Source organism: Chiloscyllium plagiosum, unplaced genomic scaffold, assembly GCF_037043375.1.
Source record: "Chiloscyllium plagiosum isolate Xiang-an unplaced genomic scaffold, Cpla_swu_hap1 HiC_scaffold_32, whole genome shotgun sequence".
NCBI classification, from domain to species: Eukaryota; Metazoa; Chordata; class Chondrichthyes; order Orectolobiformes; family Hemiscylliidae; genus Chiloscyllium; species Chiloscyllium plagiosum.
The window spans coordinates 45401449-45545627 of record NW_028270170.1 but is presented as its reverse complement, the minus strand read 5'-3'; the positions used below and the strand labels follow the sequence as shown (position 1 = coordinate 45545627).

General features: G+C 46.9%; 2 protein-coding genes across 14 annotated transcripts; both read left to right on the top strand.

Moving 5' to 3' along the window:
* The first annotated feature begins 9650 nt into the window (after positions 1–9650).
* Positions 9651–15363, top strand: LOC148141817 (uncharacterized). The gene is made up of 2 exons (XM_087977607.1): positions 9651–10464; positions 15335–15363. Exons 1-2 carry the CDS (start codon positions 9816–9818, stop codon positions 15361–15363), a joined length of 678 nt encoding a protein of 225 aa, XP_087833733.1. The 5' UTR covers positions 9651–9815.
* Positions 15364–38859: 23496 nt separating this feature from the next.
* On the top strand, positions 38860–136582 carry LOC122539643 (microtubule-associated protein tau). Of its 13 annotated transcripts, XM_087977960.1 has the most exons (16): positions 38865–39157; positions 53085–53329; positions 58515–58583; positions 75711–75749; positions 89061–89810; positions 98443–98504; positions 98673–98852; positions 100627–100768; positions 103464–103493; positions 108391–108665; positions 114489–114581; positions 117729–117810; positions 118833–118945; positions 126161–127857; positions 127891–128261; positions 128331–136582. In XM_087977960.1, the coding sequence occupies exons 2-14, from the start codon at positions 53122–53124 to the stop codon at positions 126374–126376; spliced, it is 2259 nt and encodes a 752-aa protein (XP_087834086.1). In that variant the 5' UTR covers positions 38865–39157; positions 53085–53121; the 3' UTR covers positions 126377–127857; positions 127891–128261; positions 128331–136582. The 13 variants fall into 13 exon arrangements, with proteins under 13 accessions (XP_087834092.1, XP_087834089.1, XP_087834088.1 ...); XM_087977966.1 differs by lacking the exons at positions 127891–128261; positions 128331–136582 and adding an exon at positions 125476–125620 and having other exon boundaries at positions 38860–39157; positions 126161–126301; XM_087977963.1 differs by having other exon boundaries at positions 38864–39157; positions 75714–75749; positions 89064–89810; positions 126161–128261.
* The last annotated feature ends 7597 nt before the right edge of the window (positions 136583–144179 follow it).

The window sequence follows — 144179 nt, the reverse complement described above, 5'->3', positions numbered from 1 at the left end:
TTGAACAAGGGAACCACATTTGCTATCCTCCAGTCTTCTGGGACTACTCCTGTAGACAAAGAGGACATAAAAATCAAGGCCAATGGCTCTGCAATCTCCTCCCTTGCTTCCCAGAGAATCCTAGGATAAATGCCATCAGGCCCAGGGGACTTATCTATTTTCACCTTTTCCAGGATTTCCAACACCTCTTCTCTACATACCTCAAAGCCATCCATTCTACTTATTTGTGACTCAGTATTCTCATCGACAACAATGCCCTGTTCCTGAGTAAATACTGAAGAAAAGTATTCATTCAGTGTCTCCCCAATCTCTTCCACCTCCACACGCAACTTCCCCCTACTATCCTTGACTGGACCTATTCCAACCCTAGTCATTCTTTTATTCCTAACATACCTATAGAAAGCCTTAGGGTTTTCCCTAATCCTATCGACTAAGGACCTTTCATGTCCCCTCCTTGCTGCTTTTAGCTCTCTCTTCAGGTCCTTCCTGGCTACCCTATAACTCTCAATCGCCCCAATTGAACCTTCACGTCTCATCTTGAGATAGGCCGCCCTCTTCCATTTAACAAGGGATTCCAATTCCTTATTAAACCACGGCTCCCTCGCACGACCCTTTCCTTCCTGCCTGACAGGTACATAATTATCAAGGACACTCAATAGTTGCCCCTTGAACAAGTTCCACATATCATTTACACTCTTGCCTTGGAGTCTACTTTTCCAAGCCACACATCCTAAGTCATGCCTCACCGCATCATAATTTCCCTTACCCCAGCTATAATTCTTGCCCTGTAGTACACACTTATCCCTCTCCATCACGAGTGTAAAAATCACCGAATTATGGTCACTATCCCCAAAGTGCTCACCTACCTCTAATTCTAACACCTGGCCTGGTTCGTTACCCAGAACCAAATCCAGTATGGCCTCACCTCTTGTTGGCCTGTCTACATATTGTGTCAGGAAACTCTCCTGCACACATTGAACAAACACTGACCCATCTAACGAACTTGAGCTATAGCTTTCCCAATCAATATCAGGAAAGTTAAAGTCCCCCATAACAACCACCCTATTACTGTCACTCATCTCCTGAATCACCTTCCCAATCCTTTCTTCAATGATTCTAGGACTATTAGGAGGCCTGTAAAAGACTCCTAACAGGGTGACCTCACCTTTCCTATTCCTAACCTCAGCCCAAACTACCTCAGATGGCAAGTCCTCATCCATTGTCCTTTCCACCGCTGTAATACTATCTTTGACAAGCAATGCCACACCTCCCCCTCTTTTACCCCCACCTCTGACCCTACTAAAACATTTAAATCCCGGAACCTGCAACAGCCAATCCTGTCCCTGTTCTAGCCATGTCTCCGTAATAGCCACAACATCGAAGTCCCAGGTACCAACCAACGCTGCAAGTTCACCTACCTTATTTCGTATACTTCTTGCATTGAAGTATACACACTTCAAGCCACTTCCCTGTTTACAGGCACCCTCCTTGGAAATTGATGCCATGTTCCTCACCTCCCTACACTCCAGGCCCTGCACCCTGAAGCTACAATCTGGGTTCCCATGCCCCTGCCGAGTTAGTTTCAACAAGATTCTCAACCTCATGGAGACAAAACCTTTCACCCACTGTCCATGATTATTGGAAACAAATCAACTTCCTTGCATTGATGCACTGGCACTGGAGGGGGTGCAGAGGAGGCTCACTAGATTGATTCTACAATTTAGGGGGTTGGCTTATGAGGAGAGACTGAGTAGACTGGGATTATATTCATTGGAATTCAGAAGATTGAGGGACAATTTTATAGAAACATAAAATTATGGAGGGAATCGATAAGATAGATGAGAAAGGATGGTTCCACTGGCAGGTGAAGCTAGGCCAAGAGGGCAGAACCTCAAAACTAGGGGGATCAGATTTAAGACAGAATTGAGAAGGAACTTCTTCACCCAGAGGCTTGTGAATCTGTGGAATTCCCTGTCCTGTGAGTAGTTGACACCACTTCAATAAATATTTTTAAAGTGCAGATAGATTTTCTTTTTGAACAATGTAGGAATTAACGGTTATATTGAGGGCAGGGGTAAGTGGAACTGAGACCATGAAAAGATCAGCCATGATCTTATTGAGTGGCCGAACAAGCGAGAAGGGCCCAACAGCCCACTCCTGCTCGGGGTTCTTATGCTGTTCTGTTATGATCGGGACTGGTGGGATGAGGTCACAGAAACAATTAACAATATCCACTGGAGCCCTGAGGCTGTGAATGACTTCCCAGGGTTCCCCATCGTGGATAGTGCAAAAGCTAACATTTGCAAAACATATTACAGGCAAGAGATTCGAAGAGCTGGCTGTGGATAAGAGTGAGGAGTTACTTTAATTTTGTCAAGCAGAGCTCTCTACACAAGAATTGGTGGCACTGAGGAAATTACATCGATATAAAGAGGAGGAGGGAGAGCCTGAGAAAGGCCAAATTCCTCCAATGGTAATAGCAGTCCTCCAGAGGTCAGCTGAAGGATGACAGCCCACGGTACAAACATGAAGTAGAATGGGTACCTGACAGCACCAGCTCATCACTGGCTGTGAAGGGCTGCACATTACTGAGTAACAAGCAGCAGCTCAGGTTATAATGCACTGGCACCAGCCAAATGGCCCCCATCGCCCAGGCACTTTGGTATCTGACATTTGCGAACCCCTCATAGTCATCATGGCACCACTCTGGTGTATGTGCAGACTGCTCAGGAATTGTAGGATGCATCAGCAACTAGCATTGAAAGGCTGTAAGGACACTCAGTGCATGGATAGGACCCAGCCCATGGACTGGACCAAGCTGCATCTAAGGGCTTATCCTAATAGCTCTTACTCACTCAGCACCTCCCAGCATGGGCTCAGTATCCCTGCCTTGCCTTGCTGCACCATACTGCACCTGTTGGCATGTTGTCATATCAGAGAGATCCAAAGACTGTCCCTACTGCTGGACTGACATCCTCTTCTGTGCAGATAGACTGCTTCTCAGTAAGGTTTTGTCTAGGGGCGAGAGGCAGGGCGACATCATGAGGTATGACACATCTACAGAGGAGGAAAGCATTTTTGGAGGTGGGGAAAGGCAGGGAGGAGGCATTAGAGATGCATGGGATATGCTGAACAGCGTTTCAGGGCATTGTAGGCTACGGGGGAAATCCTCATGTCAGTGATCACCACTATAGCCTCCATGGCAGGAGCATGGAGAGCAGCTTGGGTTTCTTTGAGGTGTCATCGCAGGCCTCGAGGCATGGAGGACAGTTAGAGGCAGAGTTCAATGTGTTTTGTCTTACCATAGGCAGTGGGTGGAAAAGGACTGCTGCAAGTTAAAAGCTGACAATAAGGATGGTGATAGGGGGTTTGTGGGGTACCTGGTAATCTGGTAGATCCTGGGACAGCCAGTGTTCACTACAAGCTGCATACCCATCCCACCTTCACTGCTATTCTCTAGATGCGAAATACAACAGGAGAATGCTGGGATAGTGCCCAGGGTGGGTGGGGTCAGCATCAGTTTGTTGGGTGGTAGTGCGGGATCCACATTTGCTGGACAAATACAGGAAGCATGGGTTTGCAAACTCCAGCTATGTTTCACGTGTAAACCTTTCTTTGCTCATGTACATCACATTCAGAGTTAATGTACTGATTTGTTAAACACTGGTCACATCACAGGCAGCAGCTAAACTAACATTGTCATGTCAGTGATGCTGAGGTGAGGAGCAGTGACCTATAGGAGGTGCGTGCTCGGCAGAGTGTTCCATCACTTGTAAAACTTCCAAGCGAACTGTGGGACGAGAGCAGCATCATTGCAATGTAGTCGTAGGAGATGATGGACTCGAATATAATGGAAAGAGGCATGGTTGAGGTGAGCCGAGAATGGGAAAAGGTTGGAGCACAGCAGGCATTGCCTTTCCATGTAGGTGAGAGTCACCAAGTTGCCACCCATGCTTTGACTCACATTGTGGTGAACCAGATGATGGTGCAGCTAAAGATCCAGTTTCGATCCCTAGTGGACTTTAGTAAGGCGTTTGATAAGGTTCCCCATGGTAGACTAATGGAGAAAGTGAAGTCACATGGTATGCAGGGTGTTCTTGCTAGGTGGATAAAGAACTGGTTGAGCAACAGGAGACAGAGTAGTAGTAGTTGAAGGGAGTTTCTCGAAATGGAGAAATGTGACCAGCGATGTTCCACAGGGGTCAGTGCTGGGGCCACTGTTGTTTGTGATATACATAAATGATCTAGAAGAGGGCACTGTTGGTATGATCAGCAAGTTTGCAGATGACACGAAGATTGGTGGATTAGCAGAAAGCATAAGGGACTGTCAGAGAATACAGGAGAGTATAGATTGACTGGAGAGTTGGGCGGAAAAGTGGCAGATGGCTTTCAATCCACACAAATGTGAGGTAATGCATTTAGGCAAGTCTAATTCGAGAGTGAATTATACAATGAACGGAAGAGCCTTGGGAAAAGTTGATGGGCAGAGAGATCTGGGAGTGCAGCTCCATTGTACCCTGAAGATTGCTGCACAGGTGGATAGGGTGATCAAGAAGGCATATAGTATGCTTGCCTTCATTGGACGGGGTATTGAGTATAAGAGCTGGCAGGTCATGTTAAAATTGTACAAGATATTGGTTTGGCCGCATTTAGAATACTGTGAACAGTTCTGGTCGCCACATTACCAAAAGGATGTGGGCGCTTTGGAGAGGGTGCAGAGAAGGTTTCAAGGATGTTGCCTGGTATGGAAGGTGCTAGCTATGAAGAGAGGTTGAGTAGGTTAGGTTTATTTTCACTAGAAAAAAGGAGATTGAGGGGGGATCTGATTGAGGTTTACAAAATCATGAAGGGTATAGTCAGGGTGGATAGAGACAAGCTTTTTCCCAAGGTGAAGGATTCAATAACGAGAGGTCATGCTTTCAAGGTGAGAGGTGGAAAGTTTAAGGGGGATACACGCGGCAAGTACTTCACACAGAGGGTGGTGGGTGTTTGGAACACGTTGCCAGCAGAGGTGGTAGAGGCAGGCACGGTAGATTCATTGAAGATGCGACTGGACAGATGCATGAGTAGGTGGGGAGCAGAGGGATACAAATGCTTAGGAATTGACCAGCTCAGGCTTGAAGGACCCAAGGGCCTGTTCCTAGGCTGTAAATTTTCTTTGTGTAGTCTGGACAGTGTGCTGCATCATCCTGTGCACAATTGGATAATGCAACAAGACAAGCTTGTGATGGGTGCTGAGGAGACAGGGAAATATGAGCTGTTGTCTGAGGAAAAGGATGAAGACACTGAACTGGAGGAAGGTCTCCTTGTGGATGTCAGAGCTCAGCAACATGACCTGACTGGCACTCGGTTCCAGCAGGTGAAAGCTGGCTGCAGACAATGGTCGTGAACTGTCAAAGTCAAGATGCCAGTACTTGTCTTGAACTTTGGGGTTGAACTGCAACCTGTATTTGTTCCCTTTTTTCAATTCTCTCATGGGAAACTGGCATCGCTGGCTGGGCTAGCATTCATTGCCCATCCCTAGTTGCCCCTTGAGAAGGTGGTGGTGAGCTGCCTTCTTGAATCACTATAGTCTCTATGCTGTAGGTTGACCCATTATACCCTTAGCGAGGGAATTCCAGGATTTCGAGCCAACAACACTGAAGGAATGTGAGGGAGGTGAACTTGCATGGGTTGGTGTTCCTGTATATCTGTAGCCCTTGTCCTTCTAGATAGAAGTGAGTTTGGAAGGTGCTGTCTAAGGTGAATTTCTGCAGTGCTTCTCATAGACAGTACACTCTGTTGGTGGTGAAGGGAGTGAATGCTTATGGATGTGTTGCCAATCAAGTGGGCTGCTATAGTGGATAGAGTCAAGCTTCTTGAATGTTGTTGGAGCTGCATGCATTCAGGCAAGAGGGAAATATTCCATTGTACTCTCGACTTGTGCATTGTGTTATGACATGGAGTAAACTCTCCTGCTCAATTTAACCCAGCAACACAGAAAAGACTTATCCCATGCAATAATCTGAAAATTCGATAGGCCAAGAACTGGTTAAAGTAAAAATTAACAACATTATTTCTTAAAGTAGAACAGAGAATAATTAACTAACAACTATTTAGAACTCCTTTCTCTAACCTACCATTTACATTCCCTTCTATAATACTAGTCTGATAAAACTCCCATTTAAGATTTACAAAACAAATCTTCTTACCTCAAAGCCAGGCAGCTTTCGGTTCTTCTCTGTATTCCTGTCTTCTTTTCTTCTTCTTGAGGATTCTGTTTCACAGTTTACTGATCAATAAAGGTAACTTTAAGAGAGCTATTCTCTGGGCAGTTTGCAGATGTCGTTGGCTTGGCAGTTCTCCTCCCAACTGTTCAACTTTCTCCGGTCTTATACCCCCAAAGGATCAGATTGTGTCATTGGCTCTTAAGATTGTCAATATACTAAACTCAAACTTGATTGGAGTTTGGTATTTTTTGGGGTATAATTTAAACTGATTTGGCCAAATTCAAATCTGTTTTTTTGTCTCCAGGCAAACAGCTACCCTAGCTACCCCAGTAGCTGGATCACATGTTACATTGTATCTTATTCAGAACACTTGGAGCTGTCACTGTTAGCTTTTAACTCTCTTAGAGGTGCAATACACCCATATCTTCATAACACCTCCACTCTTAAGAAAAAAATGAACCATCATAATGAAAAAAAGGCTTCTTTTTCCTATTTTTTAAACACATTACCCTAACATACAGATAACTTTAATATAAGTTCACCTTAACTTCTTCCCATATACCTGAGTATATATAAAATATTAAATAAATTCAAATCGCATCTAAACTCTATCAGTTAAATCCACAATAAAGTATCTGCAATTACATTCTTATGACCCACATGTATGATTTTTAAATTAAAAGTCTGTAATGTAAGATTCCAATAAAATAGTCTTGTATTCATGTCTTTAAAGCGTTCTAAGAATGTAAGAGGATTGTGATCCGTGTACACAACCTCTCCAACACATTGTTTGTGACATACACATTAAACTGTTGTAAGGCCAGTTCCAAACTCAATCTTTCCTTTTCGATTGTGGAGTATTTCCTCTGGTGGATTCAATCCCATTGTCATCTTCCTGACGGAGTACAGCTCCAACTCCTAAGTCACTAGCATCGATAGCGACTTTAAAAGGTTTTGAAAAGTTTGGTGTAGCTAAAACTGGTTTGGTGGTTAATATTGATTTCAAATGGTCGAATGCCTCCTGGCATTGTTCTGTCCACCGAAACTTTGTGTTCTTCTTCATCAAATCGGTTAATGGTGCCACTACACTGCTGAAGTTTGAACAAACGTCCGATAGAATCTGCTGAGTCCTAAGAATCGAAGCACCTCTTTCTTTGAGGTTCGTCATTGAAATTCCTCGATGGCCTTCGTCTTTGCACTTCATGGGGTTAACCTTCCATGACCAAGAACGTCACCTCTGCTTTTGCGAATTCTGTTTTATTTAAGTTTATCACCAGTTTTGCTTCTCATGGTCGTTCAAAGAGCTCTGCCAACTGTACCATGTGATCTTTCCAGGATTTACTAAAGATCACAACATCGTCCAAATAAACTGCAGTTTGTTCACCCAGCCACAACTCTGTTCATGAATCTTTGGAATGTGGCAGGCACGTTCTTCATTCCAAAGGGCATCACTTTAAACTTAAAAAGCCCATTTGGGTTTACAAATGCAGAAGTTTCTTTCAATGTCTCTGCCAGTAACCACACATTAAGTCCAACCTGGTGATGTAACTGGCTTGTCTGACTTTCTCGATACAGTCGTCCAATCTAGGAATTGGATATAAGTCCAATTTTGTACCTATGTTGACAAAGAACAAAGAAGGTTTACAGCCCAGGAACAGGCCTTTCAGCCCTCCAAGCCTGAACCGATCCAAATCCACTGTCTAAACCTATCACCCAATTCCTAAGGATCTGTATCCGTCTGCTCCCCACCTACTCATGCATTTGTCCAGATGTACCTTAAATGAATCTACTACCCTACTACCTCTGCTGGCAATGCATTCCAGGCACCTACCACCCTCTGTGTAAAGTACTTTCCACACGTGTATCCCCCTGAAACGTTTCTTCTCTCACCTTGAAAGCGTGACCTCTTATTATTGAATCCTTCACACTGGATAAAGCTTATCTCTATCTACCCAGTCCATACACTTCATGATTTTGTAGACCCCAATCAGGTTCCCCCACCACCTCTCCTTTTTTCTATGAAAACAATCCTAACCTACTCAACCTCTCTTCATAGCTAGCACCTTCCATACTAGGCAACATCCTCGTAAACCTTCTCTGCACCCTCTCCAAAGCGCCCACATCCTTTTGGTAATGTGGCAACCAGACTGTACACAATATTCTAAATGCAGCCAAACCAAACTCTTGTACACTTTTAACATGACCTGCCAGCTCTTATACTCAATATCCCATCCAGTGAAGGCAAGCATACAATATGCCTTCTTGACCACTCTATCCACCTGTGCAGAAACCTTCAGGGTACAATGGACCTACAGTCCCAGATCTCTCTGCCCATCAACCTTTCCCAAGGCTCTTCTGTTTACAGTATAATTCACTCTAGAATTAGACTCCTCAAAATGGATCACCTCACATTTGCTTGGATTGAACTCCATCTGTTATTTCTCCACCGTCCAGTCTATCTATATCCTCCTGTATTCTTTGACAGTCCCCTATGCTTTCTGCTATTCCACCAATCTTCATGTCATCTGCAAACGTACTGATCAGACCACCAATGCCCTCTCCAGATCATTTATGTATATCACAAACAACTGACCCCTGTGAAACACCACTTTTCTCCATTTCGAGAAACTCCCTTTAACTACAGGCCAAAGGGCCTGTACTGCACTGTAATGTTCTAACTACTACTCTCTGTCTCTTGTTGTTCAACCAGTTCTTTATCCACCTAGCTAGAACACCCTGCACACCATGTGAGTTCACTTTCTCCATCAGTTTACCATGAGGCACCTTATCAAACGCTTTACTGAAGTCCATGTATATGAAATCTACAGCCCTTTTTTCTTCTATCAACTTGGTCATTTCCTCAAAGAACTCGATTAAGTTGGTAAGGCATGATCTCCCCTGCACAAAACCATGTTGCTTATCACTGATAAGCCCATTATTTTCCAAATATAAATAGATTTTCTGTCTCAGAACCTTCTCCAGCAACCTTCTGGGTTCTGTCTGCGTGGGTTTCCTCCGGGTGCTCCGGTTTCCTCCCACAGTCCAAAAGATGTGCAGGGTCAGGTGAATTGGCCATGCTAAATTGCCCGTAGTGTTAGGTAAGGGGTAAATGTAGGGGTATGGGTGGGTTTCGCTTCGGCGGGTCGGTGTGGACTTGTTGGGCCGAAGGGCCTGTTTCCACACTGTAATGTAATGTAATCTAATCTAATCTAATCTAATCTTCCCACCACTGACGTAGGCTCACTGGTCTGTAGTCACCTGGAATATCCCTACTACCCTTCTTGTACAGGGGGACAATATGAGCAACCCTCCAGTCCTCCGATACCTCACCTGTGTTTAAGGATGTGACAAAGATCACATCCTTAAACCTTTAAATTGCTGCCTAACTTCTTATATTCTCTCCTCAGAGTGTTGTCCTTTTCCCTTCCTATGTAGCAAAAATTTACAGTGTGATGTAACTGAAATTATACATTGAAAAATTGATTGTCTGTTAAGCCGTTCATCTGTTAGAATAGAGCGGTAGTTTCACTTCTTTCATGTGTAAATCACAAACCTTTTTTTAAAAACGTTGCATTCTCGGGTTAGCTACAAAACTACACCACGTACATGCACGCCAAGAACAAAAAACTGGAGAAACTTGGCATTCTCACCAGTAATTGCAAAGGCCACCCTGGAACCACAGTAGACAACATTATCACTGCGGGGAAGTCTGTTATCAACTTATCGGACCACACCTTTCGACCGGAAGAGATTGAAGTCCTGAGTAGGGGTCTCAACTTCTGCCCCACCACCAAAATGGACCCGTTGGTTCTGGCAGCAGACACGGAGGAGTTCATCAGACGAATGAGACTCCGGGAATTCTTTCAAGGTGCCAGCAGTGACCCCAATGAGCCCACTGATGAACTGGAACAGTCATCACAGGGATCTGTAGAGGAGCAATCAAAGAATGTGTCAACTTGGACCCCACCGGAGGGCCGCTGCCCTGGGCTTGACATGTATGCTCAAACCGTCAGGAAATATATAAATGCCAGATTCATCAGGCATACCCACAAGGTAGAGCAAAACATCACCCGTTCACAGTGCAATGCCATCCAGGCTCTCAAAACCAATCACAACATTGTCATCAAACCAGCAGATAAAGGAGGAACCATTGTCATTCAGAATAAAACAGAATACTGCAAGGAAGTGTACCGACAACTGAACAACCAGGAACACTACAGGCAACCACCAGCTGATCCAACCAAAGAACACACCCGTGAATTAAAGACACTGATCAGAACTTTGGATCCAGCCCTTCAGAGTTCCCTACGTGCCCTCATCCCACGTACTTCTCATGTAGGCGACTTCTACTGCCTTCCAAAGGTACACAAAGCCAACACACTGGGATGTCCCATCGTGTCGGGCAATGGGACCCTATATGAGAATCTCTCCGGCTATGTGGAAGACATCTTGAAACCTATTGTACTGGGGATCTCCACCTTCTGTCGTGAGACTATGGATTTCTTACAGAAACTCAGCACCCACGGACCAGTCGAACCGGGAACATTCCTCGTCACAATGGACGCTTCCACACTCTACACCAGCATCCCCCACAATGATGGCATCGCGGCAACAGCCTCAGTACTCAACACCAACAACTGCCAGTCTCCAAACACCACCCTACAACTCATCCGCTTTATCTTTGATCATAACGTCTTCACCTTTGACAACCAGTTCTTCATCCAGACACATGGAACAGCCATGGGGACCAAATTTGCAACCTAATATGCCAACATTTTTATGCACAGGTTTGAACAAGACTTCTTCTCTATGCAGGATCTCCAACCAACATTGTACACCAGGTACATTAATGACATTTTCTTCCTCTGGACCCATGGCGAAGAGTTACTGATAAAACTACACAGTGACATCAACAAGTTTCATCCCACCATCAAACTCACCATGGACTACTCTTGACTATGTGTCTCATTCTTGGACACATGTGTCTCCATCAAGGATGGACACCTCAGCACCACACTCTACCACAAACCTACAGACAACCTCACAATGGTACACTTCTCCAGCTTCCACCCAAAGCATATTAAAACAGCTATTCCCTATGGGCAAGCCCTCTGCATACACTGGATCTGCTCAGATGAGGAGGAACGTGACGGACACCTGGAAGTACTCAAGGATGCCCTCACAAGAATGGGGTACGATGCCCAACTCATTGACTGCCAGTTCCGACATGCCACAGCAAGAAACCGTAATGACCTCCTCAGGAGACAGACACTTGCTGCAACTGACAGGGTACCCTTCGTTGTTCAGTATTTCCCAGGAGCCGAAAAACTACGCCATGTTCTTCACAGCCTGCAACACATTATCATGAGGGTGAGCATCTCGCCAAGACCTTCTCCACACCTCCACTACTTGCCTTTAAACAAACGCCAAACCTCAAACAGATCGTTGTTCGTAGCAAGCTGCCCGGCTCTCAGGACAACTCCATACAACCCTGTCATGGTGGACGCTGTAAAACGTGTCAGATTGTGGACAAAGATACCAGCATTATGCATGGGGACACCTCCCACCTTGTACATGGCAGGTACTCATGTGACTCAGCCAACGTTGTATATCTTATACGTTGCAGGCAGGGATGCCCAGAGGCATGGTACATTGGGGAAACCGAGCAAAGGCTACGACAACGGATGAATGGGCACCGCACAACAATCAACAGACACGAGGGTTCCCTCCCAGTTGGGGAACACTTCAGTGTTCCAGGACATTCAGCCTCGGACCTTCGGGTGACCATCCTCCAAGGTGGACTTCGGGACAGGCAGCAGAGAAAAGTGGCTGAGCAGAGGCTGATAACTAAGTTCGGTATCCATAGGGTGGGCCTCAACCGGGACCTTGGGTTCATGTCGCATTACAGATGACCACCATTGCACTATATACACACACAGATACTCCTACACACACACACAGGCACTCCTATACACACATACACATGGACACACAGACGCGCACACAGACACCCACACACACCCTTACAGACACCCACACTCACACATGCACCCCCTCACAGGCTTAAGACACTCTGCACTCACTACACACACACACACACACACACATACACTTTCTCACACTCACAACCCCCAACTCAGACAGACACACACAGACAAAGACCCACATGCACACGTATATTTTGTGGGGTGAATTTGTACTTGCACGGTTACATTGTACTTTGCTCAAAAACTGCATGAATTTATGTAAAACTCCGATATCTCACTTTTTCGATTAGAATCAATCTAAACATCAGGTCATAGACAGAGAACACGGGAGGCCAACACCTTCAACATATTGTCTAGCTATCACCATTGTTAAGAGCTAACCTGAGAATGCAACTTTTTAAAAAAAAGGTTTTGTGATTTACACATGAAAGAAATGAAACTATCACTGTATTCTAACAGATGAAAGGCTTAACAGACAATCAATTTTTCAATGTATAATTTCAGTTACATCACATTGTAAATTTTTGCTATAAATTCTGTGTTAGGATCGAGCCCTCCACTACCACCTGATGAAGGAGCGTTGCTCTGAAAGCTAGTGTGCTTCCAATTAAACCTGTTGGACTATAACCTGGTGTTGTGTGATTTTTATCTCTTTATAAGGCAAGCCCTCCAGTCCAGGCAGCATCCTGGTAAACTTTCTTTGTGCCCTCTCCAAAGCCTCTGTATCTTTCCTTTAGTAGGGCGACCAGAACTGGACACAATATTCCAAGTATGATCTCACCAGGGACTTGTAGAGCTGTAGCAAAACCTTGCAGCTCTTAAACTCGATACCCCTGTTTATGAAAGCCAAAACACCATATGCTTTCTTAACAACCCTATCCACTTGGGTGGCAACTTTGAGGGATCTACATACTTGAACACCAAGATCCCTCTGTTCCTCCACACTGCAGATCTTACAGTCTCTAGTTTCCACCTCATTGTCTTCTCTTCTGGTTCCCAGCCCCCTGCCACATTAGTTTAAAGCCTCCCCAACAGCAGTAGCAAAAACTCCCCCAAGGACATTAGTTCCAGTCTGGTTCAGGTATAGACTATCCAATTTGTAATAGTCCCACCTTCCCAATGTCCCACAAATCTAAACCCCCTCCCTCCTACACCATCCCTCAAGCCACATGTTCACTCTGCTTATTCTTTCATTTCTACCCTGGCTAGCACATGGCACAGGTAGCAATACTGAGATAACATCGTTGATGTCCTCCTCTTTAACTTCTCTCCTAGCTCCTTGAATTCTGCTTTCAGGACTTCATCTTATTTTTTACTTATATCATTGATGCCAATGTGCACCATGACAACTGACTGTTCATCCTCCCCTTTTAGAATGCTCTGCAGCCGATCGGTGACATCCCTGACCCGAGCATCTAGAGACAACATGCAATCCGGAGTCTCGTTTTTGGCCACAGAATCACCTATCTGCTCCCTTTACAACAGAATCGCCGATGACTAGGGCCCTACGAGTCTTTTTCCCACCCTTCCCAACAGCAGTGCCCACCACGGTGCCATGATCCTGGCAACTGCTGCCCTCCCCTGGTGAGCCATCTCCCCCAAAATAATATACCTGTTTTGGAGGGAGATGACCGCAGGGGACGCCTGCACTGCCTTCCTACTCTTTCTCTGCCTTTAGGTCACCCATTCACTGTCTCCCTCAGCAATTCTATCAGACCTTCAGATAATCCATGCACAATCATTGAGTCGCGACTGGTTTGGGAACTAAGACGATCAGTGAACTCCACTCGCTCTGGCTTGGTTTGATGATGTCCTCTAGGAGATAGTGAGGACTGCAGATGCTGGAGATCAGAGCTGAAAATGTGTTGCTGGAAAAGTGCAGCAGGTCAGGCAGCATCCAAGGAGCAGAAGAATCGACGTTTCGGGCATGAGCCCTTCTTCAGGAATGAGGAGAGTGTGCTAAGCAGGCTAAGATAAAAGGTAGGGAGGAGGGACTTGTGGGAGGGGCTTTGGAAATGCAATAGGTGGAAGGAGGTTAAGGTGAGGGTGATAAGGTGAGGGTGATAGGCCGGAGTGGGGGTGGGGGCGGAGAGGTCAGGAAGAAGATTGCAGGTTAGGAAGGCAGTGCTGAGTTTGCGGGTTGGGACTGAGACAAAGTGGGGGGAGGGGAAATGAGGAAACTGGAGAAATCTGAGTTCATCCCTTGTGGTTGGAGGGTTCCCAGGCAGAAGATGAGGCGCTCTTCCTTCAGCCATCGTGTTGCTATGGTCTGGTGATGGAGGAGTGCAAGGACCTGCATGTCCTTGGTGGAGTGGGAGGGGGAGTTGAAGTGTTGAGCCACGGGGTGGTTGGGTTGGTTGGTCCGGGTGTCCCAGAGGTGTTCTCTGAAACGTTCCGCAAGTAGACGGCCTGTCTCCCCAATATAGAGGAGGCCACATCGGGTGCAGCGGATGCAGTAAATGATGTGTGTGGAGGTGCAGGTGAATTTGTGGCAGATATGGAAGGATCCCTTGGGGCCTTGGAGGGAAGTAAGGGGGGAGGTGTGGGCGCAAGTTTTGCATTTCTTGCGGTTGCAGGGGAAGGTGCTGGGAGTGGAGGTGGGGTTGGTGGGGGGGTGTGGACCTGACGAGGGAGTCACGGAGGGAGTGATCTTTTCGGAACGCTGATAGGGGAGGGGAGGGAAATATATCCCTGGTGGTGGGGTCCGTTTGAAGGTGGCGGAAATGACGACGGATGATATGATATATATTGAGGTTGGTGGGGGGGTAGGTGAGGACCAGTGAGGACCAGTGATGTCTTCGTCAAGCATGGCCTCCATTTCCTTCTGGGCCTGTCTGGTTTTGAACGGATTAAGCCGACAGGGCTATTGTTTTATTGGAGCAGTATTCCCTACGTCTACTTCATGTACAATAGCATTTGTCCTCCCCATCTGATTCTTATATATGTCCTTATACTGCAGTAACAAATCTTTAAACTGTGTTCTATGCTCCTGAGACAGATAGCTTACTAACCTATCGCACTCAAGGACTTCATTTTTTAATCTATTTTGAAGCAACTCAGAATACATATCATCTGGATTTGATTCCTCACTCTGCGGAGCAGTAACTAATACCTGTTTCTCCAATTCTTTCTGTCTAGTATCATACGGTTTCAGCATGTTCACATGACATACTTGCTACCTTTTTTAAAATCTGACATTTTTACTAGATCGTTCACCTGACTCAACTTTTTCTCAATTTGATAGATGCCACTAAACCTGGCTTTGAAGGGATCTCCTATCACTGGTAACTGGTACTCGAAGGGAGTGAACTGAGTAGATTTATTTGGGCCATCTCTAATGGCAAACCATACAAATGGGATACCATTATCCCAGTCATTCCAATAATCCTGACAGTATGCTCTCAACAAGGTCTTCAAGGTCTGATGCCACCTTTCTAAAGCTCCCTGGGATTCAGGATGATATGCACTGGATTTAAAGTGCTGTATAACAGAGCTATCCATAACCTCCTTAAACAGCCTAGCAGTAAAATTTGACCCTTGGTCCAACTGAATACCATATGAAGAAAGCTACTAACTCCTCTATTACCCTTTTTGCTTTGATGCTCCATAATGGAATTGCTTCTGGAAATCTGGGAGACACCATCTATCATAGTTAACAAGTACTGGTTCCCAGTTTTAGTTCTCGGGAGGGGACCTACACAATCAATTATAACCCACGTGAAAGGTTCTTCAAATGCGGGAATCAGCAACAAAGGTGCTGGTTTTATTACCGCGTGTGGCTGACCTACCATTTGGCATGTAAGACTTATTTGGCAAAAGTTGACCACATCCTTGTATATTCCAGGCCAATAAAAAAGTTTTTGTACCTTAACCTGAGTCTTTCGTACCCCTAGGTGACCTCCTACAGGTAGTTTATATGTTACCCCTAATACCTCCTGTCTGTATGCTAGCGACAACACAATCTGGTGCATGTCGGCCCATTTCTCCTCTACACTAACCTGCCGTGATCTCCATTTCCATCTTAGGATTTTATCTTTCAGATAATAACCCTCCGGAATATTCTCTGCCTTCTTTTTAGAGTACACATCCACATATATGCATATCTTTTATTGTTTTGTCTTGCTGTTGCAAGTCTCTTAGACTTTCAGGACTAAACAGAAGTCTGACCCTCTGCTTGCTCAGGGTTCTCCTGCACCATTACATCAAACACGGTATCTGCTAACTGAACCTCCATTCCTTCATCTTTCTCTTTATTTTTCACTTTGTGCAGTGACTTATGATAGTGGGATCTGGTTACCAGAGTCTGGGAAAATACCAGGATATTTCTGTTTTTCCTCCTCAGTTTCTTGGTCTTCCTTGGGCTTTTGTTTTAGATTAGATTAGATTACTTACAGTGTGGAAACAGGCCCTTCGGCCCAACAAGTCCACACCGCCCCGCCAAAGCGCAACCCACCCATACCCCTACATTTACCCCTTACCTAACACTAGGGGCAATTTAGCATGGTCAATTCACCTAACCTGCACATCTTTGGACTGTGGGAGGAAACCGGAGCACCCGGAGGAAACCCACGCAGACACGGGGAGAACGTGCAAACTCCACACAGTCAGTCGCCTGAGGCGGGAATTGAACCCAGGTCTCTGGCGCTGTGAAGCAGCAGTGCTAACCACTGTGCCACCGTGCCGCCCAACTTGAGGCTTCTCCTCAACATCCTGCCAAATCATTCCCAAGAACAAATTGAATTTCAGGAACTGACGGTCTGTCAATCACTCCCACTGTAACTTCCCGAGTCTTAAGTTGGCACTCCAACCTGATCTTACATAGGGGAAGGCTAAATTTCTGTCCGTCTATCCCACAAATTACCACACTCTCGTGTAACAGTTCAGAAAGAATGTATATTCGCTCATCTCTTACTATCAACGACTGGTTAGTTCCTGTATCTTTCAAAATTATAACTCTCTGTCCTTCTCCCCTGTTCTTTCTGAATAAACTTTAACCCACAGAGACGAAATCTTTGTAGAGATCAGGTACTAACTCCATACCCAGCCCCTGCCTGGGCTGTGCACACTCCTGCAGCTCCTTGACTCTTCTTGGGATCTCCTTTACTCTCTTCACTAATGCCACTGGCTTAGCTTCTTTTGCCACATCTTTTCCCACAGTGCCTTTCTTTAACAACCAGCACTGTGACTTTATGTGTCCCACCTTCTGGCAGTGAAAACACCTTTTCCAGAGCCCTTCTGAAACCACTGGCACTGTAATTTTCTGTGGCCATTACAGTGAAAACACCTGAGGCCTTTCACCTCCTTTCCACCCTTTTGGGCTTCTTTTTTTATCCTGTGGTAAACTCTGACCAGTGCTCTCTACTCTTAGTTTCATCATGTCCCTTTCTCCCAACTTCTATCCCTCACAGGACGAAATTCTGGCTGGAAGCTTGTCTTATGCACCAACATGTACTCATCTGCTAATTCTGCTGCCCTTCTCACTTCCTGAACTTACTGTTCCTACACATGAATTCTTACTATCTCTGTAATTGATTTTTAAAACTCCTCCAGCAGAATAATCTCTCTTAGAGCCTTACAAGTCCTATCTATTTGCAAAGCACGCATTCATCGATCAAAATGACTATATTTAATTCTTTTCGAACTCAACATAAGTCTGACCTGGTTCTTTCTTTATGTTTCTGGATTGCTGTCTATATGCTCCTGGTACCAATTCATAAGCACTTAAAATAGCCTGTTTAACCTCTTCATAATCTCTTGACACCTCATCTGACAGTACGGCAAATACCTCATTAGCTCTGCCTACCCATTTAGTCTGAACTAGCATTACCCATAAATCCTTGGACCACTCCATCTGCCTAGCCAATTTTTCAAATGAAGTAAAGAAGGCTTTAACATCTTTTTTATCAAAATGTGGCATAGTTTTGACATATTTCTATATATCACTACTTTCTCTTTTAATCTCCATCCTGTTAACTTGACTTTGCTGACAAAGTCTCAAGTTCAAATTCTCTCTCTCTTTTTGTTCAGCTAAGAACTTTCTCTCTCTTTCTTTTTCCACTCTCTTTCTCTTTCTCTCTCTTTCATTCTCCCTCCCTTTCTTCTCTCTCTCTTTGCTCAGCCAAGAACCTTCTCTCTTTCTTTTTCCTCTCTCTCCTCTCTTTTTCTTTCTCATTCTCTCACCCTTTCTCTTTCCTCTCCCTCTCTTCTTTATCTTCTAACTCCATTTTCCTCAATTGTAATTTAAGTTTTTTCTACGTTTACTGCACTTGTCTGTTTCTTTACCACACCTAAGTGTTTGAGTAACTCCCTTACAATTTCAGCTTTACTTTTACCCCTGGTTAAACACAAATTTAATTGCTTTGCTAATTATAAAAGTAGGGCCTTTTTCTTTCCTTCTAAACTTTCTTGGCAAATTTGAGAATCATCTTCAAATCCCAGAACCTCTTTAGCAATTTTAAGAGCCATTTCTCTCACTTTTAATTTAATCAACCACAAGTTACCGAAATTAAACAAATTGTCTCACCTATGTTTTATTTAAAGATCTAGGACAATAACCTGCAAATGTTTAAATCTGCTGGGATTTTTTGTACCCCAAAATCTATTCAAATCTGTCTAAACTTGTTCAAATCCTGACAATGAGCCCCCAAACTGTTGCAACATGGGGTAAACAGAAAATAATTAACTAACAACTATTTACAACTCCTTCCTCTAACCTATCTTTCACCTACCCCTTCCACAATACTAGTCCAATAAAACTCCTGATTAAGATTTACAAAACAAAACTTCTCATCTCTAAACCACGCATCTTCGGGTTTGCTCTGTATTCCTGTCTTCTTTTTCTTCTTCTTGGGGATTCTGCTTCACAGGTTACTGATTGATAAAGGTATCTTTAAGAGAGCTATTCTCTGCCAAGCCATCTGGGCAGTTTGCAGATGTCGTTGGCTTGGCAGTTCTCCTCCCAACTGTTCAATTTTCCCCAGTCTTATACCCCCAAAACATTGGATCATGTCATTGGCTTTTACAGTTGTCAATATACTAAACTCAAACTGGATTGGAGTTTGGTTTTTTGGGGGGCATAATTTAAACTGATTGGCCTAATTCAAATCTGCTTTTTGTCTCCAGGCAATCAGCTACCCTAGCTACCCTAGTAGCTAGAGTGCATGTTATGTTGTATCTCATTGAGAACACTTGGTGCTGTCACTGGTAGCTTTTAACTCTTTTAAAGGTATAGTATACCCATATCTTCATAACACTTGTAGATGGTGTTGTACAGGCTATGGGGAGTCAGGAGGTGAGTTACTTGTCATGGTATTCCTAGCCTGAGTCCTGCTATTGTAGCCACAGTATTTATAAAAGCAAGTCCAATCAAGTTGTTGGTCAAGTGAGCATCCAGGATATTGATATTCAGGGATACAGTGATGGAGACATTATTGAATGTCAAATGGAGATTGTTAGATTGGAGATGGTCATTGCCTGGCACTTGTGTGGTGTGAGTGTTATTTGCCACTTGTCAGACCAAACCTGGATAATGTCCAGATCTAGTTGCTTTTGGACATGGACTGCTTCAGTATCTGAGGAATCACAAATGGTACTTAACATTGTGTAATTATTTTTGGCGCACCGACCTTTACACAGCTGAAGCTAAACGCCAGCTCGCGGACACCTCCTCCTGCCCCCTTGACCATGACCCCACCTCCCACCACCAAAAACCAACCAACCCAACCTGTAGCCCAACACTTTAACTCCCCCTCCCACTCCACCAAGGACATGCAGGTCCTTGGACTCCTCCATCGCCAGACCATAGCAACACGAGGGTTGGAGGAAGAGCGCCTCATCTTCTGCCTAGGAACCCTCCAACCACAAGGGATGAACTCAGATTTCTCCAGTTTCCTCATTTCCCCTCCCCCCACCTTGTCTCAGTCAAATCCCTCGAACTCAGCACCGCCTTCCTAACCTGCAATCTTCTTCCTGACCTCTCTGCCCCCACCCCACTCCGGCCTATCACCCTCACCTTGACCTCCCTCCACCTATCGCAATTCCAACGCCCCTCCCCCAAGTCCCTCCTCCCTACCTTTTATCTTAGCCTGCGGGACACACTTTCCTCATTCCTGAAGAAGGGCTCATGCCCGAAACGTCGATTCTCCTGTTACTTGGATGCTGCCTGACCTGCTGCGCTTTTCCAGCAACACATTTTCAGCTCTGATCTCCAGCATCTGCAGTCCTCACTTTCTCCCATTGTGTAATTATTGGCAAACATCCCCACTTCTAACCTTATGATGGAGAGAAGATTGTTGATGAAGCAGCTGAAGATGGTTGGGCTGAGGACACTACCCTAAGGAACTCCTTCAGAGATGTCATGGAGCTGAGATGACTGACTATCTTCCTATAAGGTATGGCTCTAACCAGCAGTGGGTCCCCTCCACCCCCCGTACTCATAAATTCTGTTTTGCTTGAGTTCCTTGATGCCACACCCAGTTGATTGCAACCTTGATGTCAAGGGCTGTCACTCTCTCCTCTCCTCTGGAACTCAGCTCTTTTGTCCATTTTTGAACCAAGGCTGGAATGAGGTCAGGAGCTGAGTGGCCCTGGTGGAACCCAAACTGGGAGTCACTGAGCAGGTTGTTGCTGAGCAAGTGCTGCTTGATGGCACTGTTGATGACCCCTTCCATCACTTTACTGATGTTGGAGAGTAGATTGATGGGGCGGTAATTTGCCGGGTTGGATTTGTCCTGCTTCTTGTGTATTGGACATTCCTGGGCAATTTTACAAATTGTTGGGTAGATGCCAGTGTTGTAACTGTACTGGAGCAGCTTGGCTAGGGGAGCAGCAAGTTCTGGAGCACAAGTCTTCAGTACTATTGAGGGAATGTTGTCAGGGCCCATAGCCTTTGCAGTACTCATTGCCTCCAACCGTTTCTTGACATTAGACAGAGGGAATCAAATTGGCTGTAGACTGATATCTATGAAGCTGGAGATCAGTGAAGGAGATGAGATGTATCATACATTTGGCACTTCTGGCTGAAGATTGCTGCGAATTCTTCAGCCTTAAACTTGCACTTTTATCTGTGTATCCCTTTTGTTAGTTCTCAAAAAAAGTGCCCGTTTGGACTTGTCAGATTGCTTGCCTGTGTGTGATGTTCCCTGATGGGCTATGATGCAGTTGTTTACTGGGTATTGGGGCAACAGTTGCGTGGAGTCCAAGAGGGCGTTAATTAGGATGTAGCTAAGGACAGGTGAACAGTTCGATGAAAGTGATGGAATGGGGACGTACATGTGGAGAGAGTGTCAACAATATTGGCTTTTTGTCGTGGGCTGCAGGGCTTTGTGGACACTGTTATATTGTTGATGATTGGCAATGCCATTTCACCTCCCAAAGGTGAAGCAAGTGCAAGGACTGTCAGTCTTTTGGTGAACATCCAGTGGGAGGCGAGTTGTTCTGGAAATAGCAAGAGATAAGAAAACTGGATATGGGGATGCCAAAGGGATGGGGATGTGGTTAATGAGGTGCATTTGGCAAAAAATGACATAATAACTCACTTGGACTTGCAGCAAGAATCCCTCCAAAAATCTCAACACAACTCACACTTGGCCAAAAAATATTAGATTCAGCTCACAATCTTAATTGAGCCACATTGAGAGCATCATCTACATTAGCCGTGCCCCCAACTCTACCTTAGAGTAAACCTTCACTGACTTCACCTCATAATAAAGATCAGTCTGAAATATTTTCTATTTTTCTGATTTATTGAACTACTTCTGTACTTGGGAAAGTAAAATGTTGCTGGCTAGAACCTTGAGCCACTCCCTGAGAACATCTTTCCTGTACTGACCTTCTAACCTAATGACCTCTGCAAACCCGAACATACAACTGCCTCTCCCTTCATTCAAGTCTTCAATCTATATCATGAACAGAGCTCAGGAATAGCCACTTATCACATCCAGGCAGAATAGTTTATCCCCACTCTCAGTCTACAAATGCCCAGCCAATTTCCTAACCAAGTGGAAGTACACTCCTTCATTCTGTGAGTTCTCTGTTTTGTAACCTGCCCTGCAAACCAGGAACTTAACTGGAGTTTCATTATCAATACATGAGCTACAAGAGCAGGTAAGAGACTAGGAATACCACAGCAAGTAACTCACCTCCTAACTGCCCAAAGTCTGTCCACCATCTACAAGATACAAGTCAGGAATGTGATGGAATACTCCTCACTCGTCTGGATGGGTACAGCCCCAATAACATTCAAGAAGTTTGACACCATCCAGGATAAAGCAGCCTATTTGATTGGCACCATAACCACAAGCATTCACTCCCTCCTCCACCAATGCGCAGCAGTAGCAGTGTGTACTATCTACAAGATACACGACAGAAATTCACCAAAGACAGCACCTTCCAAATTCATGACCACCTCCATCTAAAACAACAAAGGCAACAGATATATGGAACACTACCACCTGAAATTTCTCTTCCAAACCACCCACCATTCAAGACTTGGAAATATATCACCATTCCTTCACAGTTGCTGGGCCAAAGTCCTGGAATTCCCCTCCCTAATAGCATTATGAATCTACCTACACCAAGTAGACTGCAGCAGTCCAAGAAGGCAGCTCACCACCACCTTCTCAAGGGTAAAACGGAGACGGGCGATAACTGCTGGCCAGTCAGCGAGGTCCACATCACATAAGAATTGTTTTAAAAACTCCTTCTGAAACAGCCATTGCCTTGATGATGAAATTGACAGACACACAGAATCTGTCACTGTGTCAGATAACAATGTGGCAAAGTGGTGCACGCTGGTGGTCAGTGATAGTTGGCATTTGCCAGAAGTACAGGAGGTGATAATTGGAACTGTTTCCTGTTTATTTCGATTTGTGAGTGAGGAGGCTCGTTGGCCTCTTTTTAAAATTTTTATCTGTTGCACATGAAGGCGGAGCTAACTGAATCTATTTGTGAAGAGGTTATAGTTTGAAGATTATTGGTTGCCGTGACAAAGTTGGAACAACCTTGTTAAATAAATGAGTTCCATTATATTCTAATACAATGAAATGGATGGATTTAGCTTTATAATTTGTTTGATCAGATACATTGTGTTCAAAGATGTTTGTCATATTTGAATCCTCTATTTAGAAAGAATATGTGAAGAGCTGTTGTAAGCGTTCAATTCTATCGCAGTGATCCAGAGAATTGAAACTTAACTTAATTAATCTGGGATAAAAGGAATGTTAATCGCACCAAAGTTGCAAAATTGTTAAGTACAGAGGTAACTAGATTATCCAAAGAACACAGCGGGGAGTATTTCGTTTGGTTAACCGAATGCTGGATAATCGATGCCGGATAACCATAGTTAGCCAAGCATCGGGACCTTGCGATCTTGTTCAGATGATCCGAAGTTTGGTTAATTGAATGCCAGATAATCGAGGTTCACAAATGGTCTCAGCCAGTCTGGCCTGATGGCCTGTTAGTGGATGAGTTGGAGCCAGTTTTCACATACTTATATTTGGAGAGATAGACATTTATTAACATGCACCTCTTAACCCAGTGACACTCCCACTTAGAACATTCCAATTCAATTAGCCGAATGGTCAATTAACCTTTAATCGTTCATAAAATAATTCATCCTTTCTAGTTACAGTGGTTATATTTAATACAGCATAAGTGAAATTTGACACAAACTGAGGGTTCACCAGTTAATATTAAAGCACCACATTATTACCATTCTGCTCAGGACAGAGGCCTGGTCTCCATATAATTATTTCCTGGTTGTTTCAGTCAATGCAGCAGCAACAAGTGTATGTCCCCAGCCAGCCTCGACCTTCTGTGAGACAGCTCTGTCTGCAGGATGGTCCTATATTGTGAAGCTGTGCTGTGATTTTATGAAACCACAAGAATTAGAGTGGGTAAATTTATCCACTTAAATTTGATTTTAAAGAACAAATCTGCAAAGGGCTTTCTTGAGGCTTTGATACAGAGCAGAGACATCCATGTTCAATGTCAGCACATTCCTGGCAGAATTAGGGGAAGTTACTTTTGAGGATATAAATGTTCTGTCCCTTGAACAGTTAAAAGATTTAGTGAGAGTTTTGGAATTAGAATTTTGCCAATAGCCAGAGAGCCCAAAAGTTTAAAAGTGCTTACCCAATGGTTTTCAACTGGAAACTGAGGAAAGTGAAGCCTGAGCCACTGATACTGAGGTGTGTAGTGGAAGAGAGATTAAAATTTGAGTGGTGGAAATTAGCACTTTACGCAAAAAAGGAATGGCAAACAGAGAGAAAGGGAGAAAAAAGCAAGGAGGGAAATAGAGAATTTCAGGAAAATAGCAGGAAAGGAGTTTGAACTCAGATAGTTCAAGCTGAGGAGCAAGAACTCTACTATGTCCCATGAACACATTATTCGCTCAGACTTAAGGGCAGAGGAAATTTGGTTAACTCATTTAATTCCTAAATTTGAGGATGCAGAGGTAAAAGCTTTCTTTAGCTCCATCAAGCATGTGGCACAGCTGTTAAAGTGGCACAGCTGTTAAAGTGGCAGTCCAGTATTGGCCCTTTCTACTGCAGGGTAAGCGCTTGGGGAAAGCTCCCTCTTGCCTGAGCCACTGATACTGAGGCAGTAAAAATGTCTATTTAAAGAGCACACCAGTCAGTGCCTGAGACTTATCATCAAAAATTCATAACCTCATGAAATGGCCTGGTGAGAAATAGCTGGAATTTGAACAGCTCAAGCGTATGGCCAGTGGGCACGGGGACTTAAGGCAGAGGCAACTGACAAAAGTCTTCTTGGACTAATTGTCCTCCCATCCCCTTCCGAATAAGAATGCTCCTTGGGGTGTCTGGGTCCAAGCAGGCAGCGTCATTGGCTGCTGAGCTGAACCACAAAACCCTTGTTCCTGAAGAAATCCTCCACACAACCAACTGGAAAGGATTGAGGTGGGAGAGTGAGCACCAATGGTAGAGAGGGAAGTCCTGAGTGCTCTCCTCAGGACCAAAAGGCTGGTGCTGAATTGAAAACTGTGGCCAAGTCCTTCTGTTTTATCTTCTGGAAGTCCAGATATCGGCTGAAGGCTATGGGGAAAAACAGTGGGATTTATTAGATTTATTATTTCTCTTTCAGAGCATATGCACCTCATGCAATGAATGGAAGACTGTCAGAGACTGTAACAATCCATGCTATGGCTCTCAGTGTGGCTTAGATTCCTCGTAAAGATACTCCAAAGAACGTCAATGAGGTTAAACAAATCCCTGAGAGTAAACGGGATTTTGTATTGAATAGAAATATGGCTACATTTCCCCGAGGTGAGGCAAACAAGGCCATAGTGATACTGAGTGATATCAGAACCAGCCAAACTCTATTGCCTGATCTTCTCATCAGAGAGTCCAGTGAGTTCTAAGGTGCTACTGAAAGGGATTGATGGAGGGAACATACCCATTTCCCTCACTGGCTGCACCCTGAGACCGACTTTAGGTTGGATCAGTGATGATAGGAGTTGTCCCCAATCTGCCTGAGGATGGGATCGACCTACTCTTCAACAGTGATTGGGTGGGATCAAAACACCCCCAGTGATCGACCAGGCAATGGTCCAATGAGGTACCAGATGGAAATATTGCAGATGGCTTATCAGATTCCGAAGGCTGGGAATGTTGGTAAAGGCAAAACCCACACCCACATCAACTGGCATTATTCCTGGCCACAGCCTCACAAGGAGGTAGTAAGGGAACCTGCCTCACCTGTAGCATGTGGAAGAATCCCAAACTGCAATAAGACCGGCATTAACATTCTCAGGTTGGCTTTACGGAAACCATTCAGCAAGGTGTTAGTGAACTGTGTCAAACTCAAATCAAAGTGTGGGGGACGTGGGTGTGAACAGAACCTCCTTGTCATCGATGGGCTTGCCAGTTTCCCAGACACTGTTCCCTGAGAACCATATCTGCTAGATTGGTGTGAGAGAATTGACCCAATTGGTCAGCCAGAATGGTCTGCCCACTGACACCCAATCAAACCAGGGCTCCAATTTCATGTCCAAGATATTCCTGGAAGTTGTAGATAACCTGAATGTGACCCAGTGAGGTCTTCAGTGTATCTCCCACTAATGGGCACTAGAATAAAACATTGGCACTCAAACAAAATGACAAGAGCACACTGCCACAATGATCCCCATGATTTGGAGGGTCTTCTTCCACTCACCTCGTGGGATTCACCCAATTGGGTCCACCAGGTTTACTTCATTCGAATTAGTTTATGGCACCAAATGTGAGGGCCTCTGAAAGACAGGATTTTAGAAAACAAGTTGTAAGTGTCCATGTTAGACCTACACAGCAGAAAGTGTGGGCCTGTAGCCTGAAAACACCTGAAAATCTCCCAGACAGTGATGAAACAAAAGGTAGATAAACATTTAGCCAGGAGACCCATGTTTTCATGCTCCTGACCCTATTTACACCAATATTGTGTGACCCCAAAAGGTCGCCAGTACAGAATAGCAAAAAAGTTTGGGAAAGTGAAATATCTGATTGAAACTGTAGATTGGAGTTAAAAAGCAACAGTTCTGTCATGTTAAAATGATAAATCATTACCCACCGCCAAGGGAACAAGCAGGTAACAGTCTGTCTCATTGCAATACCTAGAGGACGAGGCTAGTAATGGAGAGGAATTTGAAGGAGACATTGATACGGCCCACATTGAATCCTCTACTGCCTGAATAACCATCACAGATAAGCTAGAACATAGACACATTACTTATAGCCTAGGTCATTACAGCAAACAAACTAACAGGACTGCTCACTGCACTCAGGGCGCTTATGCAGAAACAAGCTCGGCTACACCATCCCAACTCAAAATATGATGGAGCTGTAAGAGAGGTCCCTCCCATCAGGCAACATCCTTATCAGCTTGGCCCAGAAACGCTGGCTCAGGGCCACACAGAGAATAACTTTCTCCCAGAGAATAACTACAGGCTAGGGAACTAATGAGTAGATTGGGTGGCACGGTTCCTCAGTAGTTAGCACTGCTGCCTCACGTTGCCACGGACCCTGGTTTGATTCCCACCTCAGGCGACTGTCTGTATGGAGTTTGCACATTCTTCCAGTGTCTGCATGGGTTTCCTTCAAGTGCTCCGGTTTCCTCCCACAATCCAAAGATGCGCTGGTTAGGTGAATTGGCCGTGCTAAATTGCCCATAGTGTTCAGGGATGTGTAGATTAGGTACATTAATCAGTGGTAAATATAGGATAATAGGCTAGGGGAACGGGTCTGGGTGGGTTACTCTTCAGAGGGTCAGTGTGGACTCATTGGGCCGAAGGGCCTGTTTCCACGCTGTTAGGATTCTATAGAGTGTAGCAGCAATAGTGAGAGCTCCCGTTGTCCTGGTGTCCAAGCAGGACAGCTTCATAAGGGTCTGCATTGCCGACTGAAAAGTTAATGCAGTGACTGGAGCCAACTCCTTCCCAATACCCAGTTGGAAGATTGTGTAAATAGGGTCAGTAAAGCAGCATGTGTTGTATCAAGATAGATCTATTCCAGGAATTCAGGCAGACTCCCCTGATTTCCTAAGTGATGGAAATCTCTACCTTTGTAATGCTGCATGGGGTGTACTCGTGTCAGGTAATGTCAATCAGACTCTGAAGTCTCCCGGGCACCTGCCAAAGGCTGATTAACCAGATTTACCCGAAAGCATAATTTACTGAGACCTCCCCGCATACTGTGACACTTGGGAAACATACCGAGAGTCCTCTTTGAGAGAATATAGTCAGCTGACCTCAGGGTCAGTCAGGTCAGGCAGCATCCAGGGAACAGGAGAATCGACGTTTCGGGCATAAGCCCTTCTTCAGGAATCCAGCAACACATTTCCAGCTCTGATCTCCAGCATCTGCAGACCTCACTTTCTCCTCAGGGTCAGTCAGTTTGCTAAGGTCCAAGGGACTTGTCTAAGAGACACAGTGGGTCAAAGGTCCAGAACTATAGCCCCTAGAGTTTGGAAAAATAAGGGGGTATCTGATACAAACTTATAAAATGTTAACAGGACTAGATAGGATAAATGTAGGAGGGATGCTCCCAATCATCAGGGGGTACAGAACAAGGAGTCACAGTCTAAGGTTTGGCCATTTAGGACTGTGATGAGGAAACATTTCTTCACCCAATGTGGTGAGCCTGCAGAATTCCCTGCCATAGAAAGTGGTTGAGGCCAAAATATTGAATGGTTTCAAGAAGGTGTTGGATATAGTTCTTAGAATTACAGGAATAAAAGCTTGTGGGAGGAAATGGGAGCAGGGTGCGGAATTGGATGATCAGTCATGATCATATTGAATGCTGGAGGCCTGCTCTCACTTTCTATGTTTGTATGTACTACCCAGCACTGCAATCAATAGCATAGTTCCCCATTCCCACAGCAAAACCAGAAACCATACATGAATGGGTTCTACAAAAAGATCATTCCAAACTTCAGCACACCACTGACAGTGATACTACAGAAAACAAAGGCTGACTGAGAAATGCCAAACAGCTTTTGGAAAGGCGAAAACCATTTTAATAAGTGAGGCTGTGCCTACAGCTCCAAACTTTAACCAAACATTGGAAGTAACTATCAATGTGATTGACCTTGGGATTGGGGCTATCTTCCTTTGGGTAAGTGAATCCTGAATAGAGAGACCAATTGGGTATTTCTCCAAAGGTCTAAACAAGCATCAGACATGGTCCTCCACAGAAGAGAAGGAAACCATTGATTTATTACTGGTTTTCAAACACTTGGAGACACACCAGGAGAAAGTGAGACCTGCAGATGCTGGAGATCAGAGTTAAGAGTGTGTTGCTGGAAAAGAACAGCAGGTCAGGCAGCATCCGAGGAACAGGAGATTCAAAGTTTCATCTTGCCTAAAACGTTGATGCTTCTGATCCTTTCTACAGACAAAAGAATGGAGAAACAATTGCAGTGACTGTCAGACAAAGTCCTGTGTGGGACTCATGGAATGTTACACCCATGGGAACATTAAGTAAATTTCAAAAAAAGAGAGAGATTTAACAGGAAGAAGTAACAAAGGGGCTGACTATCTCTCCACACTCAGCAGAAAACCAACTCTTACAGCCATTCTATTGTGTTATGCCCTTTTAGGATTATACAAAAAAAACAGTTAAAACAATGTTTAAAAACTGACTGAGGTCCTGATCTGTGGGTGTGCATGAGAGAAGGTGTGTGAGTAAACTGGAGAATTCCTTCCAGGGGTAATGATGTCTCTGATCGTGTTTTTGGATCCTTGTGGGGGAGGGGGAGCAGCTCCGAGTCATGGTCCACATAGGCACCAGCAACATAGGTAGGAACAGCGATGGGGATTTAAGGCAGAAATTCAGGGAGCTAGGGTGGAAGTTCCTCCTGCAGAATATGGGAGGTAAGGGTCACTACTAGTATCCCTTCTGACTGCATCTGCGGGAAGTGCACCCAACTCCAGCTACTCAAAAACCCCGTTAGGGAAGTGGAGCTGGAGCTGGATGAACTTTGGATGATTCAGGAGGCGGAAGGGGTTATTGAAAGGAGTTACAGGAGTAGTCACACCTCAGGTACAAGAAAGTTGATGGGTTACCATCAGGGGATGGAAAGGGTACCATCAGGGGACGGAAAGGGAACCAACAGACAGTGTAGGGATCCCCTATGGCCGTTCCCCTCAACAAATATACCATTTTGGATACAGTGTGGGGGGGGGAGGTGAACGACTTACCAGGGGTAAGCAGTGAGACACAGGTCTCTGGCACAGAGTCTGTCCCAGTTGCTCAGAAGGGGAGGGGGGGGGGGGGAGAGAAGCAAAGCATTAGTCATTGGGGACTCCATAATTAGGGGGACAGATAGGAGGTTCTGTGGGAACGAGAGAGACTCCCGGTTGGTGTGTTGCCTTCCAGGTACCAGGGTACGTGACGTCTCAGATTGTGTTTTCAGGATCCTTGAGGGGGGAGGGCAAGCAGCCCCAAGTTGTGGTCCACATAGGCACTAATGACATAGGTAGGAAGAGAGATGGGATTTAATGCAGAAATTCAGGGAGCTAGGGTGGAAACTTAGAGCTAGGACAAACAGAGTTGTTATCTCTGGTTTGTTGCCCGTCCCACATGCTAGCGAGGCAAGGAATAGGGAGAGAGAGGAGTTGAACACGTGGCTACAGGGGATCGTGCAGGACGGAGCGTTAGGATACCTGGATAATTGGGGCTCTTTCTGGGGTAGGTGGGACCTCTACAAACAGGATAATCTACACCTGAATCAGAGAGGTACCAAGATCCTGGGGGGGATATTTGCTAATACTCTTCGGGAGGATGGGAACTGAGATTGTAGTTTGAGTATACAGTAGGTTAAGAGTAGGGAGGTCTGAAATAAGGGTTCAGGGTCACAAGAGGGCAGCGGCAAGCAGGAAGGTAGTTTGAAGTGTGTCTATTTCATCGCCAGGAGCCTCTGGAATAAGGTGGGTGAACTTGCAGCATGGGTCGGTACCTGGGACTTCGATGTTGTGGCCATTTCAGAGACATGGATAGAGCAGGGACAGGAATGGATGTTGTAGGTTCTGGGATTTAGATGTTTCAGTAAGAACAAAAAAGATGGTAAAAGAGGGGGAGGTGTGACATTGTTTATCAAGGACAGTATTACTGTTGCAGAAAGGACGTTTGAGGACTCCTCAACTGAGGTAGTATGGGCTGAGGTTAGAAACAGGAAAGGAGAGGTCACCCTGTTGGGAGTTTTCTATCAGCCTCTGAATAGTTCCAGAGATGTAGAGGAAATGAAAGCAAAGATAATTCTGGATAGGAGCGAGAGTTACAGGAGTTCAACTTCCCAAATATTGACTGGGAATATTATAGCTCAAGTACTTCAGATGGGTCAGTTTTTGTCCAATGTATGCAGGAGGGTTTCCTGACACAGTATGTAGGTAGGCCAATAAGGGGTGAGGCCTCATTGGATTTGGTACTGAGTAATGAACCTGGCCAGGTGTTAGATTTGGAGTAGGTGAGCATTTTGGTGATAGTGACCACAATTCGGTTATGTTTACTTTACTGATGGAAAGGGATAGGTATACACTGGAGGGCAAGAGCTACAGCTGGGGGAAAGGCAACTATGACGCAATTAGACAAGATTTAGGATGCACAGGATGGGGAATGAAACTGCAGGGCATGGGCACAATTGAAATATGGAGCTTATTCAAGGAACAGCTACTGAGTGTCCTTGATAATTATGTACCGAGAGTAAGATTAGATCCAATCAAGGACAACAGTGGGAAGTTATGCGTGGAGTCAGAGGAGAGAGGAGTAGTGATAAATGAATATTTTTGGTCAGAATTCACACTGGAAAAAGACAATGTTGTTGAGGAGAATACTGAGATATGACTAGACATGATTGAGGTTCACAACGAGGAGGTGTTAGCAATTCTGGAAAGTGTAAAAATAAATAAATTCCCTGGGCTGGATGGGATTTAGGCAAAAGTGAGGACTGCTAATGCTTAAAATCAGACTCTAGCAGCATCCGAGGAGCAGAAAAATCAGGACTGACGAAGGGCTTTTGCCTGAAATATTGATTTTCCTGCTCCTCGGATGCTGCCTGACCTGCTGTACTTTTCCAGCACACTCTAATCTAGATGGGATTTATCCTAGGATTCTCTGGGAAGGCAGGGAGGAGATTGCCAAGCCTTTGGCTTTGATCTTAATGTCACCATTGTCTAGAGGAACAGTACCAGAAAACTAGCAAATGTTGTTCCCTTGTTCAAAAAGGGGAGGAGAAACAACCCTGGTAATTATAGACAAGTGAGCCTTACTTTGGTTGTGGGTCACATGTTGGAAAAGGTTATAAGAGATAGGATTTATAATCGTTGAGAGTGGAATACGCTGATTAGGGAGAGTCAACATGGGTTTGTGAAGGGGAGGTAGTGCCTCACAAACCTTACTGAGTTCTTTGAAAAGGTGACCAACAGGTGGATGAGGGTAAAGTTGTTGATGTGGCATTTATGGATTTCAGTAAGACGTTTGATAAGGTTCCCCATGGTAGGCTGCTGCACAAAATACGGAGACATGGGATTGAGAGTGATTTAGCAGTTTGGATCAGAAATCAGCTGGCTGAAAGAAGATAGAGGGTGATGGTTGATGGGAAATGTTCATCCTGGAGTTCAGTTACTAGTGGTGTATTGCAAGGATCTGTTGTGAGGCCACTGCTGTTTATCATTTTTATAAATGACCTGGATGAGGGCGTAGAAGGATGAGTTAGTAAATTTGCGGAAGACACTATGGTAAGTACAGTTGTGGATAATGGTGAAGGATGTTGTAGGTTACAGAGGTACATAGATAAGCTGCAAGTTGGGCTGAGAGGTGGCAAATGGAGTTTAATGCGGAAAAGCGTGAGGTGATGCACTTTGGAAGGAGTAACAGGAATAATGATTTCTGGGCAAATGGCAAGATTCTTGGTAGTGTAGATAAGCAGAGAGATCCCGGTGTCCATGTACATAGATTCCTGAAAGTTGCCACCCAGGTTGACAGGACTGTTGAAAAGGTATACAGTGTGTTAGCTTTTATTGGTGGAGGGATACAAGGTCATGCTGCAGCTGTACAAAACTCTGGAGCGGCTTCACTTGGAGTATTGTGTGCAGTTCTGGTCACCGCATTATCGGAAGGATGTGGAAGCTTTGGAAAGGGTTCAGAGGAGATTTACTGGGATATTGCCTGGTATGGAACGAAGGTCTTATGAGGAAAGGCTAAGGGACTTGAGACCGTTTTCATTAGAGAGAAGATTGAGGGGTGACTTAATTGAGACATAGAAGATAATCAGAGGGTTAGATAGGGTGGACGATAAGAGCCTTCTTCCTCGGATGGTGATGGCTAGCACAAGGAGACATAGCTTTAAATTGAGGGGTGACAGATATAGGACAGATGTCGGAGGTAGTTTCTTTACTCAGAGAGTAGTAGGGAGGTGGAATGCACTACCTGCAACAGTAGTAGACTTGTCAACTTTACGAGCATTTAAGTGGTCATTGGATAGGCATATGGATGAAAATGGAATAATGTAGGTTAGATGGGCTTCAGATTGGTTTTACAGAGCGGCGCAACATCGAGGGCCGAAGGGCCTGTATTGCACTGTCATGTTCTATGTTCTATGAACTCAGACTCCTGTTCCAGCCTGGGTTTAAATGCTATTCAACTGAGAAAGCCAAAGAAACACCCATTAGTCTCCTCTAAGAGCTGGAGTCCAACCAGCCAGCAAGCCAATGTGAGGAAGCAGGACCAGCAAGACAGCCCCAGCCAATCACCACCAAAGGAAACAGGACCAAGGGACTTCAACCTCACTGCAAAACCAAGAACCCTGAAGTTAAACTAACAATGTTCCCCAATTCATTGTTCATTGTAAAACCTTGACAACCTGATTTATTTCTGAGATTTTAGAGAAGATTTGTAGCTTAGGTTGTAAGTTTGCTCACTGAGATTTGTTCTCAGATGTTTTGTCACCATGCTAGGGAACATCGTCAGTGAGCCTCCATTGAAGCACTGGTGGTCTATCCCGCTTTCTATATGTGTGTTTTGGTCTGTTGTGGTTGGTGATATCACTTCTATTTTTGTTTCTGAAAGGTTGGTAATGGGGTCCAAATCTATATGGTTGTTAATGGAGTTCCAGTTTGAATGCCAGGCCTCTCAGAATTCCCATGCATGTCTTTGTTTAGCCTGTCCCAGGATGGATGCACTGTTCCAATCGAATTGGTGCCCCACTTTGTCTGTGTGTATGGAGACCAGTGATAGTTGGTCATGTCTTTTGGTGGCCAGTTGGTGCTCGTGTATCTTGATGGCTTGTCTCCAGCCCGTCTGTCCAATGTGACATTGGTTGCACTCCTTGCAGAGTATTTTACGTATGATTGTTCATTCTGCTGGTTGTTGGTACGGCTCCTTTTAAATTCATCAGGAGCTGTTTCAGTGTGGTGGTAGACTTGTGGGCTACCATGATACCCAGGGGCTGGAATCATAGGGTGGCTAGAGTCTGTGGGCGTGTTGTGTCTTCTTGTTTAGATCTGTGGTGTAAGAATCTGTGGACTGTGCTTATCAGGTACCTGTTCCTGAATACGTTGTGTAGGTGTTTTTCCTCAGCTTCCCGTACTTCCCGGGTGCTGAATGTGTTTAAATAATGTCCTAATGCAGCTCCCCTTGAGGATGTTGGGATGGCTGCTCCTGTAGTTGAGTATCTGGTCAGTGTATTGTCGCTTTCCTGTAGACGTGGTCTGCAGCTCTCCATTGACTTATCATTCTACTATGACATCTAGGAAGGGGACTCTGTTGTTGTTCTCTTCCTCTTTGGTGAACTTTACACTGGTAAGGATGTTGTTTGTGGGTTTATTCTAATTTGTTGCATTTTGAGATGACAAAGGTATCATCCACATAGCAGACCCAAAGCTTGGGCTGGATCATGGGAATGGCTGTTCACCCTTACCTCTGCATTACTGCTTCTGCTAAGAGCCTGAACATTAGTGATCCCATAGGTGCCCCCATTTGGATACATGAGCACCAACTAGCTGCCAAAAGATATGATCAACTATCACTGGCATGCATATACACAGATGAAGGGGGACTCCAGTTCAGTTAGGACAATGCATCCATCCTGGGACAGGCTACACAAAGATATGCACAGGAACTCCTAGAGGCCTGGTATTCAAACTAGAACTCCATTAACAAACATATTGATTTGGACCCCATTCTCCAACCACTCAAACAGAACCGGAAGTGATTTCATACACCACAACAAACTGAGACAGATAAATAGCAAGTGGGACAGAACACCAGAGTTTCATCGGAGGCTCACTGATGATGTTACCTAGTATGGTGACGAAACATCTGAGGACAAATCTACCAGCTCAGCAAGTAAACTTCCAACTGATTCATTTCTCTTTTAACTTTAATCTTTCTTTGGGCTCACTTCTTATTCCTAACCTGTGTTGGGTATAATGCCACCATGATTCTTTCTTTTCATGTTTAATAATTAACAAACTCACTCTCTAGTTAACTGAAAACAGCCTGGTTAAATCTGCCCCTTTTAAAGCATCAATTCATTTGGTCCAGGTGAAAGGCATCCACAAGGGAGAGATCCTTTATAAATTAATCTTGAAGTGACCAACCAAGGAGGTAGATGAACAAGAAGGGGAGCCAGTTCATCCCTCCTCACCCAGGAACTTAATGAGTTTGGCTATTTGAATTAGGTAAATGTGAGGAGCTGCATTTTGGAAAGGCAAATCACAGCAGGATTTATACAATTAATGGTAAGGTCCTGGGGAGTGTTGCTGAACAAAGAGAACTGGGAGTGTAGGTCCATAGGTCCTTGAAAGTGGAGTGGCAGGTAGACTGGATAGTGAAGGAGGCGTTTGATATGCTTTCCTTTATTGGTCAGAGCATTGAGTATAGGAGTATATGTTGTGGCTGCACAGTTCATTGGTTAGGCCACTTTTGGAATATTGTGCGCAATTCTGGTTTCCCTCCTCTAGGAAGGATGTTGTGAAACTTAAAAGAGTTCAGAAAAGATTTAAAAGGATGTTGCCAGGGTTGGAGGGTTTGAGCTATAGGTAGAGGCTGATTGGCCGGGGATGTTTTCCCTGAGAGGTGACCTTTATAGAGGTTTATAAAATCATGAGGGGCATGGATAGGACAAATAGACAAGGTCTTTTTCCTGGGGTGGGGGAGTCCAGAACTAGAGGGCACAGGTTTACGGTGAGAGGGGCAAGATTTAAAAGTGATCAATTGGGCAACTTTTTCATGCAAAGGATGGTGCATGTGTGGAATGAGCTGCCAGAGGAAGTGATGGAGGCTGGTACAATTACAGCATTTAAGAGGCATTTGGATGGATTTATGAATAGGAAAGATTCAGAGGGATATGGACCAATTGCAGGCAGATGGGACTAGATTAGGTTGGGATATCTGGTCAGCATAGACGAGTTGGACAGAAGGGTCTGTTTCTGTGCTGTACATCTCTATTTTAGATTAGATTAGATTAGATTACATTAGATTACATTACATTACAGTGTAGAAACAGGCCCTTCAGCCCAACAAGTCCACACCGACCCACCGAAGCACAACCCACCCATACCCCTACATTTACCCCTTACCTAACACTACGGGCAATTTAGCATGGCCAATTCACCTGACCTGCACATCTTTGGACTGTGGGAGGAAACCGGAGCACCCGGAGGAAACCCACGCAGACACAGGGAGAACGTGCAAACTCCACACAGTCAGTCGCCTGAGGCGGGAATTGAACCTGGGTCTCTGGCGCTGTGAGGCAGCAGTGCTAACCACTGTGCCACCGTGCCGCCCACCAACAGATATGTTGTATCTGTCTGGAACCTTGCCTAGGGTTTGATCATAACATTACACAATTGAGACGAGAAAACTATAACACTATGAATAAAATTGGAGACTTCAAAGCTGAGTATGATAAATTCTATAAGGAATTTGTCAGTAGAGTGATCAAGAAGGCATACAGCATGCTTTCCTTCATTGGAAGGGGTATTAAGTACAAGAGTTGGCCAGTCAGTTTACAGTTGTATAAGAATTTGGTTCGGCCACATTAGGAATACTGCATACAGTTCTGGTTGCCACATTAACAAAAGGATGTGGATGGTTTGGAGAGGATGCAGAGGAGGCTCACCAGGATGTTGCCTGGTATGGAGGGCGGTAGCTACGGAGACAGGTTGGGTAGATTAGGGCTATTTTCATTAGAAAGACGGAGGTTGAGGGAGGACCTGAATGAGGTTTACAAAATCATGAGGTATAGACAGGGTGGATTCCAAGAAACTTTTTCCCAGAGTGGGGGACTCAATTACTAGGGGTCATGAGTTCAATGTGAGAGGGGAAAGGTTTAAGGGAGATACGCGTGGAAAATTCTTTACACAGAGAGTGGTGGGTTGCTAGCGGAGGTGATAGAGGCAGGCACGATAGCATCATTCAAGATGTATCTAGAGAGATATATGAATGGGCACGGAGCAAAGGGATACAGATCCTTGGAAAATAGACGGCAGGTTTTGATAGAGGATCTGGATTAGCGCAGGCTTGCAGGGGCAAAGGACCTTTTCCTGTGCTGTAATGTTCTTTGTTCTTTGAATCAGGATATGGAGCACAGGCAGGGAAATTGAATTAAGGCAGAGATTGGTCAATGGTCTTGTTCATATTTTCATCCTTAAGGAATTGGGTTTCTATTGATCTTTTGAAAGGCTATGAGAATGTGGGTGGTTTAGCTGCCAATATGGATGTTGGGGAGGACAGGTGAGGGGTGACAGGCAGACTGCCACAATCTGACACCTGCAGACCACACAACAGCTTTGTTTCCACAAAATTTTCAGATCCAGCACCTATACCCAGGAGCACTGGGTCATCCATGGATTGAGTACCATAATCTGCTCCAATGATACAGGGACCTGTCCGTTCCAAAGGATTCCCACATTGATCCAGGCAACATTTAGGTGGGGCACAGCTCCAGTTTCAACGCCCAGGTCATAGAGTCACAGAGATGTAAAGTACAGAAACAGATCCTTCAGTCCAACTCGTCCATGCCAACCAGATAACCTAACCCAATCTAGTCCCATTTGCCAGCACCCAGCCCATATCCTCCAAACTTTTCCTGTTCATATACTCACCCAATGCCTTTTAAATGTTGCAATTGTACCAGCCTCCACCACTTCCTCTGGCAGCTCATTCCATACACGCACCACCCTCTGCGTGAAAAAGTTTCCCTTTAGGTCCCTTTTATATCTTTCCCCTCTCACCCTAAACCTATGCCCTCTAGTTCTGGACTCTGCTACCCCAGGGAAAAGACTTTGTCTATTTACTGTATCCATGCCCCTCATAATTTTGTAAACCTCTATAAGGTCACCCCTCAGCCTCCAATACTCCAGGGAAAATAGCCCCAGCCTATTCAGCCTCTCCCCGTAGCTCAAATCCTCCAACCCTGGCAACATCCTTGTAAATCTTTTCTGAACCCTTTCAGGTTTCACAACATCCTTCGGATAGGAAGGAAACCAGAATTGCATGTAATATTCCAAAAGTGGCCAAACCACTCTCCTGTACAGCCACAACATGACCTCCTAACTCCTATATGTAGACAGTGAGGTCTGCAGATGCTGGAGGTCAGAGTTGAGCATGTGGTGTTGGTATAGCACAGCAGGTCAGGCAGCATCCAAGGTGCAGGAAAATCCAATGTTTCCGGCCAGAGACCTTCGTCAGGAAGAGAGAGTTCCTAATTTCGATACTCAATGCCCTGACCAATAAAGGAAAGCATACCATACACCTTTTTCACTATCCTCTCAACTGAGATTCCACTTTCAAGGGGCTATGAACCTGCACTCCCAGGTCTCTTCATTCAGCAACACTAGGACCTTACCATTAAGCATGTCCTACCCTGATTTGCCTTTCCAAAATGCAGCACCTCACATTTATCTAAGCTAAACTTCACCTGCCATTCCTCGGCCCATTGTGCAGTCTTGGGTTGCTGGGCCCACGGCTTGTTTTAGTGGGGTCCTGATGAGTGAGGTGGAGCTCTATGTGAGGCAGGGGCCAGCCGGTAAGACTGATCCTCTGCTCAGCATTCCTGCCACAGGCACCATCCTGCGGTTGGAGGTGGTCCAGGCTCTTCCAGCTTCTGCCCGTTGACTGCACGGAGGTGCCTGTGGGTTTTGGTTTGTTAGGAGAGCCCTGTTAGTTTCCCCCTTCCCCTGGTTTGCTGCATTGATTGGGACGGCGTGTCAGAGCCCCGTTAGATCCGAGCTTGCGGTCTACCCCAGGGCAGTTCCTGCCTTTTTATCTGTAAGCGAGCCCAGCCCATAATAGACACTTATCTAATGCTTGGCAGAGCTCAGCAGTGAACACACCCACTCGCTGCTGTCTCTCTCTCTTTCTCCCCCCTCTGTGTCTGATGGTCAAGGCCTGTGTGTGTGTACTGCCTGGATGATCAGCTCCCACAGAGAGCCCCCGTTGTGGGTCAGATTGAACCGGAGCTTGCACAGTGAGTACACCTATCGCCCCAGTTTGCTACCTCACGCTGTGCGGGGTCGCTGCCCAGGTTACTGCAACACACGCCGCTCTCGCTCAATCCTCTCAGTGTGTGTGCCAGCCCCAGATAGCAGAGAAAAACAGCTCCATTCTGCAGCCAGACATTGATCCCTTGGGGGGTGGGGCTTTTTTTTCTGGAAGTGTCACAGTGTCCTGAGAAACACAGTCTGTAGAAACACACAGAGACATGTCCAACAGGAGAGACTTGGAGCAGCCCCTGTCCCTGTGCTCACTCCGTTGGCCCAGACTCGGGCCCCGACGCTGCTTCCCCACCGCAAGCCCGCTCAGGGAGCACAGGAAACAGAGGGTTCACGGAGCCACACTTCAGTGAGAGTCAGTGTGTGTGTGGGACTGTACCCCAGTGAGAGTCAGTGTGTGTGTGTGGGACTGTACCCCAGTGAGAGTGTGTGGGACTGTACCCCAGTGAGAGTCAGTGTGGGTGTGTGGGACTGTACCCCAGTGAGAGTCAGTGTGTGTGTGTGGGACTGTATCCCAGTGAGAGTCAGTGTGGGTGTGTGGGACTGTATCCCAGTGAGAGTCAGTGTGTGTGTGGGACTGTATCCCAGTGAGAGTCAGTGTGTGTGTGGGACTGTATCCCAGTGAGAGTCAGTGTGGGACTGTATCCCAGTGAGAGTCAGTGTGTGTGTGGGACTGTATCCCAGTGAGAGTCAGTGTGGGACTGTATCCCAGTGAGAGTCAGTGTGTGTATGTGGGACTGTATCCCAGTGAGAGTCAGTGTGGGACTGTATCCCAGTGAGAGTCAGCGTGTGTGTGTGTGGGACTGTATCCCAGTGAGAGTCAGTGTGGGACTGTATCCCAGTGAGAGTCAGTGTGGGTGTGTGTGGGACTGTACCCCAGTGAGAGACGATGTGTGTGGGACTGTATCCCAGTGAGAGTCAGATGAATTTGCAATGTAGTTGCCGGCGACCCCTTGGGAATGACCAATCATAATATGGTAGAATTCTTTATCAAGATGGAGAATTGAGGTAGTTTGATTCTAAGATGAGAGTCCTGAATCTTAAGAAGGGAAACTGCGATGGTATGAGGCATGAGTTGGGTATGATGTAGGGTATTGAAAGGGATAACACTGGATAGGCAATGGCAAACATTCAAAGAGTGAATGGGTGAACTGCAAAAATTGTTTATTCCTGTGTGGCGTAAGCATGCAAAGAGAGCAGTGGCCATACCACATCTTATAAGGGAAGTTAAATATTAAATACAAAAAAGATACACAAAATTGGCAAAAAAAAAATAGGTCTGAGGATTGGGAACAGTTTCGAAGTCGGCAAAGAAGAACCAAGAGATTGATTAAGTTTGGTTAGTTGCAGGAAGGATGTTCCTGACGTTGCAGAAGTCCAGGACCAAGGCTCATAGTTTAAGGCTATGAGATAAATCTTAGGGAACTGAAGTGAAGAAAAATTTCTTCATCAGAGAGTAGTAATTCCGTCAAATTCAGTACCATAGAAAGTGGTTGAGACCAAAACATTGTGTTTTCTAGAAGGAGTTAGGCATAGCTATTGTGACTAAACAGATAAAGGGATTTTGAGGGGATGGACATGAATTGAATTGATTGTCATGTGTACTGAGGCACAGTGAAAAGCTTTGTCTTGTGAGCAATACAGGCAGATCACAGAGTTAAGTAGCACAGATAAGTGGCAAAAACCAAAACACAGGTACAGATGAATGTTAATAGTTTGTGAGTCCATTCAGTATTCTAACAACAGGAGGGTCGGAACTGTTTTGAAACCGGCTGGTGCATGTGTTCAGGCTTCTGTACCTTCTCCCAGATGGTTGAGGTTGTAGAAAAACATTGACAGGGTGGGATGGATCTTTGAGAATGCTGGTGGCCTTTCCTTGACAGCGGGCCTGGTAGATGGATTCTGTAGATGGGAGGTTGGCCTTTGTGATTGTCCGAGCCGAGTTTACTACTCTCTTTAACCGTCTCCGATCTTGAATGGTACAGTTGGCATACCCATTTAGTGATACATCCGACAGAATGCTCTTGATGGTGTACCTATAAAAGTTGGCACGGGTATATACCGTCATGTCAAATTTCCTCAGCTGCCTGAGGAAGAAGAGATGTTGTTGGGCCTTTGTAACCAGTGCGTCCACATGAAGAGTCCAAGAAATCTTGTTGTGGATGACCACTCCCAAGACACTCTCTACTAGTTCCACCTCTGTGCTGTTAATGTGTAGGGGGGCAGGTGAAGGCAGGACTAAGGTATTGAGCATGGTGATCAGCCACAATCATAATGAGTGGCAGAGCAGGCTGGAGTGGTTGAATAGCCTTATTCCTCCTACTGGCTTCTATGTTGTTGTGTTTCTATATGTATGGGACACCTAACCCAGTGAGAGTCAGTGTGTGTGTGTGGGACACCTAACCCAGTGAGAGTCAGTGTGTGTGTGTGGGACACCTAACCCAGTGAGAGTCAGTGTGTGTGTGTGTGGAACACCTAACCCAGTGAGAGTCAGTGTGTGTGTGTGGGACTGCTCCTGTGTGTGTGTGTGTGGGACACCTAACCCAGTGAGAGTCAGTGTGTGTGTATGTGTGTGGGACACCTAACCCAGTGAGAGTCAGTGTGTGTGTGTGTGTGGAACACCTAACCCAGTGAGAGTCAGTGTGTGTGTGTGGGACACCTAACCCAGTGAGAGTCAGTGTGTGTGTGTGGGACACCTAACCCAGTGAGAGTCAGTGTGTGTGTGTGTGTGGAACACCTAACCCAGTGAGAGTCAGTGTGTGTGTGTGGGACACCTAACCCAGTGAGAGTCAGTGTGTGTGTGTGGGACTGCTCCTGTGTGTGTGTGTGTGTGGTGGGGGGTGGGAGAGAGGGGGGACTGTTCCCCAGTGAGAGTCTGTGTGTGGGGGACTGTTCCCCAGTGACAGTCTGTGTGTGTGGGACTGTTCCCCAGTGAGAGTCTGGATGTGGGGGACTGTTCCCCAGTGAGAGTCTGTGTGTGTGGGACTGTTTCCCAGTGAGAGTCTGGGTGTGGGGGACTGTTCCCCAGTGAGGGTCGGTGTGTATATGGGACACCTAACCCAATGAGAGTCAGTGTGTGTGGAAGCCTGTTCCCCAATGAGAGTCAGTGTGTGTGGCACTGTACTCCAGTGAGAATCAGTGTGAATCAGGAGAACCCATACCCCAATGAGAGTTGGTTTGTACGGAAACCGAGCACAGGAAGGGTTAGTTTGTGCAGGACCTTTGCCTCAGTGAGAGACAGTGTGTGTGACCTGAACCCAAAGATGTGCAAGCCAGGTGAATTGGCCATGCTAAGTTGCCCGTCGTGTTAGGTGCATCAGTCAGTGGGAAATGGGTCTGGGTGGATTACTCTTTGGAGGGTCGGTGTGGACTGGTTGGGCCAAAGGGCCTGTTTCCACACTGTAGGGAATCTAATCTAATCAAAAACCCCAGAGAGAGCCAGTATATGTTGAAGTTAGAGTTAGTTTGTGTGGGATCTGTATCCCAGTGAGAGTCAAATGTGTGTGAGATCATTGCCCCAGTTAGAGTCATAGAGCAGTACAGCACGGGAACAGGCCCTTCAGGCCCAACATCTCAACGCTGACCATGATGCCATTTTAAACTAATCCCATCTGCCTGCATGTGGTCTGTATCCCAGTATTCTCTGCCTGTTCACGTGTCAGTCTAAATGTCTCTGAAACATTACTATTGTATTTGCTTCTACCAGCTCTCCTGCCAGTGCGTTCCAGGCACCTACTACCCACCCACACATACCTACTACCCTGTGTAAAAAAACGTGCCTCACCCATCTCGTTTAACTTACCCCCCTCTCACCTTAAGTCTATGCTTGCAAATATTTGAAGTTTCTACTCTGGGAAAAAGACTGACTGTCCACTCTATCCATGCCTCTCATAATGTTAACACTCTATTAGATTGCTCCTCAGCCTCTGACATTCTTGTGATAACAATCTAAGTTTGTCCAAACTTTCCTTATAGCTAACACTCTCCAATCCAGGCAATGTCCTGGTAAACTTCTTTCGCACCCTCTCCACAGCTTTCCTATAGTGTGGTTACCAGAATTACATACAATACTTGAAACTTGGCCTCACTAAAGTCTTATACGACTGCAGCATGACTTGCTATCTTTTATGCTCAATGTCCCAACTGATGCCCCCTTGTGTTGCTATTTTCAGGGAACTATGGACTTGCACCCCCAAGATCCCTCTTTACATCAGCCTCCTACGGGTCCTGCCAGTTACTGTATGTTCTCTTCTTGCATTTGACCTCCCAAAATGCTCATCCTGGTTAAACTCCACCTGCCATTTCTCTGTCCAACTTTCCAACTAATCTAAATCTTGCTCTATGCTTTGACAACCTTTATCACTATCTACACTTCCACTTATTTTCATGTAATCTTTTCCAACTTCCTAATTAGACCACCTACATTTTCATCCATATCATTTATATGTATTACAAACAGAGGTCCCAGCACTGATACTTGTGGAATACCATGGGGGTGGTATGGTGGCTCAGTGGTTAGCACTGCAGCCTCCCAGCATCAGGGACCCAGGTTCAATTCCTGCCTCGGGCGATTGTCTGTGTGGAGTTTGCACATTCTCCCCGTGTCTGCATGGGTTTCCTTCGGGTGCTCCGGTTTCCTCCCACAGTCCAAAGATGTGCAGGTCAGGTGAATTGGCCATACTAAATTGCCCATAGTGTTAGGTGCATTAGTCAGAGGGAAATGTGTCTAGGTGGGTTACTCTTCGGAGGGTCAGCGTGGACTGGTTGGGCCGAAGGGCCTGTTTCCACACTGTAGGGAATCTAATCTAATCTAACAAAACCATGGTCATAGACCTCTAGTCAGAGAAACATCCCTCCACCACTACCCTCTGTCTTCTGTGACCAAGGCAATTTTGTATCCAACTTGCCAACTCACCACGGATCCCAAGCGACTTAGTCTTCTGGATCAGCCTATCATGAGGGACCTTGTCAAATTCTGTATTAAAAGTCCCATGTAGACAACATCAACTGCCCTATCCTCATCAATCATCTATGTCACATCCTCAAAAAAACTCAATCAAATTGGTGAGACATGGCCTCCGCACTCAAAGTCATGCTGGCTACTCCTTGTAAGTCCATTCTTTTCTGATAGAGGAATATAGGAACTAGGAATGGGAGTAGGCAATTCAGCCCTTCAAACCCGCTGTTTAACATGATCATGGCTAACATTATCCTGGCCTCAACTCCACCTTCCTGCCTAATCCTCATACCCTTTATCCTGCTTTTCATCAGAAACATCTCTATTTCTTTTTCTAAATCTGTTGATTGGAAAGGAGTTCCACAGATTCACAACTCTCTGAAAGAAGTAGTTTCTTCTGATCACAGTTTTGAACCGACCTCCTCTCACTCTATAGCTATATCCTCTTGTTTGAGACTGTCCCACAAGGAGAAGCATCTCTTCAACGTCCACCTTATCAATCCTCTTTAGCATCTTGTATACCTTAATCATATCCCCCCTCATTTTTCTGAACTCGAGCGAATATTCAGCTGCTCCTCATATGGCAGCCTTTTCATCCCTGGAATTAATCTGGTGAACTGCCTCCATTGCCATTACATCCTTCCTCAATTAAGGAGACCAGAACTGGTCACAGTACTCCAGGTGTGGTCTCATCAATGCCTTATAAAATTGTAACAACACTTTTTTTAGTCTTGTAATCCAGTCTTTTTGCAATAAATGCAGGATTCCATTTGCCTTATTATATACTGCATCTGCATACCCACTTCCTGTGATTCATGCACAAAGATTCCCAGATCCCTCTGCACTGATGCCTCCCATTTTGAATCTGCTTCCCATTTAAATAATAATTTGCCCTTTTATTTTTCCAGCCAAAATGGACAACCTCACACCCACATTAAACACCACCTGCCAGGTTCTGCATCATTCTCCTAGTCCATCAATATCCATCTGTAAATTCTTTATCTCCTCATCACTGCCTGCTTTCCTATTTTTGTATCATCTGCCAACTTTATTATATTACACTCTGTCCCTGTTTACAGATCACTTATCTAATGCATGTAAATCCTGTCACTGAGAATATTCTTCAGTAATTATTCTACTACTGATGTAAAGATCACCAGCCTATAATTTCCTGGATTATCCCTTCTTAAATAAAGGAATGACATTGGCTATTCTCCAGTCTTCTGGGACCTCACCTATGGCTAAAGTGGATAGGAAGATCTCTGCCAAGGCCTGAGCAATCTCAAACCTTCCTTCCCTCAGTATTCTGGGATAGATCCCATCAGGCCCTAGGGGCTTACCTTCCTTAATGTTTTTCAAGGTACCCAATAACACCTCCTCCTTAATATCGACATGCCCTAGAATGTCAGCATACCACTCCCTAATCTTACCGTGCCATCCATGTTCTTCTTTTTGGTGAATACTGATGTGAAGTATTTGCTGGCTCTACATATAAATTTCCTCCTTTGTGGGCCTACCTTTTCTCCAACTACCTTCTTGCTCCTAGTACATGTGTAAAATGCCTTGGGATTCTCCTTAATCCCAAGTGCCCAGGACGGGTGGCTCAGTGGTTAGTACTACAGCACCAGGGACCTGGGTTCAATTCCATCCTCGGGTGACAGACTGTGTGGAATTTGTATGTTCTCCCTGTGTCTGTGTGGGTTTCCTCCAGGTGCACTGAAGATAGTGTTTTGGCCATGCTAAACTGCCTCGTGTCCAAGGATGTGCAGGCTAAGTGGATTAGCCATGGGGAATGTAAGGTTACAGGGATAGGGAGTAGGATGCTGTTTGGAGGGTCAGCATGGACTCGATGGGATATGGTCTGCTTCCATGCTGTAAGGATTCTACAGTTTCATGACCTGCTTCCTTTATACTCATCAAGGGCCTTGTCTGATCTCAGTTTGCTGAAACTTACATACGCTTCCTTTTTTATTAGCTAAACATCCAAAATCTTATGCCATCCAGAGTTCCAAAGTATTTCCATTCTTATCTTTCATCCAGATTGGAACGTGCTAATCCTGAACTCTGATCAACTGACCATTAAAAAACTCCTCCATGTCAGAAATGGATTTATCCTCAAACATGTGCTCCATACCTGATTTCTCCAGTTCCTCCTTAATACTGTTATAATTATCCTTCCCACAATTTAGCACATGCACTTGATGGATTTATTCTTATCTATAAACCACCTAAAACTTAAGGAATTATGATCACTATTTCCAAAATGCTCCCCTACTGAATCTTCAATCACCTGGCCAGGCTCCTTCCCTAGTTGGACTATCTACATATTGTTTCACAAAGCACTTGACAAAGTCTGACCCATCCAAGCCCCTGGCACTAATCCAGTCCCAGTCAATATTGGGGAAGTTAAAATCACCCACTACAACATGTCTTTCCATGATCTGTTTACATATCTGTGGTTCTATTTCTGCCTGGCTATTCGGAGGACTATAGTATAAACCCATCATAGTGATTGCACCTTTCATATTCCTGAGTTCTGCCAATATGGCCTCACTGGATGAGCCCTTCAGCATGTCCACTCTTAGGGCAGCTGTGACATTTTCCTTAATCAGTAATGCAACTCCCTCACCCCTTCTACATGCCTCTCTATCACACCCTAAATATTTAAACGCTGGAACATTGAGCTGCTAAACCTGTCCTTTTCTCAACCAGGTTTCTGTAATAGTAACATTGTAGTAACATTGAACTAATCCAGGTCCTAAGCTCATCTGCTTTACCCAATATACTCCTTGCTTTGAAATAAATACACTTTGTTAACCTGGCCTTGCCTTTTCTTCCTATCAAACTGACTTAACCTCTTCCTCCTCCTTCATCGATCCACAGTGTGTGTGGGACTGTACCCTAGTGAGAGTCAGCATGTGTGCGTGGGACTGTACCCTAGTCAGAGCCAGTGTGTGTGTGTGTGTGACTGTACCCTAGCGAGAGTCAGTGTGTGTGTGTGGGACTGTACCCCAGTGAGAGTCAGCGTGTGTGTGTGGGACTGTACCCTAGCGCGAGTCAGTGTGTGTGTGTGGGACTGTACCCCAGTGCGAGTCAGTGTGTGTGTGTGGCACTGTATCCCAGTGCGAGTCAGTGTGTGTGTGTGGCATTGTACCCCAGTGCGAGTCAGTGTGTGTGGGGGACTGTACCCCAGTGAGAGTCAGTGGCTGTGTGTGACATTGTACCCCAGTGAGAGTCATTGTGTGTGGGGGGGACTGTACCCCAGTGAGAGTCACTGTGTGTGTGTGGGACTGTACCCCAGTGCGAGTCAGTGTGTGTGGGGGACTGTACCCCAGTGAGAGTCATTGTGTGTGGGGGGGACTGTACCCCAGTGAGAGTCACTGTGTGTGTGTGGGACTGTACCCCAGTGCGAGTCAGTGTGTGTGTGTGACATTGTACCCCAGTGAGAGTCATTGTGTGTGGGGGGGACTGTACCCCAGTGAGAGTCATTGTGTGTGGGGGGGACTGTACCCCAGTGAGAGTCACTGTGTGTGTGTGGGACTGTACCCCAGTGCGAGTCAGTGTGTGTGTGTGACATTGTACCCCAGTGAGAGTCATTGTGTGTGGGGGGGACTGTACCCCAGTGAGAGTCACTGTGTGTGTGTGGGACTGTACCCCAGTGCGAGTCAGTGTGTGTGGGGGACTGTACCCCAGTGAGAGTCAGTGGCTATGTGTGGGACTGAAAGGAGGTACTCGAGAGTAGTAATATCTGGATTACTCCTGGTGCTGCGAGCTAGTGAGGGTAGGAATAAGAGGATCGAGCAGATGAATGCGTGGCTGAGGAGCTGGTGTGTGAGAGAAGGGTTCAAATTTTTGGATCATTGGGATGTCTTCTGAGGTAGAAGTGACCTGTGCAAGAAGGACGGATTGCACCTGAATTGGAAGGGGACTAATATATTGGCGGGGGGATTTGCAAGAGGTGCTCAGGAGGATTTAACCTAGTAATGTGGTGGGGGAAAAAGAGGTGGTGGGACCCAGGGAGTAATAGTGAGGAAAGAGATCAATCCGAGACTGGTACAGTTGAGAAAAGAAGTGAGTCAAACAGTCAGGGACAAAGCGGAGAACAAGGTAGGACTGATAAATTAAACTGCATTTATTTCAATGAAAGAGGCCTAAAAGGGAAGGCAGATTAACTCGGGGATGGTTAGGAAAAAGGGACTGGAATATCGTAGCAATTACAGAAACGTGGCTCAGGGATGGACAGGACTGGCAGCTTAATATTCCAGGATACAAATGCGACAGGAAGGATGGGGCGGGGGGGGGGGGGCAAGAGAGCAATGAGGAGTGGCATTTTTGATAAAGGATAGTATTACAGTTGTACTTAGGGGGGATATTCCTGCAGTGAGTGTCAGTGTGTGTGTGTGGGACTGTATCCCAGTGAGAGTCACTGTGTGTATGAGACTGTATCCCAGTGATAGTCAGTATGTGTGTGTGGGACTGTACCCCAGTGAGAGCCAGGGTGTGTGTTTGTGAAACTGTACCCCAGTGAGAGTCAGGGTGTGTGGGGGGGACTGTACCCCAGTGAGAGTCACTGTGTGTGTGTGGGACTGTACCCCAGTGCGAGTCAGTGTGTGTGTGTGACATTGTACCCCAGTGAGAGTCATTGTGTGTGGGGGGGACTGTACCCCAGTGAGAGTCATTGTGTGTGGGGGGGACTGTACCCCAGTGAGAGTCACTGTGTGTGTGTGTGGGACTGTACCCCAGTGCGAGTCAGTGTGTGTGTGTGACATTGTACCCCAGTGAGAGTCATTGTGTGTGGGGGGGACTGTACCCCAGTGAGAGTCACTGTGTGTGTGTGGGACTGTACCCCAGTGCGAGTCAGTGTGTGTGGGGGACTGTACCCCAGTGAGAGTCATTGTGTGTGGGGGGGACTGTACCCCAGTGAGAGTCACTGTGTGTGTGTGGGACTGTACCCCAGTGCGAGTCAGTGTGTGTGTGTGACATTGTACCCCAGTGAGAGTCATTGTGTGTGGGGGGGACTGTACCCCAGTGAGAGTCATTGTGTGTGGGGGGGACTGTACCCCAGTGAGAGTCACTGTGTGTGTGTGGGACTGTACCCCAGTGCGAGTCAGTGTGTGTGTGTGACATTGTACCCCAGTGAGAGTCATTGTGTGTGGGGGGGACTGTACCCCAGTGAGAGTCACTGTGTGTGTGTGGGACTGTACCCCAGTGCGAGTCAGTGTGTGTGGGGGACTGTACCCCAGTGAGAGTCAGTGGCTATGTGTGGGACTGAAAGGAGGTACTCGAGAGTAGTAATATCTGGATTACTCCTGGTGCTGCGAGCTAGTGAGGGTAGGAATAAGAGGATCGAGCAGATGAATGCGTGGCTGAGGAGCTGGTGTGTGAGAGAAGGGTTCAAATTTTTGGATCATTGGGATGTCTTCTGAGGTAGAAGTGACCTGTGCAAGAAGGACGGATTGCACCTGAATTGGAAGGGGACTAATATATTGGCGGGGGGATTTGCAAGAGGTGCTCAGGAGGATTTAACCTAGTAATGTGGTGGGGGAAAAAGAGGTGGTGGGACCCAGGGAGTAATAGTGAGGAAAGAGATCAATCCGAGACTGGTACAGTTGAGAAAAGAAGTGAGTCAAACAGTCAGGGACAAAGCGGAGAACAAGGTAGGACTGATAAATTAAACTGCATTTATTTCAATGAAAGAGGCCTAAAAGGGAAGGCAGATTAACTCGGGGATGGTTAGGAAAAAGGGACTGGAATATCGTAGCAATTACAGAAACGTGGCTCAGGGATGGACAGGACTGGCAGCTTAATATTCCAGGATACAAATGCGACAGGAAGGATGGGGCGGGGGGGGGGGGGCAAGAGAGCAATGAGGAGTGGCATTTTTGATAAAGGATAGTATTACAGTTGTACTTAGGGGGGATATTCCTGCAGTGAGTGTCAGTGTGTGTGTGTGGGACTGTATCCCAGTGAGAGTCACTGTGTGTATGAGACTGTATCCCAGTGATAGTCAGTATGTGTGTGTGGGACTGTACCCCAGTGAGAGCCAGGGTGTGTGTTTGTGAAACTGTACCCCAGTGAGAGTCAGGGTGTGTGTGTGTGGGACAGTACCCCAGAGAGAGTCAGTGTGTGTGTGGGACTGTACCCTAGTGAGAGTCAGGGTGTGTGTGTGTGGGACAGTACCCCAGAGAGAGTCAGTGTGTGTGTGGGACTGTACCCTAGTGAGAGTCAGGGTGTGTGTGTGTGGGACAGTACCCCAGAGAGAGTCAGTGTGTTTGTGGAACTGTACCCCAGTGAGAGTCAGGGTGTGTGTGTGTGGGACAGTACCCCAGAGAGAGTCAGTGTGGGTGTGGGACTGTACCCTAGTGAGAGTCAGCGTGTGTGTGTGGGACTGTACCCCAGTCAGAGCCAGTGTGTGTGTGTGGGACTGTACCCTAGTGAGAGCCAGTGTGTGTGTGTGGGACTGTACCCCAGTGAGAGAGTCAGCATGTGTGTGTGGGACTGTACCCTAGTGAGAGTCAGCGTGTGTGTATGGGACTGTACTCCAGTGAGAGAGTCAGCATGTGTGTGTGGGACTGTACCCCAGTCGGAGCCAGTGTGTGTGACTGTACCCTAGTGAGAGTCAGTGTGTGTGTATGGGACTGTACCCCAGTGAGAGTCAGCGTGTGTGTGTGGGACTGTACGCCAGTGAGAGTCAGCGTGTGTGTGTGGGACTGTACGCCAGTGAGAGTCAGCGTGTGTGTGTGGGACTGTACTCTAGTGAGAGTCAGCGTGTGTGTGTGGGACTGTACCCCAGTGAGAGTCAGCGTGTGTGTGTGGGACTGTACCCTAGTGAGAGTCAGCATGTGTGCGTGGGACTGTACCCTAGTCAGAGCCTGTGTGTGTGGGACTGTACCCCAGTGAGAGTCAGTGTGTGTGTGTGGGACTGTACCCCAGTGAGAGTCAGCGTGTGTGTGTGGGACTGTACCCCAGTGAGAGTCAGCGTGTGTGTGTGGGACTGTACCCCAGTGAGAGTCAGCGTGTGTGTGTGGGACTGTACCCTAGTGAGAGTCAGCATGTGTGCGTGGGACTGTACCCTAGTCAGAGCCTGTGTGTGTGTGACTGTACCCTAGTGAGAGTCAGTGTGTGTGTGTGGGACTGTACCCCAGTGAGAGTCAGCGTGTGTGTGTGGGACTGTACCCCAGTGAGAGTCAGCGTGTGTGTGTGGGACTGTACCCCAGTGAGAGTCAGCGTGTGTGTGTGGGACTGTACCCCAGTGAGAGTCAGCGTGTGTGTGTGGGACTGTACCCCAGTGAGAGTCAGCGTGTGTGTGTGGGACTGTACCCCAGTGAGAAAGTCAGCGTGTGTGTGTGGGACTGTACCCTAGTGAGAGTCAGCGTGTGTGTGGGACTGTACCCCAGTCAGCGCCAGTGTGTGTGTGGGACTGTACCCTAGTGAGAGTCAGCGTGTGTGTGTGGGACTGTACCCCAGTGAGAGTCAGCGTGTGTGTGTGGGACTGTATCCCAGGAGCTTCTGTAAAGTGTGCCATTTGTAATTTGACTGTTCTGACGATGTTTTTGCTTTGATACCTCTGGCCAACTTTGCCCAACATGCAGGAGCGTGAGGTCTTTCTGGACATCCTAACTTCACCTCAATGTCAATCTCTCCATCTGTGCCCCTTTGATTCCCTAATTTTTTTTTTGATTCCCCACAGTGTGGAAACAGGCCCTACGGTCCAACAAGTCCACACCGACTCTCCGAAGAGTAACCCACCCAGACCCATTTCCCTCTGACTAATGCACCTAACACTACGGGCAATTTAGCATGACCAATTCACCCTGACCTGCACGTTTTTGGACTGTGGGAGGAAACCAGAGCATCTGGAGGAAACCCACGCAGACACGGGGAGAATGTGCAAACTCCACACAGACAGCCGCCCCAGGCTGGAATCGAACCCAGGTCCCTGGTATTGTGAGGCAGCAGTGCTAACCACTGAGCCACCGTGCTGCCCCACGGTGCTTTGAATATGGTCAGAGCACAGAGCCTGGCTGACATTTCCGCTGCTAGCTCACCGGATCATGGTGAACCAGAGCTCCATCTCAGCGGCTGTTGTGTTGAGATTATCCAAGAGAGAGATGGGAGCATTGGGCACACTCTGATTCTCGTCCAGCCCGTGAGGCCGAATATCTGACTGGGTGCTTCTCTCCTGGTTTCTGGGTCTCGGCATTAGTCTGGCAGCTCTTTCCTGCCCCCTTGGGGCTTATTATTGGACTCAGCAATTCAGTACTGATCTGTATGGTTCAGTACTAGACTTGGTGGTCCTATAGAGCTCAATATCAACATGGACGGTTCACTCTCAGTCTTAGGGGCAGGCTGATCTGCTCAGCAGTAGAAATAATGAAACTGAATAGTGGTGTGTTTACACAGCTAAGTCTGGAAGCAAGGCTGAAACCCGACTCAGGGACTTGAACTGCCTGCTCTGTCACTGCTGAATCAGGTCAATTGCTGGCTTTGTGGCTAATCCTGAAAAGGGAGTGTTGTGGGCAAGTGGGGTGTGTGTCCCTGTAAAGGGCACAGAATGAATGAGCCCTGGAAACGGTCTGTGGGTCTACATCACTGGACCTTGCCATCGGTGTGAAATATTCCTTTAAGACTGAACCAGAAACGATACAGATTTCTGGCCCTTCGCAGGAGTCAGTATTTCGATGTTTCTGGAAAGGGCACAAAGCTTTGTCTCTTTCTGCAGCTTTGTGGATATTGCAGGGCTGAATTTTTCTGGCAAGCTGACAATGTGGCAGATGGAGACAGGGTTAGAGACTTGTGTATAATGGGGAATGTCGTGTAATGGAATGCTGTTCTGCAGTGAATTTAAAGGAGATCCATCGTTAGCAAAGAAATCCTGTGCCGTTCTGCACTAATCATGAATATGGAGGTGTAGCTGATCCCTCTCCCCTCCCCCTCTCTTTCAGGCTGAATCTGTGTGGGAATAGCTGAGCATCAGTACCAATGCAGTGTAACAAGCCCCTGCACAACTCATCAGGAGAACCCGATCAAGCTGCAGCAGAGATGGAGACAGTGGTTAGTGGAGAGCACAGTCTGTGTGTCGACCAAGATAGGGACAATAAACCAGCACCGGGCCTCCCCGAGGTGAACGAGAATGGAGTTGGGGTAACCGCAGCAACGCAGTTTGGGGCAGCAAACCAAGCGACTAAAGGTCAGTGAAGAAAAAGGGGCTTTGTTATGAATTGGTTTTCTTTCTCAGATGGGTGGAAGCAGCAGAGTTAAGCACAGATGGCTCAGGGCGTTGCTGCAGCCAGTGCTGGAATATTCTAGCAAATACTGACATATATGCCAGGGCTGCAGTTGCTACAATTTTTTCAGAATGAGCTTTTGTGTGCAATTGGTCGCAGCTTTGAAATGCTTTTCCTGCAGATTAATGCTGCTAAAGCATCCTCAAACAGACGGAACCAATTTAGACAGAGCTAATTCTGTAACCCTTGGTGACCTGCTCTCTGGTTTGAAAAGCTTCAATTACATCGAGAGAATCCACTCCAGAAAGGACCTTTCGGTTTTCTTGTTCCAGTGCAAGACATCCCCACAACCGACAAAACCGAAGGTGATTTTCTTGCTGTGGCTTTGTGCAGCCATTGTGCCCCACCCCAGCTCGTACATAGTGGAGAGGGAAACGCAGAAAAGGTTCACCATTGCTGTATGTTACAGACAGTGGCAGGCACCTGTCCACCAGGTCAGAACTCAGCTTTTTATCACAAATCAATTGTCTGTATTAAAAAGGGGTTCCTCTGTCAGCTCACAGGCACCCCAGGCATGGGTTGTCTTTTCTGCCTCACGCAGTCATATTTTCACATCCAGAACACCATCAGATTTCAGGTCTGAGAGCAGTGGAGTGGGGTTGGGTTTATGTGTGATCATGTCATATATGTGACAGCAAGTCGAAAGCTTGTTTTACACCTGTCCCATTGCAACTTATGATGAGCCCGAAAGAAAGTTGGGATCTGACTTACGTCTCCTTGTACCCTGACCTAAGATCATTACTACAACCACCAACTAACAAGATCATGCAAGAGCACAGGCAGTAGCTTCAAACAGATGGGCCGAATGGCTTGGTTCCATACTGTAGTTTTAGATTTTGTTTATTTATCATCATGTGTATCTTATTGCAAAATACAATGAAAAGTGTTCCATAATGTTACCACTCTTTGACACCATCTTAAAAACACAGAAAAATAACCAAAAGATGGAACATAAATGCAGAAAAATGAAGAAATCAAGAGAATGTCCACTTTGACAGTCGTTCTTGTTGTGTGCTCTCTTATGGGGCTGGTGACCAGGCACAAATCTCCTTCATCATGCCACCCCTGAAACGCAAGCTGCCCACTCTTCAGTGCCATCTCCCCTCCACTGACCCCCTCGTCACTGAGTCCTCGATGGATCAATGCTGCTGGCTACTGCACCGTCCCAAACTCACCTCCGCCACCATCACCGTGAGTCCACTCAGGGCCCACCTCGCCAACACAGCCGCTGCTGATGCTGCCGAGTTTTGTACCGGGCCCCAACCAGTCACGGCCTCCGCCATCTCCGTGAATCTGCACTGGACGTAGATGGTGTTGGGAACCCCAGGCCGGCCTCCCACCTCACTGTCATGGGTCCGCGCTGCTGGGCACACTTGCCGCTGCCAACACTGTCACCGCAATGGAGTTCTTCACCAAGAGGTAAGTGAAACAAAAAGAGAAAGAAGAATAAACAGGAAAAGAAGAAAACAGAAGGATAACTGGCAGAAGGGTGAGGCCCCGGCTCGGGAGCCCTACTTCATCACTACCTGACCGGATATTACCGGTATCATAATCACCCATTAGGGTCCGACTGAACCATCACCACTGTCTGGAAATGTGTTGCTGGAAAAGCGCAGCAGGTCAGGCAGCATCCAGGGAACAGGAGAATCGACGTTTCGGGCATAAGCCCTGCTGCGCTTTTCCAGCAACACATTTCCAGCTCTGATCTCCAGCATCTGCAGTCCTCACTTTTTCCATCACCACTGTCTGTTTGCTTAATGGAAGCATACATCAACTGCCATGGAGTTTGCCCTCACCAGTCAGCATGTGCTCACCTATCTGGACAATTTATTCACCCAGGGGAACTGCCTGTATATCAGGCTCACAGAAGCCCAAGAACATGCCGTTCAACTCAACAGCTCCATGCTTCACCTGAACATCCTCCCATCCTTCTTCATCACATTCCTCTCATTGCTCAGTATCTAACTCAATCAACGGATCTTTTTATTGATTCTTTCCTTAAGTCTTTATGCAGCTTTGCCTTAAAACTATGTTTGCCTTTTGTCTCTCTTTTCTTCCTAAGGCAGCAGGTTCCACATTCTCACTACTTGCTGAGTAAAAATGTTTTTAATTAGTTTCTTATTATATTATTAGCATCTTATACTTATAATCCCTGGTACTGGTTTCTTCCACAAGAGGAAACATCAGTTCTATATCTACCTTATTGAACTCTTCAAAACTTTAAAAGCCTCTGTATGGTTCCCCCTAGGTTTTCTCTATAACAGAGTTGCAGCCTCTTCAGTTTTCCCTGATCAGTAAAGCCTCACTTTTGTGTCATTTTTCAAAATCATTTTTACAACATCTCCAATACTCTGCATCCTCTTAATGATGTGGAAATAAGAACTGTTCCTGGTACTACAACTATAATCCAATCATATTCTGATATGAATTTAATGTACTTTCTTTGCTTTTCAATGCCTTATAGAACTAAACGTTTTTTCCTTTTAAATAGCTTTATTAACCTGAATCACAATCAGTAGTTAACAATCCTAGTGACATTCAGAAGTATGTAGACTTCCTTATTCTCCTGTCTGTTATACAGACGGTCATCTGCCAATTGCATGCCCATTCTGAAAGTTTATCAATCTTGTCTTTGAATCTTTTGCAGTTCTCCTTTGCATAAATTATTGCGTTAAATTTAGTGCTGATTGCAAATTTTGAAATTGTGATTCCACTTCTCAAGTCCAGTGGAACAGATCTGAATTATTGTCGCAGAACTTCTTCAACTGATCTGTTGCTTCTTAATTCACTCACACAGGATGTGGGTGTCAGACCTGCAATTATTGTCCATCCCTAATTACCCTGGAGAAAGACCTACCTCCACGAATCGCTGCAGATTCGGAAGGGACAGTGGCATAGTTCCAAGCCAGGATGGTATGTGACTTGTAGGTGGTGGGTTTGTTTTTTAAAAATCCCTTCAGTGTGGAAACAGGCCCTTTGGCCCAACAAAATCCCACCCAGACCCATTCCCCCTCCCCCTAATGCACCTAACCTACAATCCCTGAGCACTATGGGCAATTTAGCATGGCCAATTCACCTGACCTTTGATTGTGGGAGGAAACATCTTTGATTGTGGGAGGAAACCAGAGCACCCGGAGGAAAGCCTCGCAGATACGGGGAAAATGTGCAAACTCCACACAGACAGTTGCCTGAAGCAGGAATTGAACCCAGGTCCCTGGTGCTGTGAGGCAGCAGTGCTAAATATGAGCCACTGTGCCATCCCAAATGTTTTCCCATGTGTCAACTGCCCTTGTCCTTCACTGAGTCATTGGCTCAGAAGCTGCTACCTAAGCAGCCTTGGTGAGCTACTACAATGCGCCTTGTAATTTATCCACACCTGCTACTACTGTACATTGGTAGTGGAGAAAGTGAATGTTTAGGTGATGTATGGTAAACTTATCAAGTGAGCTGATTCTCCTGGATGGTGTCAAGCTTCTTGAATGGAGAGGGTTCATCACCCTTCTGACTTATGTCTTATAGATGGTAGATAGGCTTTGGGAAGTCAGGAGGTGAATTACAGTGATGGACCAGGCCAGACTCTCTCAAAGCATTTGAAGAAGGCAGCCGAGACCCTAACTTTTCTCGTTGCTTTAAGCAGGTGTAACGCAGATATTCCAGGAGTGATGCAGCTGGCCTGACCACTCAGTTTTAAACAAAACCGTGTTTATTTAATCATGAACAAAAGAGAACAAAATATAGAATAACATCACTTACCTTAAAACCCAATCGACTCTATTGCAACTAATGATGCTGTTACAAATACTTGCAACATGCCCAAAATCACCCCCTTGGCAAAAAAAAGGTAAATTCAAATAGAGGTCATTACAGAAGAGAGATTGTAGAGAGAGGAAGAGGATCAGCATAGAGCTGCTTCTTTGGGTCCAGCAGTTTGTCTGGGTTCCCAGCTAAGACTTGACCCATACCTGCAAAACATCCAGACTACAAAAAACAAAACAAACCAGAGAAAAGCTAAGCTGGGAGAACTGGCCACTCCCCTTTCATTGTACAAGTATTTTATTAAAAACTTAAAAGCTTCTTCAAGAAGATAAACCCAGACATATTGGAACCTCTGCCTTTACGACCCCTAAGAAAAAACCCAACGACAACATAACCATGTTAATGGAGCAGCATTGTCACATTACTCACTGCAAGCTTCCTAGCCTCTGACCTGCTCTTTTACCCACAGTGCTTTTTATGGTCAGTCCAGTTCAGTGTTTGCTCAATCATAACCCCAGTATGTTGACAGTGGAGTATTCAGCAAAGGTGATGTCATTGGATATCAAGAGCAGGTCGTTAAATTCTCTCTTGTGGGATAGGGTCTTTGACTAGCACTTGTATGGCAGAAATGTTACTTTCCACATGTCAGCCTAAACCTGAACATTATCTCAAATTTTGCTGTACAAAGGCAGGGTCTTTACGTTATTTGAAAAAGTTGCAAAAGGTGCTGAACATTGAAATTTGCACGATGAACATCCCCAATCCTCACTTTATGATAGAGGGACGGCCATGATTAAACAACTGAAGGTGGTTGGGCTGAGGACACTAATCTGAGGACCTCCTGAAGAGATATCCTGGAGTAGAGATAACTGACCTGTAATAACCACAGCCATGTTCCTGTGATAGGTGTGGCTCCAACCAGTGGAGAGTTTTGCTGCATTTGGTCAAAAGCTCCTTAATGCCAAGGGCAGTTGCTGTCACCTCTCCTCTCTTCACCAGTGTTTGTGTAGTAGAAATTATTATACTGATCCGATTACTAGTTGAGTTAATGTTAACAGTTCAGATGAATGCTGCAGTAATTGTTCTATTGATTTAGGTTAGTTCTATAATCTTGTAGTACTTATACTGATCTGGATTAGTGTGCTAGATTCCATTGTATATCTGGATTAGTGTTTTAGAGTACTGCTCTGGATTAACTCCCTCGAATTAATTATATTCATTTGAATTAATAATCAAGATAATTTAACCTGAAAGACCTATTATGGATTTAAAACTGAGCCAGATAAGTGACAAATTTCTCTGGTATTTTGAATGATATATATCCACTTTCAGATTCTTCTCCTTTGTCAGATGAGCCTGTTTCAGATGCTTCTGATGTAAAAAGTACACCATCTTCAGAAGGTAAGTGCCTTCCTTTCTCCGTATAATAGAAACAATTGCCTCCTAAAGAGTGGTTTAAACCTACTGCAAAGTCCAGAAAGTCCTGGGATGAAAACAGAATGCTGGAGAAACTTAGCAGATCAGGCAGAATTAACATGTCAGGTTGACGAATTTTATTGGGATCTTCTGATTTCTTTTCCCAAAATCAGAACAACTATACATCTAGTGCACCCCACGTTTACATTCATACAATTCAACATTGACATCAGTGCATTAGTCATCATGTTCAGTATTGATTTGATCTGACACTAAAATTACATCAGATTCTCTGAACTATCAACTCTAATACGTTTCAATATTAACAAGATCAGTTTCAATATCTAAACAAATCACTTATCACAATTATGTGGCAATCTAATTGCCTTAAACTCAGCAAAAAAAAAATCCAGAAAATTACATTCATTAATAAATAAATTAGCATGGGAACTCTTGTAAGGCAAGGGCAGTCTCCCTGCTTCCAGACGTGAAGCTCTAGGTTAGAGCCTGATACCAAGAAGTGTTGATCATGGTAGGGTGGTTCATATGGCCAAGCAGTTTGGTTGCCAGCCTGTTAATCTTTTCAATACAGGCAGTGACAGGGGAAGAGTCTCCTAGTCAGCTATCCCACTGAAGATCACTGCAGCACTTTGCCCATAAATGTGGACCATCCAATGGGAGTTGATGGCCCAACCCTCAAAGTGCGGATGGAAGAAAAGGCAGACAGAGCCTAAATAGACATTCACTGTGCTCCACACTAACAAGGGAAATGTCCATTATACTTTGATCTCTTTACATCCCTATGTTCCTTCTCTAGTATGTTAATTCTATATTCCATTGTGCCATAAAGCTGCATTGGATTGTACTGTAGAATCCGGTATTACCATAGGAGCAGACTAGACAGATTGAGAGGAGAGAGGCAGGCTTACAATGCAGTTATGTAAAGGTACGTTGTGCTTAATAAGGTTGGTAAACTACTAGCAAAAATGTGCATAGGGTTTTGATGTGGTGACAATAACAGAAAAATATCTTAAAAATAGTGAGGACTGAATCTTTTATATTCAGGGGTAGAACATGGTCAGAAAAGAGAGTTCAGGAGAAAGGCAGTGAGGCAATAGGACTGATTAGGGTAGACATTAGCATTAGAAAGACAAAATGCCCTTGAGGGAGAGCAAAGGCAGAAAAAACAAATTGCTGGAGAAACTCAGCAGGTCTGGCAGAGTTAATGTTTTGGGTCCGGGGATCCTTGTTCAGAACTAGGCAGAATCTGTTTGGAGAGAGCTGAGAAACAAAAATGATCAGGTTTATCTGGGGAGATAGACATCCAAAGGTGGAGAAATAAATCATCAGTGAAATGACCGAGATACGCAAGACAAAGAGGGTTACCTCCGATTACAACAGGATCTTGACCAGATGGGCCAATGGGCTGAGAAGTGGCAGATGCAGTTTAATTCAGATAAATGCGAGGTGCTGCATTTTGGGAAAGGAAATCTTAGCAGGACTTATACACTTAATGGTAAGGTCCTAGGGAGTGTTGCTGAACAAAAAGACCTTGGAGTACAGGTTCATAGCTCCTTGAAAGTGGAGTTGCAGGTAGATAGGATAGTGAATAAGGCATTTGGTATGCTTTCCTTTATTGGTCAGAGTATTGAGTACAGGAGTTGGGAGGTCATGTTGCGGCTGTACAGGACATTAGTTAGGCCACTGTTGGAATATTGTGTGCAATTCTGATCTCCTTCCTATCGGAAAGATGTTGTGAAACTTGAAAGGGTTCAGAAAAGATTTACAAGGATGTTGCCAGGATTGGAAGATTTGAGCTATAGGAAGAGGCTGAACAGGCTGGGGCTGTTTTCCCTGGAGCGTTGGAGGCTGAAGGGTGACCTTATAGAGGTTTACAAAATTATCAGGGCATGGATAGGATAAATAGACAAAGTCTTTTCCCTGGGGTGAGGGAGTCCAGAACTAGAGGGCATAGGTTTAGGGTGAGAGGGGAAAGATATAAAAGAGACCTAAGGGGCAACGTTTTCACACAGAGAGTGGTACGTGTATGGAATGAGCTGCCAGAGGATGTGATGGAAGCTGGTACAATTGCAACATTTAAGAGGCATTTGGATGGGTATATGAATAGGAAGGGTTTGGAGGGATATGGGCCGGGTGCTGGCAGGTGGGACTAGGTTGTGTTGGAATATCTGGTCGGCATGGACGGGTCGGACCGAAGGGTCTGGTTCCACGCTGTACATCTCTATGACTCTAAGTATAGAGGGATTGACTTATTATTATTATTTAATTACCCAAATTATTGTTAGAATAAAGCATAGTTGGGCGGGTTGAGAATTAGGTTCAGTATTTCCTTGATGAGTATTTGCTGAACCCAGTGAGGAAGGAGTGTCTGGTGTGGGGGATTGAAGTGTCTGAAGGGGGACAAGTTGCTATGGGAGAACATTTGGAGAAGAGTATTCATTATATCACTTAGTTTTGATTCGTAATGGAGAAGTGCAAGAAACTTACAAGGTAGAACTTCTAAATTGAAAGATTAATTTTAATAGGATATTGAGGAGCCCTAGCCAGGGAAAATTACTTCAAAAGTCTGTGAAGAAAACTAATAGATCAACGGTTGCTCTTTGAGGAGGTGGTGTTTCAGGCACAGACTGTGTAAATGCCAAAGCTGAAAGGTCAGGGGATCAAACACAGAACTCATTGTTGGATAAGCGAGATTGAGAATATAATGAACCCAAATAAAAGGGTGTATGAGGCATATCAGGTGAATTCTCCAATCAATAATAACCAGGTCAGAGAGTGTGAGAATAGAATGGCAGTCTGCATTGAAGGGAGCCCAACATCTTCCTCCAGTGGGCAGGAAGTCAGCAAGTGGGAAGAGGCAAACACAGGGTCTCAGGGATGTAGATCATGCTAAGTCAAGGCTGGAATGCGAAGGCACTCTACTGGAGTATGTTCCCTTTGTATCTTCTGGCTGTTCAGTGCATCCTCCATAACCTTTGGTCCTTGAGTGTGGGCCTTATTTATCCCACTACTCCACAGTGAGTCCTTTCCATAAACTGCTGAACTAACTGTGTCTCTAAATATTACTGTTTGTTCAGATTCCTGGTGTGGCTTTCTGTATATTCCACTGCTCCTTATTGTGTCCCTTACATGCACTACACTCCCTAATGTGCCTTGCCTATACTCCACTGTTTCCCAGCTCACCCCTCTATATACCCTAATGTTCTCCAGTATGTTCCTCCCTGTGTTTTGAACTTACCAACTGGTTGCCTGTGACATTACACTGTTACCCAGTATAGCTCCTTAAACTTGCATTTTCAAAATTTCAAAATCTAACCTTTGATCCTCCATTTGCCGTAACACTTTGCAGCTCCTGATTTACTCAGTTATGCTCTCACCTCCATCTCTGATGCTCTAAGAACACAGTCAAACGATGAACCTCTCCAAATCTAGCTGTTCCCCTTAGTTTGGGCCTTAGCTCTGTCCTTTAAAAACAAAGGATACAAACTTGAACAAACGTGACAGAGCAATTGTTGACCATCCACTTCCGCATTTAACTGGATCCCATCGGGTTCTCCTCCCATTTTCTAAAACTGTTCGCTGCAGTCAGAGCAACTGAAGATAATTCACAGGTTTTTTTCCTCTGCTGTAAACCAACTTTCACTTTGTTTAATTTTATGGAACATGGGAATAATCGGCTGGCCAGCATTTATTGCCCATTCCGAATTGCCCTTGAGAAGATGATGGTGAGCTGCCTTCTTGATTGGTGCAGTCCCTATGTTGTAGGTGGACTCACAATGCTGGTGGGAGGGAATTCCAAGATTTGGATCCACTAAAGGAAGGGTGATATATTTCCAAGTCAGGATGGTGAGTAGCTTGGAGGGAAACTTGATGGTGATATTTTCATGTATTTGCTGCCATTGTCTCACTAGGTCTGTTGTGGTTGTGAGTTTGGAAATTGATGTCTAAGGAACTTTGGTGAGTTTCTGCATTGCATCTTGTAGATAGTGGCAGTAATGCATACTGAGTGTCAGTGGAGGAGGGTGTGGATGTTTGTGGATATGCCAATCAGGCTGCTGCTTTGTCCTGGCTATGGGGAGTATTCCATCACACTCCTGACTTGCACCTTTCAGATGGTGGGCTGGCTTTGGGGAGTCAGGAAGTGAGTTACTCACTATAGTATTCCTCACCTGTGACTTGCTCTTGTCGCCAGTGTGTTTGTGTGGGTAATCCAGTTCAGTTTCAGGTCAGTGGTAAATCTCGATGTCGATAATAGGGGATTCAGTTGAACATAAAAGAGCAATAGCTCAAATCTTTCTTATTGCAGATGGTCATTTCCTGGCATCTGTGTGGCGCAAATGTTACTTGCCACTTGTCCAGACCTTGTAACTATGCCACATCAGGCCTTATGATGGAGGGAAGGTTGTTGATGAAGGAGCTGAAGATGGTTGGGTCTAGGGCACTACCGTGAGGAACTCCTGCAGAGACATGCTGAAGCTGAGACTGCCTAGAACAATAGCTATCTATGTCTCAGGTATGACCCAAACAGCAGAGAGTTTTCCTCTGATTATATTTGATTCTAGTTTTATTAGAGCTCCTTGTTGCTGCACTTAGTGAATATGGCCTTGATGTGAAGGACAGATATACTCACTTCTCTTCTGGAATTCAGCTCTTTTGTCCATGCTTGAACCAAGGCTGTAGTGAGGCCAGGAACCCAAATGGACTGTCAGTGTGCAGTTGTTGAGCAGGTGCTTTTTTGATAGTATTGATGATCTAGAGTAGACCCAATTGGCCGGGTTGGGTTTGTCCAGCTTTTTATGTACAGGACATACATGGGCAATTTTCCACATTGTTGGGTAGCTGCCAGTGTTGTAACTGTACTGAAACAGCTTGGCTAGGGGAGCAGCAAGTTCTGGAGCACAAGTCTTCAGTAATATTGCTGGAATGTTGTCAGGGCCCATAGCCTTTGCAGTATTCAGTGCCCCCAACTATTTCTTGATAGCACGTGGTGTGAATCAAATTGGCTGAAGACTTGTATCTTTGATGCTGGGGGCCATTGGAGGACACCAAGATGGATCATCCCCTCAGCATTTCTGGCTGGAGATTGTTGCAAATGCTTCAGCCTTACCTTTGTACTGATGTGCTGGGCTCTTCCAGCAGAATATCTGTGGAGCCTCCTCCTTCAGTGAGTTTATTTGTCCACCATCACTCATGACTGGATGTGACAGGACTGCAGAACTTAGATCTGATCTGTTGGATGTGTGATCACTTAGATCTACATGGTATACATGTAGTCCTGTTTGGTGGCTTCACCAGGTTGGCACCTCATCTTCAGGTATGCCTGGTGCTGCACCTGGCATGCCCTCTTGCACTCTCCATTGAACCAGGGTCGATCCCTTGGCTTGATGGTAATAATAGAGTAAGGTTCAGGGGCAATGAGGTTGCAGATTGTATTGAATAAAATTCTGCTGCAGCTAATGGCCCACAGTGCCTCATGGATGCTCAGTCATGAATTGTTAGATATCTATCCTATTTAGCATCATGGTCCGTCCACATTGGAGGCAGGATTATGTCTCCACAGGACTGTGCAGTCCTGGATGCTGGATAAGCTGCATGAGAATTTGGGATCAGTGTAGGATGTAATAGAACTGGTGTCAACATTCAGATAATGGGCATCACGTAGGTGAGAAATAGAAGGAAACCAAGGACAGTCTTACCAATGCTGCCATGGATCTGCAGCCAGCAGAGACTGGCAAGGATGGTGTCAAGTAAGCTCTCCCCTTTTCTTGGTTCCCTCACTACCCACTGCTGACCCAAACTAGTAGCAAAAACAGAAATTGCTGGAAAAGCTCAGCAGATCTGGCAGAATCTGTTAAACATGTCAGGTCGAGTGACCTTTCCTCAGAACTAGGAGTAGCCTTTACTCAGGGACTCCAGTAGCTATGTCCTTGAGGATCCAACCGACTGAGTTAGTATTGATGCTGCTTACCCACTCCTGGTGATGTCCCCCAATTCTGCTCAACCTATCCTGTCGATGGGACGGGACATACCTCAGGATGGTGAGAGTGTTGCCTGAGACATAGTCATTCTCAAGAAAAATTACCGTGCAGCTGTTTTTTTAATTGACAGTGGGAAAGCTCTCCCAGTTTTAGTACAAGCTTTCATTTGTTAGTAAGAATGACATTGCAGGACTAATAGGGTCGATTTGCTGTTATGGTTTCCAATGCTTTGGCCGATGTCTGATGTTTTGTCTGGATTAATTTTGTTTATCAGACTTTGTAAATGGTTTCATGCAACTGAATGTGTTGCTGAGCCATTTCAGAAAGCAGTTCAGAGTCAATGATATTGCTGTGGATCTGGAGACATGTGTAGGCTAGACCAGGTAAGGTCAGCAGATTTCCTTCTCTAAAGGGCATTTGTGAACCTGATAGGTTTAATGACGATTGACAATGATTTTGTGGTTATCACCAGACTAGCCTTTTATTCCAGATTGATTAATTGAATTTCACCATCTGCTGTAATGAGATTGGAACCTATAACCCGAGCTTCTCCTACTACATCACTGTCTTCCATTGATCACTTACACTGGATGCCCTCTCCACTTTTGGACCAGTGACTTTCAACTGTCTGTCCTTGGTTTCCTTTTATTTTTCATCTACATGATGCTCATTATCTGAGTGTTGCCAGCACCCAGCTCTATTACATCCTCCACTGATACCAAGTTCTCAGCTTATCCAGCATCCAGGACTGGATGAATTGAAATTTCCTGCAATTTAAAGACGAAAAGCAAGTTTTCCATTCTTGCTCCAAAATCTGTTGATTGTATAAGGTATAAGATCTGAAGGGGTTAATGTTCATGTTACATTGGTTCCACTCATTCTGCTGAAGTTAGAACATAGAAGAATACAGCGCAGTACAGGCCCTTCGGCCCTCGATGTTGCGCCGATCCAAGCCCAACTAACCTACACTAGCCCACTATCCTCCATATGCCTATCCAATGCCCGCTAAAATGCCCATAATGAGGGAGAGTCCACCACTGCTACTGGCAGGGCATTCCATGAACTCACGACTCGCTGAGTAAAGAACCTACCCCTAACATCTATCCTATACCTACCCCCGCTTAATTTAAAGCTATGCCCCCTTGTAATAGCTGACTCCATACGTGGAAAAAGATTCTCACTGTCGACCCTATCTAAACCCCTAATCATCTTATACACCTCTATTAAGTCACCCCTAAACCTTCTTTTCTCCAATGAAAACAACCCCAAGTGCCTCAGCCTTTCCTCACACGATCTTTCTACCATACCAGGCAACATCCTGGTAAACCTCCTCTGCACCCGTTCCAGTGCCTCCACATCCTTCCTATAGTATGGCGACCAAAACTGCACAGAATACTCCAGATGTGGCCGCACCAGAGTCTTATACAACTGCAACATGACCTCAGTACTCCGGAACTCAATTCCTCTACCAATAAAAGCCAGTACGCCATATGCCTTCTTCACCGCACTATTTACCTGGGTGGCAACTTTCAAAGATTTGTGTACATGGACACCAAGATCCCTCTGCTCATCCACACTACCAAGTATCCGACCGTTAGCCCAGTACCCCATCTTTTTATTACTCTTACCAAAGTGAATCACCTCACACTTACCTACATTGAACTCCATTTGCCACCTTTCTGCCCAGTTCTGCAGCTTATCTATATCCCGCTGTAACCTGCCACATCCTTCCTCACTGTCTACAACTCCTCCGACTTTCGTATCATCCGCAAACTTACTCACCCAACCTTCTAACCCCTCCTCCAGGTCATTTATAAAAATGACAAACAACAATGGTCCCAAAACAGATCCTTGCGGAACACCGCTAGTGACGGCACTCCAAGATGAACCTTTGCCATCAACTACTACCCTCTGTCTTCTTCCAGCCAGCCAACTCCTAATCCAAAACTCCAACTCACCCTCAATGCCATACCTCCGTATTTTTTGCAGTAGTCTACCATGGGGAACCTTATCAAACGCCTTACTAAAATCCATATATACCACATCTACTGCTTTCCCCTCGTCCACCTCCTTAGTCACCTTCTCAAAGAATTCAATAAGGTTTGTGAGGCACGACCTGCCCTTCACAAAACGATGCTGACTATCCTTGATCACATTATTCCTATCCAGATGTTCATAAATCCTATCCCTTACAATTCTCTCTAAGATTTTGCCCACAACAGAAGTGAGACTCACCGGCCTATAGTTACTAGGGTTATCCCTACTCCCCTTCTTGAACAAGGGAACCACATTTGCTAGCCTCCAATCTTCTGGCACTACTCCTGTAGACAACGAGGACATAAAAATCAAGGCCAATGGCTCTGCAATCTCCTCCCTTGCTTCCCAGAGAATCCTAGGATAAATGCCATCAGGCCCAGGAGACTTATCTATTTTCACCCTTTCCAGAATTTCCAACACCTCTTCTCTACATACCTCAAAGCCATCCATTCTGCTTAATTGTGACTCAGTACTCACATTGACAACAATGTGAGTACTGAGTCACATCTGGATAAGGTTCCCCATGGTAGGATTTATGCACATCTGGATAGGAATAATGTGATCAAGGATAGTCAGCATGGTTTTGTGAAGGGCAGGTCGTGCCTCACAAACCTTATTGAATTCTTTGAAAAGGTGACGAAGGAGGTTGATGAGGGGAAAGCGGTAGATGTGGTATATATGGATTTTAGTAAGGCGTTTGATAAGGTTCCCCATGGTAGGCTACTGCAGAAAATACGGAGATATGGCATTGAGGGTGAGTTGGAGGTTTGGATTAGGAATTGGCTGGATGGAAGAAGACAGAGGGTAGTAGTTGATGGCAAAGTTTCTTCATGGAGTGCCGTCACTAGCGGTGTTCCGCAAGGATCTGTTTTGGGACCATTGCTGTTTGTCATTTTTATAAATGACCTGGAAGAGGGGTTAGAAGGTTGGGTGAGCAAGTTTGCGGATGATACGAAAGTCGGAGGAGTTGTTGACAGTGAGGAAGGATGTGGCAGGTTACAGCAGGATATAGAGAAGCTGCAGAGCTGGGCAGAAAGGTGGCAAATGGAATTCAATGTAGCTAAATGTGAGGTGATTCACTTTGGGAAGAATAACAAAAAGATGGGGTACTGGGCTAATGGTCGGATACTTGGTAGTGTGGATGAGCAGAGGGATCTTGGTGTCCATGTACACAGATCTCTGAAAGTTGCCACCCAGGTAAATAGTGCGGTGAGGAAGGCATATGGCGTACTGGCTTTTATTGGTAGAGGAATTGAGTTCCGGAGTCCTGAGGTCATGATGCAGTTGTATAAAACTCTGGTGCGGCCGCATCTGGAATATTGTGTGCAGTTTTGGTCGCCATACTATAGGAAGGATGTGGAGGCACTGGAACGGGTGCAGAGGAGGTTTACCAGGATGTTGCCTGGTATGGAAGGAAGATCGTATGAGGATAGACTGAGACACTTGGGACTCTTTTCATTAGAGAAAAGAAGGTTTAGGGGTGACTTGATTGAGGTGTACAAGATGATTAGGGGGTTAGATAGGGTTGACAGTGTGAACCTTTTCCCGCGTATGGAGTCGGGTATTACAAGGGGGCATAGCTTTAAATTAAGGGGGGGTAGATATAGGACTGAAGTTAGGGGTAGGTTCTTCACTCAGCGAGTCGTAAGTTCATGGAATGCCCTGCCAGCAGCAGTGGTGGACTCTCCCTCTTTATGGGCATTTAAGCGGGCATTGGATAGGTATATGGAGGATAGTGGGTTAGTATAGGTTAGGTGGGCTTGGATCGGCGCAACATCGAGGGCCAAAGGGCCTGTACTGCGCTGTATTCTTCTATGTTCTATGTTCTAATGTCCTGTTCCTGATTGAATACTGACGAAAAGTATTCATTCAGTGTCTCCCCAATCTCTTCAGCCTCCACACGCAACTTCCCACTACTATCCTTGACTGGACCTATTCCTACCCTAGTCATTCTTTTATTCCTGACATACCTACAGAAAGCCTTAGGGTTTTCCCTAATCCTACCAACTAAGGACCTTTCATGACCCCTCCTTGCTGCTCTTAGCTCTCTCTTCAGGTCCTTCCTGGCTACCTTATAACTCTCAATCGCCCCAATTGAACCTTCACGCCACATCTTTACATAGGCCGCCCTCTTCCATTTAACAAGGGATTCCAATTCCTTATTAAACCACGGCTCCCTCACACGACCCTTTCCTCCCTGCTTGACGGGCACCTACTTATCAAGGACACTCAATAGTTGCTCCTTGAACAAGCTCCACATATCAATTACACCCTTGCCTTGAAGCTTACTTTTCCAGGCCACACATCCTAAGTCATGCCTCACCGCATCATAATTTCCCTGCCCCCATCTATAACTCTTGCCCTGTAGTGCACACTTATCCCTCTCCATCACTAGAGTAAAGGTCACCGAATTGTGGTCACTGTCCCCAAAGTGCTCACCTACCTCTAATTCTAACACCTGGCCTGGTTCATTACCCAGAACCAAATCCAGTATGGCCTCACCTCTTGTTGGCCTATCTACATATTGTGTCAGGAAACCCTCCTGCACACATTGGACAAACACTGACCCATCTAACGAACTTGAGCTATAGCTTTCCCAATTAATATCAGGAAAGTTAAAGTCCCCCATAACAACCACCCTATTACTTTCACTCTTCTCTTGAATCATCCTCGCAATCCTTTCTTCTACGTTTCTAGGACTATTAGGAGGCCTGTAAAAAACTCCTAACAGGGTGAGCTCACCTTTCCTATTCCTAACCTCAGCCCAAACTACCTCAGATGGCGAGTCTTCATCCATCGTCCTTTCCACAGCTGTAATACTATCTTTGACAAGCAATGCCACACCTCCCCCTCTTTTACCCCCACCTCTGACCCTACTAAAACATTTAAACCCTGGAACCTGCAACAGCCAATCCTGTCCCTGTTCTACCCATGTCTCCGTAATAGCCACAACATCGAAGTCCCAGGTACCAACCCACGCTGCAAGTTCACCTACCTTATTTCGTATACTTCTTGCATTGAAGTATACACACTTCAAACCACTTTCCTGTTTACAGGCACCCTCCTTTGAAATTGATGCCATGTTCCTAACCTCCCTACATTCCAGGTCCTGCACCCTAAAGCTACAGTCTGGGTTCCCATGCCCCTGCAGAGTTAGTTTAAACCCCCCCCAAGAGCACTAGCAAACCTCCCACCAAGGATACTGGTGCTTCTCAGGTTCAGGTGTAGACCATCCTGTTTATAGAGGTCCCACCTTCCCCAGAAAGAACCCCAGTTATCCAAATACCGGAATCCCTCCCTCCTGCACCATCCCTGTAGCCACGCATTTAACTGTTCACTCTCCCTATTCCTCGACTCTCTATCACGTGGCACGGGTAACAAACCAGAGACAACAACTCTGTTCGTTCTACCTCTGAGCTTCCAACCTAGCTCCCTGAAAGCCTGCCTAACATCCTCAGCGCTCCTCCTACCTATGTCATTGGTGCCAATGTGGACCACGACTTCGGGCTGCTCCCCCTCCCCCTTAAGGACCCGGAAAACACGATCAGAGACATCACGTCCCCTTGCACTTGGGAGGCAACATACCAAACGTGAGTCTCTCTCGTTCCCACAAAACCTCCTATCTGTGCCCCGAACTAGCGAGTCCCGAATTACTATTGCTCTGCTCTTCTCCACCCTTCCCTTCTGAGTAACGGGGACAGGCTCCGTGCCAGAGGCCTGAGCCCCGTTACTTGCCCCTGGTAAGTCGTCCCCCCCACAAGTATCCAAAACGGTATACTTGTTCTTGAGGGGAACGGCCGCAGGGGGTCCCTGCACTGGCTGCTTCCTCCCAGTCCCCCTCACTGTCACCCATCTATCTGCCATCTTTGGAGTTACTACTTCCCTAAAGCTCCGATCTATGACCCCCTCTGCCTCCCGAATGATCCTAAGTTCATCCAACTCCAGCTCCAGTTCCCTAACACGGTCTTGGAGGAGCTGGAGATGGGTGCACTTCCTGCAAGTGTTATCAGCCGGGACGTCCATGGCATCCCTCACCTCAAACATGTTGCAAGAGGAACATTGCACTGCCTTCACTGCCATCCCTCTGAAAGTAACCTTTTATAAAAAAAAACTGGGTCTGAAGAATACAACAAGCAAAATGCAGCACTTACCTACTTACCACAACGGGTCTTATTATTTAGGTTAGAGGAGGAGGGTGGGTGGGAGACACTACCTCTGTAGTGCCTCGGGTTCTTCTCCTGCGCGCTTTTAAAGGGAAAAAAAACCTACCCGGCTGCCCCTCCGGTCTTCGTCACTTCCCCCTGCTGCTCCCGCTCTTTCTGTAAAGAGAGAAAAAAAACACCGCTGCCCGCTACCGGTAAGTAATTTTAAAACAAACTGTCTTACCTTAGCTGCTGCTCGCACTCAAAGTGACTGTTGGCGTCGAAGGGTGAGTATTTATACTCACTGCTTTCCTTCCCGGCTGCCCCCAGCATGTTACATACATGCTGGCGTGGAGACAGTGAGTTCTACTGCAGCTTTTAGAGGAAGTGGAGAGACCAGCTAACTAACATCCTAGTAATTCTGCCAGACTTACTGGTCTTATGCAATAAACCTTAGCATTATCTAAGAGTAGCGCCTGTTCTGCAGATATTCTATGCTGGTATCTCTGTACCACTAAGCACTAGATGGAGGAAAAAGGAGGATTATTGGCAACAGGGCACCTCAAACAAACCCTTACCCAGTACCAAGGACTGATAGAGATGGCAACTATTACAAGGTATGAGCTTTGAGCTCTGAGAGAGTGTTGCACCATTCCCGAGCCACTGACTTCACTCCTGTCTCTGGAAAGACTCTAAGACTAACCCAGTCTAGTCATAACCTTGGGGTCAGATTTGATGAGACTTTGCTAAGGCCACCAATTTCCACTCTGTAATATCAGCTTTGCTCCTGTTCTGGCTTGTGTAGCTGAAATCCTCATGGACTATCCCAATTCACTCCTGAGCTTCCTGCCCCATTCAACCCCCGCTAAGTTTCAGTTTATCTAAATCGTGCTGTCCATTCCTGATGTTGCACTGAGTCCTGTTGCCCTGTCACCCCTTGGCTCACTGGCCTGGATTGCCTACTGATGAAGCAGTATCTTGATTTAAAACTTCAGGTGCCTGTTTTCAAATTGCTGCATGGTCTTATCCATCCCCATTTCTATAACCTCCACCAGGCCACAACCCTTCAAGATATCATCAAATTCTACACTCGTGAATATCTGTCTCTGTCTTTCTAGCTCAATTCATTTTGCTTGAGATCCTCCTTAAAACATACCTGTTTGACTAAAGATGTGGTCATTTTCTCATGTTTCCCAATGGGTTTTGGTGTTATACTCTGTCTAGTAATGTTCCTATGAAGTCCCAGCTGACTAGAGGGCTTCTCCAAATCATTGTGTTCCCCAGGATATTTCTGTATGCAGTGCTGTTCAGCAATGCTCCTACTGTACCTGACTGTTCTCTAGTGTGTCTCTAAATCACAATGTTCCCAAATGTATTCCTGAATATCCCATTGTTCACAATTCTGTCCTATCCATATGTGCTCCCATTGTGTCCCAGTTTGTCCCCCAGTGTGCCTGTTCCTTCTGTGACACCTCGATACCCAGTTTGTCCTCTCTATTTCTCACTCTTCTCCAGATTATCTCTTCCTTGTTTTTCACACTTCCTAGTGTGACACTTCTCTCCTGTCCCCAACACTGTCTTCTCTATATCCCACTGTTCTGACTCCATCCCTTATGTATGTAACACTATCCCCACTATATCCCATTTCTCCACAGTTTGTCTTTGCCATATTCCCCATTGATCCATGCTGTATCCTCTTCATACTTATAGTGAGCAGTCCTGTAGTTATCTAGAACTGTGGCGGGGACTTTATCTTTACCTTCCTCCTTGCATTCCATCTAGAATATTCCGATCCCCACTGTGGCTCCAATGTTTCTTACTGTTTGATTAGATTAGATTACTTAGATTAGATTACTTACAGTGTGGAAACAGGCCCTTCAGCCCAACAAGTCCACACCGACCCGCCGAAGCGCAACCCACCCATACCCCTACATGTACCCCTTTTTACCTAACATTACGGGCAATTTAGCATGGCCAATTCACCTGACCTGCACATCTTTGGACTGTGGGAGGAAACCGGAGCACCCGGAGGAAACCCACACAGACACGGGGAGAATGTGCAAACTCCACACAGTCGGGAATTGAACCCGGATCTCTGGCGCTGTGAGGCAGCAGTGCTAACCACTGTGCCACCGTGCCGCCCACGGTTTGTCCTGTATACATCTAATTGTCTTCTCTATGTCGTGTCTATATATCCCTCCTACCTGGCATGTTTTCCTATAATGTTCTAACAACACTCACCATTCCCCAACATGACCTTTCTACATTCCACTAGTGCTCATTGTAGCCCTCTCAATGCATCCCACATTCCCAGTGTTTCTCCTCTTTTCCCACTGTTTCCATGTGTCCACTCCATATCCTGCAGTTTTACAAAGTATTCCGATTCTCCTGCAGGTTAGCTGGAATATGTTCCTGCTGTATACCCTGTTGTTTTCCCAGGGTGTTTCCTCAAAATCTCACTCCTCCACAATGCTTTCCTATTTACACTCCAGTTTTTCAGTGTACTACTGCATCACACCATTTCCCAGAGTATTTCCCCAGAACCAACCCCAGTAGGTTGCCATCCCTACAATCCCATTATTCACCAATGCATCTATGCTACATTCCACCATTTCTTACTGTAACCATGTACGTCATGCTGTCTCCAACTGTGTTTCCTCCACAGATCTCACCATTCCTAGTGTGTCACATCTAGATCTCACCATTCCCTAGAGTATCCCATCTTTATCTTACTGCATCCCATGATTTTTACCCTGCTGTTCCTTCATATCCCAGTATGCCCTGTCTTAACCCAGTGTTCTCTAGTGCAAATCCTCCATGTACCACTTTTTCATTGTGACTCCTCGGCATCCTATTGTTCGCCAGTATGTTCACTGTAAATCCATAGCTGTCTCCCCTTCCGGTTTGCATCCACCTTCACTTGGATAGTCCTTCTTAATCGCACTGTTCCCCATTTTATTAGCTTTTCCTCATTGCTCCCTCTATATCCTTATGTCGCTCAGTGTATTCTCGCTATATTCCAATGTCCTTGAATGTGATTTGGAGGTGCTGGTGTGGACTGGACAACACCAGGTCATAGTCCAACAGGTTTATTTGGAAGCACTAGCTTTCGGAGCGACGCTCCTTCATTGGGTGGATGATGAAGGAGCAACCACTTGACGAAGAAGCAGAGCTCTGAAAGCTAGTTGGACTATAACCTGGTTTTGTGTAATTTTTATTCTTGAAGGTGACCCTTAATGAGCTGCTGTCCCTCACTGTGACCCCCCTAGTTTCTGTGCCCATGTATCGGCTGTATATACCACTCACAGAACAATGCTTAAAATGTACAGTGGCCACCCTCAAAATACCAAAATCATCCAGGAGATGTCACTCAGAGCAGCCAGTCACCCATGTGATTAGAATCGCCTTTTCCTGCTCCTAATTCCTATGTTTCAATGAAATATTAGAAAGCTGTAGTTCCAATCAAAGGCCAGGTCTCCTCTGTACTTGTTGTTGACAGGAGAGAAGCAAGCTGTGATTGGAGGACAGCTAGATAATTCAGTGGGGCCAGTGAGGAAGTCACCAGAGGATCAAGCAGTGGGCTCTGGGATCAGGGGCATCTGTGAGAAGGTATGGGAATCAGGTGGGTGGGGAGGTGGGGAGGTGGGGAGGTGGGAGGCAAAGAGCAGAAAGCCTGCAGTGTAGAAGCATAGGCCCAAGATCCAGGGCCTTTCTACCCAGAGCAGGAGGGGAGTGAGGTGAGTGAGAGAAACAGGGAGAAAGACAGGCTAGCAGGAGACAATGATTTAGAGGTGGACAGGGAGCTTGGGGAGATAGGGATGCTGCAAGTCAGCTGAGAAAGAGAAGGTTGACTCAAGAGCTGTGGGAGAGAATGGGCAGCTAGAAAGAAACCTCCCAATAAAAGTCTGCAGAAAGTGTGTTTCGGGTGATGGCTTTTTTGGGTGTCGACACATTTGTTAGGTATCAAAAAACAGTTTACTCACCTATGCTTGTTTTCCACTGTCAATACTATAGGACCAAGGAAATCAATACTTTCTTTGTGTGTTATGGTTTTAAGGTTAATGCAGTTGTTAATTATTGAGGATATTGAAGAATTCTTCTAATTCAGCTTTTGTACAAGTCCAAATACCTCAGGCATCACACGTAATTAATGTAATGTAACTATTTGACTGCAATACTTAATGAGAACAGAAAAGCCACTCCTGAAAATCAAAAATGTAGCCATCAAAAGGTGCCATTGAAAAAAGAAAATAATTTTTGCCATGCTCCCAATAGGGTACCTTCAATGCCCTCCAGTTTCCCAGTCTGTTCTCTCTATATCCCTGTGCCACCATGTGTTTTCATTGTGTAATCAGTGTTGACCAACATGTCCCTTCAGAATATCTCACTGTTCCACATTGTGGCCCCTCATTTTCCTACGTTTTGATTAGTTCCTTCATTACATCTCATTGTTCCTTGCTGCATCCCCCAGCCCTTCAGTATGCCCCTCAATACATTTTGCTGATCCCTGGTGCATCCCCACAACAACCAACTGCTCCCCACTATGTCCCTTCCGAACCACTGTTTCTCAGTGTGTTCCCTCTGTACATCCCATTGTTTCTCAGTGTCCCCTTCTTTATCTAATGATTCCACATTTGTGTCTCCTCTAAGTCCTAACGTACAACACTCTTCCTGTTCTCTATCCATCTCACTCTGTTCTAAACGTCACTGTTGCCCAGATTCCATGGTTCCCCAGTGTGTCCCCTCCATATTCAGTTTCTGCTGTATCCCTTCACTCCATGTACTTCATCTGTGTTTTTCTCTCAATGAATGTTAATTGCTAATATCATTGTTCATTTCCTGATTGATGTTTCGTTTTTTTAAATTATTTCCCAATGCACCTGTTTGGAAATGTTCTTTTCTTTGAAAAACAATGGATCTGGCTGGCCTTACAGCAGCACCCTTGGACCTGTCTTCACAAGAGGTCACAGCAGGTAAGACTGCTCTCGTGCTCAGTCCCAAATACAGGAGGCTTTTCATTGGGCAATGAGAACAGACAAACATCTCGAAATGTACCGAGAGACAGAAACAGCTGGCTGACACTATCACGCAATGAAAGAATGATTGTCTGAAATTTGTAAATGCAGTGGATATGAGTAATTTAGAGGGTCGCTGTATATTCCTCCATTAGACTCCAGTATGACCCCTCCTTGGGGTCTAAAACTTGTCCTTCTAAAAATAACTTTGTGGGTTGGGTGTGCAGGTGGGGTCCATGTCTAGCCTGGAGTCTCAAATAAAGCAAAGTGCATCTTTTGGACATTGCTCCTGGCAAACTCAGGGAAGGACTGCGAAGACATGGAAAGAAAACAGTGTTTCTTCTTCATCTTCTTTGAACCCTTCTGTTTACCCAGATAAAAATATTGGAGAAAAGGAAATAGCTGTTTGTCCACGGCCACAAACTGCACAATCATTTCATAAAAGGGTTTGTTGGCTGTCCAATTCACATTGAAAAGGTAGGAAGCTGTGAGACTGGATGTTGGGATTGTGGAGGGAGGAGCAGCAGTTGGTAACATGTGAACTATGACCAGCCAGAGACAGAGGCAGTTTGTTGTGGTTCTGTTCGTCGAGCTGGGAATTTGTGTTGCAGACATTTCGTCCCCTGTCTAGGTGACATCCTCAGTGCTTGGGAGCCTCCTGTGAAGCGCTTCTGTGATCTTTCCTCCGGCATTTGTAGTGGTTTGAATCTGCCGTTTCCAGTTGTCAGTTCCAGCTGTCCATTGCAGTCGTCGGTATATTGGGTCCAGATCGATGTGCTTATTGATTGAATCTGTGGATGAGTGCCATGCCTCTAGGAATTTTGCTGATGTTCGATAAATGTCTGCTGTAAGATCCGTAATCTACAATTCGAACTAAAATGGTCACCAGTAGCTGACCAGACTCAGCCCTAAGTATCACTCTAGACTTTCCCTTCCAGGCTAGAGCTAAGATTGGCAGTTGGAAATTCAGCTTCAGTCAGCATAGCCATCCCAATATGTAGCACCATGGTAACTGTATCCTCGGGATTTTAAGTCATGTTCAGAGTGAATCATGCTGCCTGAAGTTGGGATGTCAATCCAGTGTACAAATCTGTCATTCTAAAAAGATACCTTACCTATAAATAAATTTTGCAGGCGTCTGAATACAGGATTAATCTCGGGGGATTGGAGGATTGCAAATGTGATGCTGTTGTTTAAGAAAGGACAAAGAATAACCCAAGACACTGCAGATTTGTCACCTAGATATCAGTAATGGGAAAACTGATGGAGGCTGTTATACAGGATAAGATAAATATAGACTTAGAGAATCTGAGCTGAAAATGTGTTGCTGGAAAAGCACACAGGTCAGGCAGCATCCAAGGAACAGGAGAACCGACGTTTCGGGCATAAGCCCTTCTTCAGGAATGAGCTTATGCCCGAAACGTCGATTCTACTGTTCCTTGGATGCTGCCTGACCTGCTGCGCTTTTCCAGCAACACATTTTCAGCTCTGATCTCCAGCATCTGCAGACCTCACTTTCTCTTAGAGAATCTGAGGCAAAGGGGTGAAGTTTATAAATAATGAGGGGCATGGATAGGGTGAATAGACAAGGTCTTTTCCCTGGGATGGGGGAAGACCAAAACCAGAGGGTATAGGTTGAGGGTGAGAGGGGAAAGATATAAAAGGGACCTAAGGGGCAACGTTTTCACACAGAGGGTGGTGCATGTATGGAATGAGCTGCCAGAGGAAGTGGTGGAGGCTGGTACAATTACAGCATTTAAAAGGCAACTGGATGGGCATATGAATAGGAAGGGTTTGGAGGGATATGGGCCAAATGCTGGCAAATGGAACTAGATTTATTTAGGATATCTGGTCAGCATGGATGAGTTGGACCAAAGGGTCTGTTTTCGTGCTGTACATCTCCATGACTCTACAGCTTTGTCAAGGGCAGGTCATGTTTGATAAATTTGATTGAGTTCTTTGACGAGGTGACACATTTTTAATGGTGGATGAGGTGGATATTTGGATTTGGCAGTTTGGTTGGCAAATTAGAAATGTTTGGGACTAATAGCTACTTTGCAGGATGGATTAGAAGTTGGAAAAAGGATACGAAATAGAGGGTGGGTATAAATGGCATTTCTCAGAATGGATGTGTGCTGAAAATGGTATTCTCCAGGGACCCTTGGCTTTTCTGATTTATATAAAATGATTTGGAGAAAGGTGTTGAGGACAAAATCTATAGTAAACTGAGGAGAAGAGTGATTTGTGAAGATGATGCTGAGTGATTTCAGAGGGGCATTGACAAGTTCGCCAAATGGGCAGGTACTGGCAGATGAATTTCAAAGCAGAGAATGTGAGGTCGTGCATTTTGGTAGATGAAACATGGAGAGAAAATACAGGCTCCGTGGTACAACTCTGAGGGAAGGGCAGGAACAGAGACATTTCAGGATTCACGTGTAATTTTCTGAAGGTAGCCAGGAAAGCTGAAACAGTTATTAAATGGTTTATAAATAGAAGCAGAGAGTATAGAAGTAAGGAGGTGATGCTACCCCTGTAAAAATCATTGGTCAGACCACACTTGGAGTATTGTATTCAGTATTGTATTCACTTTATTTAAGAAAAGATGTTAAAGTCCTGGAGAAAGTGGAAAAGAGATGACTACAATGGTGCTAGGAATGAGGGACTTTAGAAACCAGGAAAAAGAGAATTTGAGCTTATGTTCCTTGTGGCACAGAAGATTGAGGTGACCTTATTGAGGCTTTCAAAATTATGAACAGTTTTGACAGGGTAAAGAAGGATATCCTGTTTCCATAAGTTGGTACGTCAGTAACTTGGGGGTCACAATTTCAAGAATGTCAGCAAAAGAGGGAAGATTGAGATGAGAAGAAACGTCTTTTGTCAAAGAGTTGTTAGGATTTGGAATGTGCTGCCTGAGAGAGGTATCGAAAAGAGTTGAATATGTATATGTAAGGGATGAATTCAGAGGGCGATGGAGACAGGATTGGAGGATGGGACTAGCTGGGTAGCTTTATTGGGAGCTGGTGCAAGCATGTTAGGTGGAATGGCCTCTTTCTGTCCTGTAAAATTCTATGTTTTATAAAATTTACTGCTTCAGATTATTTGTGACAGGAGACATTTATGTTGATGGCCCTGATGAAAGTAACCATTTAGTAAAATGGTGACCAGCCTTCAGGTTTTCCTGATTGAGGGGACTTCCCCACCCCTCCTCAAATTTAGGCATACATAATGTGGAGCCAACATGATCTGACATTAACCAGCTTGTAATAAATGTTGAGTTTGTCAGCTCAATCCAATCATCCCCAATGTCAATATGTCCCTCAAAGTGAAAGAAGAAAGTCAACCGGCACTAACTAGTTTGTGAGCCTAAACCGCTTCTTCAGGCCTGACCAGAATGACAGTCAAACCAGTACTCCAGCTATAACTAATGCAGATTGAACTAACGGCCTCACTATACTGGCTTTGCGCATGGGAAATCATGTTTCACAACCTTGATTGAGTTTTTTGAAGAAGTAACAAAGAGGATTGATGAGGGCAGAACGCTAGATGTGATCTATATGGAATTCAGTAAGGCGTTCGACAAGGTTCCCCATGGGAGACTGGTTAGCAAGGTTAGATCTCAGAATACAGGGAGAACTAGCCATTTGCATACAGAACTGGCTCAAAGGTAGAAGACAGAGGGTGGTAGTAGAGGGTTGTTTTTCAGACTGGAGGCCTGTGACCAGTGGAGTGCCACAAGGATCGGTGCTGGGTCCACTACTTTTCGTCATTTATATAAATAATGTGGATGTGAGCATAGGAGGTATAGTTAGTAAGTTTGTAGATGACACCAAAATTGGAGGTGTAGTGGACAGCAAAGAAGGTTACCTCAGATTACAACACGATCTTGATTGGATGGGCCAATGGGCTGAGAAGTGGCAGATGGAGTTTAATTCAGATAAATGCGAGGTGCTGCATTTTGGGAAAGCAAATCTTAGCAGGACTTATATACTCAATGGTAAAGTCCTAGGAGTGTTGCTGGACAAAGAGACAGGTTCATAGCTCCTTGAAAGTGCAGTCGCAGGTAGATAGGATAGTGAAGAATGCGTTTGGTATGGTTTCCTTTATCAGTCAGAGTATTGAGTACAGGAGTTGGGAGGTCATGTTGCGGCAGTACAGGACATTGGTTAGGCCACTGTTGGAATTTTGTGTGCATTTCTGGTCTCCTTCCTATCGGTAAGATGTGAAACTTGAAAGGTTCAGAAAAGGTTTACAAGGATGTTGCCAGGGTTGGAGGATTTGAGTTATAGGAAGAGGCTGAACAGGCTGGGCTGTTTTCCCTGGAGCGTCGGAGGCTGAGGGGTGACCTTATAGAGGTTTACAAAATTATGAGGGGCATGTATAGGATAAATAGACAAAGTCTTTTCCCTGGGGTGAGGGAGTCCAGAACTAGAGGGCATAGGTTTAGGGTGAGAGGGGAAAGGTATAAAAAGAGACCTATGGGGCAACGTTTTCACACAGAGGGTGGTACGTGTATGGAATAAGCTGCCAGAGGAAGTGGTGGAGGCTGGTACAATTGCAACATTTAAGAGGCATTTGGATGGGTATATGAATAGGAAGGGTTTGGAGAAATATGGGCCGGGTGCTGGCAGGTGGGACTAGATTGTGTTGGGATATTTGGTCGACATGGACGGATTGGACCGAAGGGTCTGTTTCCATGCTGTACATCTCTATGACTCTATGATAACTACCATATGTCTAATAAATACTCCACTCTAACCAATAGTTTATACATTTAGTGCCAGTGACAAAATGGATTTAACTGGTGCTACAGGACAGAAGGCACATGTCAACAAAATGGATTGTACAAATGCTCAAGCATCCATACTGGGCACATTGTTTACAGGTTATTTATCCTGGATCCCAAACCTACTGCATTGTACTGGATATTTCAGAATTTATCTTCTTTACAGCTGGAAGAAAGATCTTAAGGGCAAAATTTAAAAAAAGGTTTTCTTTGAACACTTGAATATATCAGAAATAGAAATATTGGAAAAGAGGGAAAAAATGCCCACTTGATTGTCAGGTTTCTGCACTTTGCTGTCTATCCTGATACCCTTTGAGGGAAGGGAAGCTCAGTGGTGCAGAGGGATCTTGGGATATTTGTCCACAAATACCTGAAGGTGGCTGGACAGGTTAATAGGGTAGTGAAGAAGGCATTGGGATACTAGCCTTTATTAGTCAAGTTATGGATCATAAGTGCAGGAAGGTTATGTTGGAGCTGAACAGGACTGTACGCCACAGCTGGAGTACTGAGTGCAGTTCTGGTCTCTGCACTGTAGGAAGGATGTGACTGACTGGAGGGGGTGCAGAGGAGATTCATCAGCATGGCGCTGTGAGGCAGCAGTGCTAACCATAGCTACCGTGCTGCCCCATAATTTAGCGATGGAAAGGGATAGGGATATAACATAGGGCATGAGTTATTGCTGGGGGAAAGGCAATTATGATGCGATTAGGCAAGATTTAGGATGCATAGAATGGGAATGAAACTGAAGGGAATGGGCACAAGTGAAATTTGGAGCTTATTCAAGGAACGACTACTGCGTGTCCTTGATAAGTATGTACCTGTCAGACAAGGAGGAAGTGGTTGAGCAAAGGAGCTGTGGTTTACTAAGGAAGTTGAAACCCTTGTCAAGACGAAGAAGAAGGCTTATGTTAGGATGAAACGTGAAGGCTCAGTTAGAGTACTTGAGAGTTACAAGTTAGCCAGGCAAGTTCTAAAAAGGAAATTTAGAAGAGTCATGAGGGGACATGAGATGTCATTGACAGATAGGATCAAGGAAAACCTTAAAGCTTTCTATCAGTGTATCAGGAATAAAAGAATGACTAGAGAAAGATTAGGGCCAATCAAAGATAGTAGTGGGAAGTTGTGCTTGGAGTCCGAGGAGATAGAGGAAATGCTAAATGAATATTTTTCATCAGTATCCAAGGAGCAGGAGAAACAATGTTTTGGGCATAAACCCTTCATCAGCACATTCCTGATGAAGTGCTGATGTCCGAAACGACAATTCTCCTATTACTCGGTGCTGCCTGACCTGCTGTGCTTTTCCAGCACCACACTCTCAGCTCTGATCTTCAGCATCTGCAGACCTCACTTTCACTCAGGTTGATAGGGTTGTTAAGAAGGCGTACAGTGTGTTAGCTTTTATTAGTAGAGGGATTGAGTTCCGGAGCCACGAGGTCATGCTGCAGCTGTACAAAACTCTGGTGCGGCTGCACTTGGAGTATTGCATACAGTTCTGGTCACCGCATTATAGGAAGGATGTGGAAGCTTTGGAAAAGGTTCAGAGGAGATTTACTAGGATATTGCCTGGTATGGAAGGAAGGTCTTATGAGGAAAGGCTGAGGAACTTGAGGTTGTTTTTGTTAGAGAGATGGTTAAGAGGTGACTTAATTGAGACATATAAGATAATCAGAGGGTTAGATATGGTGGACAGGGAAAGCCTTTTTCCTTGGATGGTGATGGCTAGCATGAGGGGATATAGCTTTAAATTGATGGGTGACAGATATAGGACAGATGTCAGAGGTAGGCTCTTTACTCAGAGAGTAGTAAGGGCTTGGAATGCCCTGCCTGCAACAGTAACTCGCCAACTTTAAGGGCATTTAAATGGTCATTGGATAATCATACAGATGATAATGGAATAGTGTAGGTTAGATGGGCTTCAGATTGGTTCTACAGGTTGGTGCAACATAAAGGGCTGAAGGGCTTGTACTGCACCAGAATGTTCTGTGTGTGCCCTAAACAATCACCAGAGCAATTGGAATGAGCTGAGTGGGCGCCATGGTCAGCATGGACCAGTTTGGGCCGAAGGGCCTGTTTCCATACTGTATTACTCTGACTCTATGACCCTATATCTCTATGCCAGACTATGCCCCTCCATTGCCCCTTGTGACTATGGGACTTTGATGCCAATCAAATACCATTCATTGTACAGACAAGCCTTATTATGTATTCTCAGCTGATCTCTTGGACATCTCTTGCTTGAATCAGAGGGCTCGAGCTGTCTGATCTCTGCTTTCAAATTTCACAATGTTCATTTACACACCATTACCCAGTTTGCAGTGTCTAGCTCCTATTCCAGAAATCAGTTTGTATGAACCTTCTCTGAAATGCTTAAAATTCAGCTATATCCTTTCTTAGATCAGGAGACCAAAACTGTACTTCAAACGTGGTCTCACCAAGGCCTTGTACAGTAGCAGCAAAATATCCCAACTTTTATATTCCATTCCCCTTACAAAGAATGGCAACATTTCACGTTGTTAATCACTTGCTGTATCTACATTCTAACCTTCATACTTCAGGACACCCAGATTCTCTTCCTATGATTAATACATTGTTTTTGTATCCTTCCTGCCAAAGTCATATTTTTCATGCAAATACCCTTTTGGAAGAATATCTGCTCCTCATTTATCTATTAAAGTCCCTTTGCAGACTTCCTTCTGTCCTCTTCACAGGGTTAGGTGGCAGCCTTCACCCTATATTTGGGAGCCACACAAAGGTCAGGGAAATGAGCTGGGCCTTGTGGTGACATTATCCCAACCTTCTTCCTGTATGATGCCATCGCTACAGAAACAAAAGTTCCTCAAACCAGACAGATCCTGGCATTTCCCAGTCATTTTGTTTTTAAACTATTTTCCCTTGGGTTTCCTCCAAGGAAATCTGTTGTTCCCAGGTCCACGGTGAAGGAATGCTGGCCTGGTGAGTGAGCTGTGTGCAAAGTCTGTTTAATGGTTATTTGAGGTAAAAACAATGACTGCAGATGCTGGAAACCAGATTCTGGATTAGTGGTGCTAGAAGAGCACAGCAGTTCAGGCAGCATCCAAGGAGCTTCGAAATCGACGTTTCGGGCAAAAGCCCTTCATCAGGAATAAAGGCAGTGAGCCTGGAGCGTGGAGAGATAAGCTAGAGGAGGGTGGGGGTGGGGAGAAAGTAGCATAGAGTACAATGGGTGAGTGGGGGAGGGGATGAAGATGATAGGTCAGGGAGGAGAGGGTGGAGTGGATAGGTGGAAAAGGGGATAGGCAGGTTTGACCTCCCCTTGTGTACTCACTTTGTCACTGCACCCAGCAATGTTGAAGATCTTTTAGGAGCAAGACTTAGTCATAGAGATGAAGTGCATGGAAACAGACCCTTTGGTCCAACTCGTCTATTACAACAGATATCCAAAATAAATCTCATCCCATTTGCCAGCATTTGACCCATATACGTCTAAACCCTTCCTATTCATATAGCCATCCAGATATCTTTTAAATGTTGCAATTGTATCAGCCTCCACCATTTCCTCTGGCAGCTCATTTCATACATGCACCACACTCTGCATGAAAATGTTGCCCTGCATGACCCTTTTAAATCTTCCCCTCTCACCCTAAACCTATGCCCTCTAGTTCTGGACTCACCCATCCCAGGGAAAAGACATTTCCTCCCTGGATTGTAACCCACTGCGTGTTCCTTATCTATTTATCCTATCCATGTCCCTCATGATTTTATTAGGCCACCCATCAGCCTCTGACATTCCAGGGAAAACAGCCCCAACCTATTCAGCCTCTCCAAACTCACCAACCCTGGCAACATCTTTGTAAATCTTTTCTGAAATTTAACAACAGCTTCTGATAGAAGGGAGACTAAAATTGCACACGATATTCCAAAAAGTAGGCAAACCACTGTCCTGTACAGCTGCAACATGACCTCCCAACTCCTATACTCAATGCTGTGTCCAATAAAGGAAAGCATACCAAACACCGCCTTCAGTATCCTATCAAGCTGTGATTCGACTTTCAAGGAGCTATGAACCTACACTCCAAGCTTATGATTGGAGAATGAGACCATTCACAAATTCTGTGTACATGCACAGCATGAATGGTTTAAACTCAGTGATGCAGAGGAAGAGAAACAGATACAAATAGAGACATAAAGAAGAGAAAAACAGAGAGAAAAAAAAGAGAGGGAGCAAAGACAAAAAGTGAGAGGGAAAGGGAGCAATTAAATAAAATCAGCAGCTTTGATTTAGTTTCCCACTGACACCCAAACATGAGCTCAGTGTCATTCACCAGGTGGAGGGATGTAGGTGGCCCAGGCATTATCATGTCCCACAGGTTGTACACTCAGCTTCCAAAATACACACAACACCATTTTAATTCTTGTCAACACTACATAATAATTAAGTGCCACCTCACTGGCATTGCTGTGATACAGTGTGACTGAATCATAGTGGCCTCCTATTTCAGTATATCTCAGAAAGATGATTTATATATTCTTCATGAGTGAGTACCAGGGTAAGGGAGGGGGCAGTAGAATGGGGAGATCAAAACCAAAATGTTTGTTTTTCTGGTGTAAATCGAGAAATGTGAAAAATATCTGTCTCTGTCAGTACATAGCAGAGCTACTGAAATGGGTCTGGATTGTAACCCACCGTATGTTCCCAGAGGACAGAGGATTGGGACCTCATATTGACCAAGTGCTGGCAAATGGGACTAGATTAGGTTAGAATATCTGGTTGGCAGGGATGAGTTGGACTGAAGGGTCTGTTTCTGTGCTGTACATCTCTATGACTCTGTGACCAAGAAAGGAAAATTCAGACAAACTGCATTCTCCAGGAGATGTCTGCTGTCATCTGCGCTGACAGAGTGGCTGTGCCACCTTGAAGCCAGTGAGCAGACAACTCCTCACCAATTCACATATTGTAAACAGACTGACACCCACAGCCAGGTTTAATTATCATCTGATGTGTGGACAGACATTCTCCGGAGGGTATGGCAGAAACTTAAAAGAATCAGCTCAACATTAAGAAATTAACAGTGCTAACAGTGCAGGTTAAGGAAGATTTTTATATTTAGATTTTTACAGTGTGGAAACAGGCCCTTCGGCCTAATAAGTCCACACCGATCCGCAAACCACCCAGACCCATTCCCCTACATTTACTCCTTCACCTAACACTGCGGGCAATTTAGCATGGCCAATTAACCTGACCTGCACATCTTTGGATTGTGGGAGGAAACCGGAGCACCCGTAGGAAACCCACGCAGACAATGTGCAAACTCCACACAGACAGTCACCTGAGGCAGGAATTGAACCCGGGTCTCTGGTGCTGTGAGGCAACAGTGCTAACCACTGTGCCACCGTACCGCCCAGATTGTTTTGCTACAGATGAAATCGCACTAGCCTGCTCACTATCCATTACGACAAAGCCAGTTTACTGTAGGAACGAGCAGAGATTGCTGTGGCTCACACATAAAACCTCCTCCTCAATGAACGGGAATTCCCAAGTGAACCAAAGGTGATTGAAATTCAGGCCATGTCTGGGCATTTTCACTTCATGTCAGGACTGTGCATGACTTGTCTCTTGTGTTTTTGGGTAATTTTCCAGCAGCTTTCCTCGCCCACAGATTACATTTCATTCATTCAAACCAATGTTCAGCCAAGAGCAGTGAAAAGGTGGCTGCATTGGCCATCAGCTGTCAAAACTGTATTCTTTCTGCAAAGACATCTGCAATTTGGAAGGCTGCAAAAGTAAGCCTATTGTTTAAGAAAGGAAGGAGACAGAAAATGAGGACCTACAGAACCTTTTAGCTTGACCTCCGAAGGAAGAAAATTATTGGACTCTATTAAAACCATACAATTATTAGAACAGTAGGAAATGATTGTCTGATTACACAAAGTCAGCACAGATTTATGAAGAGGTAATCATGTTTGACAGACCTGATATAATTATTGTGGGATAGTTTTTGAGGATTTTACTTGTACAGTCATCCTCAAAAAACTCCCTCGGGTTTGTCAAACATGATTTCCCTTCATAAATCCATACTCGACAGAGTCAATCAGATAATTATTTTCTAACTTAGAGAGTTGATAATGGGGAACCAGTGGATGTGGTGAATTTGGATTTAGAGGTTTTTGATAAAGTATAAATTTAGGAAGCAAACAGTAGGAATAAAAGGTGTCATTCTCAGGTTGGTAACCAGTGCTTGGCCCAGTTGTTCACAATCTGTGCAGTGATTTGGATTTGGGGACCAGTTGTAATATTTGCACATTTACTAATGATACAAAACTAGGTGGGAAGGTGACAGTTGTAAGAATGATGCGAAGAGGCATCAAAAGGATTGGAGAGAGGCTGAGTGAATAGGTAAGAACTTGGCAGATGCAATATACTGTGTATGAAGTGAGAGGTTACAAAGAAACAGTGTATTTCTTAAACAGTGAAAGATTGGGAAGTATCAATGTTGTTGTCAAAAGGGATCTCGGTGTCACGATACATAAGTCACTGGAGACAGGTGTAGCCAGCAATTCAAAAGTGAAACTGCATGTTAGTGTCTATACAAGAGGGTTTGCGTACAGGAGCAAAAATCTTTGTGTCAATTTTATGGAACACTGATCAAGCTGCACCTGGAGTATTGTGTATAGTTCTAATCCTCTTGCCTAAAGGAAGGATAGACTTACTACAGAGGAAACAAAGACAGTGGAGGTTCACCAGACTGGCTCCTGGGATGATGGGATTGTCCAAGAAGGAGAGATGGAGGAGACTTGACCTGTATTCTCTGGAGTTAAGACTGAGAGGTGATCTCATAGAAACTTAGAAAATTCTGATGGGGATCAACAGAATAGGTGCAGAAAGGATGTTTCACCTTGCTTTGACATCTAAAACCAGGACACACAGTCTCAGAACAAAAGGAAACTACTTAGGACTGAGAAGAGGAGGAAATTGTTCTCTCAAAAGGAGGTGAATCTTTAGAATTCACCAGAGATCAAGGCAAAAGGACATTAGTGAACTAGATGAGTTGACACAAGGATTGGTGGCAGTTTCATGGTCACCATCACTTGAGGCCAACTTTTAGAATTCATTATTTATTCTTTGAATTCCAGTTCAACTATTTGCCTTGGTGGGATTTAAAACCATATTGCCAAAATATTATCCTGAGTCTCTGGATTACTGGTCATTAATATTGCCACTATACCACCATTTCTCCTCAAAATGACATCAGAGCATAATGGGCATAGTGCAGGAATCTGGCATTGAGGTAGATGATCAGCCATGATCTAGAATGGGGCAGCAGTCTCAAAGGGCTGAATGGCCTCCTCGCACCTCTACATTCACACTATCACATTCCTCAACTGATGTTCTGTTTGCCATTTTTCAGATCTTCAGATCATATCATTATTTTCATGTGAGACTCATATTGAGGGGAATGGTGTCAGGTGGATGGGTTTCTGGCAGAGAGGTTTGGGAGGAGGGGGTGCTTGGAGGAATGGTGTCCAGGAAAGGGGTGATAGAATGGTGAGGTTTCTGGGGAGACGGTGTCAGACTAGATGTTTGAGGGGTGGGGGAATGTGCAGGAGGATGCCTGAGGACAGCGTTCCTGGGGGACGAATGTTTGTGGTGGGGGCAACAGGAAGAGGCGGAGGGAAGTGATGGAGCAAAGGTAATGGTAGCAGGTAACTAGCAGGTTTCTGGGGAGGGTATGTCTTGGGATAGAGGTTCTGGTCTGGATAGCTGCTGAGGGGAAGGGGTTGAGTGTCGTGGGAGGGATATCTGGTTGGGTTTCAGTATGAGCGTCTGGGTAGATGTCTGAAGATGTCCGGGTGCCTGATTGGAATGTATCTGGGGAGAGAGTGTGGGAAGAGTGTCAGGGGAAGGGCTGTTGAGTGGATGTCCAGGCTGGGATTTTTGCAAGGCGGGAAAGCATTGTTTGCCAAGGTTTAAAATCAGTGACTGTATTGTTTGTTGTCATGACTCAATGTGTTCATTGTATGTGTTTCTTTGTTTATCCATTGACTCCATTCTGTTAATGACCCTTGACCCCACTGTCATTTGATGACAAAGGCTGAAGGGTAAGAGCCCTGGCAGCAGCATCCAGCCCTTGGCCTAGCCTCGAGGTGGAAAATGAGGAACCCGGAGGGAGTGTCCATCAATTTCCCTTCTTGTTTCTGGGAAGATGCAATAGTTTCCCAGAGCTGCTGCCAGGAAGAGAATGTACAGCTGGGAAGAGAGTGGAAGGAGCTGGATGGAGTGACAAAGAGGCAGCTCTGTGCGCAGCTGTTTTATTTTTAATTTCGGGAGGAGGCTGTACTTCATTAATTCAGCAGCTTTGTTTCTCAGCAGAAATTGGCAACATGTGAGGTCTTTACAGCCTCTCTGTTCTGTTGGGATTCCCGTGTTACTGCTTAGCCTTCCTTGTATCAGAATTCCAACAGATGTGGGTTTATTTCGCTAAATTGCGGCCTTACTTCCCTAATGACAGAAGAAGAGGAGCAAACTGTGGCCTTTGTTGGAGTTCAGCTGAGTTACAGGCAACAGAGTGCTGTTGAGAGGATGGGAACCGAGATAGGCCCGAGTGAGCAAACCAGCCTAATTCTTCAGGAACCGCTTGTACCCGTGAGCTCGATATGGCCTGAGGAGGCAGTGACCAATACCCCATCAGTCACAGAACAGGCATTTCTCACTTTGGACAATTCACAAATACCTGACGTTATTCAGGATATGTCTGGGCTGGGAGCAGTAAGCTTTGGATTAGAAGAGAGACAAATTTGTGAGCAATCAAGCCCTCAAGATACTGTTCTAGCAACTTCAGAACAACCCAGAGAGCAGGAGCTGGCTGAGAGTATGGAGGAGGATATGGGGGAACTCCTTCCTGAGGCTATCGGAGCTCTAAGTCTGGTAACTACAGACGGTGCAGGAGAATCAGCTGACATGACCTTGACAGATGGAAGAGTTCCTCAGGCTGAGTTTAAGATTGAAGCAGCTTCAGACCCAAAGTTAATGGAAGGCAGTGTGTGTGTGGAGGGCCTGGGAGATGCAGAATTCAGAGAGCAGGGGGAGGATATCCTGCTTACAGGGGATCATGATACAGCAACCCATCCGGTGGAAGAGGTTGAAGATCGTCAGTCACATCTGGCCATTCAGGAAGGAGACCTGGGACTTGTCCAAACACCAACCCTGGAACCTCAGAGGAGTAAGTGCGAAGAAGATCTGCCTGTGTCAGCAGCGAAAGGTTTGTCCCTTCCTTTCTGTCCTGTCAGCACCTTCTCTTTCTACCCCACTCTCTCAACATGTGCCTCTTGCTCCTTCTTCCAGCTGCCTGGAGCTTCCCAGTCCCTGAGCAGCAACCTTGCGTTCTCACTCTGGCAACAACTGGCCTTGCTGCTGCATGACATCTTACTGCATGTGTCACTTCCACATCCTGTGTCCTTCACCTGTTTCTTCTTTGCTTCTTTCTCAAAGCAACACCTGGAAAGGCATCTTTTCTCTCAGGTTCTCTTGTGATGCAGCATTTTGTGTCCACTAGCTTGAAAAAGAACTGCTATTCCCTCCATTGATGGCTGGAGCAAACAAAGTCTGGCAGCAGAAAGAACAGAAACAGGGAGTTTGAGTGCACGGGTAGCAGTGCCAGTTCCAAGATATCAAGAGAATGGATTCTGGACTTCACTGAACCAGGGAGTCTGAGACTCAAAAGGACAGAGACTGTGAGATACTGTGTCTGACCAGCTTCCAGTACCAGCTGGTTTCACAGAAATAAATCGAGTCTCTCCCTTTCTCTGGGGAGGGTTTGTGTAGGGTTCAGGGTCAGTTTGGAGAGGATAGAGGATGCAGCAGGATGAGGAGAGGGCTGGGAATGATAGGCACTCTGTCAGGAGGAGATTGTAGCCAAGATGGGATGGGTCAGAGGCTGAAGTTCTGCTGTTAACTGATAAGAACTAGTTGAAAACCTGCCTGAGTAAAACACCTCCACAGAAATTGATTGGCATCTGGTTTAATCTGGGGAGATTGGGTAGCACACTCAAAACAACCCCAGGTACATGCTGCAGCCCATGGAAGAGGGCAGTGCAGTATCCTGTCAATCAGTGATTGACTGATTGGATATGCACCACGGCCTGTATTAAATGCCAAGTGCCGATATGATTACAGCATCGGCATTTGTCCCAACTCTCAGAAGAGAGGTGTCGGGGACTGTTCCAGTCAACTGCTCAAAACAAATTTGCCCTCTCTCTGCAAGCCATCACACATCTCGCCTTATTCCTACAAATCCTACCAGACTACTAATCAGTCAGGTTTCATTTCTACTGTCCTGATCACCTTACACTGGGTGTTTATTCTTTGTTACAGTGAAGAGTATTCCCCTTGTAAAATATTCACTCACTTTTCATACACATTTTGATCCTTCAGAAGCCATATCTGTCAACACAGTAGACACAGGAACTACAACATCGGCACTACAAGATATGCAGCAACCACAATTTATACAGCAGCTACAATGTAACAGGGGCTGCAAATGAACACAGGGTTTATGAATATAGAATTACAATGTGTACAGGGCCACACTATGCACAGGGACGTAGCTGTAATAGAGACAGGGGTTGCAATGTTCACAAGGCCACAGTGTATACAGAGACTCCAGATACACAAAGGGATAACAAATATACACAGCCAACAGTATGCAAAGGGACTGTAACATATAGTGCTACAAACAAACATGGTATTCTAATAAACAGAAAAACTATGATATACTTTGCTACATATACATTGGGGTTGCAATATACACGGAGGATACAAAGTACACAGCATACTCAGGGACCAAAAATACTTACAACATATACACGAGTTACAATATAATTAGGGCCTACAATATAAATACAGGCAGTCCCTATATTTTGAATGGGGTCTGTTCATAAGTCTATTTGTACACAAGTCAAAACATAATGCAGGGCAATATAAAGTTTATTTATAAGTACAGGAAATGTTCACATGTCAGATCTTTAAAATTACACTCTTGTGTGCAATCGCATTCGTTACTATGAGTTTTTGTAAATCAGACATTCTTAAATCAGGGACCCCTATACTACAACGTACGTAGGAACTGCAAATATCCACAGAATATAGAGGCTATACTATGCACAGGAACAACAGTAAACATCACAGCTACAACATAGTAAGGGGGTACATTATACACAGTATTACAAAGTGCACAGGGATACGCATACTCAGAATTGCAATATATATGGGGACTACATGTGTGCACGAGGGTTAAAGATATACACAGGGGTCGCAAGATAGAGAGGATCCATAATACACATATGGGTCACAATATATACAGACTGACTATGAATATACACAGTGGATATAGTACAACCGAATGCACAAGGACCAAAAATATATACAGCAGCTGCAATATACACCACTCCCTCATATAGATGGAGGGGGCTAGATTATACAGTGACTACAACCCACACAGGAGCTATGATGTACAGAAGGGCTAAAATATATACAGTGCTATAAGATATACAGCACTACCAAATAGATAGGGTACAATATATTGAGTGCTACAAAGTGCATAGGTGCTGCTATAAACATAGGGTCAACAGTATATTGTAGCATCAATATACACAGGAGCAATAATACACTGGCTAGGCCAACATTCATTGCCCATTCCTAAAGGCTCTTGAATTTAGTGGTTTGGTTGGCCACATGGCTATTGGTCTGAAGTCACGTGTAGACCTCAGACCAGGTAAGGATGGCCGATTTTCCTTTCCTGAAGGATACTGGTGAGTCAGATGAGTTTTTTTTAAACAAATAGTGGCATAGTTGCTAAATTTTCATTCTAAGCATCTTTATTACATTAAAACTTCACCACATGCCATGATGGGATTTGAACCCTGCCTCCAGAAAATTCGCCTGGAATTCTGGATTACTAAGACTTTGCTGTTGCCACCACACCCCACATGAGATACAACATGAATAACGGTATACACCAAGGCTGCATATACACGGTGATGCAATAAACACAATGTACAATGTACACAGTGCCATACTATACACTGAGACTACACTATACACAAGGGGGAATAGGAAGGGTTTAGAGGATTATGGGCTAAGTGCTGGCAAATGGGTCTAGATTAGGTTGGGATATCTGGTTGGCGTGGCCAAGTTGGACCGAAGGGTCTGTTTCTGTGCTGTAGATCTCTATGACTCTGTTGCTGCAGATCTAAGTGGGGTTACATTATAGATAAGTGCTACAATGTAGACAGCGACTAGAAAATACATAAGTGACCACATGATTTACAATAGTTACTATGTACACAGCATCCCCAAATATAACAATGCTGCAATATATAGAGGTGCCACAATTATAGAGATCCAAATATAAATTACGCCCACAGGTATAAACAGTGCCTACAATATACGCAGTGTTATAGCATACACAGAGGCTAGATAAGTGCTACAAATATATAAAGGGCCCATAAATGTACATAGCATCCAAAAGATACACAGTGCCTACAATATACACAGCATCCACAAATATACACAATGTTACAATATACAGAGGTGCTACTAATATACACAGGGGCTACAATACAGAAAAAGGCTGCAAATTTACACAGGACCACAATGTACACAATGGATTCAACATACTATAAATGTAGACAAAGGCTAAAAAAATGTATATGGGTTTAGCATGGAAACAGACCCTTCAGTCTTACTAGTCCATGCTGACCAGATATCCTAAATAAATCTAATCCCATTTGCCAGCATTTGACCCATATCCCTCTGAACCCTTCCAATTCATCGAGCCATCCACATGCCTTTTAAATGCAGTAATTGTACTAGCCTCCACCACTTCCTCTGGCAGCTCATTCCATACACGCACCACCCTCTGCATGAAAACGTTGCCCCTTAGGTCCCTTTTAAATTTTTTCCCCTCTCACCTTAAACCTATGCCCTCTAGTTTTGGACTCCCCCACCCAGGGAAAAGACCTTGTCTATTCACCCTATCCACACCCCTCATGATTTTATAAACGTTTATAAGGTCACACCTCAGCCTCCGACACTCCAGGGAAAATAGCCCCAGCATATTCAGCCTCTCCCTACAACTCAAACCCTCCGACCCTGGCAATATCCTTGTAAATCTTTTCTGAACTCTTTCAAGTTTCACAACACCAATCCTATAGCAAGGAGACCAGAATTGTGTGCAGTATTCCAAAAGTGGCCTAACCAATGTCCTGTTCAGCCAAAGCATGACCTCTCATACTCAATGCACTGACTAGTAAAGGCAAGTGTACCAAATGCTTTCTTCACTATCCAATCTACCTGTGACTCTGCTTTCAAGAAACTATGAACCTGCACTCCAAGGTCTCTTTGTTTAGCAACACTCCCCAGGATCTTCCCATTAATTGTATAAATCCTGCCTTGATTTGACTTCATAATAGTAGCACCTCACATTTATCTAAATTAAGAACATACATAGAACATAGAACAAAACAGCACAGTACAGGCCCTTTGGCCCTCAATTTTGTGTCAGCCATTTATCCTAATCTAAGATCAGACTAACCCACATACTCTTTGTTGTACTATCTTCCATGTGCCTATCCAAGAGTCACTTATATGTCCACAATGTATCTGACTCTATCATCATTGCTGGCAGTGCATTCCACACGCCCACCACTCTCTGTGTAAACAACCTCCCTCTGACATCACTCCTAAACCTTCCTCCAATTACCTTAAAATTATGCCCCCTCATGATAGACATTTCCGCCATGGGAAAATGTCTCTGGCTCTCCACTCGATCTGTGCCTCTCAATAACTTATACACCTCTATCAAGTCACCTCTCATCCTTCGCTCCAATGAGAAAAGCCCGAGCTCCCTCAACCTTTCTTTATAAGACATACCTTCCAGTCCGGGCAGCATCCTGGTAAATCTCCTCTGCACCCTCTCTAAAGCTTCCACATCTTTCCTGTAATGAGGCGACCAGAATTGAACATAATAGTCCAAGTGTAGTCTAACCAGGATTTTATAGAGCTGCAACATAATCTCGTGGCTCTTAAACTCAATCCCCCGCTAATGAAAGGCAACACACTATAAGCCTTCTTAACAACCATATCAACTTGGGCAGAAACTTTGAGGGAATCTATGGACGTGGACCCTAAGATCCCTCTGTTCCTCCACACTGCCAAGAATCCTACCTTTAACCCTGTATTCTGCATTCAAATTCGACTTTCCAAAGTGACTTCACTTAACTCCATCTGGCACTCTACACAGTGGTTACAATATACACAGGAAAGTATAGACAGGGCTATACGCAGGGACTACAATAAAAATAGCTTTTACAATATATGCAGGCTATGAATTTACACAGGGACAACAAATATGTGTAGTCTAGCCCCTGTGTTTAACATACAAAGATGATACAATGTACACAAGGGCTAGAATATATGCAGTGCTCCAAGTGTACATGAGTTACAATACACACAGGAGTGACAACAAAATATACTGGGGCTATAATATAGACAGGGACTACAGTATCAACAGAGATTAGATGATACACAGGGACAAATATACACAGGTCTCCAATATAGCCCAGGGCTACAAAAATGTATAACACTACAAGGAGTGGCAAAAATTCACATGGGTCCAGAATATATGCAACTCTGCAATATTCACAGGGCCACAAGTATCATAAGGCCAGAAATGTACCCAGAGGCTATCATGTACACAGCAGATACAAATTACACTTGGGCTGCAGGATGCATGGTATCTTCACTACACTGTGCTCCACATACACAGAAGTTACAATGGTAAACAGTGCTACGTATACGTAGGGCCTACCTTAACTTTTCAATTCCTGAGCCCTCAATTTCCCAGCCAGCTGGAACAGTTTCTTTTAAACTTCCCAGTCTGTTTCTCATTATATATTGAAAGCTTTCATCAAGTCACCCGATGACCTTCTAACCTGCAGGGATTAAAAAGCCTTGTAATTTAACCCATGAAGTCCTGTAAATCAACACTGTGCATGCACACACACCACGTGCTATGTTTTATCTGTCACCGGTGGATGTGTTTTCGATACAGAGAGATAGGTGGGGGTGACAAACTCACTGCCATCGTTCCCTGCCTAATCTCACCAGCACCATCCACTAGGGGCTATGCTCCAATCAGCAGCCCACCTACCATATTTCATTAAATAATTAACTGTCAGGCTTGTTCACAATAATCGACTTAGAGTCATAGAGAAGTACAGAATGGAAACAGACCCTTCGGTCCAACCTGTCCATGCCGACCAGATATCCCAACCCAATCTAGTCCCACCTGCCAGCACTCGGCCCATATCCCTCCAAACCCTTCCTATTCATATACCCATCTAAATGCCTCTTAAATGTTGCAATTGTACCAGCCTCCACCACATCCTCTGGCAGTTCATTCCATACACGTACCACCCTCTGCGTGAACAAGTTGCCCCTTAGATCTCTTTTATATCTTTCCCCTCTCACACTAAACCTATGCCCTCTAGTTCTGGACTCCCCAAACTCCCAGGGAAAAGACTTTGCCTATTTATCCTATCCATGCCCCTCATAATTATGTAAACCTCTATAAGGTCACCCCTCAGCCTCCGACGCTCCAGGGAAAACAGCCCCAGCCTGTTCAGCCTCTCCCTGTAGCTCAGATCCTCCAACCCTGGCAACATCTTTGTAAATCTTTTCTGAACCCTTTCAAGTTTCACAACATCTTTCCGATAGGGAGGAGACCAGAATTGCACGCAATATTCCAACAGTGGCCTAACCAATGTCCTGTACAGCCGCAACATGACCTCCCAACTCCTGTACTCAATAATCTGACCAATAAAGGAAAGCATACCAAAAGCCTTCTTCACTATCCTATCTACCTGCGACTCCAGTTTCAAGGAGCTATGAACCTGCACTCCAAGGTCTCTTTGTTCAGCAACACTCCCTAGGACTTTACCATTAAGTGTATAAGTCCTGCTAAGATTTCCTTTCCTAAAATGCAGCACTTCGCATTTATCTGAATTAAACTCCATCTGCCACTTCTCAGCCCATTGGCCCATCTGGTCCAGATCCTGTTGTAATCGGAGGTAACCCTCTTCGCTGTTCACTACACCTCTAATTTTGGTGTCATCTGCAAACTTACTAACTGTACCTCTTATGCTCGCATCCAAATCATTTATGTAAATGACAAAAAGTAGAGGGCACAGCACCGATCCTTGTGGCACTCCACTGGTCACAGGCCTCCAGTCTGAAATACAACTCTCCAACACCACCCTCTGTCTTTTACCTTTGAGCCAGTTCTGTATCCAAATGGCTAGTTCTCCCTGTATTCCGTGAGATCTAACCTTGCTAATCAGTCTCCCATGGGGAACCTTGTTGAACTCCTTAGTGAAGTCCATATAGATCACATCTACTGCTCTGCCCTCATCAATCTTCTTTGTTACTTCATCAAAACATTCAATCAAGTTTGTGAGGCATGATTTTCCACGCATAAAGCCATGTTGACTATCCCGAATCAGTCCTTGCCTTTCCAAATACATGTACATCCTGTCCCTCAGGATTCCCTCCAACAACTTGCCCACCACCGAGGTGAGGCTCACTGGTCTATCGTTCCCTGGCTTGTCTTTCCCACCCTTCTTAAACAGTGGCACCATGTTTGCCAACCTCCAGTCTTCCGGCACTTCCCTGCAGCACCTCACCTGACAATGGCATGGGCAGGCCCCCCCATAACCCTCTCCTTGCTGGACCCTAGGATCCCTGTCTGCCCTAAAACCCCAGGATAACTTTATGCACAGCCAAATGCCTCTTTAGGCTTCCATCCTACAGTTCTGATAAGCCCGCACCTGAACTCCCTGAAGGCAGGCCTGGAATTCCTGATGTTAATCAATGTTGCCTATCCCCAGGGCTCGAAGAGACTCAGTGCAGCTGACTGTCCCTCTGGGGAAGAACAGTCAACAGCCCCCGATCCTCTGGGGCTGTCCTTTCACAGGCACAGTGCCCAGAACTGCTCACTGAATCCCCACATTTCAAGCATAATCATCTTTACAACCCTACCGTAGCCTTACTGACTGCAAACTTTCAAAGATGCTCAGTCACCCTATCTTTGTTGAGACTCACGTAATCTCCTGACTTACTGCTCTTAAGCTATTGGTTTATAATCGAGGTTTCCCACTCTCCGATGTTTAAATAATGGAGGGGCATTGTCAATTTAAAGGAATAGTTCATAAATTAAGAGATCTTGGAAAGATACACAGGACCTGTGGCATACAGGGGAATGGAATATCCACAGAAACCAGTATAATATACTACTGGGGCTGCACCCAGTTAAAAAAAAAATCTCTTCTGTGAAGTCATGAATGTACAAAAGTCGATTTCCTCACATTTCTCCCATTCTCCATCGCAATAGAGTTTGATCTCCATTTCATCCATTTGTGAAACTAACTTTCACGGTCATCGTGTGCAATCAGGGAAGCTAATGCATTAATCTCAGTGATTTGAAATTCTTTGGGTAACTTGTTACTGCATTTTGTGGCAAGGTGAAATCTTGAAATCATCAGGTTGAATCATTTGTGTGAGGCTTGCGGTGTAATAAATGCTGTGTTTCACTTTCCAACCTGATTGGGTATTCACTATCTGCTTCCTGGTAGTCACAGCAATGGCTGAGAGTTGTTATTGTGTTGGTGGAGTCAGTGGGACCAGGCTCAGTGTGTGGGAGCTATGTGCAAGGTTTCCTTAATGTAAGTTTCTGCTGCTTTCTGCCCCTTGCTCACAGCACCCATCTTCTGTCCAACCTTTTTAATGGCCCATTTAAAGTTGGAGAGAACTCATTTTGTTCTGTTTCATTTTTTTAGCTCAATTGCCTGTGTCAGGAGAAGAAGGAAACAAATCTCAGGCACCTGAGAACAAGACCAAGGTGAGAGTGACAGCAATAAACAAGCTATTCAGCATCCAGTCACTCCATTAATCCATTGGCGCCCAAATGTTTCATCTTGTTTTGCTATATTCTTTTTTTATCCATAATTTATTTGGTTTATGGATTCATATGTTATGTTGTCATTTTGAATTTTATTTTCATATAAAGAGCTGCACACCTACATCTGCCAAAATCTCAAAACCTAGGCCTCAGGCCTCTGCTACTCCTAAGAGGCCTACTACAGCTGCCCGTAGCAACAAATCTTCCAGTCTTATCTCCACCCCCAAAAGGCCTCAATCGACTACAAGCCAAGATGGTGCAGGAGTTAAGGAGCATAGAGCAATGAAGGTAAGGATTACATTATAGTTCGAGGAGTTCTCTCAACTGCAGATTCTGACAACCCAAATGCACATTGTCAGTGGCTGAGCCTAATTACTTCATGTTTATTTTTGTTCATTCATGGGATTTGGGCATAAGCCAGCATTTATTGCCGATCCCTGAAAATCTGTCAGGTTCATTTGTGCTTTTTTGCTCTGGTTCAGGTTAATGTGTTTGGCTTCCATTTTCCAAATCAGCTTTTTACTCAGTGAAGAACTCATGCTATTCAGGGTATTGCTTTAATGATTTCCTCGTTTTAGTCTTCTCAAACCCCATAAATCCCTCTTTAGCCCTCATCCCTCTCAAACCGCCAATCTACAGCAAACTCCCTCGCATAACCATAAATACTATACCTTTAGCCTCTGCCACATCAACCCCTTCCCACTGTTTCCCCTCAGCCCTCACCATCTCATGCTTGCTAGGAGTCAGGACCCTCATTGTCTGTCAAGCTCATGATATCAGACCTCTAGTAGGATGTCATGGGCCAGCTCTCAATCAGCCTAGCCCCTATGAACTTGATAATTCAATGCAGCAACTGAGGTCCATGCCGTATCCTGGAGGATTCCCCACGTCAGCTATTTCTATCCAAACCATCATCCTTTGCCATCTAGTTCGGGGGTGGCACGGTGGCTCATTGGTTAGCACTGCTGCCTCATAGTGCCAGGGACCCGGGTTTGATTCCTGCCTGTGTGGAGTTCACATATTCTCACCGTGTCTGCGTGGGTTTCCTCCAGGTGCTTTGGTTTCCGCCCACAATCAAAAGATGTGCAGATTGGGTGAATTGGTCATGCTAAATTGCCCATAGTGTTTAGGTGAATGAGTTTGGAGTGAATATAGGGTAAGAATAAAAGAATTGTAAGTTGCCAATTTGACAGCCATTTCAATGATGAATACTAGGTTTCATGAAATCCAACAGGTTGTATTAAAGACACTTAGGATTGTATCTTGCATGAATTCCAAAGTGACCAGTCAATACAAACAGCTTCTGCAGACCTCGGGAGATTTCTCCTGATTTTCTCTAGACTGGGTTCTTTTCTCAGGACTTTCAATAAATCGATAACTGGGGAATAACTTGAGAGAGCAAAATGAAAAACCCAGTCCTGCAGTTTTCAAAGCAACACTCTGCCACCTTCCCAAAACCTCGGTAAAAGCCAGTGCACTCCTAATGGTTTCTCTTTCCCAATATCCTCTGTGATTGGCTGGCGAGCCCCAGTCCTCCCTCAATTGGCCAATTCAACATGGGTCTGGGTGCGTTACTCTTCGGAGGGTCGGTGTGGTCTTGTTAGGCAAAATAGTCTGTTTCCACACTGTAGGGTATCTAATCCAATCAGTATGGTCTCCTGCTCACTCTATCTCAAGAGAGTCATCTATGAGCAGCAGCTTGGGTTGGTTGGTTTCATAAAAGCATGATGCCCTTAGAACATAGAATAGTACGGCACAGGAACAGGCCCTTTGGCCCACCATGTCTGTACCAACCATGATGCCATTCAAAATTAACCCCATCTGCCTGCACAAAGCCTGTATCCCTCTACTCACTGTAAAAACTGCTATCATATCTGCTTCCATCACCTCCCCCGAATCCCCAGGCAGACACAGCTATCAGGAAACATGTGCTCTACCATCCCTACAGCAAGAATATTTGGCCGCAGGAGTGTACAGAAATGAATCGATTCTGTCTAAGTAGCCAGATAATATCAGAATTAGTATTTGCCATCCAGTTTAACAGCCTAATAATTCACTGAAGGTAACAGAGACTAGGAAGACTCCAGGATCACAAGCACCATCTGGTCTCAGAATGCCAGGAAGTGTCGGTGCAAAGACACCTCCGAAGCCGACAGCCGCTGCGAAGGGAACACCTCACTCTCCTGATATCAAAAGGACAACAAGTAAGTGTGGGAAGCGGGTGGAGGAGAAATGGGAAGGCATAGTGGGATTGAGTGAATGAACTGGGAGTGGGTGCAGCTGATGTGTTTTCATACAGAAATATTGCAGATAGCACAGATCCAGCAATAAAATCAGAAAGAGCTGGAGAAACTCCAAAAGTTCTGGCAGCACCTGAGGAGTAGTATGACGCAGGGATAGCAAGTCAAAACACATCGGACTGGCTAACACTGGATTCATAGCATAGTGAAATTAAAACATTTGATGACCCTCAAAATTACCTAATTATTCCGAATCAGTTATTTACAAATAACTAATCTTGGATATCAAGTTTATAACTTAAACCAAAATTAATAATTTATTACCAATAACGTAATTTTAACAGAACACAAATGAACTACAAAATAATCTAATTAATACCTGCAATCTTAGTCCAGTCTTGTTTGGTCATAAACTCCCAATCACATGCCAATAGTCAGACATAGTTAAGGGGTAATTTTATTTTTATAAATAAAAGAATTGTAAGTTGCCAATTTGACAGCCATTTCAATGATGAATACTAGGTTTCATGAAATCCAACAAGTTGTATTAAAGACACTTAGGATTGTATCTTGTATGAATTCCAAAGTGACCAGTCAATACAAACAGCTTCTGCAGACCTCGGGAGATTTCTCCTGATTTTCTCTAGACTGGGTTCTTTTCTCAGGACTTTCAATAAATCGATAATTGGGGAATAACTTGAGAGAGCAAAATGAAAAACCCAGTCCTGCAGTTTTCAAAGCAACACTCTGCCACCTTCCCAAAACCTCGGTAAAAGCCAGTGCACTCCTAATGGTTTCTCTTTCCCAATATCCTCTGTGATTGGCTGGCGAGCCCCAGTCCTCCCTCAATTGGCCAATTCAACATCCAACCAGCTACCAGTTCCTGAGCATAACATCCTGGTGCTGGGACATCTGGAGTGTGCTTAGAGTCGGACGTAACCTGCATAGTCCTTCCAGGCCAGTTCCCAAGAGCAAACATCGTTTGTTCTCTTCTTATTTTTCAAATAAGCTGATATTCAAAATTCAATTTTCAACTGCAACTCACAGTTCCAAACAAAAAATTAGAAAATAGAAACAAATAACAATGGTCTGAGCAGAAGAGAGAGACAGATCTAATCTTTCAATTCCAATGTGACTCTCCCTCAGAACTGAAGAGAAAGATGATGTATTTATACTGTCGAAAAAGCAAGAGGAGCAGGTAGCATGTAAGTGAAGGTCTGTGGGAGGCTAGAAGGTGAGGGACCTAAAGATCAGAAGTTTCATCAAACAAAGGCAAAGGAAGTGGTCATGGTTGTAGAGGAGACTCAAAACATAGATTGCAAGTTGGTGTTAATAGACAAATAAAGTTCAACTCTGACTGAAAGAAAGAGCATGAAAACAAAGTAAAGACACTGAAAGGAAAACGATACTAAAATGGAGGACAACGCTCATGGTCTGAAGTTGTTGAATGCTGAAGGCTGTAACATACCCAAGCAGACAAAGTGAAAAGGTGCTGTTCCTTCAACTTGCGCTGAGCTTCACTGGAATACCGGAGCAGGCCTTGGATAGAAATGTGAGCTCAAGAACAAGATGGTGTACTGAAATCGCACATGACCAGAAGGTTGAGGTTAAGCTGGTGAACTGTGTGGAGGTTTTTCACAACGCAGTCACCCAACCTGCACTTGGTTTTCCTAATGTAAAGGACACCTCCTGAGCACCAAATACAATTGATTAGATTGAGAAGGTAAATCACTGCTTCGCTTGGAAGGAGTGTTTCGGGCCTTAGACATTGAGGGATGTGATTGGCCCACAGTGATTTAAAGGGCCGTAGGAGGGGATATGGTGTTTAGGATGAGAGAGGAATGGACCAAGGAGGGAACAGTCCCGTCAGAATACTCCTGGGGGAGAGGAGGTGTGTTTACTGGCAGGATTGACAGAAGTTGCAGAGATTGATCTTTAAATGTAAAGGTTTGTGGGGTGGCAAGTGAGAGCATGGGGAACCTTATTGGGTTTCTAGAAGGGAGGTGAAAGGGTGAAGGCAGAAAGATGGGAAACGAGTCAGGCAAGGTTGGAAGTCCTTTAGGGCCTTTTATTGCCAAAATCACCATTTTGAAACTAGAATTCTGCCCCACTCAGTCTCCCTCCGGTTCTAGTCTGCCCCTCTCAGTCTCTCACCCTCAATCTCTCAGTATTTTCTCTTTTGCCCTGTCTCTCTCTCTCTCTCTCTCTCTCTCTCCCTCTATAGTATCCCCCTCTTTCCCTCAGTTTCTCCTGCGAACGCTCCTCCCTGAATTCTCTCCTGTCTCTACCCTGCAGTCTCAGAATCTTCTCCCCGCAGTCTCTCGCACAAAGTCTCTCCCCCTCAGCCTTTCCCCCTCAGCGTGTTCCTTTCAGTCCCTCCCTAAGTCTCTCTTCCTTTCTCTACCCCCCCCCCCCCCCCCAAATACCATCCCGCTGGAGTCTCTCCCACTCAGTCTCACCCTTTCAGTCTCTCCCCCTCATCTCGATATCTTTCCCTGTCTTCCCTCCAACCACTCCCTCTTCAGTTCCTTCCTTTCAGTCTCTCCCCCTCAGTCTCGCTCCTTTGGTCTCTCTCCCTCAGTCTCTCCCCCTCAATCTGTTCCCTGATCTAATTCTGTAGTTCCCTTTCTCTAACATTTTGATTTATTTTCCTGAACAGCAAAGGTGGAGCAGAAGAAATCGGGAAAAGGTGAGTGGGGCTCAAATGTGTGTTTAGTTGACTCCCTCATGCGTCTGGAGCAGCTACTTTCAACTTCAAACAGAACAAAAGAACAGTACAGCACAGGAACAGGTCCTTCAGCCCTCCAAGCCTGTGCTGATGATCATGCCCTAACTAACCTAAAAAGACAAACCAACTGCCCTCATTTAGTCTGTATTCCTCTGTTCCCTCCCAATTCATGTAACCATTCAGATGCCTCTTGAATATCGCCAACGTGCCTTCTTCAACCACCTCTTCTGGCACTGTGTTCCAGGCTCCTACCACGCTCTGCATGAAAAACTTCCCTCGCACATCTCCCTTTACCTGTCCTCCTCTCACCTTGAACCTGTCACCCCTTGTAATTGAAACTTCAACCCTGGGAAAAAGCCTCTGACTATCCACCCTATCTATGCCGCTCATAATTCTGTTGACTCTATCAGGTCTCCTCCTAGCCACCGTCTTTCCAGTGAAAACAATCCTAGTCTTTTTAACCTTTCCTGTCAGCCAATGCTCTCGACCAGGCAACATCCTGGTAAACCTTCTTTGCACTCTCTCCAAAGCTTCCTCACCCTTCTGGTAGTATGGCGACCAAAACTGCCCCCAATACGTCAAAAGCGGCCTAATGAGGGTTTTTCATAGAGTCATAGAGATGGACAGCATGGAAACAGACCCTTCGATCCAACTCGTTCTTGTTGATCAGATATCCTAACCTAATCTAGTCACATTTGCCAGCACTTGGCCCATATCCCACTAAACCCTTCCTATTCACATACCATCCAAATGCCTTTTAAATGTTGTAATTGTACCAGCCTCCACCACTTCCTCTGGCAGTTCATTTCCATACACACACCATCTTCTATGTGAAAAAGTTGCCCCTCTGTTCCTTTTTAAATCTTTCCCCTCTCACCCTAAACCTATAACCTCTGGTTGTAACATGGTTTGTCAACTCTTGTACTCCAGGCCCTGGCCAATAAAGACGTGCCATTTGCCTTCTTAATCACCTTAGCCACCTGTGGACCTGCCCACCCAGATCAGTCTGTGTGGTAATGTTCCTAGGGGTTCTGCCATTTACAGTATAGTTCACACCTAAATTTGATTCCCCAAAATTCATCATCTCGCATTAGATTTTTTTTTAGATTACTTACAGTGTAGAAACAGGCCCTTTGGCCCAACAAGTCCACACCGACCCGCCGAAGCGCAACCCACCCAGACCCATTCCCCTACATCTACCCCTTACCTAACACTACGGGCAATTTTTTGATTGTGGGAGGAAACCGGAGCACCCGGAGGAAACCCACGCAGACACGGGGAGAATGTGCAAACTCCACACAGATGGTCACCTGAGGCAGGAATTGAACCTGGGTCTCTGGCGCTTTGAGGCAGCAGTGCTAACCACTGTGCCTCCAACTGCTATTTCTGTACCCAAGTCACTAATCTATCCATATCCTGTTGTATCTTTTCAGAATCATTGGCACTATCAGCAACTCCACTAATCTGCATGTCATCTGCAAACTTACTAATCAGACCACCCACATTTTCCTCCAGATCATTTATATATACTACAGACAACAGAGGACCTAAGATTGATCCCTGGGGAACACCAGTCTCAATCCTGAAAAACATCCTTCCACTGCTACTCTGTCTTCTATGACCAAGCCAGTTTTGTATCCATCTCGCCAGCCCTCCTTGAATCCCATGTAATTTTAGTGTTTGTACCAATCTGCCATGTGAGACTTTATCAAACGCCTAATTAGAGTCCAGATAAGTAACATCCACAGCCCATCCCTCATCAATTATCTTTGTCACTCTTCAAAAGATTCAATCAGTTTGGTGAGACATGTCTTTCCCTGTACAAAACCATGCTGCCTGCCAGTAACTATTTTCTTCCTAAAGTGCATATATTCAGTCCCTCAGTATCTTCTCCAAAGGCATCCCCACCACAGATGTCAGGCTCACTAGCCTGTAATTTCCTGGGTTATCCTATCTAAACAAGGGAACAACATTGGCTAATCTCCAGTCCTCTCGAACCTGAGCTGTGATCTAAGAAGATGTGAAGATATCAGTGGGCAGCACGGTGGCACAGTAATTAGCACTGCTGCCTTACAGCGCCAGAAACCGTGGTTCAATTCCTGCCTCAGGCAACTGACTGGAGTTTGCACATTCTCCCGTGTCTGCATGGGTTTCCTCCGGGTGCTCCGGTTTCCTCCCACAGTCCAAAAATGTGCAGGTTAGGTGAATTGGCCATGCTAAATTGCCCGTAGTGTTAGGCGAAGGGGTAAATGTGGGGGAGTGGATCTGGGTGGGTTGCGCTTTGGCGGGTCGGTGTGGACTTGTTGGGCTGAAGGGCCTGTTTCCACACTGTAAGTAATCTAATCTAATCTAACATCGGCTAATGTCCCAGCTATTTCTTCCCTTGCCTCTCAGTGATAGATCCCGTCTGGCCCTGGGAACTTGTCTACCTTAATGCACTTTAGGATACCCACACTTCCTCCTTCAATATATTGACATTCTCCATTGTATTCACACACTCCTCCCTGACCTGTACATCGGTCATGACCTTCTCTTTGGTGAATACCGATATCAAGTACACATTAAGGATTTCTCCCACTTCGTGCAGCTCCATGTGTAACGTCCATCCTTAGTCCTTGTGTAGGATGATCTTTTCCCTTGCTACCCTCTTCTAATATCTGCATAAAAAGCTTTGGGATTTTCCTTGACCCCTTTTACTAAAGGCCCCTTTTAGCTTTCTTAATTCTGCGTTTTAAGTTCCTTCCTAATTTCTCTATACTCCTCAAGGGCTTCTTCAGTTTGTAGCTGCCTAGAACAATCATATGCTTCCTATTTCCTTTTGACTAAGCTTACAATTTCCCTTCTCATCCATGGTTCCTGAATCCCTCCATTCCGATCCTTCATTTTTGCAAGGACATGCATGTCCTGCACTTTAATCAACTGGTCTTTAAAAATCTCCCGATGTTATCAGCACTTTCTGTAAGGCTCCAATACTAAGTAATATTTTAATTTATTCACTACATGCTCAAGCATAAGTGTCACGCTTTTGGAAGTGTTCATGACCTGAATATGTTCTCCTGTCAGTAAAGGTCAGTGTGTGGGACTGTACCCCAGTGAGAGTCAATGTGTGAGATGCTGTATCCCAGTGAGAGTCAGTTTGTGTGGGACTGTACATCAGTGAGAATCAGTGTGTATGTGGGACTATACCCCAATGAGAGTCAGTGCATGTGGGACTGTACCACAGTCAGAATCAGTGTGTGTGGGACTGTACCCCAGTGAGAATCAGTGTGTCTGCGACAGTACCCCAGTAAGAGTCACTGTATATGGGACTGGACTGTACCCCAGTGAGAGTCAGTGTGTGTGTGGGACTGTATCCCAATGAGAGTCAATGTGTGTGTGTGGGACTGTACCCCAGTGAGAGTCAGTGTGTGTGGGACTGTACCCCAGTGAGAGCCAGTGTGTGTGGGACTGTACCTCAGTCAGAATTTGTGTGTGGGACTGTACCCCACTGAGAGTCAGTGTGTGTGTGGGACTGTACCCCAATGAGAGTCAGTGTGTGTGTGGGACTGTACTCCAGTGAGAGTCAGTGTGTTTGGGACTGTACCTCAGTCAGAGTTCGTTTATGGGACTGTACCCCAGTGAGAGTCAGTGTGTTTGGGACTGTACCTCAGTCAGAGTTCATATGTGGGACTGTACCCCAGTGAGAGTCAGTGTGTGTGGGACTGTACCCCAGAGAGAGCCAATGTGTGTGGGATTGTACCCCAATGAGAGTCAGTGTGTGTGGGACTGTACCCCAGTGAGAGTCAGTGTGTTTGGGACTGTACCTCAGTCAGAGTTCATATGTGGGACTGTACCCCAGTGAGAGTCAGTGTGTGTGGGACTGTACCCCAGAGAGAGCCAGTGTGTGTGGGACTGTACCCCAATGAGAGTCAGTGTGTGTGGGACTGTACCCCAGTGAGAGTCAGTGTGTGTGGGACTGTACCTCAGTCAGAATTTGTGTGTGGGACTGTACCCCAGTGAGAGTCAGTGTGTGTGTGGGACTGTACCCCAGTGAGAGTCAGTGTGTGTGTGGACTATACCCCAATGAGAGTCAGTGTGTGTGTGGGACTGTACCCCAATGAGAGTCAGTGTGTTTGGGACTGTACCTCAGTCAGAGTTCATATGTGGGACTGTACCCCAATGAGAGTCAGTGTGTGTGGGACTGTACCCCAGAGAGAGCCAATGTGTGTGGGACTGTACCCCAATGAGAGTCAGTGTGTGTGGGACTGTACCCCAGTGAGAGTCAGTGTGTTTGGGACTGTACCTCAGTCAGAGTTCATATGTGGGACTGTACCCCAGTGAGAGTCAGTGTGTGTGGGACTGTACCCCAGAGAGAGCCAGTGTGTGTGGGACTGTACCCCAATGAGAGTCAGTGTGTGTGGGACTGTACCCCAGTGAGAGTCAGTGTGTGTGGGACTGTACCTCAGTCAGAATTTGTGTGTGGGACTGTACCCCAGTGAGAGTCAGTGTGTGTGTGGGACTGTACCCCAGTGAGAGTCAGTGTGTGTGTGGACTGTACCCCAATGAGAGTCAGTGTGTGTGTGGGACTGTACCCCAGTGAGAGTCAGTGTGTTTGGGACTGTACCTCAGTCAGAGTTCATTTGTGGGACTGTACCCCAATGAGAGTCAGTGTGTGTGTGGGACTGTACCCCAGTGAGAGTCAGTGTGTTTGGGACTGTACCTCAGTCAGAGTTCATATGTGGGACTGTACCCCAGTGAAAGTCAGTGTGAGGTGAACTGCAGATTTTACCTTAATATCTCCTGACAAGGTGGAGAACTCGCCTGCAAACAACGTGGTTTCTCCTTTTTGTCTGATGTATCTGTTTTTCCTTGTTCTCAGGTGATTCGGCAGCCAAAGCCGGTGGTAGTGGCAGTGGGTGCAGCAGTCCAGGTACCCCTGGGACTCCCAGCAGTCGCTCCCGTACACCTTCCCAGCCCTCTACCGGAGCGGCAAAAGAAGTGAAGAAAGTGGCAATTGTTCGTACGCCTCCTAAATCACCAGCAGCTTCCAAAGTACGGGCAGCCCCTGTTACTGTGCCCATGCCTGATCTGAAGAATGTTAAATCCAAAATTGGATCAACAGACAACATTAAGCACTCACCCGGTGGTGGCAAGGTAACTTACTCATTCATTTCTCACCACATTCTTTCCACTTTGGTCCCACCTCTAGCCAAATCCCCTGCAGCTGTTCCATGGACTGGCCAGAGAAACGCATCAAAACCCGTCAGCAATTCGAGACAGACAAACTCTGTGTTATTCTTTAGGCAATAATATTACAAGGCAGTGAAGTTCTGTTTAAATTATACAAAGTCAGTCTTACATCCATGGTTCCTGAATCCCTCCATTCCTATCCTTCATTTTTGCAAGGACATGCATGTCCTGCACTTTAATCAACTGGTCTTTAAAAATCCCCACATTATCTCCAGATGTTAGAGCACTGTACAAACCTCTGTTTTCCAGAATGATAATAAGAGTAAGGAAGATTATTGGATTGGATGTTTCCCCTTGTGAGGCTATCTAGGCGAAGGGGTAGCAGATTTAAAACAGAGATGAGGAGAGGTTCCTTTTCTCTATGGATTGTGGATTTGTGGAATTCACTGCCCCAGAGTGCAGTGGATGCTGGGACATTGAGTAAATTGAAGGAGCACATTGACAGATTTTTATTTAATAACAGGTTGAAGGATTATAGGCAGGTGTTGAGGCCCAGATGAGATCAGCCATGATCTTATTGAATGGTATAGTAGAGTACAGGGGTGATAATTGCCTACATCTGGTCCTAGTTCTTATGTTCTCACATCAAGGCATTTGAGAATACACAAGAAGGCTTTTCAAAATTATAACAAGGGGCTAAACACGTCAGGAAAGTATCAGCGGAATGGCGCTGTCTACTCAGAGAAAACTGAACGGAAATGCAATATCCTATGAAGCTGCTCCAACATTCATTAAGATTATGGCTGATCTGGCTGTGGGTGTGGTCTCAGCTCCTGTCTGAACCCCAGAATCCTCAAGCTCCTTTGTCTGTCAAACACCCATCAAACTCAGTCTTCAATAAATTGGAAGACTCAGTCTCCACTGTTCTCTGTGAAAAAGACTTCCACAATTCTGGCAGCCTTCTGGGAGAGAAAGAAAATCTTCTCATCTCCATCTTAAAAAGGGAGACCCTGTGTTCTTAAATGATATCCCCTCATTCTAATTCATTCCCTGCTCCTTTGAAAAGGAACATGCTTCTGTTATACACCCTGCCAAATCTGCACAGGATCTTATATGTTTCAATAATATAACCTGTTCGAAACTCCAACCTGTTCAACCTTTCTTCATAACACAAATGAGTCAAGTGAACCATCTCCCAGATTGTAATTGGAGCATCCAATCTGCACATAGTATTCAAGTTGTGGTCTCACCAAGACTCTGTACAGCTGCAGCTTCACTTTTATGTCCCAATGCCATTGCAAAAACACCATTCCATTTGTCTCCCTAATCACTTGCTGTAGCTGCAATATCACTCTTTGTGATTTATTGGGGGCCATTGAGTGGGAATGCCAGAGAGGGTTTAGAATGAGACACTCAGCTATGATGCAGTACGTTTAGTCTGTGTTTTGCTGGTTTTTACTGTTGGAAATGTCTGGTCAGGAAGGACAAAGCGATCTGCAGTGGTTAGCTAGGAGTCAGGTGTCAGGCTGTGGTTAGAGGAAGGACCAGTGAGCAACATGACAGAGTGAGACTCCCAGAGGGAAATCCAGGGAAAAAAACAATCTGACCTGTAAATGAACATACCAGTTGTACTGGTGTACCATGTTGAAACTTTTTTTTCCTCTTTATTCATTAACGGGATGAGGGTGTCGCTGGCTATTCAAACCTGGGTTCCAGGACGTTATATGGGTCTCTGGATTAACAGTCCAGCGATAATACCAGTAGGCTATCACTTCCCCCATGAGAAAAGTGGGACCAGAACGTCTCAATTGCCAGATATTTTGACTGTTCAAGGCAAACAGTGCATGCAGAACCCATCAAATAATTGCGCAAGTCTACTTCCAGACATAATATATGACAGTACAAGAAGTCTGCACCACAGATCAGACACAAAGCATGGATGAGTGCAGGGATGCCAACTCTCCAGGATACACTGGAGTCTCTCGGTAGACCATTTAGGACAGAGATGAGGAGAAACTTCTTCACCCAGAGAGTGGTGGCTGTGTGGAATGCTCTTCCCCAGAGGGCAGTGGAGGCCCAGTCTCTGGATTCACTTAAGAAGGAGTTGGATAGAGCTCTCAAGGATAGTGGAATCAAGGGTTATAGAGGTAAGGCAGGAACAGGATACTGATTAAGGATTCTGGATCAGTGGTGCTGGAAGAGCACAGCAATTCAGGCAGCATCCGAGTACAGGCAAAATCGACGTTTCGGGCAAGAGCCCTTCATCAGGAATAAAGGCAGAGAGCCTGAAGCGTGGAGAGATAAGCTAGAGGAGGGTGGGGGTGGGGATAGAGTAGCATAGAGTACAATAGGTCAGTGGGGAAGGAGATGAAGGCGATAGGTCAGGGAGGAGAGGGTGGAGTGGATAGGTGGAAAAGGAGCTGGGCAGGTCGGACAAGTCCGGACAAGTCAGGGGATCGTGTTGCTGGAGGTTAGAAACTAGGATGAGGTGGGGGAAGGGGAAATGAGGAAACTGTTGAAATCCACATTGATGCCCTGGGGTTGAAGTGTTCCAAGGCAGAAGATGAGGCGTTCTTCTTCCATGCATCTGGTGGTGAGGGAGCGGCGGTGGAGGAGGCCCAGCACCTCCATATCCTCGGCAGAGTGGGAGGGGGAGTTGAAATGTTGAGCCAAGGGGCGGTTTGGTTGATTGGTGCGGGTGTCTCGGAGATGTTCCCTAAAGCGCTCTGCTAGGAGGCGCCCAGTCTCCCCAATGTAGAGGAGACCGCATCGGGAGCAACGGATACAATAAATGATATTAGTGGATGTGCAGGTAAAACTTTGATGGATGTGGAAGGCTCCTTTAGGGCCTTGGATGGAGGTGAGGGAGGAGGTGTGGGCACAGGTTTTACAGTTCCTGCGGTGGCAGGGGAAAGTGCCAGGATGGGAGGGTGGGTCGTAGGGGGGCGTGGACCTGACCAGGTAGTCACGGAGGGAACGGTCTTTGCGGAAGGCGGAGAGGGGTGGGGAGGGAAATATATCCCAGGTGGTGGGGTCTGTTTGGAGGTGGCGGAAATGTCGGCGGATGATTTGGTTTATGCGAAGGTTGGTAGGGTGGAAGGTGAGCACCAGGGGCGTTCTGTCCTTGTTGCGGTTGGAGGGGTTGGGTCTGAGGGCGGAGGTGCGGGATGTGGACAAGATGCGTTGGAGGGCATCTTTAACCACGTGGGAAGGGAAATTGCGGTCTCTAAAGAAGGAGGCCATCTGGTGTGTTCTGTGGTGGAACTGCTCCTCCTGGGAGCAGATATGGCGGAGGCGGAGGAATTGGGAATACGGGATGGCATTTTTGCAAGAGGTAGGGTGGGAAGAGGTGTAATCCAGGTAGCTGTGGGAGTCGGTGGGTTTGTAAAAAATGTCAGTGTCAAGTCGGTCGTCACTGATGGAGATGGAGAGGTCCAGGAAGGGGAGGGAGGTGTCAGAGATGGTCCAGGTAAATTTAAGGTCAGGGTGGAATGTGTTGGTGAAGTTGATGAATTGCTCAACCTCCTCGCGGGAGCACGAGGTGGCGCCAATGCAGTCATCAATGTAGCGGAGGAAGAGGTGGGGAGTGGTGCCGGTGTAATTACGGAAGATCAACTGCTCTACGTAGCCAACAAAGAGACAGGCATAGCTGGGGCCCATACGTGTGCCCATGGCTACCCCTTTGGTCTGGAGGAAGTGGGAGGATTCAAAGGAGAAATTGTTAAGGGTGAGGACCAGTTCGGCCAAACGAATGAGAGTGTCGGTGGAGGGGTACTGTTGGGAACGTCTGGAGAGGAAAAAACGGAGGGCTTGGAGGCCCTGGTCATGGCGGATGGAGGTGTAGAGGGATTGGATATCCATGGTGAAGATGAGGCGTTGGGGGCCGGGGAAACGGAAGTCTTGGAGGAGGTGGAGGGCGTGGGTGGTGTCTCGAACGTATGTGGGGAGTTTCTGGACTAGGGGGGATAGGACAGTGTCGAGGTAGGTAGAGATGAGTTCAGTGGGGCAGGAGCATGCTGAGACAATTGGGAAGGAGGTAGAACCGGGCAGTGCGGGGAATTCCACCATAGATCTGCTCCCAGGAGGAGCAGTTCCACCATAGAACATACCAGATGGCCTCCTTCTTTAGAGACCGCAATTTCCCTTCCCACGTGGTTAAAGATGCCCTCCAACGCATCTCGTCCACATCCCGCACCTCCGCCCTCAGACCCAACCCCTCCAACCGCAACAAGGACAGAACGCCCCTGGTGCTCACCTTCCACCCTACCAACCTTCGCATAAACCAAATCATCCGCCGACATTTCCGCCACCTCCAAACAGACCCCACCACCAGGGATATATTTCCCTCCCCACCCCTCTCCGCCTTCCGCAAAGACCGTTCCCTCCGCGACTACCTGGTCAGGTCCACGCCCCCCTACGACCCACCCTCCCATCCTGGCACTTTCCCCTGCCACCGCAGGAACTGTAAAACCTGTGCCCACACCTCCTCCCTCACCTCCATCCAAGGCCCTAAAGGAGCCTTCCACATCCATCAAAGTTTTACCTGCACATCCACTAATATCATTTATTGTATCCGTTGCTCCCGATGCGGTCTCCTCTACATTGGGGAGACTGGGCGCCTCCTAGCAGAGCGCTTTAGGGAACATCTCCGAGACACCCGCACCAATCAACCAAATCGCCCCGTGGCTCAACATTTCAACTCCCCCTCCCACTCTGCCGAGGATATGGAGGTGCTGGGCCTCCTCCACCGCCACTCCCTCACCACCAGACGCATGGAAGAAGAACGCCTCATCTTCCGCCTCGGAACACTTTATCCCCAGGGCATCAATGTGGACTTCAACAGTTTCCTCATTTCCCCTTCCCCCACCTCATCCTAGTTTCTAACCTCCAGCAAAACTGTCCCCTTGACTTGTCCGGACTTGTCCGACCTGCCCAGCTCCTTTTCCACCTATCCACTCCACCCTCTCCTCCCTGACCTATCGCCTTCATCTCCTTCCCCACTGACCTATTGTACTCTATGCTACTCTATCCCCACCCCCACCCTCCTCTAGCTTATCTCTCCGAGCTTCAGGCTCTCTGCCTTTATTCCTGATGAAGGGCTTTTGCCCGAAACGTCGATTTTGCCTGTCCTCGGATGCTGCCTGAATTGCTGTGCTCTTCCAGCACCACTGATCCAGAATCTGGTTTCCAGCATCTGCAGTCATTGTTTTTACCTTACTGATTAAGGATGATCAGCCATGATCATATTGAATGGTGGTGCAGGCTCGAAGGGCAGAATGGCCTACTCCTGCACCTATTGTCTATTGTCTCATAGAGCATAAGAACCAGGAGCAGGAGTAGGTGGTCTGGCCTGTCCAGCCTGCTCCACTATTCAATAACATCAGGGCTGATCTTTTCATGGCCTCAGTTCTATTTACCTGCCTGCTCATCATAATCCTTAATTCCTTTACTGTTCAAAATCAAAATCTCTCAATCTTTGCCTTAAAAGCATCTTATTTACTGAAAACTGGCAAAAAAAACTCAAAGTGAGCTCAAAAACCATAAAATTACTCCCTTAAAAATTGATACTTTTCTTGTCTAACAGTATGAAAGATTTGAGTTGGGGTAGTTCGCGTAGGATTGAAATCGCTAGGAATGTGCTAAATGGAAGTTGATGACCTGAGCGTGGTGTGTGAGAAAAACACAGACCAGGCTTCCCAAATTGATTGTTCCACATCACAGAGATGCCTGGGAATGAATCTCTTGCTTGTGATGTTTGTGACCCTTTTTCTGAACAAATTGTTGCAGATACAAATTGTACACAAGAAGGAAGATTACAGCAGTGTGCAGTCTAAGTGTGGGTCCAAGGAAAAGATCAAACATGTTCCAGGAGGAGGCAATGTAAGTACGGAAATAAATAATGAGAGCCGTTTCAGTGTTGTAAACTAATTACAGTCACTTAGCATGCAGAGTACCCCCATGTCTCAGTGTGAGTCTCCCTCCCTCCCCCCCCCCCCCATGTCCCAGTGTGACACTCCTCCCCCTCCCAATGTCCCAGTGTGACACTCCCACCCCCCCCGTATCCCAGTGTGACATTCCCCCTCCCAGTGTGACACTCCCCCAACTCCCCATGTGACACTCCTCCCCCTCCCAATGTCCCAGTGTGACACTCCCACCCCCCCCCGTATCCCAGTGTGACACTCCCCCTCCCAGTGTCCCAGTGTGACACTCCCCCAACTCCCCATGTGACACTCCTCCCCCTCCCAGTGTCCCAGTGTGACACTCCTCCCCCTCCCAATGTCCCAGTGTGACACTCCTCCCCCTCCCAGTGTCCCAGTGTGACACTCCCCCTTTCCGTATCCCAGTGTGAAACTCCCACTACCCGTGTCCCAATGTGACACTTCCCCTCCCATGTTGCAGTGTTATACTCCCCCTCCCCGTGTCCCAGTGTGACACTCCCCCCGTGTCCCAGTGTGACTCTTCCCCTCCCCATGTCCCAATGTGACACTCCCCCCGTGTCCCAGTGTGACACTTCCCCCTATGTCCCAGTGTGACACTTCCCCTCCCCATGTCCCAGTGTGACACCCCCCCCCTGTGTCCCAGTGTGACGCTCCACCCCCCGTGTCCCAGTGTGACACTCCCCCCATGTCCCAGTGTGACACTCCCCCCATGTCCCAGTGTGACACTCCCCCCCCCCGTATCCCAGTGTGACACTTCCCCTCCCCATGTCCCAGTGTGACACTCCCCCCCCCCCGTGTCCCAGTGTGACACTCCCCCCATGTCCCAGTGTGACACTCCCCCCCCCGTATCCCAGTGTGACACTCCCCCCATGTCCCAGTGTGACACTCTCCCTCCCCCGTGTCCCAGTGTGACACTTCCCCTCCCCGTATCCCAGTGTGACACTTCCCCTCCCCGTGTCCCAGTGTGACACTCCCCCCCTGTGTCCCAGTGTGACACTCCCCCCATGTCCCAGTGTGACACTCCCCCCCCGTGTCCCAGTGTGACACTTCCCCTCCCCATATCCCAGTGTGACACTTCCCCTCCCCATGTCCCAGTGTGACACTCCCCCCCCGTGTCCCAGTGTGACACTCCCCCCCCGTGTCCCAGTGTGACACTTCCCCTCCCCATGTCCCAGTGTGACACCCCCCCGTGTCCCAGTGTGACACTCCCCCCCGTGTCCCAGTGTGACACTCCCCCCATGTCCCAGTGTGACACCCCCCCCGTGTCCCAGTGTGACACTCCCCCCCCTGTATCCCAGTGTGACACTCCCCCCCCGTGTCCCAGTGTGACACTCCCCCCATGTCCCAGTGTGACACTCCCCCCCCCCCGTGTCCCAGTGTGACACCCCCCCGTGTCCCAGTGTGACACTCCCCCCCCGTGTCCCAGTGTGACACTTCCCCCCCGTGTCCCAGTGTGACACTCCCCCCCCCCGTGTCCCAGTGTGACACTCCCCCATGTCCCAGTGTGACACTCCCCCCCCGTGTCCCAGTGTGACACTCCCCCATGTCCCAGTGTGACACTCCCCCCCCATGTCCCAGTGTGACACTCCCCCCCCGTGTCCCAGTGTGACACTCCCCCCATGTCCCAGTGTGACACTCCCCCCCATGTCCCAGTGTGACACTCCCCCCCCATGTCCCAGTGTGACATTCCCCCCCCGTGTCCCAGTGTGACACTCCCCCCATGTCCCAGTGTGACACTCCCCCCATGTCCCAGTGTGACACTCCCCCCCCCCCGTGTCCCAGTGTGACACTCCCCCCCGTGTCCCAGTGTGACACTCCCCCCCGTGTCCCAGTGTGACACTCCCCCCGTATCCCAGTGTGACACTTCCCCTCCCCATGTCCCAGTGTGACACTCCCCCCGCCCTAGTCCCAGTGTGACACTCCCCCCATGTCCCAGTGTGACACTCCCCCCCCGTGTCCCAGTGTGACACTCCCCCCATGTCCCAGTGTGACACCCCCACCGTGTCCCAGTGTGACACTCCCCCCGTATCCCAGTGTGACACTTCCCCTCCCCATGTCCCAGTGTGACACTCCCCCCGCCCTAGTCCCAGTGTGACACTCCCCCCATGTCCCAGTGTGACACTCCCCCCCCGTGTCCCAGTGTGACACTCCCCCCATGTCCCAGTGTGACACCCCCACCGTGTCCCAGTGTGACACTCCCCCCCTGTATCCCAGTGTGACACTCCCCCCCCCCGTGTCCCAGTGTGACACCCCCCCGTGTCCCAGTGTGACACTCCCCCCCCGTGTCCCAGTGTGACACTCCCCCCCCGTGTCCCAGTGTGACACTCCCCCCCCGTGTCCCAGTGTGACACTCCCCCATGTCCCAGTGTGACACTCCCCCCCCGTGTCCCAGTGTGACACTCCCCCATGTCCCAGTGTGACACTCCCCCCCCATGTCCCAGTGTGACACTCCCCCCCCCGTGTCCCAGTGTGACACTCCCCCCATGTCCCAGTGTGACACTCCCCCCCATGTCCCAGTGTGACACTCCCCCCCCATGTCCCAGTGTGACATTCCCCCCCCGTGTCCCAGTGTGACACTCCCCCCATGTCCCAGTGTGACACTCCCCCCATGTCCCAGTGTGACACTCCCCCCCCCCCCCCGTGTCCCAGTGTGACACTCCCCCCCCCGTGTCCCAGTGTGACACTCCCCCCCCCCGTGTCCCAGTGTGACACTCCCCCCCATGTCCCAGTGTGACACTCCCCCCGTATCCCAGTGTGACACTTCCCCTCCCCATGTCCCAGTGTGACACTCCCCCCGCCCTAGTCCCAGTGTGACACTCCCCCCATGTCCCAGTGTGACACTCCCCCCGCCCTAGTCCCAGTGTGACACTCCCCCCATGTCCCAGTGTGACACTCCCCCCATGTCCCAGTGAGACATTCCCTCCAGTCTCCCCCCCCCCCCCCCCCGCCATCGCCCCTGCCCCAGGATCCCAGTGTGACACTCCTGTTTCTCTTAGCTTGATGTTATGTTCACTGAGTCATTTTGAGGCATAAAGAAATTGAATGACATCTACTTGTCGGCTTTTCACTCTCTCTGAAATAAATTCAGGTGCAAATTTTGAACAAGAAGATCGATCTGAGTCACGTTTCATCGAAATGTGGTTCTAAGGACAACATCCATCACAGGCCAGGTAAATGTCTGTCACATTTTGGAGAGAGTAGGAATGCAGTTATGTTTTATAAGGATAGTAAATTCAGATCTAGAGAAACAGAGCACAGTCACATCTCACAGGAGTTTTTAACTTCTTCAACAGAGAATGGGACAGAGAAAGAGGTCATGGAGCGAGTGCAGTTAGACTTTAGAGAAAATTAAGGCAGTCATATTGAAGATAGAGAACTGTCACAACTTAGAAAAAGATAACATCATTACATCTCAGGGAGTGAGAGTGCAGTCACATCTGAGAGTAAGGGACAGGCATAGTCACTTCTCAGTGAAAGACATGTTAGAGAGAGGGAGAATGCAGTCACACCTTAAAGCTAAAAATCACACACCAGGTTATAGTCAGTGAGGGGGGAGGGGAATGTCAGTGATGGGGAGGGGAGTGTCAGTGAGGGGGGAGGGGAGTGTCAGTGAGGGGAGGGGAGTGTCAGTGAGGGGGGAGGGGAGGGTCAGTGAGGGGGAGGGGAGTGTCAGTGAGGCGAGGGGAGTGTCAGTGAGGAGGGAGGGGAGTGTCAGTGAGGGGGAGGGGAGTGTCAGTGAGGGGAGTGTCAGTGAGGGGTGAGTGGAGTGTCAGTGAGGAGGGAGGGGAGGGTCAGTGAGGGGGAGTGGAGGGTCAGTGAGGGGGAGGGGAGTGTCAGTGAGGGGAGTGTGGAGTGTCAGTGAGGAGGGAGGGGAGGGTCAGTGAGGGGGAGTGGAGGGTCAGAGAGGGGGGAGGGGAGTGTCAGTGAGGGGGGAGGGGAGTGTCAGTGAGGGGGTAGGGGAGTGTCAGTGAGAGGGGAGGGGAGTGTCAGTGAGGGGGGAGGGGAGTGTCAGTGAGGGGGAGGGGAGTGTCAGTGAGGGGGAGAGGTTACTGCTCACAGTTACTGACTGAGAATATGAAGTGAGTGCCTGAATCTGTGATGAGGCAGCGAGAAATGAACAAATGTTGAAACTGGATGAAGTAGTTGTCAAGTTAAAGCTGGCAGAGAGTAACTCCCTCAATGTTCCCTTTAGGTGGTGGAAATGTAGAGATCAAATCGCAGAAAGTTGACTTTAAGGACAAAGCTCAATCCAAAATTGGTTCAATGGACAACATCAGCCACACACCAGGCGGGGGATCGAAAAAGGTGAGAGGCTTGGCTACAGTGACGAGGTGGAAATTAAATACAGATGGAAAGAACTTCACGTAGACAGCTCTATTCAATACCCAGAACTGCAGAAAATGCCTTATAGTCAGTCAATGACATGGCAGTAAAGTGTTGTAATAGAACAAACAGCAATGCAGCATAAGATGTCCAATATTTTGGAAGTTGGTTGATGGTTAAGTGTTTACCCAGACAATGGGAAGCTATTCTCTGCCTTTCCTTGCTGTGAAATCACCCGATTGTCAACCTGAATTATAGGGAGTCATGAACCCTCAATCTGTTTTGCAGATACAAGTACTAGAGCAAGTACAGGGACTGGGGCAGATAGAGACATATACAGGATACAGAGGCAGATGCAGATAGGGGTAGGTGTCAGATTAGAAACCGGTGCAAGATGCAGAGACATACACAGGTATGGGGAAAGGTGTAGGATACAAAAAAAAAACATAGGGGCATGTATGTGCAAATCCAGGGACAGGTTTGAGAGAGGGGCAGATGTGGAGACAGGTGTCAGATATGGAGGAAATGTAGGTTAGAGAGACAGATGGCAGTTACAGAGGCATGTACAGATACAGAGATAACTGCAAATGCAGGGACAGGTGCAGAAACAGAGATAGGTGCAGAGCAGGGACAGGTACCGATGCAGGGACACAGCAACAGGTGTAGGATACGGCGACAGGTGCAGGAAACGGCGACAGGTGCAGGATATGGCGACAGGTGCAGGAAACGGCGACAGGTGCAGGAAACGGCGACAGGTGCAGGAAACGGCGACAGGTGCAGGATACGGCGACAAGTGCAGGATACGGCGACAAGTGCAGGAAAGGGCAACAGGTGCAGGATACGGCAACAGCTGTAGGAAACAGCAACAGGTGCAGGATACGGCGACAAGTGCAGGATACGGCAACAGGCGTAGGATACAGCGACAGGCGTAGGATACAGCGACAGGTGCAGGATACGGCGACAAGTGCAGGAAACGGCGACAGGTGCAGGATACGGCAACAGCTGTAGGAAACAGCAACAGGTGCAGGATATGGCGACAGGTGTAGGATACGGCGACAGGCGTAGGATACAGCGACAGGCGTAGGATACAGCGACAGGTGCAGGATACGGCGACAGGTGTAGGATATGGCAACAGGTGTAGGAAACGGCGACAGGTGCAGGATACGGCGACAGGTGCAGAATACGGCGACAGGTGTAGGATCTGTTCGCCGAGCTGGAAATTTTTGTTGCAAACATTTCGTCCCCTGTCTAGGTGACATCCTCACTGCTTGGGAGCCTCCTGTGAAGCGCTTCTGTGGTGTTTCCTCCGGCATTTATAGTGGCCTGTCCCTGCCACTTCCGGTTGTCAGTTTCAGCTGTCCGCTGTAGTGGTTGGTATATTGGGTCCAGGTCGATGTGTTTGTTGATGGAGTTTGTGGATGAGTGCCATGCTTCTAGGAATTCCCTGGCTGTTCTTTGTTTGGCTTGCCCTATAATGGTAGTGTTGTCCCAGTCGAATTCATGTTGCTTGTCGTCTGCGTATGTGGCTACTAAGGATAGCTGGTCGTGGCGTTTCGTGGCTAGTTGATGTTCATGGATGCAAAGAACAGCCAGGGAATTCCTAGAAGCATGGCACTCATCCACAAACTCCATCAACAAACACATCGACCTGGACCCAATATACCGGCCACTACAGCGGACAGCTGAAACTGACAACCGGAAACGGCAGGGACAGGCCACTATAAATGCCGGAGGAAACCCCACAGAAGCGCTTCACGGGAGGCTCCCAAGCACTGAGGATGTCACCTAGACAGGGGACGAAATGTTTGCAACAAAAATTTCTAGCTCGGCGAACAGAACCACAACATCGAGCACCCGAGCTACAAATCTTCACCCAAACTTTGAAGGTGTAGGATACGGCAACAGGTGCAGATACGGCGACAACTGTAGGAAACAGCAACAGGTGTAGGATACGGCGACAGGTGTAGGATACGGCGACAGGTGTAGGATACGGCAACAGCTGTAGGAAACAGCGACAGGTGCAGGATACGGCGACAGGTGCAGGATACGGCAACAGGTGCAGGATACGGCGACAACTGTAGGAAACAGCAACAGGTGTAGGAAACGGCAATAGGTGCAGGATACGGCGACAGGTGCAGGATACGGTGACAGGTGTAGGATACGGCGACAGGTGCAGGATACGGCAACAGCTGTAGGAAACAGCAACAGGTGCAGGATACGGCGACAGGTGCAGGATACGGCGACAGGTGTATGTTACAGCAGCAGGTGTAAGGACACAATGACCGGTGTAGGATACAGCAACAGATGCCGGTTTCAGTGACAAGTGTATGATGCAGCAACAATTGGCCACTCTAGATTTCCCATAGTGTTAGGTGAAGGGGTAAATGTAGGGGAATGTGTCTGGGTGGGTTGCTCTTCGGAGGGTCGGTGTGGACTTGTTGGGTCGAATGGCCAGTTTCCACACTGTAAGTAATCTAATCTAATCCAATCAAATCAAGTGCAGGATACAGCAACAGATGTAGGATACAGTGACAGGTGTAGCGTACAGTGACAGGTGCAGGATACATGGACAGGTGCAGGATACAGCGACAGGTGTGGGGTACAGTGACAGGTTCAGGTTAGAGCGACAGGTGTCAGATTCTGTGACAGGTGCAGGACACAGTGACACGTGTAGAATACAGCGACAGGTGTAGGCTACAGTGACAGGTATAGAATACAGTGACAGGTATAGGCTACAGCGACAGGTGTTAGAATACAGTTTCTGGATCAGTGGTGCTGGAAGAGCACAGTAATTCAGGCAGCATCCGACGAGCAGCAAAATCGACGTTTCGGGCAAAAGCCCTTCATCAGGAATAAACCCGAAACGTCAATTTTTGCTGCTCGTCGGATGCTCCCTGAATTGCTGTGCTCTTCCAGCACCACTCATCCAGAATCTGGTTTCCAGCATCTGCAGTCATTGTTTTTACCTCGTTAGAATACAGTGACAGATGTAGAATACAGTGACAGGTGTAGGGTACAGCGACAGGTGTAGAACACAGTGACAGGTGTAGGTACAGCGACAGGTGTTAGATTCTGTGATAGGTGTAGGATACAGCAACAGGTGTAGGATACAGTGACGGGTAGGATACGGTGACAGATGCAGGATACTGTCGCATGTGTAGGATACGGTGACAGATGTAGGATACAGTGACAGGTGTTAGGATACAATGATAGGTGTAGGATACAGAGAAAGATGTAGGATACAGCAACAGGTGTCGGATTCTGTGACAGGTGCGGGATACACTGACAGGTGTAGGATACAGCAACAGATGTAGGATACAGTGACAGGTGTAGGATACAGCAACAGGTGTAGGTTACAGTGACAGGTGTAAGATGTAGAGACAGGTGCAGGATTCAGTGACAGGTGCAGGATTCAGTGACAGGTGCAGGATACAGTGACAGGTGCAGGATACAGCGACAGGTACAGGATACAGCGACAGGTGCAGGATACAGTTGCAGGTGTAGGATATGGTGACAGGTGCAGGATACAGCAACAGGTGCGGGATACAGTGACAAGTGCAGGATACAGCAACAGGTGCAGGATTCAGTGGCAGGTGTAGGATATGGTGACAGGTGCAGGATACAGTGACAGGTGCAGGATACAGTGGCAGGTGTAGGATACGGTGACCGGTGTACGATACAGTGGCAGATGTAGGATACGATGACAGGTGCAGGATACAGCAACAGGTGCAGGATACAGTGACAGGTGCAGGATACAGCGACAGGTACAGGATACAGCGACAGGTGCAGGATACAGTTGCAGGTGTAGGATATGGTGACAGGTGCAGGATACAGCAACAGGTGCGGGATACAGTGACAAGTGCAGGATACAGCAACAGATGTAGGATACAGTGACAGGTGTAGGATACAGCAACAGGTGTAGGTTACAGTGACAGGTGTAAGATGTAGAGACAGGTGCAGGATTCAGTGACAGGTGCAGGATTCAGTGACAGGTGTACGATACAGTGGCAGATGTAGGATACGATGACAGGTGCAGGATACAGCAACAGGTGCAGGATACAGTGACAGGTGCAGGATACAGCGACAGGTACAGGATACAGCGACAGGTGCAGGATACAGTTGCAGGTGTAGGATATGGTGACAGGTGCAGGATACAGCAACAGGTGCGGGATACAGTGACAAGTGCAGGATACAGCAACAGGTGCAGGATACAGTGGCAGGTGTAGGATATGGTGACAGGTGCAGGATACAGCAACAGGTGCAGGATACAGTGGCAGGTGTAGGATACGGTGACCGGTGCAGGATACAGTGACAGGTGTAGGATATAGAGACAGGTGCAAGATACGGTGGCAGTGTAGTATATAGAGACAGGTATAGTATATAGAGACAGGTGTAGAATACAATGACAGGTGTAGGATATAGAGACAAGTGCAGGATATGGTAGAAGGTACAGGATACAGTTCAGGTGTAGGATTTAAACAGGTGTCAGACACAGCGAAAGATTCTGTGTACAAAGTCAGATGAATGTTGCACACCAGTGATAGGTGTAATACAGGTGTATGTGTAGGATACAGAGACAGCTGCAGATGTAATTGGACTATAACATGGTGTTGTGTGATTTTCTAACGATGTAAGGAAAGGTTGAGATAGAGGGACAAGTGGAACTACAGGAACAGATGCAGGATTGAGGGACGGGTGCACTATAAGAGATAAGTGCAGATACAGAGATCACTGCAGATACAGATACAGGTGCAGAATAACAGATATGCACAGATACAAGGACAGATACAGAATAAGATCTAAATGGAGGGACAGGTGGAGATAGAGAAACAGGACCGTGTTGTACGATACAAAGACTAGTGCAGGATAAGAAATCAATGCAGGCCAGAGACATGATTAGATTAGATTACATTACATTACAGTGTGGAAACAGGCCCTTCGGCCCAACAAGTCCACACCGACCCGCCGAAGCGCAACCCACCCATATCCCTACATTTACCCCTTACCTAACACTACGGGCAATTTAGCATGGCCAATTCACCTAACCTGCACATCTTTGGACATGATGCAGGGCCAGGTGCAAATCTAGATGTAGGTGCAGATACAGTGACAGGTATACAATACATGTATAGGTTGAGGAATTGTGCAAGATTCAAAACATTGTTTGGTTAAAGGAATTGCATTGTTGGGGATCTCCATATTGTTACTGAGTCTTGTTCTGCTGCACTTTTCCTTCTCTGTTTCATTCACTACATCATCTGCTTCTTCCATCTGTTTTCTTTACTCTGGCGTCGCTCTCAGTCTCTGCAGCAGAGGAGAGGTTCTGGGACTTCCTGGTAACTACCTGAAAATGGACACTGCAAAAAAACGTCAGCTTCAACTTCCAGTCACCCTCTGGGAAACAGCCGTCCCCTTGCTTTTATTCTCCTGCAAACGATAAAGTTCTGTGCATCTCAGAATCCCTACAGTGTGGAAGCAGGCCATTTGGCCCATCGAGTCCACATCGCCCATTCGAAGACCATCTGACCAGATTCCACCCCCACCATAATCCTGCATTTCCCCATGGCTAGCCTGCACATACCTGGACACTACGGAGCAATTTAGCATGGTCAATCCAACTAACCTGCCCATATTTTGGACTGTGGGAGGATACCCACACATACACAGGGAGAATGTGCAAACTCCACACACATTGTCACCCGAGACTGGAATCGAACCCAGGTCCCTGATGCTGTGAGCCACAGTGCCACCCTTTCTTGGAGACAGCCAATTGCAAGCTGCTCAGAAAGTGGCCTCTTGTCTCCACATAAAGACATCTTCATCACAGTGACAAGCAGCAACAACTCACCAGGGGAACTATCAATTCTTTCCAAGTTTTCCCTATCTCACACAAGCTCCTGAAAGCTGTAGTCAGAGGTTTGACCAAACAGTTAGGCTTTTACTCAAGACCATGCCAGGAACCAGGGGCAGTGACTCAAATGGTACAGTTGCCCAGGGAGAGTTCCCCTCCCCTCCCCTCCCCCAACTCTTTCCTTCTTTGCAGCAACAACGTTCTCTTTTTCCTGGTGAGGGGTTAAGACCCAACAGTGCTGCCTGCCAGGGATATTCCCTGATGCTGCAGCCATCTGAGACAGCACATTATCCATTCCAAGAAAACCGAGTAAATTCTAGAAGTAGATGAATGAGTGACCCTGCATCAGGCCCAGACTTCTTTGCCTGAGACATTAACTGTCTGTTTCCACATCAGACCGTGTCTGTGAGCCAGGGGAGCTGTTTGTGAGATGCCTGGACAGCTGCAATCAGATATGATTCAGTTGTCGACATCTCTTCCCATTGGAAAAGGGCAGTTTTGTGAAGATTAACTGCATTCCCAGGAAACCTCAAAACCCTCACCCCAGAGCTTCCCTCCTTTTTTGCTTGTACTTTAGAGTCTAAATGAGCAAGTTAACTTTTTTAAAAAACTGAGTTTAAGGATGATGATGTATTGTGTGCCACCCTGATTTCATTTATAGAAAGAGAACAGGAAGGAAGAAGCAGTGAATGAAACAGTTGAGAACTGTGTCAGTGATACACCTGCACAAGTGCCTGTTTCAGGTGTGACTGATTCCTGTGAGTTACACACAACCCCGAACCGGGAAACACAGGCAGACAAGACGTGTGAGTGAAACCATCGCAGCCTCTCATCTAGAAGTGTCTCTGTTACTTTATCACAAAGTTGTTCTAAGAGCAGGATTAAGTTTTGGGAGTGTTCTGTCAGTTATCCACAGCCAGCAGTATTCCGAGTGCAATTTGGTCAGCTTTGATTCCATATCTGGGCAGTATCCACAGGGAAGATTAGATCCGGGCCACGTGCTGAAGAGAAGTAGTCACATTAAAGTTATACACAGAGAGTCCAAACACACAACGGTCTCCAGAAACTACACACGGAGCCGCATGGAGACCCCTGGATAATAGAGAGAGAGAATCTGAGAATCAAACATAGGAGAATAGCTCCTGCAGCCTGGGAGGGTGTGGAATCTGAGGGTGTTGTGTCAGGGTTGTCGGGTTGTCAGGCTTTTGTTGGTTTTGGGGAGGGGCAGGGTCTGGGCTGGGCTGTATGTGCTCGTTATTTCTCAGGGTGATTGTTTCTCATCTGCGTACAGAATGGTTTCTCCTACCTGATGCATGACACTGACACAATTGTCCTCCTCTCTCCAGATTGAATCTCACAAGCTGACTTTCCGTGAAACAGCCAAATCTCGCACAGATCACGGTGCAGAAATCATCTACAAGTCCCCCACCATCTCCAACGAGGGCTCCCCACGCCGTCTCAGTAATGTCTCCTCCACCAGCAGCATCAACATGGTGGAGTCGCCACAGCTTGCTACTCTCGCTGACCAGGTCTCAGCCTCTCTGGCTAAACAGGGTTTGTGACTGTTACTTGAAAGGCTCCCCTTCCTCCACAGCAGTTTGCAGGTGTCTAACATGAACTGGTGTTGGACCATCCTGAGCCCTCTCTATCTTGCTCCTTCCACTGTCCTCTGAAACATTCAGTCCAGCTGTGTCAAAATTATCTGGCCATTTACAGACAGTGGTGCTTTGTTGTATTTTGTATGCCCTTGCACGCACAGTGTGTTAAACTCCTGATCTGCGATCCTTTAGGCTTTGTGAGAAGACTAGCACTCGAGATGTGGTTTGTCCCTTTATTTAAAGTTTTGGGGGTCCAAGCAAGAAGCAAGTGGAGAAGTGCAAAAATAAATTTAATATATGAATAGAATTTTGTTTCTTCTTTCAAGTGGCTAAAGTTCGGAGGGGTGGAGTTTGTGCTGCAGTTGCGTGAATTATTGGTTAAACCACATCTAAATAACCCCTCAGTTCTGAACACTGTATCACAGGAAGGAGATAGTGTCCTCTGAGAGAGTGCATTGGCTCCTCCACCAAATTGCTATCGAGGTTAAAATGGCTGCGTAAAGTGAGATTCTGTTACATGGATGAGGATTCATCCATGAATGTAGAAGCTAAGGTGGTGTTTAACTGATGTTTAAGTTGACTATAGGAGTTGCGAGAGAAAGTACTTGTTCTGGTGGGAACTGGGGAATGAAGGGGCTCAAAGTGGTCAGGAATGGAAACAGGGAACTCTCTTCCACCAAAAGCTTTTGAAATTGGCGTCAACAGATAATTTCAAATTCTGAGATTGTTAGACATGGTTTTGTCAAGGCAGAGTGTCAAGGGTGATGTAACCAAGATGGGTAAATGAAGTTAGGGTATAGCTCAGCATTGAGCAGCTTAGATGGTGGAGTCACTAGAAGGCTGTCTGTCTCTTGGTATTCCCTGTTGTGTTCTTTCTGGTAATGATTGCACTTGGTCTTATCCGATGGGGGACACAATGCTGGGCAGTTTCCCCCCTGGGTTGTGAGCATTGTGGCCAAGAGCCCAACTTCCTTCCGAATGGCTGAATGGAGCATACTTTCATGTAAAACTTCTCAAGATCAATAACTGGAGAGGTTTGCTCAAAGTGAGTTGTTTTTTTTTCTGAACGGCATTTAGTATTTTCCATTTTCTGTATTTTGTGTGGGGAAGAGCTTCCTGAAATCACCCCTGGACAGCATGACTCGAATTTAATATTTTGCCCATTGTTCCTACCAGAGAAATCTGTTTGTTGTCCTGCCTGTCAAGTCTTTAGATTATATTAAATGCTCTGTTACGTGGCCTTCAATTTTCTCTGCTCAAAGGACTACAAGACTGGTGAATGCAGTCTGTCCTCATACGTTTTCCACATTCAGCCCAGGCCTAATTCTGGCGACACTGATCAATTTAAGCAGCATGTGGGGAATGACAGACTGTTCACTGGAGAACCTCACATCTCTTACTGATCAAATTCAGTACAGTGCTACAGGGACACAGCAGCCAGACAGGCCCAGACACCCCTCCGCATCCTGTCCAGACAGGCCCAGACACCCCCACCCAGTCCAGGCAGGCCCAGACACCCCCACCCCCACCCTGTCCAGACAGGCCCAGACATCCCCCACAACCTTGTCCAGACAGATCCAGACACCCTCTCCTCCACCCTGTCCAGACAGGATCAGATACCCCACCCTCACCCTGTCCAGACAGCCCAAGACACCCCCACCCCAACCCTGTCCAGACAGGCTCAGATACCCCCTCCCCCAACCTGTCCAGATAGGCCCAGACAACCTCTCCCCCTACCCTATCCAGACAGGCCCAGACACCCCCACCCCCACCCTGTCCAGACAGGCCCAGGACACCCCCACCGTGTCCAGACAGGCCCAGACACCCCATCCCCACCCTGTCCAGACAGGCACAGATACCCCACCCACACCCTGTACAGACAGGTTCAGATACACCCCACTCCACCCTGTCCAGACAGGCACAGATACCCCCTTCCCCCCACCCTGTCCAGGCAGGCTCGGATACCCCCACCCCTACCCTGTCCAGACAGGCCCAGACATCCCCTCCCCACCCTGTCCAGACAGGCTCAGATTTCCCCACCCACACCCTGTACAGACAGGTTCAGATACACCCCACTCCACCCTGTCCAGACAGGCTCAGACACCCCCACCCCCACCCTGTCCAGACAGGCTCAGATGCCTCCACCCCTGCCCTGTCCAGATAGGCCCAGACACCCCACCCCCACCCTGTCCAGAAAGGCACAGATATACCCTCCCCCCAACCTGTCCAGACAGGCTCAGACACCCCACCCCCACCCTGTCCAGACAATCTCAGATACCTCCACCCCTACCCTGTCCAGACAGGCCCAGACACCCCACCCCCACCCTGTCCAGACAGGCTCAGACACCCCACCCCCACCCTGTCCAGACAGGCTCAGACACCCCACCCCCACCCTGTCCAGACAATCTCAGATACCTCCACCCCCACCCTGTCCAGACCGGCTCAGTCACCCCCACACCCACCCTGTCCAGACAGGCACAGATATCCCCTCCCCCCCCCACCCTGTCCAGACAGGCTCAGATACCCCCTCCCCACCCTGTCCAGACAGGCTCAGATATCCCCTCCCCCCCACCCTGTCTAGACAGGCTCAGATATCCCCTCCCCCCCACCCTGTCCAGACAGGATCCGATATCCCCTCCCCCTCACCCTGTCCAGGCAGGCTCAGATATCCCCTCCCCCCCCACCCTGTCCAGACAGGCTCAGATACCCCGTCCCGTATTGTCCAGACAGGCTCAGACTCCAACTCCCCCTTCCCTCCAGACCACTCAACACCCCCTTCCACACTCTCCAGGCAGGGCCAGACACCCCTTCCTCCGACTCTCCAGACCAGCCCAGGAACCCCTTCCCCCAACAGTTTATCTGGCACCCACTGAGCACTGTCCTGTTCACTATGATTGATGTTATCTGGTGTGTGCTTCTCAGCCTGTGTTTCAGACACAGTCTGAATCGATACTGCTTGAGTTGAGGCTGTGTTACAATCCATGAGGTTGGTGCTGGAGTGTAATGCACTTTGTATCTCATTGAGTTTCACTGGTCAAAGGGTCAGCGGTCAAACAAGTGTGGGTCTGAACACAGGATGTGTTAACTCCTCATTTACTTAAAATTAAATGCCCTCACCACAATTTGGGTCAGGGAAGGGAGTGAGCACAACATTGCTGTCCACAAAACAATCAGAGCATCACTGATAGCCTGGTCGAGATTCATCTCAACCTGAGGCTTCTCAGAGTGAAAAGGTACAAAATATCCCGGAGTGATTTAATTTAAACTTTACAAAATCCTCATTAACATCTCCTTAATCCTGGCTAAATTAACCCATTCAACCCAAGATGGGTGCAACCACCAGAACTCATTGATTAAACAGAATGTCTGGCTAGGGCCATTTCAGAGGCCAGTCAAGAGTAAATAATATTGCTGTGGGTCTGGAGTCACATGTAGGTCAGACCAGGTAAGGACAGGCAGATTCCCCTCCCTAAAGGATATGAATGAGCCACTTAAGGTTTTTTTGACAATCAATGATAGTTTCATGGTTGCCATTGCTGAGACTAGCTCTGTATACCACCTTTTATTCATTATTAAATTGAAATTTCGCCCACTGCCATCATGAGATTTGAATCCATTCCCCATAGAGATTTGTTATCAGTACATCACTGCCTACTCAACATTGATGTCAGAATATCGAAAGGTTCAGTGAAAGTTATGGGCTGCTTGAATTTCTCGTAGTGATTTCATTACAATACCTAAACTCCTTAATTAGATTCCAGTCTGTACCCCGCCTAAAACCTCTTATTAATATTCTAGTGTGTAACTGATATCAGGGTGGTATCACCTACCACCACCCTGTTCCCTCAATATGACTCATATTGTGCATATACTAGTCTTTCATTTATTGTGTTACAGAAGATTTTTTTATAACTGAATGATATTCTCTCCAGCAAGTCCTTTATTGTAAGGGTATACCCTGAGCAGGTTCAGGTTGTACTATCTATTTCAGGAGGGCAGTTTAAGAATATGCTTTTTTGCTGTTGTAACCTTGGTTCAGATTAAACATCGCTTTAACCTGGCTGTGAACTTCACTCTCCAGTGACCTCTCTACAGTGACCCTCACTCTCCAAAAACCTCTCTCCAGTGACTCCTCTCTCTGCAGTGACCTCTCTCTCTACAGTGACTCCTCTCTCTGCAGCGACCTCTCTCTCTGCAGTGACCTCTTTCTCTCCAGTGACTCTCCTCTCTGCAGTGACCTCTTTCTGCAGTGACCTCTCTCTCTCCAGTGACTCTTCTCTCTGCAGTGACCTCTCTCTGCAGTGACCTCTCTCTCTCTCTACAGTGACTCCTCTCTCTGCAGTGACCTCTCTCTCTCTCTACAGTGACTCCTCTCTCTGCAGTGACCTCTCTCTGCAGTGACCTCTCTCTCTCTCCAGTGACTCCTCTCTCTGCAGTGACCTCTCTCTGCAGTGACCTCTCTCTCCATAGTGACTCCTCTCTGCAGTGAAGACTCTCTCTACAGTGACTCCTCACTTCCCAGTTATCTTTCTCACCAATAAATTCCCTGTCAAGAGATCACACTCTCCAGGGTTATCTCTCTCCAGTGACCTCACTCCGTAGTGATTTTTCTATCAAGTGAGTTCTCTCTTCAGTGATTGTTTGCTGAGACACAGAGTTTAAGAGCAGGAAGGTGATGCTGGAACTGTATACAACATTGGTCAAGCCACAGCTGGAATATGATGTTCCATTCTGGAATCCATGTTATAGAAAGAATGTGATAGCACTGGAGTGAGGGGCAAAGGAGCTGCCTGGGCTGGAGAGTTTCAGTGATGAAGAGACATTGTATAGACTGGGGTTATTTTCCATAGAGTAGAGGAGATTGTGAGGAGACATGATTGAGTTGGATAATATTATGAGAGATAGAGCGAGTGTAGAAGGGACGGAGGGATCATTGACCAGGGGTAAGGGGCAGGAGGTTTCGAGGGGACATGAGGAAACCTTCTTTTAAACGAGTGGATGGTGAGAAGCTGGAACTCATGGCCTGTAAAGGTGGCAGAAGCAGAAGTCCTCATAACGTTGAAGCAGTATTTACATGTGCATTTGCAATTAATTCCAAGGCATACTCTGCCATGGGCCAAGTACTGGCAATGAGATTAAAGTAGTTAGGTGATTATTAGTGACCAGCACAGACTGAATAGGCTGAAGGGCCTTTTTCTGTGCAGTCAACCATGATAACCAAGGCCTTTCTCTCCAATGATCCCCCTCTCCAATGATCCCCCTCTCCAATGATCCCCCTCTCCAATGATCTCTCTCTCTCCAATGATCCTCTCTCCAGTGATCCCTCTCTCCAGTGATCCCTCTCTCCAATGATCCTCTCTCCAGTGATCCCTCTCTCCAGTGATCACTCTCTCCAATGATCCTCTCTCCAGTGATCCCTCTCTCCAATGATCCTCTCTCCAATGATCCTCTCTCCAGTGATCCCTCTCTCCAGTGATCCCTCTCTCCAATGATCCCCCTCTCCAATGATCCCTCTCTCCAATGATCCTCTCTCCAGTGATCCCTCTCTCCAGTGATCCCTCTCTCCAATGATCCTCTCTCCAGTGATCCCTCTCTCCAATGATCCTCTCTCCAGTGATCCCTCTCTCCAATGATCCCCCTCTCCAGTGATCTCTCTCTCCAATGATCCTCTCTCCAATGATCCCTCTCTCCAATAATCTCTCTCTCCAATGACCCCCCTCTCCAATGATCCCTCTCTCCAATGATCCCCCTCTCCAATGATCCCTCTCTCCAATGATCCCCCTCTCCAATGATCCCCCTCTCCAGTGATCCCTCTCTCCAATGATCCCCCTCTCCAGTGATCCCTCTCTCCAATGATCCCTCTCTCCAATGATCCCCCTCTCCAGTGATCTCTCTCTCCAATGATCTCTCTCTCCAATGATCCCCCTCTCCAGTGATCCCCCTCTCCAATGATCCCCCTCTCCAATGGTCCCCCTCTCCAATGATCACTCTCTCCAATGATCTCTCTCTCCAATGATCCCCCTCTCCAATGATCTCTCTCCAATGATCCCCCTCTCCAATGATCTCTCTCTCCAGTGATCCCTCTCTCCAGTGATCCCTCTCTCCAGTGATCCCCCTCTCCAGTGATCCCCCTCTCCAGTGATCCCTCTCTCCAATGATCCTCTCTCAAGTGATCCCTCTCTCCAGTGATCCCCCTCTCCAGTGATCCCCCTCTCCAGTGATCCCCCTCTCCAGTGAGTTCTCTCTCCAGTGATCCCTCTCTCCAATGATCCCCCTCTCCAATGATCCCTCTCTCCAATGATCTCTCTCTCCAATGATCCTCTCTCCAGTGATCCCTCTCTCCAGTGATCCCTCTCTCCAATGATCCTCTCTCCAGTGATCCCTCTCTCCAGTGATCCCCCTCTCCAGTGATCCCCCTCTCCAATGATCCCCCTCTCCAATGATCCCCCTCTCCAATGATCCCCCTCTCCAATGATCTCTCTCTCTCCAATGATCCTCTCTCCAGTGATCCCTCTCTCCAGTGATCCCTCTCTCCAATGATCCTCTCTCCAGTGATCCCTCTCTCCAGTGATCACTCTCTCCAATGATCCTCTCTCCAGTGATCCCTCTCTCCAATGATCCTCTCTCCAATGATCCTCTCTCCAGTGATCCCTCTCTCCAGTGATCCCTCTCTCCAATGATCCCCCTCTCCAATGATCCCTCTCTCCAATGATCCTCTCTCCAGTGATCCCTCTCTCCAGTGATCCCTCTCTCCAATGATCCTCTCTCCAGTGATCCCTCTCTCCAATGATCCTCTCTCCAGTGATCCCTCTCTCCAATGATCCCCCTCTCCAGTGATCTCTCTCTCCAATGATCCTCTCTCCAATGATCCCTCTCTCCAATAATCTCTCTCTCCAATGACCCCCCTCTCCAATGATCCCTCTCTCCAATGATCCCCCTCTCCAATGATCCCTCTCTCCAATGATCCCCCTCTCCAATGATCCCCCTCTCCAGTGATCCCTCTCTCCAATGATCCCCCTCTCCAGTGATCCCTCTCTCCAATGATCCCTCTCTCCAATGATCCCCCTCTCCAGTGATCTCTCTCTCCAATGATCTCTCTCTCCAATGATCCCCCTCTCCAGTGATCCCCCTCTCCAATGATCCCCCTCTCCAATGGTCCCCCTCTCCAATGATCACTCTCTCCAATGATCTCTCTCTCCAATGATCCCCCTCTCCAATGATCTCTCTCCAATGATCCCCCTCTCCAATGATCTCTCTCTCCAGTGATCCCTCTCTCCAGTGATCCCTCTCTCCAGTGATCCCCCTCTCCAGTGATCCCCCTCTCCAGTGATCCCTCTCTCCAATGATCCTCTCTCAAGTGATCCCTCTCTCCAGTGATCCCCCTCTCCAGTGATCCCCCTCTCCAGTGATCCCCCTCTCCAGTGAGTTCTCTCTCCAGTGATCCCTCTCTCCAATGATCCCCCTCTCCAATGATCCCTCTCTCCAATGATCTCTCTCTCCAATGATCCTCTCTCCAGTGATCCCTCTCTCCAGTGATCCCTCTCTCCAATGATCCTCTCTCCAGTGATCCCTCTCTCCAGTGATCCCCCTCTCCAGTGATCCCCCTCTCCAATGATCCCTCTCTCCAGTGATCCCTCTCTCTAGTGATCCCTCTCTCCAGTGATCCCTCTCTCCAATGATCCTCTCTCCAGTGATCCCTCTCTCCAGTGATCCCTCTCTCCAATGATCCCTCTCTCCAGTGATCCCTCTCTCCAGTGATCCCTCTCTCCAGTGATCCCTCTCTCCAGTGATCCCCCTCTCCAGTGAGTTCTCTCTCCAGTGATCCCTCTCTCCAATGATCCCTCTCTCCAGTGATCCCCCTCTCCAGTGATCCCCCTCTCCAATGATCCCTCTCTCCAGTGATCCCTCTCTCCAATGATCCCTCTCTCCAGTGATCCCTCTCTCCAGTGATCCCTCTCTCCAGTGATCCCTCTCCAGTGATCCCCCTCTCCAGTGAGTTCTCTCTCTAGTGAGCTGTTCCTCTCTAGTGAGCTGTTCCTCTCTAGTCAACTCACCCTCTCCAGTGCTTTCTCTCTCATGCCTAGGCTCTCTTTCTCTCTCTCTCTCACTTTCTCTCTCACTCTTTTCTGTGCACTCTCTCTCTCTCTCTCTCTAGTGATCTTTCTCTTGTGATCTCTTTCTCCAATGATCTAAATCCCATTGATGACGATAGAATCTATTTTCAGGATGTTTTTGATAGCTGTGAATGAGGCCTTCAATGATCAATACACTTGAGTGCAGACTAACTGGTGGTCAGTTCCCTTTACAGTGTGTTGGATTACTGCTGACAGTGAATGGCCAGGAGAGAGCAGCTTGTGTTTTTACAGTAGCACAAATGGACCTCTATCTGAACAGCTCCTGGTACCTCAGTCACTGATCCCAGGAAAGGGCTTTGAGAGGACCTGTCATTAACTGAGGATGAAGTCTGAGGAAGTGACCAATTAGAACAGAACAGACTGTGGAGCCATTAGACAGACAAGAGATGTGGCCTAGATGGTAACGGGTTGATCAATAGATTGACAGCACAGCTAGACAGTCAGACCAACTGATCCCAAGTGCACATCAGTCAGCTTCCATTGTCATGACCACTTCACACTATTTCTCTCTCCCCTCCATTCCCTTCTCCCAAAGGTATATATCAAGCTTACCCTTCAGTGAGTTCCTGTTAATTAATTCAACTACTGCATGTAAAGCCAGCTGCACCCCCTACCCCTTCCTCATTGCTGGTGTCAGGCAATGGGCTATGATGCTGACCCACTGTAACTGTGTTTCAGGGTCTTGGTTGTCACTGCTGGAAGCTATTACTGTGCTCATGTTCAATACAATGACTGTATTTGATTGTCTTAATATTTGTGAAAAAGCTTTTTCCATGTAGTTTCCAAATTCGGAAATGTGGTGAATATATTGTAATTAGCTGGTAGTGAATGAGCAGAAATAGCCGTGCAATGAGGCAGACTGAGAATTGTAGAAACCTGCACACAGCAGGGACTTTGCTGGACCCCTTGCTTTAGAAAGATCAACCCTTGCTCATGGTCAGTAGTCAACTGCATCCATACCACCTCTGATCAAACAATTAAATAAACTCCTTTAAATCTGAAATTGCTAATCTCCTGGAGCCATTGACAGGAGCTCGTGATTGGCTGGAGTTAACTGAACACTTTGTGATTGAGATCTTCCCATCAAGTGAGATGAGAAGCAGAAAAATGCTGTTTCTGGAATCTGAATGAAGCTGGGATCACTGAGCAGATACTCATTATTGTCACTCCTGGTTTGGCCATTCAGCAGAGTTGTGATAGAAACACTAAATGGAGTTTCCTCTTCATTCTGATGAAATTACACCAGGAAGGCAAGAGTAGCTGTGAGGAATTTATGGCCAATCTTGTCTCCAATTTGATCACTAATTCTATGACTTGCAGAATTACACCAATTTACGTATTTTGAGTTAATTGCTGCAACTGACGAATGAATTGATTCATTTTAAGCAAGCAGTGATTAGTCAGTAAGTCATGAGCTGCTCTTGTCTCAGTGTCTGGGAGGTATCTGCTTCAGTGAAGGAGCTCCTTGTTCAGCTTTGAGCTACCCTGTTAACACCAGCCTGGCTCTTCCTGCTGCAGGAAACATGGGACAGGATGATTGAGCAGGACAGATCATTTTGCACCAAGGATCTCCAGAACCTAGTGAGAGTCAGACTGAGAGCAGGATAAAGGCGTCCAAAGTGACTTCCTGTGCTCGCTGTCAACATTGAGTCTTGTAGCAATTTTCAGGCTCTACGTTGCTCTAAAAGGGCTGAGGACATGGGAGTGGCAGGGTTTGGAAGAGGTCATTAAACCATCTAAACTGATCTCTTTGAACAGACCTTCTTTCTCATCCTACTGTAGATTTTTTTCTGGGCTCAGGCAGGTTAGTGCCGATGAAGGTATGTTTAGTGGCAACTGCACGTTGTTTCTTAAAGCTTGCTCTTTGAGGTGTGAGACACGGTATTTTAATCCCGATGGTAACATCTTTGCTAATGTTCAGTGGCTTCGCTTCGTGTCTGTGATATTCATTGCTGTAACTGTTTTAATCACTGGTTTACATTGATAATCGTTGCTGTAAAAGTAAAAGTTTGGAAATAAAGTCTGTGTAACAATTTCTGCGGCTTCCTGTCTTATTAACTTCCTCTTTGTGAATGAACCCAATCAAGACTTTTGAGTGAACTTCAGTTTTAGGAGACTGCTCCAGTAAGCATTGGAGAGATACCAAAGAGAGATGAGGCGCTCATCAACAGATAAGCTGAGGCAGAGTGACAGTAGACAGCCAGAGGTTTGGAGTCAGAAGTAGGTATTCTTGATTGAGCTGTTGTACGGTCACATTCTAACTCACACAAAGTCCCATGCACCCAACATTCTGGATTTGTTGGCCTCCATTGATTCCTGGTCCAGCAAAGCTTTGACATTAAAATTTTCTTCCTTGTTTTCAAATTCTTCTCAATCTCTGTAACCTTCTTTAGCTTCACATCCCCCAAGGCTCCTGTGCTGCAACAGTTCTAGACTCTTGAGTATGAGAACATAGAACGTTACAGCGCAGTATAGATCCTTCGGCCCTCGATGTTGTGCTGACCTGTGAAATTAATCTGATGCTCATCTAACCTACCCCATTCCATTATTATCCATATGTATGTCCAATGCCCATTTAAATGCCCTACTGTTGCAGGCAGGCCATTCCATGCCCCGACTACTCTCTGAGTAAAGAAACTGCCCCTGATATCTGTCCGAAATCTATCACCCCTCAATTTAAAGCTATGTCCCCTTGTGTTAGCCTTCACCATCCGAGGGAAAAAGGCTCTCACTGTCCACCCTATCTAACCCTCTGATTATCTCGATGTTAATCACTCCACTATGAGTGGCCATGCCTACATTACCTGGGATCGTGAGCTCTTGCATTCCCTCCCTACATCTCTCTTTGCCTCACTCTCTTTAAGATGCTATTTCAAAATGACTTCATTGAGCAAACCTTTGATACTAAGACCTCATGTTCTCCTTCCATGGTTCAGCATGAACTAATGCTTGCACATGCAACGGTGGAGCATTTTGCAACATTAAAGGCAGTATATGAATTCAGGTTGCTGTTGTTGATCAGAAAGTTAAAAATCACACAACACCAACTTATAGTCCAACAGGTTTATTTGGAAGTACAAGCTTTTGGAACACTGCTCCTTCAAGAGGAACTGTGGAGCAAGATCATAAGACAGAATTTATAGTAAAAGATCAAAATGTCATACAACTGATGTCATACAATTGAATGAAACTAGATTGCTGTTAAGTCACTTAGACTCTAAGTCACTTAGAGTGAGGATGTAAGTTTCAATTAATTGATATGTAAATCCCAGAACTCCTTTCAAATCACAGTCCTGAGATAACTTAAAGGGATTGGCTTATGGGGAGACACTGAGTAGATAAGGATTATATTCATTGGAATTTAGAAGAATGAGGGGGGATCTTATGGAAACATAAAATTATGAAGGGAACAGATAAGATAGAAGTAGAGAGGATGTTTCCACTGGCTGGTGAAACTAGGACAAGAAAGCTTGCAAGAGTTGGTGCAACTTTAAACTCGCTCTGCCTCAGAAGGTGGTGTAATTGAATATTCTTAAAACACAGATGTACAGGTTCTTGTGAAGTAGGAGAATTAGAGGTTATCACAGCTCGATGGAAATGTGGAATTTAAAACACAAACCAATCAGCCACGATCTTACTGAATGTGGAGCAGCCTTGAGGGGCTGAACGATCTTTGTCTGTTTACAGTAGGTCAGTCAGAGATATGATGATTAGATCCCACAGGGGTCTTTGCTGAGATGTCAACATTTCACAATTTGTATCAATGACTTAGATTAGGGAAGCAAAGACAGTGTGGGTAGATTCATAGACAGCATCAAGATAGATAGGAAAGCATGTTGTAAAAACAAATCAAGAGTTTGTTACTGTCTCAGCAAGGTGTTACTGAAGTGTTAGTCAGAGAGCAATTTGGATCCAGTGACCATAACTCTCTTCGTTTTAACCTAGTTATGAATAAAGATAGGATAAGTCCACAGGTTATGTGCTAAACTGGAGCAGGGCCATTGGGCAGGATCTAGCAGACGTCAATTGGGCGAGTCTGTTTGAAGGAAAAGGAACAACTGGCTAATGGGAGGCTTTGAAAAGTGTGATATCAAGAATCCAGGGACAGTATGTCCCTGTTAAGGTGAAGAGAAAAGCTGGCAGGTGTAGGATCTCTGGCTGACGAGAGATATTGAGGCTCTGGTCAGGAATGGGAAGAAAACATGCATTGGGTTTAAGCTGTCAGGCTCAAGTAAATCCCTAGATGATATAAAAAGTGTAGCAGCACATTTAGGCGAGAAATCAGGAAGCAAAAAGAAGGTATGATAGGTTAAAGGTAATCCAAGAGGTTCTAACGCTGAATAAAGAGTAAAAGGGTGGCTAGGGAGAGAATAGGTCCCCCTTGAAGATCAGCATGGAGCCACAAGAGATGGGGAAGATTTTTAATGAACATTTATCCTACATGTTTACTAAGGAGAGAATCATGGATGCTAAGGAAATAAGAAAAATAAATGGGGAAATTTTGGATCGCATACATATTACCAGAGAGGATGCATTTGCAACCTTAAAGTCCATTAAGGTGGATAAATCCCCTCAGTCTGATCAAGTCCATCCTCAGACATTGTGGGAAGCTCAGAAGGAAATTCCAGAGGGTCTTGCAGAGATTTTTGCTTCACCTTTAGCCACTAGTGAAGTTCTGGAAGACTGGCGGGTGGCTAATGTTGTTCCATTGTTTAAGAAAGGTAGCAAAGACAGGGAACTAAAAGCCAGTAAGCCTGACATCAGTGGTAGGCAAGTTGTTGGAGAGGATACTGAGGGACAGAATCAACCAACATTTGGATAGTCAAGGTCTGATTAGGGATAGTCAGCATGGATTTATGCATGGGAAGTCATGTCTGACAAATCTTTTAAAGGTTTTCGAAGAGGTAACCAAGAGGATAGATGAGGGTAGGGCAGTGGATGTTATTTGGATGGACTTTAGTAAGGCCTTTGACAGGGTTCTGCACGGCAGGCCAATCAGGAAGTTTAGGTCGTACGGGATCCAGGGAGACAGAGTTCATTGGAGGGGGGGAGATTACTGTCCCAGCCAGTGGTCACTGTTCCGGCCAGGGGTCACTGTCCCAGCAGGGAGTCACGGTCCCAGCCAGGGAGTCACTGTACCAGCCAGGGGTCACTGTCCCAGCAGGGGATAACTGTCACAGCAGGGAGTCACTGTCCTAGCAGGGGATAAATGTCCCAGCCAGGGATCATTGCTCCAGCCAGGGATCACAGTCCCAACAAGGAGTCACTGTCCCAGTCAGGGGTCACTGTCCCAACAGGGGATTACTGTCCCAGCAGGGAGTCACTGTCCCAGCAGGGGGTAACTGTCCCAGCCAGGGCTCACTGTCCCAGCAGGGAGTCACTGTCCCAGCCAGGGGTCATTGTCCCAGCAGGGGGCCACTGTTCCAGCCAGGGGGCCACTGTCCTAGCAGGGAGTCACTGTCCCAGCCAGGGGTCACTGTCCCAGCCAGGGGTCACTGTCCCAGCAAGGGGTCACTGTCCCAGCCAGGGGTCACTGTTCTAGCCAGGGGTCACTGTCCCAGCCAGGGGGCCACTGTTCCAGCCAGGGGTCACTGTCCTAGCAGGGAGTCAATGTCCTAGCAGGGATTCACTGTCCCAGCCAGGTGGTCATTGTCCCAGCCAGGGCATCACTGTCCCAGCAGGGGGCCACTGTTCCAGCCAGCGGTCACTGTACCAGCAGGGAGTCACTATTCCAGCCAGGGGTCACTGTCCCAGCCAGGGATCACTGCCCCAGCAGGGGGCCACTGTTCAAGCCAGCGGTCACTGTCCCAGCAGGGAGTCACTGCTCCAGTCAGGGATCACTGTCCCAGCCAGGTGTCACTGTCCCAGCCAGGGCTCACTGTCCCAGCAGGGAGTCACTGTCTCAGCCAGAGGTCACTGTCCCAGCAGGGAGTCACTGTACCAGCCAGTGGTCATTGTCCCAGCAGGGGGCCACTGTTCCACCCAGGGGGGCACCTTCCTAGCAGGGAGTCACTGTCCCAGCCAGGGGTCACTGTCCCAGCAAGGGGTCACTGTCCCAGCCAGGGGTCACTGTTCCAGCCAGGGAGTCACTGTCCCAGCCAGGGGTCACTGTCCCAGCCAGGGGGCCACTGTTCCAGCCAGGGGTCACTGTTCCAGCCAGGGAGTCACTGTCCCAGCCAGGGGTCACTGTCCCAGCCAGGGGGCCACTGTTCCAGCCAGGGGGCCACTGTCTTAGCAGGGAGTCACTGTCCCAGCCAGGGGTCACTGTCCCAGCCAGGGAGTCACTGTCCCAGCCAGGGGTCACTGTCCCAGCCAGGGGGCCACTGTTCCAGCCAGGGGTCACTGTCCTAGCAGGGAGTCACTGTCCTAGCAGGGATTCACTGTCCCAGCCAGGAGGTCATTGTCCCAGCCAGGGCGTCACTGTCCCAGCAGGGGGCCACTGTTCCAGCCAGGGGTCACTGTACCAGCAGGGAGTCACTGTTTCAGCCAGGGGTCACCGTCCCAGCCAGGGATCACTGCCCCAGCAGGGGGCCACTGTTCAAGCCAGCGGTCACTGTCCCAGCAGGGGCCCACTGTTCAAGCCAGCGGTCACTGTCCCAGCAGGGAGTCACTGCTCCAGCCAGGGATCACTGTCCCAGCTAGGTGTCACTGTCCCAGCCAGGGGTCATTGTCCCAGCAGGGGCCACTGTTCCAGCCAGGGAGTCACTGTCCCAGCCAGGGGTCACTGTCCCAGCCAGGGGGCCACTGTTCCAGCCAGGGGGCCACTGTCTTAGCAGGGAGTCACTGTCCCAGCCAGGGGTCACTGTCCCAGCCAGGGAGAGACTGTCCCAGCCAGGGGTCACTGTCCCAGCCAGGGGGCCACTGTTCCAGCCAGGGGTCACTGTCCTAGCAGGGAGTCACTGTCCTAGCAGGGATTCACTGTCCCAGCCAGGAGGTCATTGTCCCAGCCAGGGCGTCACTGTCCCAGCAGGGGGCCACTGTTCCAGCCAGGGGTCACTGTACCAGCAGGGAGTCACTGTTCCAGCCAGGGGTCACTGTCCCAGCCAGGGATCACTGCCCCAGCAGGGGGCCACTGTTCAAGCCAGCGGTCACTGTCCCAGCAGGGGCCCACTGTTCAAGCCAGCGGTCACTGTCCCAGCAGGGAGTCACTGCTCCAGCCAGGGATCACTGTCCCAGCTAGGTGTCACTGTCCCAGCCAGGGGTCATTGTCCCAGCAGGGGGCCACTGTTTCAGCCAGGGGGCCACTATCCTAGCAGGGAGTCATTGTCCCAGTCAGGGGTCACTGTCCCAGCCAGGGAGTCACTGTCCCAGCAAGGGGTCACTGTCCCAGCCAGGGGTCACTGTCCCAGCAGGGGATAACTGTCCCATGAGGGAGTCACTGTCTTGGCAGGGGATAACTGTCCCAGCCATGGATCATTGCTCCAGCCAGTGATCACAGTCCCAACAAAGAGTCACTGTCCCAGTCAGGGATCACTGTCCCAGCAGGGGATAACTGTCCCAGCAGGGAGTCACTGTCCCAGCAGGGGATAACTGTCCCAGCCAGCGGTCACTGTCCCAGCAGGGGGTAACTGTCCCAGCCAGGGCTCACTGTCCCAGCAGGGAGTCACTGTCCCAGCCAGGGGTCATTGTCCCAGCAGGGGGCCACTGTTCCAGCCAGGGGGCCACTGTCCTAGCAGGGAGTCACTGTCCCAGCCAGGGGTCACTGTCCCAGCCAGGGGTCACTGTCCCAGCAAGGGGTCACTGTCCCAGCCAGGGGTCACTGTTCTAGCCAGGGGTCACTGTCCCAGCCAGGGGGCCACTGTTCCAGCCAGGGGTCACTGTCCTAGCAGGGAGTCAATGTCCTAGCAGGGATTCACTGTCCCAGCCAGGTGGTCATTGTCCCAGCCAGGGCATCACTGTCCCAGCAGGGGGCCACTGTTCCAGCCAGCGGTCACTGTACCAGCAGGGAGTCACTATTCCAGCCAGGGGTCACTGTCCCAGCCAGGGATCACTGCCCCAGCAGGGGGCCACTGTTCAAGCCAGCGGTCACTGTCCCAGCAGGGGCCCACTGTTCAAGCCAGCGGTCACTGTCCCAGCAGGGAGTCACTGCTCCAGTCAGGGATCACTGTCCCAGCCAGGTGTCACTGTCCCAGCCAGGGCTCACTGTCCCAGCAGGGAGTCACTGTCTCAGCCAGAGGTCACTGTCCCAGCAGGGAGTCACTGTACCAGCCAGTGGTCATTGTCCCAGCAGGGGGCCACTGTTCCACCCAGGGGGGCACCTTCCTAGCAGGGAGTCACTGTCCCAGCCAGGGGTCACTGTCCCAGCAAGGGGTCACTGTCCCAGCCAGGGGTCACTGTTCCAGCCAGGGAGTCACTGTCCCAGCCAGGGGTCACTGTCCCAGCCAGGGGGCCACTGTTCCAGCCAGGGGTCACTGTTCCAGCCAGGGAGTCACTGTCCCAGCCAGGGGTCACTGTCCCAGCCAGGGGGCCACTGTTCCAGCCAGGGGGCCACTGTCTTAGCAGGGAGTCACTGTCCCAGCCAGGGGTCACTGTCCCAGCCAGGGAGTCACTGTCCCAGCCAGGGGTCACTGTCCCAGCCAGGGGGCCACTGTTCCAGCCAGGGGTCACTGTCCTAGCAGGGAGTCACTGTCCTAGCAGGGATTCACTGTCCCAGCCAGGAGGTCATTGTCCCAGCCAGGGCGTCACTGTCCCAGCAGGGGGCCACTGTTCCAGCCAGGGGTCACTGTACCAGCAGGGAGTCACTGTTTCAGCCAGGGGTCACCGTCCCAGCCAGGGATCACTGCCCCAGCAGGGGGCCACTGTTCAAGCCAGCGGTCACTGTCCCAGCAGGGGCCCACTGTTCAAGCCAGCGGTCACTGTCCCAGCAGGGAGTCACTGCTCCAGCCAGGGATCACTGTCCCAGCTAGGTGTCACTGTCCCAGCCAGGGGTCATTGTCCCAGCAGGGGCCACTGTTCCAGCCAGGGGTCACTGTTCCAGCCAGGGAGTCACTGTCCCAGCCAGGGGTCACTGTCCCAGCCAGGGGGCCACTGTTCCAGCCAGGGGGCCACTGTCTTAGCAGGGAGTCACTGTCCCAGCCAGGGGTCACTGTCCCAGCCAGGGAGAGACTGTCCCAGCCAGGGGTCACTGTCCCAGCCAGGGGGCCACTGTTCCAGCCAGGGGTCACTGTCCTAGCAGGGAGTCACTGTCCTAGCAGGGATTCACTGTCCCAGCCAGGAGGTCATTGTCCCAGCCAGGGCGTCACTGTCCCAGCAGGGGGCCACTGTTCCAGCCAGGGGTCACTGTACCAGCAGGGAGTCACTGTTCCAGCCAGGGGTCACTGTCCCAGCCAGGGATCACTGCCCCAGCAGGGGGCCACTGTTCAAGCCAGCGGTCACTGTCCCAGCAGGGGCCCACTGTTCAAGCCAGCGGTCACTGTCCCAGCAGGGAGTCACTGCTCCAGCCAGGGATCACTGTCCCAGCTAGGTGTCACTGTCCCAGCCAGGGGTCATTGTCCCAGCAGGGGGCCACTGTTTCAGCCAGGGGGCCACTATCCTAGCAGGGAGTCATTGTCCCAGTCAGGGGTCACTGTCCCAGCCAGGGAGTCACTGTCCCAGCAAGGGGTCACTGTCCCAGCCAGGGGTCACTGTCCCAG

Bases quoted from the DNA above. Each gene is read 5' to 3' on its own strand.
- LOC148141817 (XM_087977607.1), top strand. From the start codon at position 9,816: ATGCACGCCAAGAACAAAAAACTGGAGAAACTTGGCATTCTCACCAGT. The intron at 10,465-15,334 runs GTGAATTAAAGA...CTTTCTGTCTAG, and splicing joins TCCAACCAAAGAACACACCC to TATCATACGGTTTCAGCATG.
- LOC122539643 (XM_087977960.1), top strand. From the start codon at position 53,122: ATGCAGTGTAACAAGCCCCTGCACAACTCATCAGGAGAACCCGATCAA. The intron at 103,494-108,390 runs GTGAGTGGGGCT...CCTTGTTCTCAG, and splicing joins GCAGAAGAAATCGGGAAAAG to GTGATTCGGCAGCCAAAGCC. The intron at 114,582-117,728 runs GTAAGTACGGAA...AAATAAATTCAG, and splicing joins ATGTTCCAGGAGGAGGCAAT to GTGCAAATTTTGAACAAGAA.